This window comes from Eutrigla gurnardus, assembly GCF_963514095.1.
Source record: "Eutrigla gurnardus genome assembly, chromosome: 22".
In the NCBI taxonomy this organism is placed as follows: Eukaryota; Metazoa; Chordata; class Actinopteri; order Perciformes; family Triglidae; genus Eutrigla; species Eutrigla gurnardus.
The window spans coordinates 8374524-8518702 of NC_139933.1; the positions used below are offsets into that span (position 1 = coordinate 8374524).

The 144179-nt window shown below is 42.4% G+C and overlaps 7 protein-coding genes across 9 annotated transcripts in view; 4 read left to right on the forward strand and 3 right to left on the reverse strand.

Annotated features, from left to right (window-relative positions):
* Positions 1-669: 669 nt before the first annotated feature.
* Positions 670-22678, reverse strand: ccdc186 (coiled-coil domain-containing protein 186). Of its 2 annotated transcripts, none has more exons than XM_084001876.1 (16): positions 22541-22678; positions 20364-21369; positions 19850-19976; positions 18895-19023; positions 17536-17748; positions 17147-17266; positions 16093-16197; positions 15204-15302; positions 13790-13876; positions 13548-13690; positions 12433-12688; positions 12129-12318; positions 10788-10868; positions 10336-10564; positions 4903-5122; positions 670-3517 (listed from the first exon to the last, which is right to left on the reverse strand). In XM_084001876.1, exons 2-16 carry the CDS (start codon positions 21347-21349, stop codon positions 3434-3436), a joined length of 3069 nt encoding a protein of 1022 aa, XP_083858002.1. In that variant the 5' UTR covers positions 21350-21369; positions 22541-22678; the 3' UTR covers positions 670-3433. The 2 variants fall into 2 exon arrangements, with proteins under 2 accessions (XP_083858002.1, XP_083858001.1); XM_084001875.1 differs by having other exon boundaries at positions 10770-10868.
* A 1245-nt stretch (positions 22679-23923) lies between these two features.
* On the forward strand, positions 23924-32546 carry tdrd1 (tudor domain containing 1; the record flags this gene model as incomplete). Its single annotated transcript, XM_084002175.1, has 25 exons — positions 23924-24080; positions 24283-24320; positions 24409-24469; positions 24930-25044; positions 25186-25243; positions 25356-25436; positions 25530-25709; positions 25833-25976; positions 26089-26254; positions 26357-26440; positions 26596-26772; positions 26858-26965; positions 27058-27228; positions 27533-27793; positions 28050-28181; positions 28327-28434; positions 28695-28859; positions 29091-29441; positions 29532-29648; positions 29751-29879; positions 30943-31110; positions 31219-31656; positions 31902-31964; positions 32056-32099; positions 32209-32546. 25 exons carry the CDS (start codon positions 23924-23926, stop codon positions 32278-32280), a joined length of 3588 nt encoding a protein of 1195 aa, XP_083858301.1. The 3' UTR covers positions 32281-32546.
* A 495-nt stretch (positions 32547-33041) lies between these two features.
* On the forward strand, positions 33042-43991 carry vwa2 (von Willebrand factor A domain containing 2). The gene is made up of 14 exons (XM_084040038.1): positions 33042-33172; positions 35543-35604; positions 38481-38555; positions 39039-39172; positions 39259-39368; positions 39825-40022; positions 40110-40243; positions 40378-40507; positions 41189-41244; positions 41327-41434; positions 41524-42102; positions 42476-43027; positions 43141-43263; positions 43447-43991. Exons 2-14 carry the CDS (start codon positions 35553-35555, stop codon positions 43575-43577), a joined length of 2382 nt encoding a protein of 793 aa, XP_083896164.1. The 5' UTR covers positions 33042-33172; positions 35543-35552; the 3' UTR covers positions 43578-43991.
* Positions 43992-44116: 125 nt separating this feature from the next.
* On the reverse strand, positions 44117-72099 carry afap1l2 (actin filament associated protein 1-like 2). 2 transcript variants are annotated; one of them, XM_084040035.1, is made up of 20 exons: positions 71859-72099; positions 62035-62163; positions 59068-59133; positions 57324-57415; positions 50809-50920; positions 49803-49886; positions 49225-49436; positions 48816-48995; positions 48634-48720; positions 48436-48520; positions 48216-48320; positions 47830-48041; positions 46744-46889; positions 46545-46656; positions 46108-46362; positions 45726-46017; positions 45239-45412; positions 44973-45160; positions 44713-44895; positions 44117-44620 (listed from the first exon to the last, which is right to left on the reverse strand). In XM_084040035.1, the coding sequence occupies exons 1-20, from the start codon at positions 71872-71874 to the stop codon at positions 44594-44596; spliced, it is 2757 nt and encodes a 918-aa protein (XP_083896161.1). In that variant the 5' UTR covers positions 71875-72099; the 3' UTR covers positions 44117-44593. The 2 variants fall into 2 exon arrangements, with proteins under 2 accessions (XP_083896161.1, XP_083896162.1); XM_084040036.1 differs by lacking the exon at positions 49803-49886 and having other exon boundaries at positions 71859-72097.
* Positions 50952-57283, forward strand: LOC311032932 (kelch repeat and BTB domain-containing protein 13). Its single transcript, XM_084040037.1, has one exon. The coding sequence runs from the start codon at positions 54938-54940 to the stop codon at positions 56453-56455; it is 1518 nt and encodes a 505-aa protein (XP_083896163.1). The 5' UTR covers positions 50952-54937; the 3' UTR covers positions 56456-57283.
* A 5362-nt stretch (positions 72100-77461) lies between the features above and the next one.
* atrnl1b (attractin-like 1b) lies at positions 77462-129491 on the forward strand. Its single transcript, XM_084002047.1, has 29 exons — positions 77462-78673; positions 80835-80918; positions 81182-81295; positions 81487-81615; positions 82101-82309; positions 82943-83117; positions 83900-83987; positions 84413-84674; positions 85218-85401; positions 85512-85666; positions 85781-85865; positions 86071-86285; positions 86625-86743; positions 87052-87184; positions 88380-88567; positions 90058-90271; positions 90393-90584; positions 94158-94388; positions 95270-95407; positions 97622-97715; positions 103588-103640; positions 105121-105215; positions 105476-105554; positions 107425-107582; positions 110015-110076; positions 113677-113755; positions 121796-121903; positions 127103-127217; positions 127373-129491. Exons 1-29 carry the CDS (start codon positions 78420-78422, stop codon positions 127495-127497), a joined length of 4137 nt encoding a protein of 1378 aa, XP_083858173.1. The 5' UTR covers positions 77462-78419; the 3' UTR covers positions 127498-129491.
* A 7356-nt stretch (positions 129492-136847) lies between these two features.
* The window catches only part of gfra1b (gdnf family receptor alpha 1b), a 19377-nt gene continuing 12045 nt past the window's right edge, over positions 136848-144179 (reverse strand). The window contains exons 7-10 of the mRNA XM_084002007.1: positions 142894-143028; positions 141876-142075; positions 140125-140172; positions 136848-139456 (exon numbers count right to left, since the gene is read on the reverse strand). Of these exons, the coding sequence (XP_083858133.1) occupies positions 139310-139456; positions 140125-140172; positions 141876-142075; positions 142894-143028 (530 nt within the window). The 3' untranslated portion in view covers positions 136848-139309. The remainder of the gene's footprint in view (positions 139457-140124; positions 140173-141875; positions 142076-142893; positions 143029-144179) is intronic.

The following is a 144179-nucleotide window of genomic DNA, read 5'->3' on the forward strand; positions in this document are numbered from 1 at the left end:
CATGCATGTGACATTTTGATGTTGACAGGGTGAGTAAGGATATATTTTTTTTCATCCAAAAAAAAAGTGACTGCACACAATTTTCAAAGTGCATCAGAACTGGAGCATAAATTGAAAAACATTTAAAATGGATTATTTTATGTTTGGGACTGTTGGTGGAACAAAACAAGCAGTTTTGACATCTCGCCTTGGGCTTCAGGAAACCATTTGTAACACATAATAGCAAACAAACAGTAAGCCGCAGCCCCAATGTGAACCTTTACTTTTTGAAATAGTTTAACCCTTTCATTAACTCGGTCACGTACAAGAATGATTCTTTCACTGACGCTAAAATGAGAGGCTATGGAGGAAAGTTCACCCTTGACTTTTTGGTTGGGATTTTGGGAGTATTCCCATAGAGTTGGGTTTTAAATTATCCGAGAGGTTGCCTGGTTTGACTGACAGCGCTGCAGTGACGCGCATGACCTCCAGCACTTGCTGACGCTGCTGCTTTTGAAGTGGGACCCGAGAGCTGCATGCCACAAAGATTCAGTGTGCGAGAGGTTATCGCTGCGCCAAACGTCGCAAACAAACAAATCATTCCTCTGCAACTCAAGGAAAACAGAAAAACAGATGTTAGAGGAATGTCAACCTGAGCTTTTTCTAAAAAACGAGATATGAGACATTGCAGGACATTCAAGAGAAAGTTAAGACTCATCTCCTTTTATTCCCTGGAAACACCACATATATACACACATACATCCAGAATCCGCATTTTTAAAAACATCTTCATCATAATTTTACAGAATGAAATATTTACAAATGTATATTATAATCACAGTTTGAATATTCCACAAAACAGGGCAGAAAGAATCATCGCGCAGCAGGAGGGGAAAAAAAAAACAAACAAACTTCCATGTCACCTTTTGACACTCGCACATTATGGAACAGCATTCCTTCATATCCACAAACGTGATTCGTCAAATTTGCACAATGCTGCAGCATAGCTATCACAAGGCGGTGGAAACGTGTGATATCTCGGATCAGCCCGATTCTCACAGTCGACGTGCTGTGACCAAAACAGAAGAAGCGCATTAGCATGCCTCGGAGAATTATGAGGAATGAATTAGGAAAATCCCATGCGAGTGATTTGCATAGGTTGTATTCTACTTCTGTCCCAGAAAAAAAAAACAGGCTGGGAAAACAACAAAAACAACTATGGTTTTCACATTAAGATGCATGAAAGCATCCAGATTCATTCCATTGGAAACAATCAACTGGCTTGATAGAGACAGAAACCTAAATGTAAAGTGGTGCAACTGTGAACGTTCTGAGCCTTCTGGAGTTTAAAAGGATACACATTTTCATCAAGGAGAATGAGGAAGTCATCTCCAGCTGTGCCGTCTGTTCGTTTACATGCTGATCGCAAATAAATCAGTTTGGATGAAATAAAAATGACTTCTCAAACCTGGAAACTTTCATCTCTATTCATGTAGCGGGCCGTTTCCACATAGCCTCGGGCTGTATGGGAAGGGGATCAACATGTAACCATTCATGACCCATCTGATTTGGGAAAATAAAAGAGATGGGCGCTTATGTTTTGACAGCTTCCGCAATCGGATCAAATAACGAGCAAAAGGAACTTTTGCATTTTGAATCGAGCTAGTTGGCCTCTCTATAACCTTCATACCGCTACCTACATAAGCTGCAGGTGTCCGTGTCCGTGTGGTTGAGTGTCTGAATGCCAATCGAGTGAACCCCTCTGGATGAAACTAACTTCATAGTCACTCTGGTGGAAGCTTATAAGCCGTGACAGCTGAAGCATGTCCGCAAGGTGTACACAAAAGCTTGAGGGGTTAAAAAAAAAATGCAGCCATGCACACAAGTTGGACACCTAAATATTCACATCAGCAGTCGCATGTTGCACAGACTCAAGCATAAAAACAGACGTGTAAAACAGTATACTGGAGCACAAACAAACAAAAATACAATAAAAATAAAATCAACGTGAGGAACAGCATTGCACTTTGTCCCTGGATATAATTCTGTAGGTTCCACTGGCTTTCCTGAGCTACAGATCTCATGTCCTCCTGATTTTCTTGATTTACTTCAATGGACACTAGAAAAAAAACAAGTGCGATACCCTGAACATTTTTGTCTTTTTGCCCCCCCTCTTACCAGATCATACTGTGCACACGGTGCAAAGAAAGTCTCTACAGGCTATTAGCATCTTGGTGTCCACCGAAACGAGGAATGCTAATGATGCCAACAACAGGGGGAAGCTGAAACAAACAGCTTTAGATGCTCATGTCTGATTAAAGGAGGCGTTGTTGCAAGTTTCTACTCAACACACTGATTAGTGAAGGAAAGGCAAAAATATTCAAGATACTATAGTATTTTAAAATAAAAGCAACGAACAAAAGAATCCGAGAAAGTGTACAAAATAAAAATGGATAACTAGACAAATAAAACTTAAATTTGAAGCCAAGAAAAATGAGAATAAATTAAAAAGAAAGAAAAAAAAAATCACATTCAAAATGGCCAAACTCAAGACCAGCTCTACATTTAAACCGTTCACATGATACTTGTCATAGATTTTCTTCTTCTGCTTGACGTTAGACTCTTCCACGAACATCGCCGCGTGAATGACTGCATGAGACATTGCAAAGACGGGGTGCTTCCTTCAGTCGAGCACCGGATGTCACACAGACGGGTGGGTCCGCTGATAAAGAGGCACCTTGCTTCCCCAGCTGCTGTTAAGTGCTGTGCAGAGCAAAAGTTGATGAACAATGTGCAGGTGGCAGACAAGGTCCCCGACAAGCCGGAGTCGATCTGTTTCTTGGAGTGCTGAGTAGTCAAGCTGAAGGTGCAGCTTTTCAACAATACATTTGGCTTATTGGCAGACGGACGTCAGGAAACAAGCAGAGAGAGAGAGGGAGAGAGAGAGCATGCTGGGCGATCTTCATCTCATTTCGGTTGACTTAAAAAAACAGCTCTGTCAGTGTTTTCATAGGGCGACTTAATTGGCAATCAGCGTTTGTCATTTTTTTTGACTACTTTCCAGGTAGATTTTGCTATACATTCATAATTATGGCATCAATTAGTTTACAAGGCAGTTTGAAGCTTGAAGCAACTGGCCCTGGAAAGTTTTTATCTTGGCGAGGCTCAGCGGAGACGGACGTTAGCCAGAGGAAGATCTGTTGCGTCGGAGGACGTTGTACAATGTGGATGGAATGGCGACAGTTCAAGTAAGTTCAGACACGCTCTCCCGAAACGACCGAGTTCCTCCTCCAAAAAAAAAAAAAAAAAAGCAGCCTGAGGAGCTACTGGCTCTTACAACATTCAATTTGCTCCTTGGTGCGTTAGGGGGGGATGGCTGTATCTGCATATCTTCAATTTTAAGGTCCCTTCAACAAAAAAAAGGTGGATTTGATGTTCCTTCAGTAAAGTTGTGTCACTTCCTCCTTACTCCGTCCTCAGAATCTCTCTGCTGTTTTATGAGCCTCTCGATCTCGCCGCCCAGAGTCTGCAGATTCTCCTGTTAAAGACAGTGAAACACTTTTAGACTCACATATACTGGGGAGAAAGCATATAACAGTGTGTGAGTTTTTAAAAAAGTGATTATATGAATACTACCTATCAAAAATAATAATCAAATAAATAAAAATCGTGATTGACAAATTTCAGGGCACAATGTCGTTCGTGCTGAAGAACACAAACTGCCAGCAATTCTTAAGCAGAATGAAAAATTATCATCACAGAAATGTCAATCAAAGTAAATGTGAAGCCTTAATTTGGCTTTGTTTTGTTTCATTGTCCATGTTGAGTGCTTTTCTATAATTACTTCCTGCCAATCATCTTTCATCTACAGAAAAGAGAAATCACTGACAGGAAATACTCCCACATTACAATTTATTGTCTTATTAAGGTTTTTATGGAGCGTCTTAAAGACTTGTTTTACACGGTATAAAGACAACCACTTGCTATATATGAAGCATATAATGTGCCAACATACACAAATAGAATGAAAAATATGAATAAATATTTAATATATGACTGAAAAAATATGAAATGCATGGCAAACACGCTTTGAGCCTTGTTTACGTGGGTGCAATAGATGATTTTTTTGTTTTCTATTATCTTCATGTTGCTTCACTCTGGGCCTGGTTGGAAGCAGTTTTCGCCCACTGCATGGGGCGTTTGTTTGACACTTTCCAGTGTGTAGAAACAGGGGGGAATAATAAATGGCTTGTATTATATAAAGCATGTACGTAAATGGGTTCTAACTCACAAATGTTATTAATTATTTTTGAAGTAAATACACCAACTGATACAATTATATGCACCTCTTCAGACAGGCTGCTGTTATAATCAGAGAGCCGAGAGGTGGAACCGATTCATTCATTTAACACCGGCGCGTTGGAAGATTGGTTCAGTCGGCCGTATTCAATTCAATTATCAAAAGGCCCTCAGGTGCATAAGCTGGACAAAGCACACATACATAAGGGCTGAATGAGGATGAATACTGTGAAGATGGGCCGAAAGAAGCTAGTAAGGGTCCTTGAACCAGAAAGGAGGAGGGTTGAGGGTTACAGCGGGGGCACAGTTACTTTCTTAGCAATAGCAATAATAACGCAGATTCTGAATGACATGATTTTAGAGACATGTCTTCTCTCTAAAAACTGAGATAGTTGACAGACAACCTGATGAGCACCTACACTGTAATATTACTATTACAGCATTTTATTACCGTCCATCTTCTGTTATTGTTCAAGTTAAGCTGTTACAACATATTGAGTTAATATTTTAACTTTCTTTTGTGCAGGGTGGGCCTCATTTATATCAGGAAAACTGCAAGGTGTGTACATTTTGCTGCCCTTATAGCACAATACTTATGGAGTATGGTGCTGGGGGAGGACTTACCTTCAGGGTAATATTCTTCAGCAGTGTGTCCTCCAACACAGCCTGCAGCTTCCTGTTGATCTCCAGCGACAGGTCCAGGGTCAGCCCACTGTCCGCTGGGTGGGAGGTGTAAAGCGAAGCCATGATGCCGCCCCGCCGGCTCAGATTGGCCTTGTTAAGGTCCGACGCCTCCGACGACAGGGCCCCCGACTCCTCTCTCAGCACATAGCTCTGGATAATTCTGCGGGGAGGAAAAAGGAAAAGAGAGGAGTCAAACTGTGCAAAACGAGGAGAAGCGATGTGAAAGCGGGGCATCGGCTGCAGCCTGTTGAGCAAAGGAAATTGTGAACGTGGGATTTATAGGTGGGAGCGTGGTGAGCTCCTACAGAGCAATCAAACCGTTACCAGCAGCCAAAGCAGCGGACGTCCCTCGAATAGTAATTCTCATGGGGGGGATTCATGTACACGGCAACAAAGTCGGTCACAGTCAGAAAATATTATGATTGTGCCAGTCAGAGAAGGCGAGGTAATGGAAAGGGCAGCATTAGAATGGGCTGCCACACTCATCTACATCTGTGCGAGTGCGTCTTCATGTTCGTAATACATTTTCATCTAAATTATATTATAGTGTGAAGGTTAAACTATGACTGTGTCAAAGAGAGAGGAGAATTCATTAGTTTACAGCTCTGATCCTCCTAATTTTCAAAGTGCAGCCCAGAGAACACCGACAAACAAATGCGGTTTCTATTAAGACGAAAAACAGACCCAGAAAAAGCCACCATTGTGACTGAAAGTCATCCTACATTATCATCCGCTTTTTAATATGCAACCGAAGAGAAGGGAAAGATAGCACAAATCAATATTCAAGATAAAGGAGATTGTTAAGGAAATTGGCGTGTGAAGCTCATTCATGCCAATACTATCATGAGATTGAGGATAACGAGGCATTAAAGATAAATGAAACGCGTGCAGGCCTAGAAGTACAAAGCTCCCATTTGAAACTATATTCTTAATTTCCTCTTTAATACTCGGCAGGTGAAGAGGGTCGGGCGATGCCCTGTAGAAAATGTCAACGTGTAAATCTCTTGAGATGGGCCAGTAATCAATATTTTAAACCGGTTCTCAGCCCAGCTGTTTACCTTCAGCACTGGCCAGAAACATCAATAATATTCAGCCGGATACTGGCATTGGTTTAGTTCAAATGCAGCGTGCGTCTTGAGAGTGACTTTTTGAAGTCAAAGGGACGTTCATGACTGTAAGTGAGAGTCAATAAATGATTTAAACTCTAAAATCTCTCTGTAAATATCAGCATTCTCCATTCTTAGAGGTACTGCCTGACATGGGGAGCTGAAAGACTATTAGAGGTTAGAAGATAACTGGAATGCAGATTCATTCGAGGTAAACGTTGCCAATTCTATTCTACAACTACCATTACTACTGATGCTTCTACTACTACTGACCATTACCTACCTCATGAATTAAAACATGAAAATGAAAGGTAAATGGTCCCTCCCCTTTCTTTCTTGCGTAGCTAATTGCGTAGATACACTATATGAAGGTCTAGATCAATAACTGAAATGGATCCAATCCAGACAATTACAGTGACTTAAAGTGGTCTATTTACATGTTAATCGTCAAGATTTTACATGGGATAGTCTTAATTGGAGACGTGAAAAGAATGATCTGCCGTTTAAGTAGTTCAGGGAAGGCGGTTTTTTCACATGTTGTGAAAGCGATCTTGGAAGGGTTGAAAACATGCCTGTGACCTGTGACATCTCAGAACATGCCATGCATTAATAGTGGTGTCCAATACCAAGAGAAAACAGAAGAATTGGGTTGTGCGTAGGACTGTGCATGCAGCAGCAGATGTGAACGCATGTGACATGGGATGAAAATACTACATTTATAAGTATGTATAATAAATGATAAGTCTCCTGTGAATGAGGGAGGATAAAACTCATACTGGTACTCCGTATAGACTTACTTTCACTGTAAAAATAATCCAATCTTTTATTATGTAATTAATGAATGTGTTTTCTGTCTTGGTATTGCAAGTCTTTCACAGAAGTCAGCCTAAGATCTATGCACTACAAAAACAGTGTATGTTACTGTGTATGAATTACAGACTAACAAAGCAAAAGCCACCATCACTAATCATCCCCGCACACACACACATAAAATGAGACTTACCTCTGACTAGACTTGCAAGGGTCCATATTTGGACCCCAGTTCCATCACGACAGTGTTTAGTAAAAACGAAAAAGTGACAGAAATTAAAGATGGCCACACGGTGCGCTGAATGAAATGCACAGGTTGGCTGTGGGGGGAGGATGTGAGCAAGACAATGACTCCTTTTTGAATGTGTGAGTAATATGTCCTTTTGTACCAGCTGAGTACATGCAAGCAATGAGGGCAGCAAGTCAAGTGTGAACGAAGTGCAGGTGGAAATTCTCCGTGCGGTGCAGCTCTCGGACCACACTATGATATAAAGCTCAGTTCTTCAGGTGATCAAACCCTTCGCCCAAAAAGCAGAAAGAGACAATGCAGAGCAAGAAAGCTTGCATGTTTATCTTTATCCTATTCAGAACTAAAAAGGCTAAAAAAATCAATCTAAATGTCAATGTTTGTAAACAAAAGCCAATGCCTTACATATCAACTAAAATCAAATGCATCAAGAAAATCCAAGCCTGACTGTAGTGAGCTAGAAATCCCATATAACCTTGAAAAGATTCATTATGTATATTAAAACACAATCAGCGGGGGTGGAGCTGTAATAGGCCACAACAGAGGGTATATTGCACTGATTTGCAGTTACCGTTGATCGCAACAAAGCAGAACCAAAAGTGCTCTCTAGATAAACATCCATCTACATCTCCCGAATAGAAGGCCACCTCCTGTTCTGATCTGGTTTATATTAGCATCACTTTAATTTAAGTTACATGAATGGACGATTTAGACTAAATGGTCTTAACAAGCAGGTGTGAAGGACATTGCCCTTGAAGGATGCTGCTGCTGTTTCTGCAGGTTTTAGCTCATTTGCTCCAAATCACGTATACTGTATGAACATTGCAGCCGATGACACGTGTTTAATATCCTAGCAGCACATGAATATGCCATGGAATCGTAATGGAAAACATACTAAATTCCTGAATGAGGGTTAAAAAAAAAACAGCTTAAAATAATCATGTAGCGATAGAGTTACGAAGTTTGAGAATTTTGCCCGCTCTCTTGAATAATGTAACGATTCTATGTGTTTATGTTGGCTGCCAGTTTTAATTAGTTTCCATGGAATCATTTTTTATTACATCAGTTTCACATGGCCGACAGCTCTAAATACTGCAATATCCATGAGCCTCAGTTAGTAATTGGTACGGCTGTACCGAATGTCTTTTTTTTACATTCAAACCCTCTATTGAGGTTTTGGAATAAAGCTTCGAAGTTGTCCGTCATCGTATTTTTGTATGAAATAAAAATAAAACAATTTTTGTATGGTTGTATAAATGTAATTTATGGTACTGGGAGACCAGCCTGTTAATACAGGTGCTTGCATCCCTTTGTGTATGGCAAGCAAGTGAGCAAACCTTTTTTTGAATACAGTGAAAATGCAGTCAGAGCCAGTCTTAGCTCCAGCAAAACACTTCTAATTAATCCAAAACTGACCCAGAATCCAAATGATAATTGAATGAATCTGCAGATTGCATCATCATTTTCTCAACTGATAATACAAGCTGCTAGCGCTGCACAGAACGGAGTTTTAACCTCTGAAATTGGACGTTTCTTACAGAAATGCATCTTGGAACTTAAACTAATTCACTACTCTGTATTCCTTGGAAAATGATGATTACACATGAGTAATAAATGAGTTCAAAGATGCAAAAACACCATCAAGAATTAGGCTTTCTTCCACAAACTGTCCTTTGTCAGAGACCCACTGTGCTTCCACTTCTACACCTCCGTCTCTATTATTACCTGCTTCAGGGCTTACAGTTAGATCAGCATTCACCAGGCTGTCCTGGAGGGATGGATACAGAAAGGCAAAAAGGACAGATTCACCTCCATTCTGGGTAGTGCAATACCCACCCACCCTGGCCAAGATTTTACAGAGCTAAATTTAGCCAAGCAACCGTGGGATCCGTCCTCAATCGTAACTCTTGAATGTAGGTTGATGCTAATGGATTCAATACAACTGTGTAGCGAAGAAACAAATGTGAAATGGGATGATCCGAGTAGAATCAAGTAGGGATCCCTGAGCATTGTAAATATAAACTGGCAACAAGAGTCAATATGATGCAAAACATTAATTAACCGAAATCATATCCACATCTCATTTTGTCCCAACACTGGTGGACAATCCACTTCACGGCCTAACCTATACACATAGCAATGATGTGACTGAGATAGCTCTAACGTCCTTCACGCCGTCTCTTTCGTTAAGGCGACGGCTATGAATATGGATGGAGCCTCATTAAAAGATTCCATGCTGATGCATTCTCCCCGCTTGACTGTCAATAGCTCTGAGTGAAGTTTGTCATGAATCAGAAATGTGACGCACGAATTATAATCTTAATAAAGAGAGAGAGAGAGAGAGAGAGAGAGAGAGAGAGAGAGAGAGAGAGAGAGAGAGAGAGAGAGAGAGAGAGAGAGAGAGAATCAGAAGGAGGAAGCAGTGTAGGGATGCACCAAGGAGGAGGTATGGTGTGCTGAAATTATCAATGGTAAAGACCATTAAGATCTATTAAATTCAGTATTCCAATTTGTCAATATATGCATCTGCATTACTGACACCAAATGTTAAAAGCTGTGTTCAATGGGTGTAAGAAAAAAAAATAAAGACTGCATTTAGTCATAGTTTTTCCCTTTCAACATCCACAAAGATGCAAGAAAACGGTTCTCGCTCCTGTGCTCCACTGGGTGTCTATTAGTAGTATCACATGGGGTGTTGCTACTTTTAAGGTCACGTAAAATGTGGCTCTACAAGTTTTCCACAGGATGTTTGCAGGGCATCAGTATACCAAGTATTTGGGACTGGAATAGAATCGAATAGAATAGAATAACTAGTGAGTGGTGATGGAGCATTTGGCTTGGAGCATTCTCTTCTCTTTAGTGAACAAGTCTTTTTATATTTGGCTCACTCCTCTTGTGTAATGTAATGGCTGCTGGCTGTGGCTTGTTCTTTGTATCTACAAGTCAAAATACTGACAAAAAACTGTATTATTATGGCACTACTACACAATAAAACTGCTGTCGGGTCTGAAATACTGCAACGAGATTCATCCATCATTATTGTTTGATGGATTGTCACCCACTGCACCAGTAAAACCAGAACACCCTGTGTACTAGACTCAAACTGCTCTCCAAAACAAATCAGCAGTGTGTATTGCAGTAAAAAAAAAAAAAAAATGTCCTTGCCATCTCCGTTACTCTGCTCCCTGTACTTTGGTCCATGCTACTCACTTGGTCTTTTTACGGATCTCCTCCACGAGTTGCTTGATGTGATCCTCCATGAATTCAATTTTTTCCTGTTTGCGAGCCAGAGCCTTTTGCAGACGGACGATACGGTCCACAAGCACGGTCTTGTCGACCTCTGGGAAGCTGTCCACGACCACCACCGAAGGGCCTGACTGGCTCTCTGGTGACCGCTCTTCAACACCGCTGCTCCCGCCATGCCGTGCGTTCAAGGAACCTGGGGAACGGAGGGGAGGGAGATAAAACTGTTTATTGTAGTGACTTTAGTCATGTTTCAACAAGCTGTGAGCTGTTGGATTCTCATAAACAAATACTTTTTTTTTTTAAACAACCTTTTTTGGACGGACATTTATGCAAATAGACAAATATTGTTAAAAAAAAAAGTCTTTCATGATATTACTTCTGCACGTTTAAATACTAACCAAATCCAGGAGCAGTACCTGAGGAACTTGAGCGACTGCCCATACTGCTGACATCCCGGTCGCAGCCTCCATTCTCAACCTGCTCCATTCTCTTACGGGCTGTGAAACAAGACAAAGAAAAGATTTTTCAACTGTCAAACGCAGAGATTGCCACCATGTGTGATAGACAAACACAAATATCATTGGTATTGCCAACTGCTGAATATTACATCAGGGCGTCAGCTGAATTGAACAAATTCTTTATAATATTTTTAAATTTGTACTAGTTTCAAACAGACATGTAGGAAACGTGGGTTTAAAAAATGTCTCACTGAGCAGAAAAAAAGACATTAAGTTCAATCATATCAACAAAAACAAGTGAGCAAATAAAGAAATAACCTAATTGATAATGAAAATTGTCAGACTGCAAAAAGAAAACTGCATATTTAACCTTACACAAAACTGATTAGAGGCTGAAGTCTAGAAAAAAAAAGCAAGATGAACTTCAATCCATGCATTATTGCTTGACTGAGTATTCCTCTCTGAAGGCTTCTACCTGAATAAAGGTGATGAAGACTGTTATAAAAGAAGAGTGCATACTCAGCACACTTTCCATGCATAAATAAAGGCTTAAAATCACTGAACAGCAGTGAGTAACTGTGACTGCAACATGATGAATAATCACAGGCTCTCCTAATAGGAATGTCCTTCTGCCACGTATGTTAAATAAAAGTGAAAGGCGCTAACCTTGTTGCCTTAAAGGGATTGTTCAGGTTTTTTTCAAGTGGGATTGTATGAGGTACTTATCCATATTCAGTGCATCACCTACAGTAGGAGGCGGATCGGCACGCACCCAGTTTGATGAAGCAGACGGGAGTACCAGCTTGAGAGCGAAGCAAGTGTACGCTGAATTTAGATTATTTTCACCACATAAAGCCTTTTTTTTTTAGGTAATTAAATGCTGCTGCCCCCCGTCCACAGCAGTACAGTGCTTTGCCCCCATACTCCTGTGTTTCTTCAAACTGGGGGCGTGCAACCTGCCATTTACTCTAGGTAAACGATTACGACATACAACCCCACTTAAAAAAAACTCAGAACTATCCCTTTATGGTCACTCGCTCACTCTATTAATATTAATCCTAGCATGACAACAATATTAGCTCTCTATACACCTATCTGTACACTCCCATATTTCTAATTCACTTATGACTTCTTCTGACATGGTTTTAGATATTTCAACATAGTGGCCACTTTGGCAGGGCTTTGGCAAATTATACCACGTGTTAGATAACTCGCAAATTTAATACAATCTAATTTACAGTAATTCTTACACATCATCTGCTTTATTGAGAATCAGACACTGGTAACTGTTTAACTAACCTTGAGTCAGTTGTTTTGTCAGGTCTTTGATGTTGGCAGTTTGTTTCCTTCTCTGAGTCACCAGCTCATCCTTCAGCTCCTCAACTCTGGTTTTTAGATGAGCCACCTCTGTCTGCAACGCTGCCTGCTCCTCCTGCAGGCCCTGCACCTCCTGCTGCCTCAGCACCTCTTCCTGTTTCAGCAGCCGTGACTGCAGGATTAACAGAGACGGGAGGGGGAATTAGAGGAATTATGCAATAACAGCAGTAATAGAGCGGCGAGCTTGTGACAATGGCTGCTCAGTGCACTTTCAAACTTGCCCGACCTTGCCATCCAGTAGCCTGTTGGTCTCCTCCAGCTTTGCTTGGAGCTCCGTGAAGCTACCGTTGAGCTGATCCAGCTGAGACTGCAGTGAGTTGCTCTCTGACTGGAGCTGGGCGTTCTTGCTGCTCAGCTTCTCAGTGAAGCCCAGTAACTCAGCTTCCCGCTCTCGGCTGCCTTGTACATCACGCTGGAGGTCAGCCATCTGGTTGGACAGGCCGTCCACTTCCTCGCGAAGAGACGTGACCTCCTGTTTATCACTGAGTGACGAAAGAATTATTGGCTAAGTGTCAATAAAGACAGCAGCTCACATTGAACGTGCATTCACAGTGAACAGTTAGGGATAAAATTATACATAAAAGTTGTACTTATTACACTTAACAAGATGTACTTAAATAAAGATGTACTTAAATAAGACTAAGACTAGATAAACTATTGACTTGAAGGACAGAAATTCTCCATTGTGAATACACAATTTAATTCTTCACTCTCAAATAGGAAAGTTCTTTTGCATCAGCATTCATATGGACCACTGAAGCCAGAAGGCTAGCTGACATGGCCAATGGGAATTTCATTCTGATTTACAAAATAACTGTCACATTATGTGTGGGCTCATTTTTACCAAAGTGAAAGCTACAATCTTCACTGGTTAATTAAGTTGTCTTCAGATAAAAAACCAGTGGCATCAGATCATTTCTTCCTTGCCAATATCTCAAAATGTTTGTTGGAGTGGTGGGGGAAAGAAAAAAGAAAAAAAACTTCCTGCTGCTCAAAATGACAGCCAGGAAAAAGAAATAGAGAAGCTTTTGCATAAATCTATTTGGGTTGGGGCCACCTACTTATGGCACTCTGGCACACACAGACAGCAGCATTTCAATAGGTGGAAAGACTTCAAGTCATCTGCACATGGCCAGAAAGCCACACATCCACCGAGGGACCAGAGTCCCTTCCTGCCCTGCGTGCTATATCCGTCCCTGGCCTATCTTTAAGTCCTGCAATAAGGTACTTGCAAAAAGTAGAACGGGACGAGAACTATATACCAGCCTGCAGTCATCAGAACCAATTATGTTCAGCAGTTTAAGAACTACTCATGATCAGTGTGAGTGTGTGTATTTGTACCGTTGATGCTGCTCCTCGAGTGCAGTGATCTCTTCCAACTTGTCTATCTGGCGCCCGATCTCAGCTTTCTGCCGGTTGATGATCTCCCTGTACTTGTTCAGCTCATCCTCCCAGCGTGGACGCTCGTCCTCCAAACACTTTAACTGCAGAACAACACATCCTTAATCAACCTGTATACCTGCTGTTCCAATGCACACACACGCACACACACAGATGTTCAAGTGCTTATCTGTGTAACAAACCTTGGTACGTAGAGTGATGAGCTCATCCATGCCCTCTTTGTAACTCCTTTTCAGGTCATCCAGCTCTTTGGACTTCACTCTGTGCACCTGCCAGATGCATCAAGGTCTTTATTAGATATCTATCCACTGTACTTTGAGTCTGCTCATAAAAGCAATTTCTCTTTCTAAACCTCTGAACCACAATTGTAAGAGGATACCCAGTTCTTAACAAAGGTTTACCCCCTGCTAAATACGATTGTGATTACTAATATTCAGTTCAATAGTTTTACCCATCAACTTAACCATCACTCACACTGAATTATACACATATATTTTGCCTGAGAAAGAAAAAACAATCTTACAGTAGCATCATTTCATTGCAGATGTGTTTTGCTGGAAATCCAAGTCTGGCATTCATTAACATTATTTTGTTTATGCGGCCATTACACACGCAAAAACAAAGCTTAATCGTCTCATCTTTTGAACGAAGCCATTAATGGTACCGTTATTCCAAGAAGCTATTAGTAGCAGTCTTCATATCCAAGACAACATGCCAGTAAAAGGAGATGGTAGCAAATGTACTTGCTATTTCTTCCATTCCCATCCAAATTTAATGTTAACGCCCACACAGTAATGGAAACCCAACCGTTTTGTTTTGATTGCATTATTTATGACCGAGTTTCATCATAACACATATACAAAAATAAACCCAGACTTGGACTAACATCAGCAGGGCAGATGCTTATCTGCCGCGGTCCTACTTTGTAAAACCTGCCCTAAAAACTGCACACAGTGGTAGACCCACAACACACTGTACAAGATTAATCGGATTACTCTTTTCAGGACCAAAATCTGACAAATATGAAATCAAACTTTTCAGCTAGACATAATACACCATAAATATACACAAGATGTATTGAATGACTTCTAAGGCCTGTTATTTGTGATGGAAATTGTAAGAACATGTAAACACCCTGACTGAATGAACCAGGCCATTGGATTATGGCAAGAATTGGCTGATGTCTTCTAGGTAGTTGTTGTTGCTTCATATTGATTATATTTAGGCCATTTATTTTTAACGTGTGCCCCTCAGAATGAGGCAGAGAGAAAAACAGGCCATTGTGCTTGGATTGAGTGTGCGTATGCATGTGTGTCTGCCTGTATGTTTGTTACTCATACCTACTAAAATCAATCACAAACTGATGAAAACAGCTGAAAATAAAAACATTTACCAGAACAGCTGGCACGAAGACCATCAAGAAAACGCTGAGTAATATTCAGATTTTTCTATTCGCATAGATTCAAATAGAAACATGATTCTCTGACAAGTATGTATACAGTTAGCATATAAATTACTATTGTTTGTGGTTAAGCGGCTTAGCTTCCTGTGTTTGCATGTGTGTGAGCGAGTGTTTGTTTGGACAGTGGTTGGCACCTCTAATTGGTCTGTTTGCTCCTGCTTGTGTTTCTCCAGCTCTACTTTGGTCTCCCTCAGTTTAGCATCCAGCTCGTTGGATTTGATTTCCTCAGATTCCTTGAGGAGAAAGGGGGCGAAAGATAGAAAAACAAGAAGATAATAATTAGGGTGAAAGAGACAATGTAAAGTCAAAGAGGGGCTGATAAAGCACTAGCCTGGAAGGAATGTAAAGCATGGGAAAAAGAAAGCATAATGACAATGTGACACCAAAACATAACTTCCATATTTGCAACAATGAAACCTCGGACGTTTCTAGTCTGATTAACTGTAAGTTACCTTTTTAAATGTGCTGATAATATTTGAAAAATGTTCCCATGTTTTAGGACCTTAACAACATGTCAATATATTTTGAGGTCTTGTTCCATTAAACGCCATCACTGTTGGTTGTGTAGGCTCTGATAATAACACACTGCTGGTGAATACAATAACTCAAACTCATATTTCCTGCAGCTCTCTACTACCATCACAAGGTATAAATGAAAACTGCCAGTCTCCTGAAGCAGAATGAAAGTTGAGTTTCAAGTTTGTATTCTACTAAAAAAAAACACAGTGTCATTGAGTCCATGTATGAGAGAGTACAGTGCGTGACAGCTGATTTTCTTCCACTCACCTCATGTGTCACTGACCAATTTCAAATTTGATTAATTTAATTATTTGACCAATCTGTTCAGCTCATTCAGGGAATAGGCAAAGTGAGTCACACACGTGGGACTCTCTGGCAATCTCTATCCACAGCCGACAAACCCAGACACGGACCATCATTCTCTCACGTATAGAAACATTTTACATTTGCTCACATTATTGGCCATGAGCAAACTAATGCTTACGTGTGATAAATATCACAGACCTGGTATGTTCGGATCATGTCCTTGCAGTTCTTGCGGATCTGTTCAGTTTCTTCTTTGGCCTGGGCCAATTTAGAAGTGGTCTCTCTCAGTTTGTCTTTAGTTTCCTGTATACAGATAAACAAGACAAAACACGCTTTTGTAATTACGACAAAATGGCATTTCAACTTTGTGTTGTATAAAGCCATGCAATGATTTGCAAGAGGGTTCCTGTTTTGTAACTTATCTTCCTGGCAAATGCATATATATTGGGGGCAGACTGTGTGATTTACACAACCACACACACACACACACACAGACCTTACAAACCACCAAAAAGAGAAACATTAGTGACTCAGCTCCTGTGGCCTTGAGCAACCACTGAGCTTTTGCATTTTCATTTGTTCAAAGTTGCGTATTTGCTCGGAGGCAGGTAAACATAAAAGCATTATTTCGTAATAGACATTTTCAAAAATAGCAACAATGTTAATGATGGTTTCCTTGCAGGATCATTACTGTGCCATCTTCACCCCATTTCATTTCCGCCCCTGAATCAAAACACATCTACAGCAATCATGTTACTTTTATGGAGCGGCTGCAGATAAAATGGGGGATGTCATTTGTATGCCTGGAAATACTTAGCGCACATCTTTGACAAACAACAGGCATAGTTTGTGAACTAAATGAAGAAAATCATCATTAGCCAAGAAATTTGAGTATGTTTTTCCAAACCGATATGGGAAATGTATTAACTGTATACTGGAGCTGTAATGACTTTATGTTGTCAACCTTATTTGTGTGTAAATGAGAACATTTTGATATTTGTATTTAGTGGATCATTTGATTCAAATTTGACTGCAGCACATTCACATTCAGACCCACATCCACAATAGCACCAAAATAAGAGGATATTATGAACAAGTAATTAAAGTGTTTTTTCCTAAAGTTTGCCTCCAAAATAGATTTTTTATAGACCACATTAGGGTTGTGAATTTTTTACACATTTTTTGACTGCATTTCTGCTGGAAAAGTGATTTTAAGTAACGGTGAAACACAAAACGTAAAAAGTTAGATTACCTTGTGTGTATCCGCCTCACTCTTTAGTTTGTTCTGGGCCCATTTGACCTTTATCAGATGTGAGTTGATCTCCTCCTTCAACTTTTCCACCTCTCGAGTCAACCTGCCAACCTCACCTTCCTGAGAACACAGAGAGATAGGACATGTACATGGATTACTGGCTAAGCTCATTTTCACTGTTAAGTACAAACTAATGAGTGGGACAGCATTGTGTGCGTCTTTAACGGCAAATTATTCTACATTCGATCAATCAATTTAGCACATAAAGCAATAAGATCAAATGGTCAAGAAACACTTTTGTCAGGAGGTTATCTTTCAAACAAAATGCAAATACTAATAGTAAGCAGATGTGTTATTGAGTCGTTAAGTTCTGATTTAACTGTTTTCACCTTGGCGTCATACAGCTGCTGCAGCCGACCTTTCTCCTGAGCCAGCTGGTTTCCTCTGAGGGCCTGGCGGTCTAGCTCCTTGTTGGATTCCCTCAGCCTCCTCTCCAAACCTTCCTTATCTCGCCTCAGGTCGAGGGCCTCTTTCTCCCCACGCACATATTTCATCACCATGCCCTCCTTCTCTTGGCGTGCCTCGTCGCACTTCTTGTTCACCTGAGAAGTTGTTTATATCGTGAAATAGGTTTGAATTATTTCATACACTTCAGGCACTGAGCTGCTTGTACTGTTGGATAAATATTAAGATCAGGGGAAAACCTTTTAACCATATAATGTGTATAATTACTTTATTGTTCAGTACCAATAAAGTAATGCACCCATCCAATATTTTGCTTACGAGGGCTGAAACCAACGACAATTCATTTTTATTATCAATCTTCCTTTCATTAACTTAATAGCAGGGCAGACACTACAGGTCTCACATCTGTGTATTCATTCCTCACGCACTATTTCTTAGTTGATCAGTTAATAGTTTTATGCTTTATGTGCAATCTTCAATGCATGTTCTAATAAGCGGGACTTTCGGGAGAGCAAATGATTGAGGTAGAAACTGTATACGATTTGTTGCATCCGTGTTTAAAAATACAACTTTATGAAAATGGATAAAGCACTTTTGGGCATCGGGCTCCACAATGTGCTCTTTAAATTACATCCAGTTAAAGAGAGAAATTATCAGTCAGGTGGCAGGGCAATGTTTCAAACCTCAGGGGGTAACAGTTGATTAGGACTGGGTCACCGTCTTAAGGGGAGACTGATATGAGGGAAGGGATAAAAGAGACAACCGAGTGCAAAATGTACCGCATATTGTTCACTGAACGGTGAAATTAAAAATTGTGAAGTGTGACAAAACTGTCAAGAGAAAAGTCCCCTACATGGTTTCAGTCAGGTGTGGAAACTATTGGATGAAAAATGTGCCCTCCTCCACTATTCGCTCAAGAAGAGATTTAATCTGCAATAACATTGGTGTGGAAAGACTCAGCTGCTAGTTTTGTGCAAACATCTTCAAAGATACACAGGATAGAGTGTGTGGCAAAAAGCAATGTACTGTATTTTGGCAAGTTGTTTAGCTTCAGTTTCTTCAGATTAAGTAATAATTTCAATACATTTCTTTATGTACAAGTTGCTCAATAACAGTGATATTGATGCTCCTGGGAGAACCCTGAAATTCTGAATAACTGTAATGTTCTACCATCATCGATAAATGTTGTTGCTAGTTTTCATTGTCATGCCAGACATAAAAATAAGGGTTAGACTGGTGCAAAACTAAGTTGTGTGACCAGCTTATGAAAGACGAAGTTATACCTGTTCAATCCTGTTGGACATCTCCTTCTGCATCTGCTGGAGGGCGGCCTTGGCTGCCCGGTCCTGGTGAATTAGTCTATCCTGGGACTCCTTAAGTTCTTTCAGCAGCTCCTCCACCCTGCTCTCCAACTGGAGAAGGAGTATAAACAGGGTAAACAACTGGTTGGGCAACATGTTAGTCTGGGCCTCACCTGGGCATACCTGCTTCACAGGATGACACCCAACAAAAAAATGTTGGCAAAATACATTTAGAAACACATGAAGAGGTAGGCAGTTTGGTATTGTTCCAGGACTCAAAAATCAAATACGTTTTATCTAAACGTGTGGCAAAAATTAGCTAAAATGAAAACATGATATTTAGGGGGGAAAAAAGAAAAAGCTATCAGAGCATACATCGGGTGCATGTCGTAAAAATGCCTCCTACACCTTTGTGCTTACACAATGCTTAAACAAACGCTGTAACCAAGAAAGCAGGAATCAATTATTGTTCCTTCTATGGCAACAGCCATGCTAGACCAGATCCAATGAATAGAGAAGTACTTATAATTCTGCGTGCTAGGTTGATAATTAGCTTTTGTATGTGTCCTTTGTAGGACACATACAAAAAAGACATAAGACATTTAAAAACACCCAGATGGAGCTGGTCGAGAGCAATAAAGGTTGCTGTGGAGCAACTTTTTCCACTTCTTGGAACAAAGCATGACAGTGCAACAATGAAACTAATGCAAACATTGCAGGAGCAATAAGGGAAATAGGCTTCCATTGTTTTAAAAAAAAAACATATTAAAAATATCTTGGAGACATGCAGGACAAATACTGTCCATTATTGTTATTTTAGAATATGCTTGTTTTGGACCAAGGGATAGAAGCAGAACACATTGTGTTTGTGCTAGAAAAAAAGTCAGTGCCATATGACCATGAACAATGTGAGTAGACCATAAAGAATGAAATTAACCTTTTTAATGTTGGCCATATGCTGCTTTTCTGTCTCTGTCCTCTTTTTCAGCTCTTCCTTCATGTTGTCCTTCTCTGAACAGATACCCAGGATCAGCTCCTGATGCCTCTTGTTCTCCTCAAGCAGCCTATGTACACAAAAGCACCGCACACAATTAAGGCCAGAAGACAGAGAGCAGGATAGGAAAATAGGTGGGTCATTCTCAGTCTTTTAACAAAAACTCCACAAACAATAACACTACACTACTGGTTTAAATAATTATTTTTGTGTATTCTTAATCAAGCCAGATTGAATACAACTAAGGAGGACGAATAAACAACAGCAATTACAAAGTAGGTTAATCTCTTGCTAGACTGACCAATTACAATGGAAGTACAAATAGCAGTTTTGAATGATGTGATGAAGGTGGCCTAGTACATCATCAGATACTTTAGCTGGCAGAACCAGTGACATGGATTAATCTAACAACTGACACCACAGTGCATCCATTTTAACTGATGAAATAGCAGTTTACCTCTGAATAGATTTCTCCTGCTGTGCATACTTGAATTGCACACACTTCTCCAAGACCACCATGCAGTCCTCTTGGTCCGTAGGGAGTCCATTGACGGGTGGGCTCCCTTTCCTTTCGCCTCCACTTTCCACCTGAGGCAGCTGACAAGCCAACAACTCTGACTCTAGCTCATCCAGCAAAGACTCCTGCGATAGCGAGCGCTGGATCTGGGAGATAAGCTTTCGGCTGCAATCAGTGTCATATGGACTTGACAGGGAATGTAAGGGGGCTGAGGTGTTGGCACTGGTTTGGGGGCTGGAAGCAAGGGAGGAGCTCACAGTGTCGGACGTGGGGGTAGAAGGGCCATTACAGAACCCAGAGGTGGTTGTCGAATTGGTAGGGGAGTTTTTGGAAGCACTTTGGACGGAAGATGATGATGATGATGGACTCTCAGCTGAACCACTATCATCAACAGCCGGAGGCTCTGTTGAACAAGTTATAACCAAGACTGACGGCTGCTCAATGCTGTCTGGAGTGGTGGCTTGAAAATCCTTCACTCCATTAAAAGTCGAGACGTTTTCTTCTGTTCCTTCAACAACAGAAGGAGAGCTTTCGACCACATCATCCAAAGTGGTGACTGGGGCTACCAAAGCTCCACCAGCATCATCTGAAAGTGAAGGTACCTCGCCTTTCATTGAAACTGTACTGTTATCACAGTTGGCATCCAGCTCAATCCCCTCTACATGTTCTTGACTGCATGGTTCAGCTTCAGACTGTGTCTTTATGTCTGTTGTAGTATTGATTAATTCACTGTCACGCTCTGCTTCATCTTTTGCCTTACTGAACTTTTCTGCTACATCTGCACTCTTCTGAGATATTTGTTCCTCCTCTGTTATGCTAGATGTGCTGTTGTGAGGCTGATCCACCGGTTGCACCCCCTCTGACACGGATTCAACCTCTGATCCTTCCATCATGTGTGTATCTGACGCAGGACCAGGCTGTTCCATGGTCCCTCTCTGGTTCAAATCTGGCAGAAACATAAGGAGAATAGACACAGGGAGATGGAGAGGGAGAATGAGAATGAAAATCATAAATCAATTGACAACCCTGTGCTTTTAACATGGTGTGTCTTTCTGGTCATCAAGTACAATCTTATCCTTGAGATGTTGAACCTGTTTACATGTTGTCGAAAAAAGGATCACATAAATCAAAGACATACCAAACAAAGTCACACTAAGAGGTGTGGTCCTGTCAACAACTGTCAAGCGGTTATACTGGCAGGCGTGTGCCGTAGAACGTTTAACAACGCTGCACATATCTTTAGAATATATCACCGATCTATTCAGAAGGCAAGGTTAAACACTCCTGGGTGGATCTGACAATTATGCAAAAGGGCTGTACAATGTTTTAATTTTATAATACACCCGTGTCTAATATCAATCCACAAAATACAGCTTTCTGAGCTGTTGTATTTGAAAGATGATATATTACACCATGTTTCCTTAACCAAAATTCCCCCAGCACAACATGCCTCTTCAAATACCATCTTATCCGTAGTCATTACAGATGTCCTACTTCTGCCATGTTTCACAATTGGGGATCGTATTTCTTTTACTTATAATAACACAAGGAAGCATCGTGTTGACCATCATACCATTGTGATAAATGGATCTTATGCACATTAACGCCAGCTTACGTGAAGATAAGGCGTTGATGCGCTCGCGACAGGTGTCGTGCCAGAACACTGTCAAAAGTAGTTAATGCAATGTCAGTAACGTTAGCCAGTTTTGTTCAACGGCACCCTTTAGGTGTCCATGCATCGGGTTGGTTACAGCGTATTTAGCAAGGAGAAAGCCGATGTGCCATTAACGTCACTGCCGTTTTATTAACACTTCGGTTCATTGAATGCTGACTTTATCTTGCTAGCAGCTTAGCTAACCACGGCAGTGCATTGCGATAAAAAAAAAACGTTAACGTCAGCTAACCCGAACACATAGCTAACCGAAAGTGTGTGGTTCAGATATATTTATGCATAACTGCTGACTGGCATGTTGTACTGAGCCACTTCTTACTTTAGCCAGCTAAGCTAACCTTGATAAGAGAGGCGTTAGCTAGCCATTGCAGCTAGCGTAGCTAACGCTAGCATCAAATATAAATGACAAATAAACCTTGATAAACATCGTTGTATTTTCACCCACCGAGTCCCAAAGCCCCATGGTGCAGGTCGATGCGGAGAGAGCCGGTATAAGAGTAAACTTCGGGGTTTCTGCCTTAACAGCTGACAGTCCTAACAAGTCACTTTGATATGACACATCAACAAATATGGCCACTGCGGGAGAAACGATGAGGCGATGTAAACCAATGAAAGCCCAGTTAGAAATGACGTCAGTCCTACGTCGACACAGCGACAGGAACACCTCCGCCTTATTTTTTCTTCTTCAGAAAATGTCATATTTGAGAAAATAACAAGAACACACTCCAATAAAACACATTAAATGCTACAAATTTCTCTGTATGACATTCAAATTAATTGCAGACCATAAATAAGCACTGATACTTTATTAGTAAACTGAGTATGTTTGAAATTGATACGAATACAGAAACTAAACTCCTAACTTTACAATGTTGAATATGCATTATGTTATACCATTTTGTTGTACCATTTTGTTGCAATATGCCTGTTATGACAGTGATTGCTGAATTTGGACTTTTGAAAACCATAGACCCTAGTTAAGCAGATACTCTGTGATCAGACTTTTTTATTTTAATATTTGTTTTGTGCGCTTGATTATAGCAAACTATTTTAGTGTGAGGTCTCCACACAAAATCATATTTGACTCATAACGCAGTTAATGAAATCAGTTTTCATTGTGCAGAACTTCTTGCACTTGAAGGAAAATATGTCTTTATTTCCTTTTCTACCTTGCTTGTGGTCTTCTATGGTTTTACTGATTGTAAAGGACAAAAAAAACATTGTCAGACATTGCTATAATCATGGAGAATATAATGCAATAATGGAAATTAACATCTCAAAATATACGTATGGATCAGGCCTGGATACTAATGTTACAGGACATTATCGTACCACAATATAAATAGAGTTATGTTAAAAAAAAGTGTGTTCTTGGAACAGCAGCATGAGAATTGATTTCATAGCCACACTTTGACCTATCTGCAAATTGATGCTCCTGCGCATGCGCAACAATGATCACCTCAATCATCTCTTCTTCTTCCTACACGTGCATTCAGGTAAAATATTGACCGTGCGATATAAAACCAGTACAGTCCAGGTAACGTTATATTTCATTCTCTGTACTTTTATACTCTGTTGTGTCTCGTAGTATAACATCATTTAACGTTAAGTTTGTTGTAGTTTAATTACATTGTCGCCGTTTGCATTAGCTTGCTAAGTTAATTAGCGAGCTAACATCAAACGCGGTGTGTGACGTTCGCTGCGGCTTCACCGCTAATTAGCTCGCTAACAATGCAAAACTTGCTTTTAAAGTGTAAAACCTTATTTTGTGCAGCTTCCACGCTATCATTATGTTACATTAAAGTGTTTGACGTTGGCAGCTGCCGCCATGTACCGCTCATTTGCTCCACAACTGGTCCGACCTAACCTGCCTTTGAGGAAACCGTCGTCGAGCCCCATGGCTCTTTGCATCCCGAGGCCGCCTGCACCGAGACCTTACCCGGATGTAGCGCCCGTGAGCCCCGCGGCAAGCGCCATTGGAGACGGTAAATCAAGGCCATCACTGTCGGAACCACGTACTGAATGCATGTCATACCCGCTGTGTTTTCTAATTTGGACAACTGTAGCAGGCGCACAGTAAAATAACAGCAATGTTAATCATTGAGCATGGTAATATCGTGAGCTAACATGTAACGTTACGCACCTTATATTTCACCATGTTACCATTTTCTTTTTTTCTTTTTGCAGACTCTAAACAAGCACCAGTCAGCAGGGATCTGTCTGCAGTATGTAACACATTTGCATTTCTTCATCATTGGCTGAAGTCTAGGTGTTTTCCTTTTTAAAGTTTAAACTTTCTTTCTGTTTTCCTAGGTATTAGGATCCATACCACCAGCACTGACTGTATACTTCTGCAACTACTGTGGTCAGCAAGGTAATATTAAAGTCACAATTCCTCGTCCCACACCTCACAGTGGCAGTTGCAGTTTACGATGCAGTTTAAGAGCTTGATGTTATCCAGAAATCCCGTTTAAGTTGATTTTTCATAAAACATTACATTTTTTTTAATTAATAATGACTAGCTCTTGAGGTTAGGTTACATTGGTGTGAGGAATTAGTGCATCTCTTTGACAAGATGCTTTGTTGTGAAAGGTATAATTGAGAGGCTTGTCAATGATGAAGGAAAATTAAATGCAAGATTTAATAACTTCATTTAGAAATGTGTCAGTATAAAGAAAAATTCCTGGAATGTGCCTTGCCTTTTTATGTATTGATTTTAAATGTATCTTGACACTATGGTGTATGGTATGCAACATGTTTCCTCTTGTTTTTTTGTGAACATCAGTGCATATTTTTGTTTTAAAGTTTCTAATTAACATGTATTCTCTTGACAGGGCATTTTCGCTGCAAGCGCTGCAAGAAGACGCCTTACTGCTCCGTGGCATGTCAGACAGAAGACTGGAAGGCACACAGACACATGTGCAAGTCCATTGACCCAGAACCTGCAAAGTAAGCTAGGGCCAACCCTGAATACCTCCTTCAGCTGTGATGATTTTTTATTTTTAACATATTCCAACAAAAGACAATCTGTATGATTCACCACTAATGTCTGATAGATAACGTTCACTCACTTGTTTCTTTTAATCAAAGAGAGATACCTAAAGAAACCACTGCTTCACCAGTGACAGGAGGCCTGCTTGAGTCTAAGGTAATTGCAGTGATTTTAAGATCTTCTTATACAAGAGAAGACGTTCAGAGTGACATTTTAATGATTTGAAATTATCCAATGTAATGGGTTTAACCGTCTTTGTCTATTGAAGCGGGTTGATGCATCCAGCCTCCAGAGGGTCTATTTGAAGGACTTGCATATGACTAAAATCATCAAGGGAACAGACATTCAGGTACAACATACCCAATTTGCCTCATCTGTAAAGACTCGTATAGCCAATCTTATTAAAAACAGTCTTTTTGTCGTAACTGTGTGTGGTTTTTAGGCATCTGTTGTAGAGTTCTACAACCCTGGCAGGTTTTTCATTCTCGTCCAAAGCCCTGAGCTGCAGGAAGCTCTGCAAAACATCAGCACAGAGCTTCAGAAAACGTACAGCTGCCCGACAGTGACGACGTATGTTCCCCATGTTGGAGAGGTTTGCGCGGTTCAGTTCTCCTGTGATCTGGTAAGCAGAGGCCGGCTCAAGCACGTTGACAGGAGACATACATTTTAAAATGCAGTCGTATTTTAATATTTACTCATTCCTTAACTGTGCCACTGTGTGTTTGCCTCTGTTATTTGTGGCTAGAACTGGTACCGAGGCCTGGTCCAAACTATCACTGCTGATCAGAAGACCGCTAATATCCTTTATATTGACTTTGGCAATGAAGAGGATGTCCCCGTGGACAGGATCAAGCCCCTGGCTGCTAACATCCAGCCGTTTTGTCCATGCGTGAGTGCATAATCTCAATAATACACTCCAACTACATAACATTCACGCTGACAGTTTGTGGCGTCTTAACAGCTGGCGTGGTGACACTAGCACTTGGATCTATTACTTCCAGGCAATGGAGTGCCGTATCACTGGGCTGGTGCCAGCAGCCGACAACTGGTCAGGCGAGTGCTGTTTGTCAGTGAAACAGCTGTTGGCTGGCAGGGTTGTGACTGTTCGGCTGGTGGAATCCATAGAAAATAGTCGTATCCAAGCTGTGGATATCCTGTTTTCAATGGGTAGGTTATAAAGAAAATGGAATGCTGAAAATCATGATTTAACAAAAAACAATTAATGGTTAATTAAAGCCATAAAGTCAACTCTCTCCCTGTGTCTTTTAGGAAAGAAGTTGAGCACATTTCTCCTTGAGCATGGTTATGCAGCAGAGGAAGAAGTCAACATAGCACCAACTCAGCAAGATATAAGTAAGCCATATGTAACGAACCGTCCGATCTGAAATCAAGACTACACACCAGGGCTGTGACATACGGGACAAAGCTGCAGAGAATCACTATACATCCCTATTGTGCTACAGTTTGCTGAATATTAATTAATGTAATAAAAGGTTGATTTTCCTCAGATGCCATGGTGAGTGCATCCTTGGAAAACTTCAAGCGCCTCTCTAGTGGGATGGATGACAACACCTGGGCTCGGCCACCAGAGCCACTGACACAGGCAATGGGTGACTCCTTCGCTGTCGTGATCACACACATTCAGTCGCCCAATGAAATGATCATACAGAAGGTGGAGAATGCCGGTAGGTCGTAATGGAACTGGTACACGCAGCTTAAACCCGTGGACTTTGGAATTAATCTTTTTACGTGAGAGCTTTTGGTTTACAGGAATGATCCAGGAGTTGCAGTTGAAGCTGAGGGAACAATGCTCTCAGGTCCCAGCTCCTCAGAACTTCAGACCGGCCCCCGGCACAGTTTGCTGTGCCCAGTTCTCAGGTAAAACACATACGTACATATTAAATATATATCATCCTTTAAATCCTCTGAATACAACAACCTAAGCTCTGACATGCGTATGCTTCTTCCAGAAGACAAACAGTGGTACAGAGCTAAAGTTCTGGCATATTCATCAGAGAAGCGCGTCTGTGTCGGCTACCTTGATTTTGGCAACTCGGAGGAAGTGGATTTAGGCCACCTGCAGCCTATCAGCACTTCATTACTGACCCTCCCCATGCAGGCTATGCCTTGTGGTCTAGCAGGTTTGAACTTAACCAAAGTGTATTTGGCAGATCTGCTTTAGAGTCACAGGCCTACATATTCCTTAATTGGTTTCCTTTCCTTTTATTCTGTAGTGTTTCAAAATAAATCTATTCAAACTGGACAGTTATTCACTAGGAGGTTGCTTTGGCTTCACTCTATACATTTATTACATGCTACATTTTTTGGTTTGGCAAACTGCTAAGAGTTTAGTAAATTTTACTTAAACTTGAAAATGCACACGTCTTCCCAAAACAAGTTGCCTTTCACACCCTCTAAAGCATCTGTTACTGGGCTCCTTTCCAGGGGTTCAGCCTGTTGGCGAGAGCTGGTCACAGGACTGCCTGCTGGCTCTGCAGCGAAGGGTATCGAACCGAATACTGCGTATTGAGATCCAGGCAGCGCACAAGGGCAAGGCTTTGGTGACCATGATTGATGAGTCCAGTGATCCTCAGGCCAATGTAGCAGAGCTGTTGACCTCTGCTGGTTTCGCTGCACCTGCTTCAGTTCCAACCAGCAGTGACCAGCAGGCTGAGCAGAGAGCAACTCCTGCTTTGGAACCAGATGGTGGGAAATGTCTGAAATGAAAATGATTTCAAGTTCTTTCTAAAATATAGGGGGGGTTGAAGCAATGGTTGTTCCTTTTTTAGTGTATAATAATGGAAATTACTATTCCAGTAATGTTATGTTAATTGAAATCTAATTGAAGTCATTAAATGTACCAAAACTTTTATGACTATCTTTATATTTCGGCTGTAAAGGGAAAAAAAACGTGGGAAGACAGTATGACCATTATGTTTTTGTGTTTGAATGATCTCCTCAGTGTCTACTCCAGCCCCTGAGCCTCTGGTGTGGTCGTGTACTGAGCTTCCCCGTGACGGCCAGACAGTGGCACTGCTAGCCAGTGTCGTGGAGAACCCTTGGGAGTTTTACTGCCGCATCAACAATCCAACAGGTAGTGTTTCTTTTGACCAGAGGGCTGTAGATTGGATTATATTATACCAAGGTTATGATCATTTCAGATGTCCACATAAGATTTCTATGTTTTGGATACATTAATGCAACCTTTTTTTAATTTCATGCATTTGTGTGTTTGTCAGACCATCAGCAGCTGATAGAGCTGGGGACTGAGTTGAAACGGCATTGTGAAGCAAAGGTATCACCTTTTGTGCCCAAAGTGGGGGAGCCCTGTTGTGCCATGTTTCCTGGTGAGTTTAATTACTTGTCACTCTTCAGACTGAGACAAAATCACGAGGTTTAAGTCAGAACTTAAATCAAGTAACTCACTAAACAAGTTATTGATTGGTTGTTGACAATTGTGAATGTCATCTGGAAGTTGAACAAATGATCTGTTGACACATGGAACTATTTCTTAATAATAATAATAATAATAATTAAATTATTTATTTATTTTTTCTTTTGTCATTTTGGGGGTTTCGTTGTAAATAATGTGCCTTCTGCTCCCCAGGTGATGGAGAGTGGTATCGAGCTATGGTAAACGAGGTGTCTGAATTGGTGTCTGTAAACTTTGTGGACTATGGTTATACCATGAAGGTGGAACAGAACCACCTTCGTGCCATTACACCCCAACTCCTGACTCTACCCTTCCAGGCAATTCGCTGCTGGCTCACAGGTAGTGTGTGAGAGAATCTTAGTGTGTAAGAAGGAGGGAGGGAGGGTGAAAGTTCATAGTCATTTTTTGTAATGTAAGTAATGAGTGTTATCATTGGGAGAGCATTTCTTCAGTGTAGCTGCCCAAACACTCAAATTTTGCACAAATGAACATAACAAAAGATTTATTGTTCGATTTCTTTTTAATTATTAGTTTTTACATGTAGTTATAAGTTCCTATGCTTGGTCTCAGGTGTGGAGCCCCTGGGATCAGAGTGGAGCAGTGAAGCCCTGCTCTGGTTCCAGACTCTGGTGGATGGCCAGCAGCTGTCTGCACGTGTCCTTTCTGTCACTGAACAAGGCTACGGTTTGGAGCTGCAGGGCAGAGGGCAGAATGTGGCAACTGCCCTCGTTACCGAGCAACTAGCCAAAGTTCCTGGAGCAATTCCCACAGAGACGCAGGCAACCACAAAGTCTGGACACAAACACCAAGAGAAAACGCAGGAAAATGGGCTCAGCCAAATGCATGCGCATGCTTCCAACCAAACGGGAGCTATTTCCAAGGAGATACCAAGTGAGGGGCCTACTTCAGTGCAATCAGAAGGTCAGTGAGAGTGCATATGTCCGAAAGATGCAATGCCATGTCTTGATGTTTTGAGGAGCCCCGTTGAAATTTTGAGTTATGTTGTTTCAGCGCCATCTTTCCCAGTGGACTGGAAGACGGTGGAGCTGCCTCTCAATGACTCATTTCAGCCTTGCATTGCAGCCGCCACCACTCCTTCACTCTTCTACCTGCTCAGCCCCAGTCTGGGTCAGAACACTCGCTTTTTGTCCCTGTCTGTCATAAGAAGAATCACAAATCGTAAACATGTTATACTCCTCCCTGTTGTAATCGCTGTGTGTTGTTGTGCAGTCGACCAGCAGAAGCTTCAGGAGGTGATGATGGAGCTGGCTGCCTACTGCAGCAAGATTCAGGCCTCTTTATCCTCCACTGTCCTTAGCAGACCAGCTCCCGGTGCGGCCTGCTGTGCCCAGTTCTCTGGTGAGGAACGCCTATTATTACATAAATACCTAATAAAAGGATAAAAACGTACAGAGGTTAACATTAATCTCTGGACTTTCTGTCACATTGCCAGAGAGACATAAATTGTGATTGAGCAAGGCTAGTTGTGTGTGTTTGGAAGCATTGGCATGACCCCTTAAAACCATGAGGTGTCACACAGGCAAATTACAAGTGAATGGTTATGTGAGCAAGCTTCTGATTTAATGTAGTTTCATGTGCTAATGATATTGAGAAATACATTTAAAATAGAGAACACAATTAGAACGGTATTAAGTGCACAGTAGCTAATAAAGTTTGTTATATTTAGCTTTTTTGCTTAAAAACAGGAGAGGAAATTGCATCCAGAGTTAATGGATACTGTCAGTTGGGGGAAACCTCATCGCTTGGACAGTATCATTCCCATGTATCATTTAATGATTGCAGGCAAGCATGAGGACAGACCAGCTGATCAATCATTGAGCTATTACACTCAGAGGAAACACACATACAATCAGCCACCATGAATTCCTACTATCATCGTCCCCTCCAGGTTTAATGTAGGCTCGCTGGCTGTTCTTGAGACCCCACCTGCAGTTGTTGCCCCTGCAGACTTAAGCTGGTAATTTGGTGTCTGCTAGTCGATGTAATTACACAGCGCGCGTGCTGCTGAGCGTCTGAGCCATTCTTCTTTAAACACAGTATGTAAGTAGGAGACTATAGCCTGGCATGCATTCCGCAGCTCGGCTAACAACAGGGTCCGTTTTTAATGGGGTTTTCAGTGCTGTGTTTAGGTTTGTAGCTGGTAAAGCTTCGTCCATTTTAAAGGACAGCTGCATAGGTAGAGTCCTCTGTAATCTCTTAAAAGCTGCAATCAAGCTTTTCAATAATGACTTGAACCCTAATGAGCAACACAATTTTGTAATTGCACAAATAGATGCATGAATACACAAGGTCAAAGTAGAGAAATTACCAAAAAAAAAAGGTAGGTTGTGACATGAAAGTAAATGGATTTCCCTGTCGCAACATATAATTAGCATCTGCTGGGGCTCACTTTGATTTTCAGGAGACAATAACTGGTACCGCGCGGTGATCCTGGAGGTCGGCGAGACTGAAGCGAGTGTCATCTATGCAGATTACTGCAACGCAGAGAAGGTGCCATTCTCCCGTATCTTGCCCATCCCCACGCACCTGCTGAAGCTCCCCTTTCAGATCACTCGTTGCACCCTCGCTGGTGAGGCAGAATGGCTGTCATTATTACTGATTTTAAAAATATATATATTTCACACCACAAGTGTATTATTTGTAACTGCTCTTATACTTCCTCCCACTTCGTTCCTAGGTCGAGAACACTTCCCTGCAGATTTTCCAGAGGAAATACAGCAGATGTTTCAAACCCTGCTGTTGAATAGCGCCCTCGCCACCGTCAAGTCCTTCAATGGCTCTGCTAACGTGCTTTCGTTCAGTCTTCCTGCTGAGAAGGGCGGGGGACACATCAGCACCATGATCTTGGATGCACTACAGGCCCAGGCCAAAAGTAATGCTTGCCCATCCGCCACTCAGAAGGCTGAGCAAACTGTCAGCAGCACATCTACTGCCAGCAACACAGTTGTACGTGACCGCCCCCTGCCCACGTCCGTACCTAAAGTCCAAAAGGGGCTGGAAAACACAGCAGCTACCACCAGCCGAATCGTAGCACCAGAGCCGCCGTCCCAGACTCCCGAGCCCAAGAAAAACACTTCTGCTGCGACCTCCAATGGTTGGTCAACTCACAATCACGGTGTGAATGTTTTGTCACTTTACTATTGCATCATGAATTCAACTAAATAGCCACCAAATCAGGCATATTTTTTTATATTGTCACAATTTACGGTATGCGTGGTATTGCTTTGCTTTTTCAGTGCTTAATTTAGTTAAAATGCAGGAAAGAAGAGCAGCAAGGAATGATTATTTATATAACGATGGCTCATCAGGTATAATAAGTACTGAAACCAAGCAGCAGTTGTAATGATATTTGGTTTTCAGATGATCCAGTTAAGAAGATTATTGAGCAAATGGAGCCTCCATGCAAAATTACAAGAACGAATGGTATTTATGCTTTTAAACCAGAATTAAGATCGGTGACTGCCGAATGATCGGGATTGTATAGCATTCACTTTGCTCTCTGTTTGAATCCCAGATCCTCAGACTTCTGGCTGCTGCTGTCGGAACCTGATGACGAAGGTTAGTTTCACCCTTTCGGAAAGCATCTTTTGAACGTCTTAGCATCATCTGGCCAAAACGTTCAGTTTTGAAGTGCAAATGAATAACATGTTTTTGTTGCGTTTCACAGATTGACCACCTGGAACAGTTGGTGCAGCGGCAGCTTTCTCTCATCACGCAGTTAGTCGGACAGACAAAATAAGATTCTGGAACTTCTATATTCTTGTTGACAAACTTGTTCAAATCTGATGTTTCTTTAAAAACAACTCTGAATGTTGCCCCCAAACGCAGCCAGCTTGTAATTTTGCCACTTAATTCCGGAAGTTGTCATTCAGGTTTTAATTTAGCCTTATTTTTATTATTATTATTTTGTTCCCTTATCACTGCTTAGTTCAAGGCTTGCATGTTTTTAAACGGTGGTAAACCATCTGTACTTTCCCTGTTTTAATAGTTCTGCAGGTTTTCATTTAAAAAAAAAAAAAAAAAAATCTTTATGCACTTTGAGTTGTCAGAGAAACTGAAACAAAAGATGTCTAACCTCAATTATCCAGGTTTGTCTCCTGTACGTGTAGCATGCTGTTCCTTTTTGTTCAGTCCTGATCACCTGTTCAGGTGGGATGTCCACTCTGATTGATTTGTGTTCCACGTGTTTTTCAGTTTTTATATAAAAACTTCTGTGACAGCGAAATGTGTGTGTGGACTCATGATACATCCCTCCAGTTCAGATACAATGTTTTTGTTGCAGAAGGAAACATTTTGAGTGCTCAATAACATACAAATACACATATACTATAAATATTACAGTAAAAAAATATACATATTAATTTTTAATTCTTAGAAGAGAAGCAATGAGAACCGTTTTGGTCCTCCCTTTGGCTCACTGTCCCTACTTCCTGTGCGGTAGGACAGGAGGACTAATGGGACCCTACCAGCAGGTAACTGAGGGGGGCATGGCGAGGAGGAGGTGGGGTCGCTGCTTTCCGCCTCTGCAGCAGACAGACGCAGCATACCGGTGCGGACACTTAAAGCTGTCGGTTTAGGACTACCGCCTGTAAGAATAACTTGACGGGATTGTGAACACGGAACACCGCATGGTAAGTGAAGGAAGACGCTCGTTGAACGGGGAAAAGGCTGGAGAGTCGGGTGTTTTGAACCTGCTTTGGACGGACTTTCATTTTCAGTTTCTATGTTTCCACCCATTTTGTGTGATTTAAAACGGACGAGGTGGAAGTATAACTATATGATACAAGTGAGTAGGTAAACTGCAGCAAACTAGAGCAACACAAAGCCTTTCTTAACTCCTCCATCTAACTGCTAAGTAGCTACTTGAGTAGGCTGACAAGACTTTAGAAAAGAAGCCAAACAACATTACTGTTTCATGTCGGGGTCACAACCTCTGGTCCCACCTGACCTCACCCTGGACACAGAGCAGATGTTGGAAGATAACAGGCTGGAAGCTTGAGAGAATAGAAAATAAACAGTTTAAAGTTTTGTAAAAAGTTGTCTTTTTATTTGGGGTGTTGTCATGTATATTGCAGACATTGATAATGAGGATGAGCCTAAAGTTATTGTGAAGTTATATTAGGCTCCATGAGATTGGGTTTGAGAAATGTAAAGGGAGGCCAGGGCTATTCATCCTGTGTCATTGCCAGCTTGTTAGTGCTACACGTCCCCATGTTTGAATGCATACCAGGACATTAATTATAGTAATAGTTGTAGTAAGTTGTGTGGCTTTTAGTCACAGTCACATTGTTTAAAAAAAGTTTCCACATTTGTACTTCAGATGTTTTAAAAGTGGCTGTTTCTGGTGACTCACCCTGAAATACTTTTAACTTTTTGAATGTTTGAAACACCCCCCCGAAGTACAGGTTAGGAGTTTTTGTATGAAGTTGTTCCAAAACCAAGCACTCCTTCATAATTACAGACTGGAGAGTGGAGACACTTTCCAACCTGCCAACCAAATCAAAGCAGACTGAACATCCATGGCTCGGGCTTTACTTCTTTTTCTTTTAATAAGGTGGCTTCAGAAATTGTCAGGTTTAAGTTATCCATCTCAAATCAGAAATCAGTCCTTAAAGCAAGATGACTTCCAACCAAAGGTGTTCCTCCACTGACGGGAGCCAATTCTGGTCAGGTGTGTGTGATTTATATAGGCATGTGTGTCCCCATGCGAGTAATGAAATCTCTTGTCCTCGTGATGTACCAGACAGCGCACAAATAGGGCATCAATAGGACCCTGTTGATGTTTATCAAACCGCATGTCAGCTCTGCAGATCTGTATCGCAGACGCACAGGCTCCTCTTAAAGAGAGGCACACAATTCTATCTCTGTCTCTGAAATCCACACAGCTGTACCTGCAGGGAGGCTTTCTCTGGCACGACCATCCTCTTGAGTCAACCACAACACACACACAGAGGATATTATGGCCAAGCTTCTCAGCAGACAGAGTTAATCAAACCTTATCTGCAGCCCCTTGACTTCGTATGTAACCCGGCAGAGAGCATACAGAATAAGGCAGGTGGGGTTGTTCTTGATTTAGATGTTCACTCAATTAGCAGTCAGCCAGGTACACCTGTGTGATCGAATAATTAAACCTTGGACTAATCTTTGTTTACTGTACTTTTAGTGTATCACAGAGATGGCATTAGATTGTTGAGGGTAATGGTTTGACCTGCTGGCTCCAATTAAAATAATTTATAAACTATACATTATGGCCATGCTGCAATAATTTGAAAATCAGCTTGTGTGATTCTGAATTAATTCCAACAGAATAGTTTTTTTTGTTTTTTCCTGCTTTTAAGTTTTCATTCATTACAACCTCAAGTGCAGTTGTTGTGAAAGGCAGGAAGTCCCTCAGGGAGGCATCTTGATCATTTCTCCACACGCCCTCGTAATGATAAGCCAACACACTGGCTCAAACTCAATTTCCATGGGAACACAGGGATGATCGCGTGGTAGACATACAGGCCAAACACTTTTCCACTTTCCCAGCCCTGATTGCATCTCTGCACACCTGTTAAAAGCATTCCTCCTCACTTCCTCACCCAACAAACACTTCGGAAGAAGATTAAATCTTGATATTGTTTATCCTTCTCGCCTAGACAAAACACCAATTTGACAAATGGGGGGCAATAACCAAACCACCCTGATGTGCAGAACTCTGAAGAGATAAAGGTCACTGTCAGTCATTCAACATCTCTTCATTCAGTCCTGTTTGAAAGGTCGGGGGTCGGGGCTCAACTCACACTTACCTGTGAAAACACGTTGACCACACTTCACTTCTGTCCTGTCATTTTTAACTTTCCCTCCCTTCACAACACTTCTTGTTTTCCTGTAGGAAAAAAAAGAATACTAAAACAAGCATCAAAGACGTTCTATAATTTTGGCCTTTTATTAGGCATTCAAATGAAATGAGATCTGAATGAAACCTCACACTTATATATCCGTTCTGTTGATGTTTGCAGGTATCTCACCATGCACCCTCACATCCATCTCTCCCTCCTCTTCATGCTGCTGCTTCTTCGAGGTGGGTTGATTGGTTTTATTACCGCTTTGCATTCGGTTTCAGGTTGACTAGTGCCTTCTGTGTCTTTCTGGTATTCAGAGCATTTAACCAGTTTTTGGAGTGTTTTCAATGCACCCATTAGGCTGCTAATGTTAGCTCACTTAAAAATATGCAAAGAAAATATACCTAATATGTGACAGTCATTTTTACAAACTGTTTTTTTTTTATCTTAGCTGAGAATATCCACATTTTAAACATCCACATTTGAACATTCAGATATATTTTTCCTAATTCCTGTTTTTTTTTTTTTTATCTTAACCTATCATAAAGACAGGAGATCAAACTAATGAATGAAACTAGTGCTAGCCAATCAGGCAGTGTAGGTCTGTTCATGGTAGCCTAGCCTAGTTAGCCTAGCCTAGCCTGGCTCTGTCCAAAAGAAACACAATTCACAACCAACACCCAAAAACTCACTAATTAAAAAGTAATTTTATTATTTAAAGAAACTTTGGAAAATAAACTTGTTTGGGGAAGATCGATACCACTCTCTGTACATAAATATGACACGACAGTTAGCAGCCAATTAGCTTAGCCTAGCTTAAAGCTGGATGCAGCTAGCACCTCAGGACTTTAAAATTAGCCTTTTTATAAAGTTAGTGTTCTTTATATTAATGTTTTACTGAAGCCAGTGTATTGTTCTCGTATATACAGTGATTATATTGTTCAGTTGGTGTCTTCTGGTCGACCTGAGATTCTTTACAAGATATTTTTACGGCTTAAACCTGCCAAGTTCCCAGCGCTGAAGAATTCCCATCTCCTCAAAGGTGATTTCCTCTTGTGCTCAAAATTGTTTGCAGGCAAGTCAAATTTCACATCGCTTCTATGGGTATCGTCTGTCGTCCTCTCGGACCAAGTGTCGGTATTTGCCTGAGGGGAGAGGCGGTAGTCGTGGGGGCAATATAATCGGAGTTGTTTTCAAAAATGACAGCTTTAGCGCCACGCAAAGTATTTATTACTGGCCATTTTAAGACTTTGAACTTGAGCAAACCAGACCTCGTCAAGACGCCCCCCTTTCCTCCTGCGCTGACAACACAGATAACATGTTGCGGTGCTTCACCAGGTCAATATCCACATAATTCAGCCTGTCAAATTACATTTCACAGATGGGTGGATGCTGATCCTAGATTAAACTCTTGACTTCAAGGGAATATACTTTGTATCTCCTAGATTACGGTGGGATCAGTGCCAATTGGAAATCGACGACTACCGAGAATTCTTGCTCGTTATCTTGCTTCTTTCCTGCCATGTTTTGATTCACAGATATTAAGGACTAATAGGATGGACTGGCTTTGGAATTATGGGCAGATAAAAGGGTTGGGATTGAGAAAAGGTCTCTGGGTAGCAGGCGTTATTTTTTTATTTGATGATTCTGGTGGATTTTAAACTTAAATGTTCCCTGTAAAGAGGAATGTGAAGTCAGTGGCAGACAATTTTAAGTTTTAGTCAAAATTTAACAAAAGAACTATCAGTTAGTTTTACTAGACAGATTGTCTTACTCAGAGAATGGAATCTGTTCAATGTGGAGATGCGAGTACAAATCATTCAAGCGCTCCGTCTTCATGCGGGTACAAATGCCTCTGTGACCAGTCGCGGTTACCAGGGACAACAAGGCATGTTCACATGGGCTTCTGGACAGGAAACCAATAGCCCCTTGCTCCTCTCTGGGCTGTACGTGTGCCTGAATAGAGCAACGTCCTTTCAATGAATGGAGCAAAAGAATGGTTTTCTTCACTTGTCGACTCACATTAGCTGTGATTACTTAATTATCCGTCACAGAGGGTCAAGTTGGAGTCAGCGAACTGTATTGGCTTCAGGAACAGCATCCCATTTATGATTTAATCTTAGGTTTTTTTTTTTATTCTATCACTAAATAGGTAGTTAACATGAACATCAATAGAGTTTTAGGCAGTGGCGTGCACAGGTAGACACTAGGTGGTGCTAAAGCACCTGCCCTTGCCCTCTGGACCAAGCAAGTGCCCTTTTGAAAGTTCGTTTTTTTCACACAAAGAAACACGAGACAATCCGGTCAATTTTCAAAATAAAAGCACTGTGAACGCGCCTCAGTTGCCAAGCTGCAACTTGCATTTATTTGTCTCTGTTGTGAAGTAGCCGGTCTCAACGCCACACAGCTGGGCATAAATTATCGGCTGCTCACAAGCTAGACGCTACCCAAAATCAGTAATAGATATGACATGATGATGACCACCAGTAGAGTTTGTCATTGGTATCCTACAGCATGTGAATCTATCTGTATACTTACTTAAGATGAATATTTAGTAGGCTATTGTGTAGGTTTACATTAGGCTAGGCCTACATAATTAACACTTGCAGTAATGTATTTGCTAAATGACAAACAGGCAATACCCAATTGCCTGCAGAAAAAGTAGCCCTGTGCCTTGTTGAAATATAACCAAACAGTCTTATTCATATTGTTGGTCTCTTTTTATTTACCAATTGCAGCATAATGCCTAGAAAGGAGAGGATAAGAAGGGAAAAAGAAAGGGAGCTACAGCAGGCAGCCCAGGGGAGCAGCTCTGTGGGAAATAAAACAATAGCATATAACGTTCAACATGTGCCTGTAATGTTTATTTATTTTTTAAATCTCACACTGCCATAATAAGGCAGCCGTCAGTTCTACATGCCGCATAAAGTGCCCTTATTTTTCACTGAGCACCTGCCCCCCAAAATGTCTGTGCACGCCACTGGTTTTAGGGTTATTCTTGAAAAAACAAAACAAAAAAGACATTACCTGCGTATGTTGGGTGTCATTGTTATGGTTATGGTACTACTGTGCACATACACATTTGTCTGATTTCCGTGTTGTTTGTCCCTCCTAGTCCAGCAGGGCTCCTCAGTGCAGGAGATCCAAACGAGCCTTGAGAACATCGTAAAGATCAACTCGGCAGGAGAAAGTGAGTAGAGAGAAGACGGTGCAGGGAGAAGAACAACCTAATAGGCACACGTGTGGAAAAAAAAAAGTCTTGGCACATGGGAAGGTAGATGACAAGACTGTGGAAGAAGAGCCCTTTGAGGTCGTGGGTGGTCCTATTAGCCCGACGTCCGCGTCGTAGAGGGTGTTTGGAGGTGACTTCCCATTACGGAGACAGGCGGCTCACACTCCCTGCCTCTATGGGCTCTAATCTTCACGATCAGCTGCATGTTCTAAAATTACAGCAGCAGCGCCGGCTATTTATGCCACCAGCAAGTACAAACAGGCTTTTTGCTCGTTCACGGCTTTGTGAGTGTCCTCCTGAGAATGAGCTCCTGCACGCTCACGCTTTTCTTCTCTTATTATGTCTCTGTATTATTTTCTATCTTTATCTTTGTCAGCCCTTTTCCATCACTGTGTGTGTGTGTGTGTGTGTGTGTGTGTGTGTGTGTGTGTGTGTGGGAAGTGATGCAGTGCTCAGCAGCCATGGACATCCTCTTCCTCCTGGATGGCTCTTACAGCGTGGGGAAGGGCAGCTTTGAGAGGTCCAAACACTATGCAATCAAGCTGTGTGAAGCATTGGACATTGGACCAGACAAGGTTTGTCTTCTTTCTGTTCTTTTGTATGTCTCTCTCCCTGTTTCTCTCATGTCAATCATCGTTCACATGATCCCACCCTCGTTCAGGTGCGAGTCGGCTTGATTCAGTTCGGTTCCACTCCTCGGCTGGAGTTCGCCCTGGACGCGTACAACACCAAACAAGAGCTGAAGAAGCACTTGAAGAAGGTTTCTCACAGGTGTGTTTTCTCCTCCCATTTCACCCTCAGACTAATAATGTTCTAGGATGCAGAAAGACTTAATTGTGGTGTGAATTGGAGAGATTGGTGGGATGATCCTTCATGATCATCTTTTACGTCCATGATGATTTAGTTAAATTGCGGAGAAAGCAAAACACACATGCACATAATGGGGAGTTATGCAAATGCTCCCTGATAAGGAAAACAAATTAATTTCAGATTAGAGGGGTACACCACAGGTGGTCACTGGATATTGTTGTTGTTTGTATTGTGGAGCATAAAAGACCAGCGTTGTAATCTGCCCTTACAAGCTAAGAAACCACATGTTGTTGACAGAAATCTGTTCAAGGAAGCTAAGAGCGAATAATATTAATTCTGCTGGCTTCTTAATAGGGTACATATTCTGTCATTTTTCAACAATAACATCAAAAAAATGTCCAAACTCTTAATTCCCAGGGGAGGCGGCACCCAGACAGGCCTGGCTCTGAAGTACGTGCTGAGGAAGGGTTTCCCAGGCGGTCGTAACGCCTCCACTGCGGCTCAGATCGTCATCCTCTTGTCAGACGGGAGGTCACAGGGCAATGTTTTGCAGGCGGCTGCACAGCTCAAAGACATGGGTGTGGTCTTGTTCGTCGTGGGCGTTCGCTTCCCCAGGCATGTTCGAGGGTTGGATAACGATAACACATTAAACCACTTTTTTTGAAGGGCAGCCTCAAATAAAAAAACGTTTTTGTTTTCCAGGTGGGAAGAGCTACACGATTTGGCCAGTGAGCCGATGGAGAGCCACGTCTTCTTCGCCGAGCATTTCTACGACGCCGTCAATGGCCTGTACACCACACTGACCGCCTTCTCTGTCTGCGATGCCACGCCTGCAGGTGGGCTTCTACTGCAACACTTTTTCAATAGAGGCGATTATAACTGCAAACTCTCTCCCCTTCTTAAATTCCTTCTTTTGTGTCGATTCTTGTCCCCACCTGTCCCTCCCCAATCCCCCTGTCCTGGTCCCCAGGCTGCCAGGTGGAGTTGTTTCCCTGCGAGAGGAAAACACTGGAGACTGTGAAAGAGGTGATGGGGAATTACATGTGTTGGAAAGGCTCCAAGGGTTATTCCCCGTACACATCCCTCTGTCCGTACTACAGGCGAGTGTACATAAATGCATGATTCATGCAAATGTGTTGTTTTCTTTGCCTCAAGTCAAAAATTCTGCATTCACAGAATGGATGGATAAGATGGCTCTTTAAAGAGAAAATCCCCCTAATCACTGAAAGTGGAGACGTTTTAATAGCTACTTTCTTCACGTCAAAATTCCAGACAATTTCAATAAATAGAAGACAAACTTTCCTTTTAATCACCAGGAGATATTTGGGGGGGAAGGATGGACTCACGGCTTTATGATCAAGAAGGAGGCCGGTGTCATTCTGGGTCAGACTGGGAAAAACAATCCGTGCATTTTAACCAAATATTTTTCATTGCTCAGTCAACCACAAGAAGGTTGTTGCACAGGGCAACTCCCATCTGTTAATGTGCTGCGTCAGTGTGAGGGTGTTAATAAAAACAAGTGTGATTCTGTTAGAACCTGCCAGGGCAAATTTAATTGGTCTTTACGCAGTACATTACAACTTTTTTTTTTTTTTTAAAAGCTGAATTTAAAGTACATTGGGCTGCTGTTTGAATACTGTAATTCAATCCAATTTGAAATTGCATTTACTTGAGAAAAGAAAAAGGAAAAAGACATTTACACAAAATATATATTTTTTAAATCAATTTCCAACCTGGAAAAACAAGTGAATTTCATGATAGTCCAAATGTGTGTGTTGCAGGTACAACAAGGTGTACAAGAGACACCAGACAGTCTGTCATCGGACCATCTGTCCAGGTAACAACACGGTTCTCTCTCTGTCATTCTCTCTTTGGGATGACATGTACCGGTATAACCCTCTCTCTCTACTGTACTGTAGATCCCTGTGACTCTCAGCCGTGTCAAAATGGTGGAACATGTGTGTCAGAAGGTCCAGAGGGTTACCACTGTGTGTGTCCGCCTGGCTATGGGGGAGACCCTCACTGTGGTCTGTACACTGTCTCTCTAAATACTGGGATATTAGCGTGGCCCCGCTATCTCTCAAACAATCTAACTTGACCCCCCATCCCTCCTCAGCTCCTGCTCTATCACTGGACTGCTCCGTAGACTTGCTGTTCCTGGTGGAGGGCTCTGCCACGCTCACCTTGGAAGGCTTTCTCCGCCTCAAGTCCTTCTTAAAGCGCTTCCTGCGCACCGTGATCGGGTCTGACAGCCCCAGTAAAGTCGGCCTGGCTGTGTTTGGTGGAGAGACCAGAGTCGTGGTCCCGGTGGACAAGTTCAAAGGGGACCTGAAGGGTCTCCTTAAGGTCTTGGAGGCACTTCAACCAATCGGAGGCAAGACCCTGACGGGCGAGGCTCTTCAGTACGTCACACGTCACGGCTTTGTGAGCAGCGCAGTCTTTGCAGACGTCACGGACGACCTGCCCCGCGTGGTGGTGCTGCTCACCGCCACCGCTGCCGTCGACGACGTGGTCGAGGCCTCTAAATACGCACGGGACAGAGAGATCTTCCTCATAGGAGTGGGACCAGAATCCCTAAGGCGACAACTGAATAATATCACAGGGAATCCCCAGAGGACGATCACCTACACGCCACCTGAGTTCAGTGCCAAGATCCCCGAACTCAAGGCTAAGATCTGCAGCGTGGATACACAAGGTACTGACTGGTTTACCGACCACTTAATGCATGAATAAATATGCAAATTGTCGTTAGAATTCAAAAGGACATACCATGTTAGTCTATTGTCTTTCTTTTTGAGGGAGACATGCATGCAACAAATGCAGAAAATATCTTAATTTGACGAGCACTCCCTTAGAAATAAAAGGGAAGGCAAGGCACCTTTCAACAACAGGGCAATTCAAAGTGGAGGATTTCTATATTTCTGTAAAATCTCCCTTTTCTGACTGAATGAATGTTGATTAATCATAAATCTTGCAGAAAAAAAAACTAATTTCTAGGGTCTATATATTTCAACTAGTACGGATTGAATGTATATTTTAGACAACAGAGTTCTCTATCTGTTTTTAAGGTTGTCTGGGCCAAGCAGTAGACCTGGTGTTTGCCCTGGATGCCTCAGGCGGTGTCAGCCCGGATAACTTTGCCACCCTGCGTGACTTCGTGCGCAGCCTCACCGTCCAGTTCGACATCAACCGCGACGTGACCCAAGTGGCCCTTGTGTCCTACAGCCGGAGAGCCACCACCGTCTTCAACCTGGACACCCACGAGAGCGGTTCCGCCATCCTCAAGGCCGTGGACGGCGCCAACTACATGGGCGGAGTGGCTTCAACCGGCGCTGCTCTGCTTCACATCCACTCCAACGTCCTGACCGTGGCCAAAGGGGCGCGGCCCGGAGTCAACAAGGCCGTGGTGGTGGTGACAGACGGTTCGGGCGGGGACGACGCCGTCGTTCCGGCTCAGAAGATGAGAGATAACGGAGTTTCGCTGTTTGTGATCGGCATCGGAGATATACAGAGGGACAGGCTGCTGCAGATTGCTGGCATGGAGGAACACATGATTGCGGTGCCGTCCTACGAGGACCTCAAGTACTTTGAGGATGTGCTGGTGCAGATGCTGTGTTCAGGTGAGAATAATCAAGCCTGTGCTCTGGTTGATGAAGAAAAGATCAGGGACCTATACAAAATATTGTACTCTTATGGTAACAGGCTAATTCATGATACATTCCTTTTCTATTAGAGGTTAAAAAGCCGGTGAACTTGTGCAAGCCCAACCCGTGTATGAATGATGGGACCTGCATCCTGTCCGGAGGGAGCTTCCGCTGTCAGTGCCAAGGCTTTGAAGGACCACACTGTGAAACAAGTCAGTGGCATTGATGAGTCGACTTCACTCCACTTCCTGCCTCCCTTTTATGATCATTTCACTATCCTATAGACTCTCTCCTCTTCCATCAGTCCAAGCTTTTAATACAGTTGGTCGTTCTTGTTCTCAGCTGCCAAAAGCCAAGCATTAATTGCATGTGCACGTGCGTTTTTTTGTCCGTAGGAAGCAGCAGGCCTTCATCCAGAGGAGATCTCCCGAGGCCTGCTGGTCTCAGGAAGAAAAGCAGGCAGAAGAAGAGTCACCAGGAGCTCCTGCATCACTACAAACTGCACCGCAGGAGACACGCTGCTTGATACACTCACACTTCACCCAGAAACAAGTCACCTATGGACACTTAACAAGCAAGGGTGTTTGCAGGTACACGATGGAGTAAAGGGAAACGTACGCTTTCAATATTTAAAGTGCCTGTGTGTGTTTCTCCTGCAGCATCCTAGTCTGTCACTGTTGTGCAGTTGTGTCAGTGTGGTTCTGTTGTCTTTTCAAAGATTTTATATTATATTATTATAGTGTATATCTGTGTCATGATGTAATTATTTTTATTGTATAATCACAACTTCAAACAAGGCAAAAGCACAAAAGATGCCAAAATACTTTATACCAAGTGCTCTATTTTTTTTTTAGATGTTAAAAAGATGATTTTTACTCAACAAAATTATTTTAGAATTATATGTATATATGATTTCATTTTTAGTTATGACATATAGAACACTATACTTACTATACATCACTTACAAAATAAGGTTGGTTTTGTTCTATAACTACCCTGTACTTTATTAATGAACAGACAAGCTATACTGAAGAGAGATTTCCATAAACTCATTTCAAGCCAGTATTGTTGTCAGTACATTTTTATTTGAATAAAAAGTGCATTTTTAGCTAGCAATACAACCAAATGCGGCTGAATAATGGTGTAAATATATTTACATCTTGGCTACCAGCATATATGAACCAAGCTACAATCTATTGTGTACAAAAAATGGCCAATTTAGTTAGAGGGTTGTCTTTGTGTCTCAGTGGTTTCAAATGTTTGGCGAGGAAAACTGTGAAGACTGGCCAAAATGCTACTACGTCAATGTCCTCCCTTTAGCAAACGGAGAAGAACAACTTGAAACTAGGATTATCCAGTGATGTTTTGAGAAGACGGCTCGTGCGTCTCTCTGATTGGCTCTGCATAGTCTTGGCGAGGAGGCGATGAGGATGGGAGGTCCAGAGGGCGAATGGAGGATGTTGATTTGACGTTGACTCCTGTTACGGACCGGACGAAGAGAAACTTGTGGATTTGAATGATCAAAGGGATCCCGGTTTCCCTCTAGTTGCTGGATTTCTTCTCCCACTCCTGTTAAAACAAAAAGAGGTTGAAATTCTGACATTTTCATGCAATCCTAATGACACTTCCTGAACTCATATCTTGCTGTATTTTAGTTTCACCATCGCTTTCTGCAGGACTTTGCCTTTGGTGGCCATGATGGAGGCAGGTCTGCTTTTGAGCGCGGAGGCAGAGTTGACTGGGTCTGCAGTGGTGTTGCTGTTGTACGGTTGTGATGATGAAGATGATGGTGTTGATGATGATGATGATGGTGTCTGGGTAGCAGGCAGAGTTGCTGCTTTAGGCTGAAGGTAAAATGAGAAGCAGTTAGAAAAACAGCAGCTTTCACTCGAGAGCGATAAAAGGCTTGGAATCCACTAACCGGGGGTGTCTCCTGGAGGCTGCTGTCCAGTGTGGTTCCCAGCGTGAAGGGCCCTGACTCCACCTTCTTCAGACTTTCCTTCACCTCCATCAGCCGTAGCTCCACCTCTACCCTGCGGTGCTCCGCGTCCCGGCACGCGTCCTCCTTCTGCTTCAGGTCGACTTCCAGTGAGGCCCGCTGCTTGGGGTCTGACGATGACACGCGGCTGTCAGCCTCACAGATCTTTGGAAACCTTTCCGTGTTGTAAACGTGTCAACGGGACGTACCTTGGCACACACTGAGCTCTTCTTTGGTTTCCCTCCTTTCCTTCTTCAGGTTAGCCAGACTGCCCCTCACCTCTTCCCTCTCTCTCTCCAGGCGGTCGCGATCATCGCTGTAGCGACGCATGTCGGCCTCGGTGCGGTTCTTGCCCAGTTTCACCTCGACTGTACCGGTGCACCCTGGGAATTTAAGATTGGATCTTTTGATTTTGGCTCATACACGAGTAAAACAACATCTAGTAGATTGTTAAAAAGCTACATTTCTTTTGTACTTAGAAAAAACTGCATTCCTATGACTGTAGAGGATGCATTGTTCCACTAGAGGGAGCCCTAGTGTTAGATACACAGAAATGGAAGCTGTTGATGTCAGTGTTATGGAAACAATACCAGCTATATTTACTCCCTAAAAATGTCTTAAAAGTGTGTGTTGAGCTAGTGATATTGAAACAGATGAGTCTTTTAACACAGCAAAAAACCTTGTTTTTGTCCCCACCTATAGTATGGGCCTTGGGTCTCAGTGGGTGAGGACTGTGCGGGAGCCCAGCAGAAACTGTGGGGCTTTTATGGATCTGTGCCCCGGAAGAGTTGAAGACCTGTGGGATGCCCAGACTGGTCCTCTTGGGGGTCTCCTGGCTTTGGGATGAGGTCTTGACCGGTTGAGTTTGGGGTTGCGGCGGAGTGGGAGTCCGGGGGTGCTCTTGATCTGGTTTGCTGGTCACAGAGGTGGTACTTGTTCCATGTAACACGGATGTTGAATCTGGCTCAGTAAGGTTAGTTGGAACGACCTTGGAAATGAATGCGTAAAATATAGAATTAAAGCACAAAACGTAGATGTGAATGTCCTTTTTTTTTTACCAAATATGTCTATAAGCTACCTCTTTCACTTGAGATGAGGGGTCCTTCTCCTCTTCTACTGGGACTGGGGAATGTCTGGAAGTGTCTTTGGCAGGGGGCCCTTTACCCCCACTGGACGTATGGAGGAAGGAGCGCACGGGGACCAGGTCCAGGTAAACCCTGTCCTCGCTGTCCTCTTCCCTTCCCACTGAGTCCTTGGTGTCCTGCGCACACGTTTCGTCATGTTCCTGAGGGTTGTTGTCCTCGCTGTCTGGCAGGCCGCTCTCTTCAGCATCCTGTATGACACGGGGGAGGAAGTGAGTGATGGAACGTGGCCAGATCGAGTAAAAATGAAACTGAAATTGAATACCGGTCAGAGCTCAAACAGTTATTGACCTATTAGTCACTATTTATGGATAAACATAAACTAGCTGTTTTTGTACTGATATTGGAACAGGTCCAGGTGTCGGTTTGTTACCTCTGGATCAGCTATAGACGCCACGTCATCATACAGTTCGTCGGAGTCGTGAGGGATGGAGGGTGGGTTGTCTATGTAGGTGTTTGGCTCTGAGTACCTCCTCTGCATCAAGCTGAAGAGACACACAAATGCTCAGAGAGGATCCCGCTTGACTTAATGTGGCCAAAGTAGAGCAGTGGGGACTAGAGGACGATCTTACTATAAGGAGGTCTTGGCAGCACTGACGATGCTGGAGATCCTCTCGGCGTTGACGTAGTCGTACGTGAGCTCCTCGGGGTCCGTCTTGCCCCCCGTCTGCGACAGCAGGAGGCCCAGCCAGTGGCCCATGTCTGCGGACGTCTTGGCCTGAGAGAGGACAGGAAAAGAGTGGATCAAAGTGCATTCAGTACATACCGTGCACTTGAAACCAGTTTAAAAACCAGCACACAGTTTATGTTGCATACCACCTGTCACTTTGTATTAATAAAACAGTTTGGTTTTTCCTCTTCCCGGCAGTATTTCAATCTGCAAAACCTTTTAAGAAGCAGAATGTCTAATACGCTCAGCGGAGCCGTTTTATTAAGAATATGTTTTGCCATTTGAGAACAGACGATTCAGTGTGACTGACGCATATAAAACCAGACAAAAATGACACCCATAATAACCCACCGCGTGTCCACAGCCTGTAATCTTTTTATTTTGGGGGGGAGATTCAAGCGGCTGCATCTAATAGAGCTTCATGAAGCGACACACGACGGTCTTGATTACTTTGTGTTTTTGTTTGTTTTGATGAATACCATAAACCGAGGACCCATAAAAGCGTCTGAGCTCTCAAGACTAAACATTAAATTCCATGGCTTATGACCAAATATGCACTGTAGCAGGGTGGTACTGGAAACCAAATTGGAAAAAGGGCGTAGCATTAGTCCCCCCAAAATCCCAGTGCACCCACACCCTTAACACACATACGCACACAAACACTCAGACCACCCTTATGTGCACACACACACACACATTACACCGGCTAAGTTGGACGTCAGCAGAAAGGGATTTCAGAATGAGGACATGTTGGTGTTTCCTATACGAAGCTGTATCCCATTTCTCTTTTTGATGGATGCTGACTTTCGTTTTCCCCCCCAGACTTGTCAGACGTGTGGTTATTCCTCAGATCACCAGCTGTAGCGAGCTCTCATCTGAGGCCAGCGTGTTGAACCGTGTCAGATCCAAATCCCAAACATTTGCAGAGATGTTGCTAAGCAGCAGGAGAAAGAAAAAGAAAAGAAAAAAAGAGACGGCGGTTGTCTACCTCCAGGGTTGCCAGCTGCGTGCCGTCCATGTTGATCCTGAAGGAGTATAGGTGCTCGGGGCTGGGGTCCGGCAGAACGCTACAGCCCCCCAGGGTCACAGCCGGCTGGCTCACTTTGTTCTTGCCCTTGTCCTGGTAAAACCATAGCTGTCCGTTCTTTATGAGACACCAGCAGGTCCGCCATTGGCTGTTCACCAACACGTTGAGGTAGCCTGATGGCGAGAAAGAGAAGAGTGTTCTCGGTGGCTGAAAATGACAGCGAGAGCTCTAGAGACCTTCATCAGGCTGCCCCAAGAATACTACCCAGCAAGGGCTACAGAACAGGAAGTAACTTGGTCAAAGAGTGACAACCAACATGCTTTGGGATGTTATATATCTTTGCTCACCTGAGGTGTCCACACATTTCTCCGGGCTCTCCAACGACGAGGGCTTTTTCTTGCCGATATTCATGAGGTTGCTAAACTTCAAACCTGCGCCGTATTTTTTCTTCACTGTGGAACAAAAGAAAGACATCATTTAAGGCAGCCGCCATGTGTTTAAAACCCATGTTTTGTTACTGACTCAAGTCACTCGAAGAAGCCGAGGAGTTAAAAAAAAAAACCTCACCATCTTTGTTTTCAGGAGTCTCTGCATGGCTGTCGGTGCTGCTGCCGCTCTCTGAGGCCACCGAGAATCTCTCACTCAGTTCTCCCTGGAAGTTTGGGTTTTAGTCATTGGTGTGCATGGTCATCAGAAATGCAAAGGAGGACTAAAACACAGCCTATGGTTTAAGTTGAGCCAATCAGGTATTCAAAGTCAGCATACCTTTGTACAAATGAGCCTCGGGGAGTCGGATACAGAGTGTTGCAGGTCACAGCTTTCAGGTGGTTTGGGACTGATCTCTTGAATCACCTAATAAACAAGAGGATCGGTGTTGACATAATCAGATTTTTCTTTTGAATGAAATCATCAGTTTCTCAGGGGCAATATCTTAGGGGCTGGCTTACCCTCAGCCACTGCTCCGTCTGCTCCTTGCTCTGCAGGCCCAGCACGATGGCCTCCCCTCCCACTGGAATGACCTTCAGCTTGTGCTCTTTCCTCTTGGGCTGCTTCTCCTTGTAGACCACGCTGCAGCCCAGCAGACTCACATCCAGCAGAGGCGTGTGCTCCTTGGAGCTCTTATAGCACTGGGAGAGGGCAGAGATGACACTGGATTTGACATTATGGTTGTAGAAAGGATTAACTTTTAAAATAATATGTATATTATACATCCTTGCATATTGTGAGTCACATTGAACTATTGTAGTAAACAAACTCTAGCCTTCGTGAAAACCCTCTGCCCTCATGACCTTAATTGTTGTACACTTAGCCTCACCGGGGCTTTAATTCTGCTCTTCACACAGATCTTTTACCCACCAACAGGCGATGCTCTTTGATGACACACAGCTGTTTGGCCCACTGTCCGAGCCACTTCTTCCTCCACAGGAAGGCACAGATCCGGGCGTCCTTCATGAGCTCGATGGACGCCTCCGCTGACGGCCACTGGTGCTGCGCTGACGGCGACTTCCCTCTGGTCACTTCCTCCTCGTCGTAGGACTCGTACGAACTGCTGACGGCGTCAACGTCATCTGGGGGACGAAAGAACAAAACATTAGAAGAGAGTAAAGTACAAAAAGGCAAGAAGGGGGGAGGGGGGGGACGCCATGAGAAGCAGCGACACACATTACACTGTTATGAGCTTGAGGGATCAAATGATGTCAATGGCTGACGTCTTGATCTTGATGATCTTCTTCAATGGAAGAGGCAAATCTGTTAACGTACTGATGGAGGACAAGATATGATGAAAAGGAAGACATTGATTGATTATTTGTCACGAGTCTCGACGTGAAGCTGTTGTTTCCACATGCAAGACGTCATGCTGGACAATGAGGACGGAGGGCTCCGTGCACATGCTCCACATAAACACACGCATCCGGTGACAGAGAGGTAGCTACCCCTGTTGATAACAGCATAGACCACACTGTCAGAGCTCTGCGCTCGCATCCACGGCCCTGAGAGGAGGCCAAAACAGTCCAGATCTACACAACATCGAAGAAAACAGAGGAGGAGGAGGAAGAAGAGGAAGAAGAAGAAGAAGAAGAAGAAGAAGAAGAAGAAGAAGAAGAAGAAGAAGAAGAAAGCAGCACAATTGAGGGGGAAAATCCAAAGGAAAATGCGTTTAAAAAATATTTATAGAGAGGATAAATGTAAAAAAAAGGAACATTTTAAATTAGTTTAGTTCAAATCTAGTTAATGAAAAATAACGAACCTTATTCACGTTGGGTGTTGCAATATATTGACAATAACAGTGATATTTTAAAATGAAATATTGATATCATGTTAATAATACACATATGATAATATTGTGTAAATACCTCTCATTCTCATTTCATACAGTTATGGAATTGAGTGTTCCCAAAAAAAGAGACAAAACCCACCTTAAACAAATTAAATTATTTTATTTTTCAAATTCTCCATAGATATTTGAGATAATATCATGAATTATTCAGCGCGTGTGTTAATCGTGGCATACGACGTCCACAAACAGAACAGACAGCTGTCCCTGTCGAGAATATGTACGTAAGCAAGTGTCACTATTGAGTCAGACAGTTTCCACTGTGGTTAACTGCTCAGAGCTTCAGCGAAACGCAGCAGAGCAGATGGTCACAATATACACCAACAGCACCATAGAGATCGGAAATGGGTTTCCGAGGTTTATTTGTAATGAGCTGCTAAATGAAGAAGCAGCCCTCAAATGATGCGGAGCAAACACTCATGGTCAAAACTCTCCCCTCTATTCTTTACTGCAGCAACGGGGCGATCAAGTACTGAATCACATAACGGGGGCCTGTGCTGTGAATCAGGTGTGGAGAAAAAGAAATGTGAGAAACAAAGCAATGACAGATATAGCATCTTCTTATTTATGATGGACAAAAAAAATTACGAAATATAACACTGTACCATTGAAGGTTTCTTCATAGGGCTGGGCCTCCTCGTAGTAGCTCTCCGAGGTGTCTATGCAGGCTGGTGCAGGGACCGAAGGTAAGGGGAACGGCTCCCGACCCACCACACCCTGACAGATGAGATGAAATATGAGAGAGGGGTCAGGGAATAAAACATTTCAGAGATATGCCCTACAACCATACAGTATAGCCTCCATATAAGGAGATCAGTGGATGGGGAATATGTCCAGGTTAACAACAATACACATTCACACGCATTATCAACATGTGTTCTCCCCCCCAGGCCGAACATGTGGCTAATCCAGCGGTCACTTCGGGAGTAAGTAGGGAATTCCTCATGTAACCAATCCTCGTCTGACCCGGTACACGAGAGTTACCTTCAGGGTAGTGTGTGTGTGGAAAACCGATCAAGAGCGTGTATTTGAATGTGTGTGTGGGCCCTGTGGCGGTCCTGAAATCAATCAGGGCTCTTGTTTCACTCCTGTCTTTCTTGTCGTCTCCCGCGTGGTAAAGACTGTCAGTCTGGGCCCCGTCTCACCGCTGGAAACCACCAGACTCTGCCCTCCAGTGAGTCTCCATCCATTTCCAATGTCTCCATTTAGTTTTACACTCAACAGGAGTCGGATAATCAGCTCCGTGACCCGAAAAATTACATTTTATACACGTAAAAAACACTGTTTGCTATTAACATTCAGATGCAGCGACACGAAAACCGTTCTTTGAAACGAAAAAGTGAAAGTGGGAGACAACCCTATGCCAGTAAAAGCTCCAAAGCGTGTGGAAATATGAATACATTCATTGGATTCATAGTGGCAGACGGTGATGGATGAGGGTAAGCAGAGTATTTATGTGTGTCATTATAGCTTAAGGTGGTCCCATCAGAAGTTGGCCTTAAGTCACAAAAAGTTGAGAACCTCTGATGTGGGTGATTAAACTACAGGCCGCCTGGCAGGTTTGTGTCTCATCTTCGGTCCAAGCCGACACATTTCGCATCTCTTCATCTAGCAGGGTGTCACACATTCACAGCATCTGGCAATCCTTGCAAGTTCTGGAGAATTTGTGGAGAAAACCGTGTGAGAGCCAGTAGTTTCAGGAACAGAGTCAGCGATTTGGTGGACAAACACAGATCTATTTTTCTTAAGAATCGTGAAAATGTGCTTTTTCTGCAGCCAATTAAAAACCCATGTTGTTTATTGTGTTTGCCCCGGTTTGTGCCCAGCTTAATTATGTTCGTGGTTCGCCTTTAATTTAAAGGTTGCACCTGAATTACATCACTGGGTGTTTAACTGTATTTGACTCACATGTATTGACACATCTGTGGTGGCAAGCAGACAATAGGAAACATATGTATTGCGAGAAATGAGATGGATGATGGAGAAGGACATCCATATATAGAATTCTTCTGAGGCCAAGGAAAGGAAAGGAACTTGATGAGATAGACGTATTATGTGAAATTATTCCGTGAAGGATAAGTCACCTGAGGACGCAGCTCATATATTCATGTTGCAGAAGTCTGGTATTCTTTTTTGAAAAGTTTATCTCAAGTGAACTCTGTGAAACCCTACGAGTTGAATGACAACGGGTGATTTCTTATGTCTAATGTGTCCTCCCACTCATCTGAACGCGCCGTCTGTGTTCCTTCACAATCACTGTATCCCCCCCGCCTACTTAAACCGCAATAAAGTACGGGTTCAGTTTAGATCAACAGGACAAATAATAATGTGTGACCTTGAGGGAAATGGTTTTGTTTCGTTGATTTATTTTTGTAGTTTCTGTCTCTTGTGTTTGTTGCTGTTGATTTCCTGTTTTATTTTGTTACTTCCTGTTCCCTGAACTAACCTCTCCTCTCATTCCAGGTTGATTAGCCCTCATGTGTCTCACCTGTGCCTCATGGCCTCCTCCCGTCTGCTCACCTGTGTCTTGTTTCCCAATCAACATGTCTATTTAGTCCGTGTGTTTTCTCTACACCCGTGTCACTTCATTCCATGTTGTTCGCTTTACTATCCAGCCTGTTTCACTGCTGTTTTTGGGGATTTTGCCTGACAGTGTCTGAGACAGTAAACAGGGAATTCCCTACTTGTGCGCCCTTTTTCCCACCATAACACATTTCCAGTAACACATAGCAGATGCAGTGAGCTGTCATAATAACCGGCGTCGCGTCGAGCGTTCAGTCATCGTGACGAGGACTTGCTTGGGAGGTTCGGCTGCGCGCCAGGGAACGGGACGGTAGATGTTATCAATGCGGTTTAAGGAGGGTAACATCAGTTATACATTATGGAGCCGAAGACTTTTCATAATGCACGTATCAGCAAATAGTAACGTCAGAATGTAACATGAGTTACAGCGTCCTCTCTCCAGAATGATGCAGTGCTAAGCAAATATTTAGAAGGGGGGGGGAAATGTAATATGACTAAATTGTGAACGGAGAAGGTTGAACTGGTTTTTCGCTGGGTTAAGAACTGACTTGTCAAACATAGATGTAACTAATAACTCTTTAAAATACCATTAAAATGGTATTGCACTGACTTTGACATCATACTTGCAGATTCATAAATTAGTTTAAAACTTTGGAATCCAACCGATATAAGGAAAGCTTGAAGGCTGATGAGAAAAAAATGATTCTTCTGAGAAAAACATTAGTGCACTAACAGTGTAAACTGCTCCACGGTGAAAAAACCCAGCAGTTCAGGCATCTGTTATTAATTAAAACAAAGAGCCAGGCATTCCAGAGCAGCAGCAGCCCCCCCCCCCCCCCCCCCCCCCCCGACCGCCCACAAACCCTTATCTCTACCTTCTTTCTTTTCTCTCTCTCCATTTCACTCATCTCCTAAAAACTAAATCAGCCTCTTTGTTTGGGTCAAGGTTAAAGAGGAGTATATGGTGAGGCCAGCTGGACTGCTATTAAACCGAGTAGGAAAAAAGGAACGCGCCAGGTGTGTGTCTTTAAGAAGATCTGTCTAAAAGTCACTTTAACCCAGTTCCTTTCACTTCCCACACACACGTTCACACACACACAGACACACACACCCTTACCACAGAAACATCGAGTAGAAGGAATGGATCGAAGAGCATAAATAACAAAGCAAGGAGGGGGGAGGCGGAGGAGGAATCAGGGGTGTGGTGGAGGGGTTTCGAGTAAAGAGTGGGAAAAAGAGCCCGAAAAACGAACAGTCAGAGGAACATGGAAAATCCCTGGTTCCCATGCCAAGAATCTGGTGAAAAAACACACACACACACACTCAGTAACACACACACACACACACACACACACACACACACACACACACACTCAGTAACACACACACACACACACTCAGTAACACACACACACACACACTCAGTAACACACACACACACACACACACTCAGTAACACACACACACACACAGTGTATCCGAGAGCCTGCTGGGAGCTGAAAAGCAGAGGAGAAGGTAGTGATAAAAATAATCAGCTTTGGAAAGTTGCTTCAGGAGAACTCTCTTGGCCTTTTTCTGTCTTGTAATATAGTATAATTTTTTGGTAAGAAGCACTTATGTCAGTTGAAAACTCTAAAAGTATCTGAAGCATGAATAAAAAAAATATCCAGCTGGGGAGGCAGGGGGAAAAAATCACATATTTAGCACATACTGTATTTATTTTCCCATTATTTTGACTTCTTGGGGACACTAACATCCTCGAAACCTTCATATTTTGTCTGCATGTCTTACTAAAAGGTATAAGATTAAATAATATACACATGTATAACATTTAAAAAGCCATGTTTAAAAAAAAACTGGGTTGTGCTGGCAGATGACGTAATCATGAATAATTCAGCAAACACTCACGCTAGCCAATTACATTGCGGTCGTGATAATCGCCAGTTGCCGGCGGCCACATTACCGCCTCGTGTGCATGTCAACAACTTTTCCTTTCCCTGCCTGACGCTTAGCGAGTGGCACAGCTGCTATCTATAGCACAACTCTATTTTCAGACCAATGCGGACGGGAAGCAACGGAAGCCTCACAAACCTTTATTTACCATCCAGTTCTGGGGGGGGAAATGGCTGAGCGGCACTGGAGTCACACACTGCATTGTCACTTGAGAGCCCATTTTAGGAAAGAGAGAACAGACTCAGGGTTTAAGAGATCATGGAAGTGCCTGGAGGCCTGGGAGTCAAGCGGGATATTCATGCGGAGAATGTGACCCTTGATCCGGAGGACGGAGAGCACCAGGCGGGCTGGGTGAGAGTGAGGGTCGAGGGGAGCTGGTTCTCTGTGGAGCGGGCCTTGCTGGCGAGGCACAGCAACTACTTCTGTGCCCTCTTTCACTCTGGGATGGCGGAAAGTCGCCAGGACGAGCTCCACCTGAAGGGGGGCGTTTGTGCGAGGGGTTTCCTCATCGCCCTTGCTGTCTGCAGGGGAGAGACCCCCGCTATCGATGACCCCGATGAGCTCGTGGAAGCTGTAGAGTGTGCTGCTTTCCTGCAGGTCGCACGCTTGGTGCAGCACCTTTGTGACCTCATCGACTCGGACAACTGCCTCTTGCTTTACCATGCGGCCTCCATCTTTGGGGTGCATGCACTCTTCCACGACGCTGCTCTTTTCCTTCGCGATGCGTTTGATGATTTGAAGGAAGCAGCGGAGAGTGGGATTCCTGATGACCTCCTTCGATATTCCCAATCATTGTCTCCTGCTGCTTACATCGCTATAGGCACGCACTCCCCGTCAATGGAGCTGCTGCAGGACTCATTCAGGGTGGTTTGCTACCTTGATGAAAAAGAGGGCGATTGGAAGCATCTGACAAACCTCCCGACTCTCTGCAGCACCTCCATGGCTGGGGTGGCGGTGCTTGACAACCGGTTGTACATCGTTGGGGGAGTCTACGGTTACGGGAAGGACGCGGTGGATAGCAGCTTCTGCTACGACCCCGAGTCTGGGGTTTGGGCGACACTTCCAGGTCCCCAGCAACTGAGATACGATTTCACCCTGCTGGGGCACGAAGGGCGACTCTACGCCATCGGGGGAGAGTTCCAAAAACGGACGATTTCCACGGCGGAGAGTTACGACATCGAGAAGGGAGAGTGGAGGTTCATAGAATGTGCACCGAGACCTGTAGCGTCCGCCGCCTGTGCCGTCGCGAGGCGACGGATGTTCGTCTGCTTCTGGAAACCACCGGACACCACAGATATCTACGAATACGTACCGGCGAGGGACGAGTGGAAGCTCGCCACCACCATGATCAAACCTCAAAGCTACGGCCACTGTATGGTCGCCCACCGGGACCATTTGTACGTGATGCGCAACGGGCCTTGTGACGACTTCCTGCGCTGCCTCATGGACCGCTACAACATCACGACGGGCCAGTGGACGGCCATGCCCGGGCATTACATCAACAGCAAGGGGGCACTGTTCTCCGCCATGATAAGGGGCGACTCTGCGTTCACCGTGAAACACATGCTGACTCTGGAATACGCCATCACTGGAGACGGGTGGAAGCCCCGCAGGCAGATGAAGGGGTTTCCGAAGAGCGGCTCACTGTGGACGTGTTTACTCAGGCTTCCCAGGACGGGACCAGTTACACCGCAGCTGGAAGCAGGAGGAGAGGAAGCAGAAATGTCTTTGCCAGACACATCTGAGGGACTCGTGGAAGCTCCACCGCAACTGTGAAATCGACGCCGATCAACAGTGTTTTGTTTTTTAGGGGTTTCTAAGCGGGAATATAAGTAAAAGAAATAGAAGCAGTGACGCTGAATGGTTTTGACTGCACACACTGACACAAATGTTCCTCCTTCTGATGCATCCGATATCACATGCGCTCACACATGTGCACGTGCTGACGCTGTGCATTTGTTCTGATTAGCAACAGCTGCTACTGCAGTTTACGTTGGAGGAGGCCACTGTGTGTGTGTGTGTGTGTGTGTGTGTGTGTGTGCAAAGTTCAAAGGCACTAACGGGATGTTCTGAACCTCTCATTCTCGACAGTTTTCCTGAAGTCACACTGGGCCAATTCAGGAGCCACTGGCCTCCCAGTCGACATAAAACACACCACGCCAGCTCTCTCTATCACACACACACACACACACACACACACACACACACACACACACACACACACACACACACACACACACTCTTGGATACTCACTTCCTCAGGTTTGCTGCACCATGACTGATTAAATGCCTGTTTCTGTGGGAGAATACATTTCACACAGCCTCAAGCTTGTGACTCTGAGGGTTGTGGGAAATGGTTTTTTTGCTTGTGTGACCACAGACTGCATTTGTTGTAGTAAAATACTTAAAAAAACAGAATTCTCTGGCAACATGTGATATCAATCACCTTTGTGTGGTGCTTAGCGATAGTTGTGTTTTTAACTGACCAAAAATACTGTCAATTATATGTCAATTTTGGAATTTCCACTGAACTTTGTTGAGTTCAGTAGTCCTACTAGGATCAATTATGTTATTACCAGAGGCTTAAAATAAAAATAAACTCACTTCATGTTAATTCACTCTGATGCAACAGGTCACTACTTACTGCTCTGGGCGGCGGCAGGTCAGGGAGGCTCTTCTGTGGGACGGGGACATATTTTGCTGCTTTTCCATTGACCAGGGCATCGGATCTGTCATCTGGGTCGTGAGAGAACAGAGAAGGAGGTCAGCCAATGACAGGAATCTTATATTTATATTGAAAGAAACAACTGGTGAGTCCGAATTCTGTCCATTTTTTTTATTCAACGCTAGTTCCAGATGTCTCCTATACGTACCAGTGCTTCCTGGTATACTGTAAGTTACAGTGACCACATAACCCAAATCAAGTGGAGCATTTGTAGCAACAACCATGCTATGCAAAACACACACCGCAGTTACAAGATAGAGCAAATTGAAGCAGACTGTGAGAAAGAGATTTAAAGTCCCAGTGACATGGAAGTGAGAGCGTTTCTAATTTCTGTACTGTGACATATTCGTCCAAGTGAAATGGAATATTTCATTGATGTCATGATATTATTGGTTGAAATTGATCGGTAAAAGCTTACGTAACCACACTTCATATTCTTGATTCATAGTCTTAATTAAATAATACAAAGAAATTTTTTTTTTGGTCCAAATAAAATGGTGCACATATTGTTCAGTTGGCTGAAGGTTGGGACGATGACTATAATACTATTATCTGCTACTGTGTACTACTTCCTCTCTCCTCACACATTGCACCTAGTTTCTACTTGAATATTTACATTTACATTTAGGGCATTTAGCAGAAGCTTCTAAGTGTATCTTTCTCCGTCTCAAAACATTAGTTACAGAACTTGCTCAAGCCTTCGAAAGCAAAAGGAAACCGATGCTTGACCCCTAAGAGTTCATGACCTTGTTGCTCAGGACATTAAGCAAGAGTTCTAGTTATGTACGTAGGCAACGCTTTTTTAAAAATGTTATTTAGTGTTTAATGTCATGTGTTTCACCTTGCCCTTCAAGTTCAGGTTTACCGCAGCATCACTGATGCAGAAGTCTCAATTCTCACATATCTCAGCCCCCACTTTCCTTCAGTCTGTGTGAAAGAAAACTTGTGGCTTTGCTAGCGTCGCTGCAGAAAATATGTGTGTTAAGTCTAGCGTTCGCTGAAAACCACATTCTTTAACACTGTCCAAACAAAACAGGTCAGATGGCGAGGCGCTCCGAAGAAACAGACAGGAAACGGTGGTTGAGAGCAGCTCTGGGGGGGGGGGGTTTATTCTCGTATCTGCTCTTCACTTCAATCATGTCAAATTAAGGAGTATAAGACGCAATGACATAACAAGTATGAAGTATGCCGTTTGACCGACTTGGACAACCTCGAAATACCAAAGTTTAGCTCCAGATTGCGTTTCTGATGAGGATAAAGCGCTCACCAAAATATTCATGTTTTCAAGTCGAAGAAGTCTACAGCCATGTTAGCTGTCCTTTGAGCTAAATGCTGAAATCCACATGCAGACGTCATGTTTTGACCTGCTGGAGTCCAAGTTAAGGCATCATGAGAGTAATTAGGGTTCAATGTGTCTGCATTATTGATATATGGAGCAAATGTCATTGCAATCCATCCAGCAGTTACTGAATTATTTCAGTCTGGACCAAAGCGGTGGTTTGGCTGACATTCTTATCCTTGGAGCCACACTGGTAGCACAGCTGATAATGCCTTCTCTATATTATATTTCAATATATTATTTTCTCAGACAAACAACAACAAAAAAACTAATTTCTAAGTATTATTAACACTCTTAGGGGGAGGAACCTTTTGAAACTCACACCTTTGCTGCCTTTGTCCTTCCCAATGACAATGACTTTGTTCATGTAGATGTACTCCTCATCACCACCTGCACAGAGACAGCGGAAAGGTGTTAAACATTGACATCGGCATGATTTTTCAGTTTGACACTGTTGGTTAACACTAACGATGTGTTAAACTATAGGGAGTAGAAGAATACCACTCCACCATATAAGGACCATAGTGATACATGCATGTTTTGCATCCGTTAACAGTTAATAACAGGTACTAAATAGGTAATAAAAGTGGAACTGTAAGTGGAACTGCCCAAGGTAACCCATGCAGTTATTCTATACTTATATATTCTATAATTAAACAGCCCTCTGGATTTTATTTTGAAAAGTTGCCCTTCTTGACCATACTGCACATCCAGATTTGTTCACTGCTCCTATGCTAAGACAGTGGCTAATGTGGAATGATTACTTGTCACATCCAACTGTATTTTATATTAGGCTAAAAGGAGAAGGAGAATGTGCATTATAGTGAAGAGCCATGAGATAGACCTCTGCATATACTGTGCAGTAACTTAACTCTATACAATCATAAGGAGCATCGATTTCTTCACCGAAGGGGAAAATCGGACTCCACCTTAGTGCCAAACAAACTTTCATCATCTTTGTCAAACATCCAGGATTAAAAAGGGGGAACTTGACCCGAACAAGTGGTCTATTGTGCGGACAGATGGGCCCATTATTGACACCCACTCTCACCGCGGCTGGCATTCATCAGGGATTAGTCAGAAAACTCCTTTCCTGCACAGATAGAGCACTGTGTCACTTCTATCTTTGAAGTTCGGGAGATCGTACGACTAAATATATATATATATATATATATATATATATATACACGACAAGGCTCCTGCACTTCCATCTGCTAAGATGGTATAACCAAAAGTATGACTGTGGTTTGTTTTTAAATCCGACTCCCACTCTGTATCTGCATGGAATTTATATCCACAAACAAGAAGCAGGACATCAGTTTCTGTTCTGTTTTAAGTTTTATGGGCATGAAAAGTCAGCAAACCAGAAAGATTTGTATTTGATTACAGTGGAAATAAGAAAGCATTTTTATTATATATGTGGTTTCCTGTGACAACAATAGGAGCTAAGCACCGTGGGACAGATGATCAGGGCTGCCATTAGAGACCGAACTTAGACTCAGACGTAAATATTTACGAGTCCATGTGAGCAGTGAAAGCGTTTAGGTAACGGGAAGGAGATGATGAAACTGGATGTCATACGCCAATGCTGCAGTCAGCTCGGTGAGAAAAAGGGGACTGTGTTCGGTGGCCTCAGCCCCAGCATGGTGGAGTAATTACAATCTGGCGGAGACGTCGCCATGACATTGCCACATAAACAGTTTTGAACCGATGTCTTCTCTCAAACAATAAACCCTGCGGTGTCGCCGTAGCGGGCTCCAGCTGGTTACCGTAACCCGTTATGGGAATTTGTTCCGGAACGTCGCTTCATTGAATTAAATATTTCAGCTGACTAAGATTATACCCGGGGAGGAAATCAAACAACGCTCTAACCTCGGGGTGACGCTTCGGAGAAGCTTTTCGTCTTTGAAATAGATACCGAGAGGGTGAAACCAAACAACAGCATATTGAAAGTATGTTTTGCCTGTACAGTGAAAACAGATTTTTTTTTGGGGGGGGAGTTGAAATAGCTATTTATAAGCCGCTGCTCAAAGGAAGTGAGCGTCCCCGGAGGATAAATGCAGCTTCGGAAAAATGATACAGCTTGGAGCCAGGAGAGGAAGTACGGAGGGACGGGTCCAGGACCTGAACATGGAAAAGCATGACTGCTTGTGTGTCTGTGTGTGTGTGAGAGAGAGACAGAGAGAGACAGAGAGGGAGAGCGGCAAAACTCATGTAGGCTTTTTCAATCCAAAACAGGGACAGTGAATGTAAAAGAATTGGGGTCACTCAAACAGTTACAAAGATCAGTATAAAGACTTTTGCACCGTCTAATGTCTTCAAAGTATCACACAAAGCTAAGCTTCCTGAAGGAGAAAGCAGCTTGTCATTTATTATCCCGTATTAATCACACACCTAGGGGCCGAGGCTTAGACGAGGCACCGGTTCACATCGTTATACCGGCTGACTTCCAGGCGCCGTAAATCACATCGGCCCACCGGCGGTTGCCACGTTTTCATGCTTAGTGTCAGAGCCGGTGAGCAGGAACAACAAACGTGTCTTTAACCGTTTGACAGGATACGTTAACGGGGCCATGTATCAATTTAAGAGGAAGCGAGAGGCACTTTGATTAGCTCTGGCTTGTAAGCGTGAAACTAAAACATTAAAGAATATTTAAAAAATGCTAATCGGATAATTTAGTGGAGATGCAGACAGGCGCGTTGAATCCAGCCACCACAGTGTGGTCTTCAGCCACCGAAAATGGGATAAAATACACCAAATGTATTTGTTAATAGAAGCCTGCAAGAGTATAATTATTACATGGAGGGGCTACCGAGAGTTTAAAATAATAGCAGTGGGTTGCTTGATAGTCGACAATGTCGGCTCATTGAATTGTGGGAAAACGCAGGGGCATGACCACATGTTACATAAGGTGCTTTTGCATAAAAGCAGACCGACTGCGAAAGCTTTTGGAATGACCCATATTTAAAGATTTGTGGTTAAACCTCAGCCAATGTAACTGTCATGACTTCCCAAATACCACAACATTAAGACATATAAATAAGGAGCACTGGGGAAATGTTTCAGACTGCTCTCGTTGGAAATAGCCTTCATTTTGATTCCCCTTTTCATTGTAACTACCTTAATTAATTAAAAAAGTGCCATTTGGGTGTTTTTCAATAGTTTTCCCACTAAAATATGCTCTACTGACATGAAATGTTTCGAAAATCCCATTTTTTTAATGCAAATAAGTGCTCTATTGCACATCCACTACACTTTGAAAAGTCAGGAAGGAGCTTTTTCCCGTCGTACCGTTGGAGGCTCTGTAGGACTGGAGGAGATCGGAGAGCAAGCCCTTCTGGATGGTGGCGTTCCCACTCAGGGTCTCCTTGTCCAGGATGAGCAGGAATCTGTGGAGCTCCATCAGGAGCTGGTCCAGCACTGGAAGCACAGACAGACAAGAGGTTGTCAGAGGTCTAGCGAGATAATAATCCCCATTATGATAATATTTCAGAGTGATGAAACAATTGCCTTAGATCAGAGCAGTTCCCATCAGATAAAAAGAGAAGAGCTACGAGCAATGAAAAGCCTGAGAAGATTCCGTACGGAATATTATACTTTAATTTATGGTGAACAGGGAGTTAAACTCAGTGATTTGCCTTTTAACACTATATTCAGCTGTCTCATCCTCACTGCTGGGCCTTTGCGCCTCGAGCTATCTGCCAACATTTAACATGGGAGAGACTCTTCAGAGGTTTTTGAGCTGGCAACAAGTCGATAACCATTCAGACTGCATGTCACTCATTACCCTCATCCCGTTGCTGTCAGCTACAAGTCTGTTTGAGGTTGTTTTGGGAGTTGCATGGGTTTAGCGAAAGGTCAAGTCCAGAGGAGGGAGGAGACCGGGCCAGGAGTCGGCGGGGCCTCTGTGTCTGGGTGCAGCCCACACACATCCTTCAGGGGTCAACGCTGAGCTCACGGGCCCTCGCCGCTGTGTGGGGAGCTCTTTGTGTTTCCCCTCGACTGTCTCTTGGCCTCATGAATAGACCCCTTGCTTTGGTGGGCCTCAGTGTGTGCGAGCACTTCACCGAGAGATGACACAGAAGGAGGATAAAGGAGAGTTTTTAATCAAAGGAAAAGGTTGGGCTAATATCAGAGGGGTTGTCTTACTGTTCTTAGCTCTGTAGACACCCACAGAATGTACCTCGTCTTTATAAGATGTCACTATTTATAAATCCCTTAAAGGTGCAGATAGGGAGCATTTTGATTGCCTCTCAATGCAGTGTAGCTGTTGCTAAAGGTGCTAACAGTTACAGCAAACGTGCTGACAGCGCTAATGTGTACTAAAAGGGGCACGGCCGGCCCGACTATGTCAACGAAGCAAGGAGAAGCTTGGATAACAACACACACAGAGGGAGAGGGGTTAGACATGGCTCATTACGTTATGGATGGATGGATGGATGGATGGATGGATGGATGGATGGTAGCATCCAGGACCAGCTTTCACACCGTGGATGTGCTATTGTCAACAGAGCATTTTGCTGGGTTAGGTTAGCCTACTACTGCAGCTAGCTTCATAGCTGGACATGCTAACACAAATAAAGTAACTGAAACAAAACACCGGACATGAGTATTTGTACCCATGACAACCAAACTGACCAAAACAAAGCAAATAAAGTCTAAAACAAACACTTCTATGTGTACGTCAAAAACATCAGACTCTACTCAAGAATGTAACTCTACACATACATTGAAAAGTATCACAACTACTATTAGGAGAGGAAGCTGCTCCTTTGAACTCTTAAAAAACTGTCAACTCGTCTGTTTTAGAGTCCCCTTCCGGCTCAAACTGATCACTAACCGGGCCCTTGCGGGGAGTACATCCATGCCCTCTCCCCTCCTCCCTACGCTCCCACACATCAAAGGACCAAAGGAGGGTAAAATTCTGCGAAATAAGGTGTCAGACCCTGGTAAGCTTTGCCTCTCGGAGATGACGAGAGGCTTTCCCAAAGCTACGGCAAGCTGGGTTGTTTTTAATGACTCCTGCTCAAGCTGAGTCAACGTCTGCAGAGAGGCCCCCGTGCTAGGAAGGACCTGCACCGTGGAAAACATCACTGCTTTGACACACACCCACACACACACACACACACACACACACACACACACACACACACACACACACACACACAGGGGATGCAACGTAACTCAAATGAAATGTTACTATAATGATTAAAACTTCTCATTACATTTCCGATAGTTGTTTGTCTGCTCGGCTACGAATCTAAATATTTTTCCAGCTTCGCCTCACTGTGTGTTTGCAGAGATTGACACCGATGGCCTTTTGGATTGGGGGACCCTGGGAAACGGAGTCAGCTGACAGGACAGGGAGGTCTGTAGCAGGCGGTCTCTGTGGGCTACAGGTTGGCCAGGCGCCCACTGCACATCCAGCGAGTGACCGCAGCATAAACAATCCCCTTCTGTAGAATGGCCGAGAGGAATCTGAGAGAAGCATCTGCCAGCCAGAGGGCTACAGTGTTTTTTCAACTCAATAAAATGATTTCTGGGATGCAATTAAACAAAGCAATAAGCGGATAAGAAGTCAAACATCATGAATCAGGCCTTCGCTTGTATACTTTCTGGTTTGCCTCATTAACAAGAGGAGTTGTTTGATTTCACTCACGCATGAGATATCCATTTATGTCATGTTTGATAGAGTCCTCAGATAAGCTGGTAGATCAGTAAGGTGTATGTGTAATACAGTATTTAAAGGGGTGACACAGTGGCTGATTTTAATGTAGTTTAGGAGATTTCAATGGAATGCAACATGATATTCCAATAATATGAAGGGAAAAAAGATCAGATCAGAGATAAAACATAACAAATGCTTCCTCTCGTCTCCATCTGTTTACCTTGTGTGACCCAGGCTGTGGTCTGTAGAGAAGAAAAAGACTCATTCTTCCAATTTAACTGTAATCTTTTGTTATATTAAACCCTCCAAAAATAACCAACACGAGCCACACATGTTTCCTTGTGCTTCCACCCGTGCATATGGACAACAAATGATGCCGTTTCTTTTCATGTTCAACAGGCTTCAAGTGAGGCTGCTAACATCAGTCTGCCCTGCCAGGAGGGAGATGACAACGAAGCCCTAACATAGCTCAGCTGACGGATGAAAAAGACGAACACAGGACCGCATTCAAAGAAGACCACGTCAAAAAGAGCTTTTCATTCAGAAGAAGAGGAGAGACTGAACTTGGGTCCGATCCACCGTTCTCCTTGTTAAATTTGAACTAAATCTTCTGCTGAACAAGAGGGTCCTGTCGGGATCCTGGCAGCATTTTCTTATTCTGAGAGGCTTGAGGTCCTGCATCAACACTGACAAGGCCACAGGAGAGAGGGGTGCAACCTTTCATTTTATTAAATGAACGAGGCAGGCATGGCCTCTCATTTCGACGGCACTGCTGACGGGTTAAATGAGGCTGCCGATACACTGCTACTGCTGTACTCTGTCTCTACACATGCTGGGCGAATATAAACTGACAAGAGTCCAATTAGCTTTCCCTCTAATTTCCCACAACAGCAAGAAGTACTTACAGCCTACTACCATTAATTTGTCATACAAGTCCCCTTAAAGACGAAAACAAGCTCACAGATTTTCTGTTAAAAATGTGGTATCCGTGTGACTCCTATCTTTTTTTCCCTCCTTTAAAATAAAACGCTCTGAATTTCCTCATCTCCCTCCATCTGTCCTCCTTTAAAAACATCGCCAGCATATAAATTCACGCTCCAGGAAATCTCTATTTTTTTTCTCACTGATGCAATATTTGTGCCGTTTTCAAGCCTGTTTGTGCCTTTGATCGCTCTTTCTTACAGCGTGTCAATGTTGTTCAATGCAGCAAATGTTATGTTACATGTGGTCACACCTATTAAAACCCATTATTAATCCGAAAAACAACGCTGACTTTGCACTGGCAAGCTGCAAACCCCCCGCAGTGTTTACTTGTTTACCGCGTTGAAGGGGACATTAAATAAAGACTCGACTGGCTTAGCTAACGGCGAAACCATCTTTCTCTTTCTCCAAGCAAGCATTTTCTCAACTCGTAAAGCTTGTTTACAACCCAGCGATCGTCCATTAGTCATTACAGAGATTAACTGGCAGTTTATTTGAATGTGATTTCATCTGTTTGGCACCCCAGTTGAGCAGCTGCACCAGCATCCTGGTCCTGGTCAGTATCCTAACCCTTCAGACCACTTACACCATTTACAGTTGTTTTTGACAACAAACTCATGTTTTACCATAAAACGCTCACAAATTTGCTGCTAGTGAAAAATACATGAATGAGACTTATTCTTATGAATAAGAAAAGATACATAATGTTAAAAGGAAGAGGCTGATGACGTTGACCCACGTATCTAGTGTCGTGTGGAGACAATGGCGGAGCTGCATCACCGTCTGAAAGGGAAGTGGTGGAAAGAAGAATTGGAACCAGCGTTCTGTTTGGTTTGAGCTGTTTCTGCTTCAGTAGACAGGAAAGAAAAACGGACTAAAGTAGAGCAGATTTGCTTCTTTTATGTGACATTTACACACCAACCTTCCAGAGGGGAAAACACCCAAATGATATTGACCATTTGGGTCAGTTTCAATAGAACCGGGAGAAGAAGCCACGTATGATTGGTTTGTTCCAGCCCAGGCCTGGCGAGTGTGGTTGATAATTGGCTGACAGCAGGGATAAAAACACTGATTTGATTGGTGTTTGATCGCTGCTGAGAGATGCTGGTCTGCCTCCCAGCTACATGCTGGGTTCAGCTGTGGGTCTGGGACCGCATGAACATGGCTGGATTAATCCAAGCTGTGTTTTGGTGCTATTGCTGTAGAAACCTGAATAAAAAAAAAAAGCGGGTGTCAACTGAATGACCTCAGAGAAGGGGGCCGCCTGTGTCTGATAGCAGCACCGAAGGAACTTTGGAGAGAAAGAAGTGGACAAAGTGACACGAGAGGAAAAGCGAAGGAATATATATTGAAGCAAGATGGTAAAAGCACATGAATCCCTTTCTCATGGCACTAAATCAACACAACGGTGGTTTTGATTAGTTTCTCACTGCAAATGAAGCCTTATAATGAAAATAGTTAGCAGCATGTTAGCAGTTACAGTGACAGAAAGACTTTGCCCCCACTAAAAGGCAAAGGCTTAATTGATAACCTCTTCTCTGTTTACCAAAAACTAAGCATTAAACCACTTACTTCCTTATGATAATGTCTCTCACCATGACTCCTGAATCCATATAGAATAGATTCTAGAATAAAATCACATTCCAGCCAGCAGGAAAAGTGTCAAATTATTTGTCTAGAGTTTAAAGTCTGCTTGCAAGACACATTCACGGCCGAACAAAGCATCGTTTCAGATTCCTCGCCAGACACAGTGATGAGTCAGGCAAAACTGACTCATTATCAATCAATCAATAACGGATGGTGTTCCTTCATTGGAAACAACGTTGGCATGCTTAAAAATGTCAAAGTGGTTCAAAAATAAAAGCCCGTGTCAGCCTTGTAGTCACACACTAGTGACAGGAAGTGTTTTGTACACTGTGGGAAAAAATGTGATGTGGGAGGAGCTTGAGGTTGACCAGTGTCTTTTTGTTTTTTTGTTTTTTTTTGTCAAGGGCAAAGAGTCTGCAGAATCCACTGGTTTTTAAACACTCTTCAACATGACGACGAGCGGAGAAGAGGAAGCCGGTGGAATCACTTGCTGTGTGTTTGGTGAAATGGAAAGTGTCAGTCTTGTCACGATGACTCATAAAGAACTAGTAGAGTACATGATTTCAGATGTTGTCCCTTTTTTTTATTCATTTCTTTCGGGGTTTGTTAATGAATTTGTTTTTGCGGATGCAAAAATATGCTTTAAGGCATGTCACATGAGGAAAAAGATAAAAGGGAATGTTGAAGGCTTAAAGCACTGCGAGTGAGAAAGAGAGAGTGGGCAGCAAATGTTAAAACAGCAGATTCCTCTGAAGATGCTGAGCCACAGATTAAGTGTTTTTTATAAGGTTACAAATACTCACTACTTAAGTGTAGTTCCACTTTCTTTTTCATATTTCTCCTCTTTCATCTTCCCTCTGCGCCAACTATTGAATCCTGCCTTTATTCAGCTCACGCTTTATCTTTCCCAACACCCTTGTCTTTCTTCCAGTCTTCCTTCAGATCTGTGCCGTCTTGGTGATATCGAGGCTTACAGCTCGGCCCTTGGAGAAATCAGGCCCGTTTTTATAGCTGAAACATGCTAATGGGCACTAAAAATCAAAGTCAGTCTTTGTTGGGTTTTTTTTTTTTTAAGGAAGGGGCCCCGGTGTACTTGAGCAACTTCATCTGTATTAGGATGCAGCGCATGTTACTGTAGTCCCTGCAGATGGAGGCTTGAGCTGAGGTTTCAACATTCTGGCTTAGCTGATGACATGAAGTACGTGTCTGTGTGTGTGTGTGTGTGTGTGTGTGTGTGGTGTGTGTGTGTGTGTGTGTGTGTGTGTGTGTGTGTGTGTGTGTGTGCGTAGAGCAAAGTCAAAGATGCAGGAAGTGAAAAAGGGGCGTAAATACAATAAAGTTCCAGAATCCAACATTAATATTTAACATTTGACTGCTTTACTGCTTTAGAAACTGCAAAAAAAGGAATTTCTAGCCTGTTGGTGGCTCAGTTTAATGTTTAATGAACATGGTGACGAAACCACAGAGGAATATCACTAGGAATTTCCCTCAGCACTGAGGAAACTTTCTCCTCTTTCTTTTTCTTTTTCTTTTTTTTTTATTATTTCGGCTTCGCAGCCAATAACTTGATGAGTCTCACAATTCTCAAAGGCAGCAGCTGTTTGGAGCTCAGATACACTGTACACTGTTGTACAATATGACTACTGCTCAACACCAAACGGCAAACCGAAACGGTTGGCAACTCGCTCGAGAACATAGTGGAGCATTCACGAGTTGGGTGGAGACCAAAATAGAGCAAAATACTGAGTGAATATTGGAATTTAAACCCTCAAGTGGCGTGAGAAATCAATAATTGTAGGTTTAAAGATATTTTTAATATCAAATATCAAAAGCGCATACAACATCTTCCTCACTCCAACGTTCCCTCGCTCCACAGGACCCCCACTTACAGCCAAAGGCATTGTCCTCTTGATATCCTGAGGTGTGTGGGGGTGTATATGCAAGATTATGCCATGCAGATTCATGATGAAGGAAAAGTGAAGCTTTACAAGGCGAGAAAGAGAGCGGCAGACTCAAAGCAGCTGCTGACAAATAAAAACTAACTAGCAATGCCGCCTCAGAGTCACCCACATAAAAAGCTTCTCTTGCTCAGTTATTATCCCATAGATAAGTGGCCGGGAGGGCTGCGGGGAGAGTCAAAACTAGTGAGTGTGCATGTGGGTGTGATTACAAGAGAGTAAGCTGTTGCTCTAACAACCATTTCCTTCAAAAGAGGACCGGTGAGAGGGGGGGAAAAAAAAAACACAATACGGATCTGATCCAGAGCTTCTGTATCCAATAAACAAAGCCACGTTTGATGTGTTGTAAATGAACAGGAGTGAGACCCCAGAGGGCGAAAAGGGCCAAACTCACATGGGGCGCTGCACCGCCACAGATCAGGGAGACCGTCAGTTCAGGAAGGAGCGTCTTTCTTTTCATCATTTTTATAGCCCAGGCCGGCTTCCTGAATTACTGCACTCGCTCCCCGCTGGCAAGTACAGCCCTGTGACACATGCACACACAAGTGAACCAGGAGACCCCATGCCAGCCCCCCTCCCCACATCTGAGCCCGCCTCCGCCGAGCTTACGGGAGGTCAAACCCACTAAACCCACTGGCTCTGTCACGTTGTCATGCTACACCGAAAAGCACACTTTGAAACTCTAATTTTTCGACCGCTATCACTCGAACTGCACGATTTATTTGGACTGCGAAGTCACGTGATCGCTTCAGTTCACAGACTATTAAAACAGCAGCTCTGAAGACGCTGCCAGCGGTGTTAATAAAAGTGAAAATAGCTTTTCGGCAACAAGTGGTTTTTGACACTACATCAAATAATCGAACATTTTATGGCTAGGAAACTAAAAATGGTGCTGCAGATGTTCAAGGGGTTGAAAAAGATAAAAGACTATATCAAAACATCTGTCAATCTGCCTCCATTTGTCTTGCATTTTGTTCTGGAAGTGATGGCGGAATAAGATTATTGATTATTAAGGAAAAAATAGTCTTCATCACAGACCCCATTGCTGCTTTTCTGGGTAAAACATCTGAACAGTGGATTCAACGTTAGCTGCTTTACCCAGAATCCATGATAGCACAGAAAGCAAAACAAGCAAGGAGGTGAGGTGAAGGCATGATGGACAAGGAAATGAAGATAATAAATATTGGATCTTGAAAAAAATCCATTCTCTTTATGGGAATATTTGTGGTATTACACTTTAAATTATTTCTCCATACTTGTATATTATTCAGGTAAAGTTTCTGAATGACTGAAATTCTGAAAATGGTGCCAGTGACCAATAAGCCATACATTGCAATAAAAAAAATATGTCCTCTACTGTAACGATGATTCTCAAACAAAATACGCTCCGGGAGCTTTCACTAATTCGATCCTTGGCTCTGGCAGAAGGTGTGAGAATCGGTGACAGGAGCTGCCGAAAGCTGTTCCTCTGGAATGAGTCAGGTTCGAGAAAAACAGAGCACATCCAGAATCGCAAACAATGCCTTGCCTTGTCATTGGCCTCCCTGGATTTTTCCAAGGTTTTCCTTTCCTGTACCTCCTCCGCTGACTGCCTGTGGCTGTTGGTATCTAATTCAGTGTCCTGGTGCTGCTGAGTACAGCTGCCAAAAGACTGCAGTCCTAATTTCAGCCACACACACACACACACACACACCAGCTCCTTCTCTGCACTCTGAAACTACCAGGTGGACTATCATTCCCCCGCACCACCCCACCTGCCCTCAGCTCCCTCCTCCTCTGATCAATTACATTGCAAAATGCTGTAACATGCTGCATAGACGGTCCATTGAAGAATGTAACTCCTCTGGTGGAAAATCCCTATCTCTTCAATTGCGAAACATGACATTGAGATGCATCATTTTGTCAAAATCGGTGTATGAGATATTAGATTTTCCTCAGTCAATGAATGGTTTAATCTATAAACGTGTCAGAAATATTTGCAGTCTTATTAAATAGATAAGCTACACATGAGACTCTGGATGAATGACCACAATGCACTGATTGCCATCTACTCTGGGAGACCGTGGGAGTACACAGCCCAGGCTGGTTCATCAGCTGGAGAACGAGACCGATGCAGCAAGAATTTCAAGTTGGGGCGGTGGGGGGGGATCCCAATCCCAATCCCAGTTAGACTCGCTGCTTCACCCAGTTGCCTCATCCTGACCGGTGACGGCGATCCAGGATGTTGATTGATGGCTCGCACGTCGTGTTGCTGAGGGCCAAAGATGACTAAACTCCCCCCCCGGTGATCTGACAGCAAGGCGAGGTGCAGTCGTTCTCCTGACCACTTTCAAACTCTTTGTTTACGTCAACCAGGAAGCATTAAACGGCCTTGCTCATCCCTCATGGACAAATAACCACAGGAATGCGAGGAATGCGGTGAGAACAATGTTGCTGCTATTGGGATTTTCATCAGTTGCCACAGTGTAAACTATAGAGCCCAGTTGGATGGAGAGGCGGTTGTGGGATAAGCCACACGTCTTCATATTCATGGTGCATTCACTTCTGACTTTGAGGAATCGTTGCCCGGAGGCAGCTTTAGGAACTTTAATCATCAGTATTAGAGGCAGGTGAGCAGGCAATATCCATGCTGACAGCATTGACCAATCCCAACTAAAACCAGCTTATCTGATACCTTCATGTGTCCATGGTGGTATCAAAAACGAACCAACAACACATTCATTGTCTTCACATCCGGTTCTTGCAGCAAATGCTTATAATGCATCCTAAATCTAATTTTAAAACATGCATGAGCAAATAATATACTTCCCATAAAGATGCTTTGTCAGCGATGACATAGAGGCTGTTGAGAAGTCAGCAGCTCACGTTACTGACGCAAAGTTGTTGGGTTTTTTAAAAAAAAGAAAAAATCCTCCTCTTACCTTTATGCTTCTCCATTCCACTCGCTGTTTCACCTTCGTACCACTCGCTTCCCTCCTCTCATAAAAAAAAACACTAACAATCCCCCAAAAAAAGTTGGCTGAGAAGTTTGCTGAGTGATGAGACGGAGATATTGGCGGAATGCAGCCCCGACGCTCCCGTTTCTCAACAATGCGCAGAGAGCTCGTCCGGCTGCCTCCCCACACACACACACACACACACACATACACACACGCACACACACTGAGGTTTGACGGAACAACAGCGCTCTCCTCGTCTTCCTAATCGAGTTTCGGCGCACCTCCTCCTCCTCCTCCCCGCGCGCAGCATCCAACCCGCGGCTGCTCGCGCAAAGTAGCCCACGGGGACCCCCCCCCCCCCCCCCAACCCCGCAACAAAGAGAGGAAAAGACTTTCACTTTAAGACCGAGAGGATGTTATCGCATTTTACTTTTGTTCTCTTCTAATCAGATTCATTTTTTTGGAAGGGGACGCGCCGTTTTACGCGCGAGTCAGTCTTCCAGATCAGACGGAAACAGAGGAAAACGGTGTCAGAGGGCACAACCCTAATGGCAGGCTGTAGATGTTGTAATAAAGGTGGAGATTTCTTAAAAAAAAAAAAAAAAAATACGGGCACTTTTTAGGCAACAGAAAAGTGCCCAAACACCCCGCGTCCTCCGTAGAAGAACTGTGTCCGAGTAACGTCACGTGATCACAATTACGATTTATACTGTAACACTGTAACGCTTGGTCACGGTAAGTTAGCCTGTTACGTCACCAGTTACGATAATGAGACAGTTAGTAGTCCTGACACGATACACTCTTATGGCTGACTGGGGGAGAGTTACGTGAGACATGAGAGATGGAGAGACATCTCCATAATGGAGGCGTGTCCTCATGTGTGGGTTTTCGCTGTGGGATCAGTCACAGGTGACATTATGTCACATGACAGTAGATTTCAAGTGTCCCTCTGTAACCCCTTGTGAAGACATCATGATCACGGAAGTCAGGAAACAGGGTTAAGTTTACATGTTCAGCCGGCCTCAGTCAGGTTTAGGGGGTCACAGGTCGGGGGTCACTAAGTGCACAGAAGGCAGAAGAAGTGTGCCGTCATCAAGAGTCAGGCAATGTCAACATCTTCCTCCCGTTCAAGCCTCTGGATGATGTATCACACAAATAGTTTATTAATCAGGGGTGACGTCTCCTTGTTTTTCTCTCTCTGTGCAAACGATTTGATGCTCTCTGAAAAAAAAAACGGATATTGCTGTAACGCCCACACATCCATACCTATAAGCTTCCCCGTACTTTCCCATGACCAGTTCCTCTGAAGCAAACTGACTCTTCCGAGAGAGTAGTATCTTGTTCAAGGAGTAGGTTTTTTTTCCCCCCAGCTTTGGTTTCACAGATAACCCATTTGTCACAAAGATACAAACATTGCCGCTGGGGATCTGTCCTTTTCTGTTTCTTTCACACAACAACATTTATTGATGCAAAATTATTTATGAGCATTGATGGCAATGTCTTTTCAGTGCCTCGGTGTGTGAAAATACAAAAACGGCAATATCCTCTGGACATTTTCTCACATCTTCACACTGTGATTTGTGTGCTGGCATGATCTTTCTCCAGCGTAAGCGTCTATAATGGGATGTTTTATTAAAGCTATATAAAACCAGCTTTATATCCTTCCGCGGAGTGTATTTTCCATCAGTAACATTATAAGCTGTGTATTTTAAAGCCAAAACATTGTGTTTTAATATGACACATTTGCGATATATCTTGCCTTCAATATCCTTTAAGTGTTGGCCTATAATAATACATAATAATGCAAAGTGCTTCAAAACAACAACTGACTGTAACTGCAGAGACAAAAGACAGAAGAGGCAAATTTCACCTGAACTCTTATTCAACCACATGGCTTTATAAGGATCAACAATCTACCAATATATAAAAAAGAATATTGAGACATACCCCGGATGTGAACCCACTCTGTAAAGTCCTTATACCTCTATTGTGTTATTTTTAGACCAACATAGCTTGCTGTTTCAGTTTACATAATCTAAATCAATGCACTTGTCAGTTAGGATTCATTTACAGTCAAAATAATGTGAGGATAAGCTGCTAAGAGCAATAACAGACAGACATTCAGCAGGGATTTTGTTGCTTTCGGCTAAATGTAAAAACTCCACAGGGTCTGTTTTCAGGATGGTAAGCTGCCTCAAAGTATTAGCAGAGTTAGTAACAAAGGCTGATACCATTCAGTGGGACTAATACGTTTCGTTTTTTTTTTGGTTGGGGTGTCTATGTTTCTCAAATTAGTTTCCAAGGCCAAGAATGAACTTCCTGGCTCAATATTTTTGTTTTTGTACAATAATACAAAAAGAAAATTTGCACTTGAGCAAATCTTTTCATCGTCTTCTCTACAACAATGCACGGCAGTGATTCAGTTCTTAGCCTGTGTCTATTAGTCCGAACCTCTGTGCAGACTTCACGGGTCACTCAAAAAAAATGGGTGTCTATGGGTGATGTCACAGCTTTTCTACACTTTATCATATAGCCTTGAGGGGTGAGTGTGAATGTGAGTCAGGCATGATGGCTCAGCATGAATCCCAGCACAAGGGTGGTCTTTCTTTGTCCGTCCTTCCACAGTAAAAGAGCCGTCTTCTAAATCCAGCAGGGGGAATTCCTATTGTGCAGCAGACCTTCGGAAGCCCCATGGCGGTACGGGTGGTTTCAGGTCTTGCACATTCAGATTTGGATGATTTCTGGGTTGCTTTTCCATGTAGGCCTACGGCGTATTTTCGTGTATGGTTGCCAAGGGCACTTAAAGTTTCGGAGCGGTCCACACTTGAACTTCACGATGTTACAATTTTTGAGTCAAAGGTGCAACGCTGGAACGGGCTTCTCTCCTCTTTCCTGCCGGAGCACAAACAGCATTCCTCAGCTGTGAATCAGAGGACAAAGGTCGGGGACTAAAATCCAAATTAGCACTGGACCCTCTTTGATTCACGGTCCCTTTGCCATGTTTGCACACACAATGCACCACCAATCCCCTGCAAAGAGAACCACCCAATTGATTTAGGCATTTTCATCTAATCTAGTTTAAACCTCTTACTGTTACGTCTGGGAATTTCCAAAGAAAGTTGAATCCACTGAATCTGCTGTCCCTGTTGTTTTAAGAACATTTAGACCAAGAATGCAGAGGGCACCGGCTTTGGACACACTACACCTTGTACCGGTGGTGCTCGGTTCCCCCCCTCCACCACAGAGATGCGTGCACCTGACTAAACGTCAACAGGCTCTCTCCCACGGCTTAAGTAAAAGAGTGTTAAGTCATCGCACGATAATATTGTTTTTAGTTCATGTGGGCTCAGGTTCATGGTAACCTCCGTGGAAAATAAACAGTGGTTCTCCAGAATTCAAGGTGGTTGCGGATGACTCATGCGAGGGCTGAGAAACGTTGAGGCGATACTTTCTGTGACAGCTTTAATCTTGCCTGCCAGGTAGGTTTTGTTTGGGGAACAGAGATTTTAGGTGATCTATTGTCCTAAATAAGGTGGATATATTATGATTCCCATAATATAGCATGCCCAAAATACACTAGACGCTTCACTTCTTTGTCACTAATACTGTGTAAAATGTCTTAAACAGCAGCATCGACATTAAAATAGTAAAACATCCTGCATCTGCATGCATCGCAGGATTGTCTGCAATGCAGGTGCAGGATTTATTTCCGGATTGATCTTTAGTATTCAGAGTGACTTGTTTTAATGTGTAAAAAAAGAGCTGAGCATACCGTTTTTCATTAAAGGTGCAGTATACGGGATCTGGAGCATACCTACTCCCTCTCAACAGCTCTCAACGTGTCGACAGCTCACAGCTAATGATGCTAAAAGTGTTAACGGGGGCAAATTATGGCTGAAGTGTTGTCATCGAGGTGTTGAATATTAATTTTGCATAACTACATATATTAAAAACAGTGATAACAGTCGTGGGCCTTAAGCTGAGATCACATTTTAATATATCACAGAAAAGCACAGGTGTAAATAATGAAATCAATACTATGGCTGTATTCCAGTGAGCTGCTTCAGTTTCAGGATCCTGGTATTGTGCGTGCTGGCTCAAGCTGTCAGACATGTCCTCGCTTACTACATAGCATTAATGTTACAGACTGTACTAAGAGTATGAAACCTCAACAGTCAGAACCGAAACTTCAGAAACGACTCCTACTCGATTCCACCAGCCCTGAACCGAAAAAGGCCAGAGTTTCTGTGCTGAAGTGTGTCTTACATGTGTGGCTGCATGCCTGTAGTTGCTGTGCAACATTGCCACCTGCAGGTGGAGGCGTAGAAGTGTGGACAAACCTCAGATACATACATTTTAAAAACCAACCACAAAGGATAAATAAAGAATATTAATGGGGAATTCTTCCATACTTAAAATGTAACGAGACGTTTCTGTTCTATTGAGAAAAAAACATTATCTGCTGAATAATTAAGCCCCTTTTCATGTCTATGGCTATGCCAGGCTCCATCTGCTACTGAATCGGCATCTGTATGCACAAACACAAACTAAAGCACATCTCAGATTTCTCTTTGGCCTGCTGCTTCATGAAACTGCATACTTCCCAAAAGCCAGATCTGTCAGACTTCTCCGCTTGGCAGCTCCCCCCAATACTTGGGAGTACAGTGACAATAGAGCCTCCTCAAACACATGAAAATTGAAAGACTTCATTAAAAAGGCGCCTGTTCCAACTTGACCTTGTCACAGATTTTTCTCCCCCAACCATTTGTGTCACTTATTGTTATTTCCTGAGATATGCGAGGACATTTAGGAGGACATCATTTTCACAGAAAAATTGACACGGAAATCACATACACGTCAAATGCAGATGTGGAAGTTGGGTCTCTCTGCTTTGGCTGAGTTCAGCGGAGCCATTTGTAGCTGTGAAAATGACCTCTTGGCATCCCATCCACGAGGGAAACTCATGGTTATTATGATGTGCTGACAGCTACACTGTCATCTCCCTGACACACCAAGAATACAAACATCTACATAAACATCTACATAGGCTATTTGCAGTGCATTGTTTAATATGTTTAATATTTGTCAATGATAGAGTCTACAACACTGGACTTATGCATCAGTTTTGTTTAATTAAATGCCACTTTCAGACACATTACCTAAAGTTAACAATGGAAATGAATCTGCAAAGAGATTAATAAAAAAGTTGGTCCTATTGCTCAGACACATGATAAAGATTTCATGAAATATAATAATAATGAAGTCATGCTTAAATGTTCTTCGAGAAATTACAGAAAAACAGGTCCATAACTTAGAGCCGTTGTATCTCACAGAAAAGTGTGCTCTTCTTGTGAGATATTAAATATACCAAGGTCAAGTTGCAAGGACAAAATGTCGTCAAATGTAGTTCCGTGGTTCGGAACTATGTTTGGAAAACTTTGACCTGGAAAACAGGACACATCCAGCTTTTAAATGCCGCATAGAATAGTTTGGTGGCTTTTTTTTTTTCTGGGACGCTGCGCCTTTAAATATATCCCCCTACCGAAGTACGCATGCGCAGCTTGTGTTTAGTTTTCTCCAACCTGATGAACTGTCTAGTGTCGCTGCGCTAGCAAATCCATCGCTGCCAGTTCTTGTCATGTTTTGAGAGCAACAGCGGGTCTTTTTTTTTCTTCTTCCTCCCCACCTCCTCCTCCTCCCACTGGAAATACAAGAAGGAACCACCAAACACCGCTGTCAAGGAAGTCTACGTTTCAAGGTGCTCACGTCGCTGTGGGAATAGACCAGCGGGATCAACAACAGTTCAAAGTATCTGCTCCATGCCCCCCCTAGTCGGCGAGAATAGCCTTTCCAGTCCCCCACATCACACCACATCCATGCTGACTGCGGCAGCCTTAGCGCTGGGTCCAGGGCTACACCGCCGCGGCCCCTTTGTTCTTCTGGGGCAAACATCCGGCTAAACTATAGCGGTTTTGTGGAAAGGACCGTCGCATGTTGCGACGTACATCCCCCCGTTTCGGTCCGAGGGATTGTTTACGCGTTAAAATGGCTGCTGGGATGGCATTTGGAAGAGAGAGAGGTCTCGAATCAATGCAGTAAACGTTACGTTACCCGGCAGAGGCCAACCAAAAAAAAAACACAACAACTGCAAATAAGCTACACATGCTAACAAATTATGTATTAGCTAGTCACGGCATTCAACGAGTTAGCCTGCTTGATTAGCTTTAACCGATGCTCGGCTCTTCTTCTTTTTTTTTTTGTTGCGAGGATCTTCCAACAGAGAGGTAGGGTGAAGGGAATTCCTCCCACTCCACAAATCCATGCATGCGGTTAAAAAGGCAGCCTTTTAAAAACACACATAACATTTGCCATTGTTGCTTCGTGAACGGGCTCAAGTCTTAACGCGAGTATGGGCAGCGCTCAGCGAATATGCAGGACTTGTTAGTTTTAATTGAAACAGCCTGAGAAGCCGAGGCTTTTCCTCCCTCCAGAAGGACGTCAAAAAAGGCCCCGGTCCTTTTACTCGAGACTCGGTCGGCAAAAATGCATCCCGGGGGGAAATGTAAGACCGAACTCTTTCTCGTTGGACCCAAGCCAGCGGCCACCCGCGGCGATCTGCGGGGCATCAACAGATACCTGGTGGTCTACGTGTTGTTTTACTTCGTGCTGTTCACCCACGCCTCCCCGGCCAAGCCGTGCGACAAGAGCTGCCTCTCGGGGAAATGCATCAACGGATCCTGCATCTGTGACCGAGGATGGGTCGGGGATCAGTGTCAGCACTGCCAAGGGAGGTTCAAGTAAGTGACTGTGATAATCCTTATCATATATTCAGGTTCGAAATGGTCTGAACCCTCCATAACTATTTATAGGTTATGATCTGATATAATCCAGTAGTGGCTGTTCATTGCAGAGAACATTGGCACTCACCAAACAGACCAGGTTATAAGTGTAACGGGATGCGATTATAATGAAAGACAAAATCCCCATAAACACTTTGATTTAAGCTCAATAAACAAGCTGAAAGTAGTTGCTACATTTCCCCCCCCCTTTTTCATGAGATGCAGCCTCTACAGACCTGTTGAGCTCAGAAGTCAGAAGATGCAGGGCTTATTTCAACAGGCTTGTAATATATGACGTGCATTCTGCAGGGAAAATGCCTGGAGCAATCAGCAGTCAAAGCTTTGATAATGGGGGGTCTTGTATTTCCTAAAAGCCAATATGACTCATTCAAAGTGTTTGTTGCGTTCAACAACAGACAGACTGGAGATATAGGCATGGGTAACTTACAGCCTGATGCATTTTAATTAATATATGGTGATGACATTGTTACTAATTTGGAAGAATATGGGTTTATCGCAGGTAAATGCCATGGCAACCCCCCCAATAGGTGCATTTAGTTGAAAGAGTGTGCACAAAGGTCGTAGTCGGGGGGAAAAAGGACATTATGGCAAGTGAATAAAGAATAGACTGCTATATAATAATAATCTTGACTCTTGACAGGAGAACCTGATGGCTTTTCAGTACATCTGAGGTGCACTTTGTGGTGCACAGGTGCTTTGATCACAGTAATTACCATCGCTGGTGATGTGTCTTGAGGTTTTGTACGGGCTGTCATCAGGCTGTAACCTCCCCATCACCGAGAGAAAAACCACCGAAATGTCCGATAAGCTTCTCTGCACTCATGGGAACGGAAGTTAAAACATTATCAATTACACATTGCTGCATAAACACAAGTTGTGGCTTCCCTCATAACAAGTGTGAAATGCTATCTTGAAAGGTGAGTCATCAGTATCGGTGTGTGTTATATAATGATTTACTTAAATGGAGAAGGACCAGACATCGCGGTGGCGTAGACGGCAGGGGCGTTGAGACGTTTAGGGGCAGACTCTCGCACGGGATAGTATTTCTCTGGGACGTCCAAAGTGCGGCGTGAAAAATGCATCACTCCTGGGTGTCTACGTCACAGCTGGTTGATGATCAATCTACAGATACACCTAATCTATTTTAATACATGCCTGTAGAGAACAAAAACAAGTGCCAAGATCTGATCTTCAGGCCGTTATCCTGTGATCCTCTGATTTAAAGAAAACATGCATCTAAAACAATTAGTGGATAAAAAAGGATATACAGCTCAGCTCCTGTGTTACTCAGACCCACATGAATGTATTTGTGAAGTTTGCAAAGTCAGAATGAAAGGAAACCAGAGCTCTCCGTCTTTATGTGATGTCAAGGCCTGAATTATTAGCCCTGAAGTATTTGTCTCAACTTTGACAATCCAAATTCGTTTTTTTTAATCAAAGTCCAATCTGTCGCAAAAGCAGAAGATTCATCGCTGTGTTGAGAAAATTGTTTCAGCTCTCCTCATCATTTTCAATTCATTCAGAGTTTGATCACACAGCTTTTGTGGTTGGGGGGAAGAATACAACTCATTTCTTTTGATACGGGACAGTGATGAAACTCCATTTAAAAGTCATCTATCATTGAGACACACTGCTGTGGTCTTTTCCAGAGAAGAATACTTTGTTGACATTTTTCCCCCCCAGTGTCAGGCTTGAGGCATTGGCAGAAAGGATCAGAGGAACCTTTTTGAAGAGACAGATTATTTAATCTTTTCATTGACAGGGATTAACCTCAGGTGCTGACTGACAGTTTTCTCTCTATTCTCCGTAATCTTGGTAATTGAATGCAATCTGCGACGCTGTAGTTGTAGACATGAGTTTACATTTATAAAAGACTTTGAACCAAGACAAGAGAGCTTTGTGTTTCACAAGGAAATGCAGTTGTCATATGTTAAACTTTATACCCTCAAAAAGACTTTGTATACATATGTATCGTATGTATACATTCTAATCTATGAACAGCCAGTATCACAATTGTTTGTTGGTATTTCTGTCATTTGACTAGATGATTGAACGTATTGCTGCTGTGCTGACTTGGTCGACTTCTGTCATCTTTCAGGTTGACGGAGCCCTCGGGATACCTGACTGATGGTCCAATCAACTACAAGTACAAAACAAAGTGCACCTGGCTCATTGAGGGCTAGTAAGTACCTTTTGTAAAATGACATCATGCCGAAGCTACAGCCAAATTTAATCACGTAGCGTAAAGTGATTAATCCAATTACAACGGGCTGATCAGCATCTCTGTGCAAGGATGCACACTTTGGTGATCCCTTCATGCTATTATCCATGAATACTACTGCAATCGGTGTGTCTGAATCCTGCAGTGACACCAAAAATAATCAGTATGCTATTCAGATGTTCATCCATCAAACCTAAACTGTTATTTCATTGTCTCCTCTGCAGTCCGAATGCCGTACTCCGGTTAAGATTTAACCACTTTGCGACAGAATGTAGTTGGGACCACGTGTACATCTACGACGGAGACTCGATATACGCCCCGCTGGTTGCTGTTTTCAGGTGAGAAACTGCAAAGGTTTCAAAGGTTCATTTGTTCAATGGATGTTATTAACGACACAGGTATGTCATAACATTTTATGTTACTTAATGCACTTGTGTCTGGTCGTTCGGGTTAAGCAAAAAGTGATGTTACTGTAACGTTTCAGTCGTGAGAAAGTGATGCTGAGAAACTTCTGCTTTTTCTGTTTAAGCGGTCTCATCGTGCCCGAGATAAGAGGAAATGAGACGGTTCCTGAGGTTGAGACAACTTCAGGCTACGCACTACTACACTTTTTCAGCGATGCCGCCTATAATCTGACAGGCTTTGAAATCTTTTACTCGTAAGTATCCAGGCACTCCGTTTGAACTCGTAGCTCAAACATCAAATAACGTGATATAAAACGTTGTTTATGCATTTTGAGTTAGATTCCTCAGCAGGATTAAGTTCCATTAAGGCTGTGTTTTAGGCCATCACCTGTGTTAAAGACATTTTTCAGGCTTTCATTGATGTGTCTAATTTAATGTAAACTGCAGCGGACTGTTTTCTTGGCCCATTAACTTTTTTCCCTGGCTGCTGATGGATGGTAATTCATCCTTCTCAGCAATAAAACGGCTGGCACAAGTGCCTCTCTGCTGGACAAAACCTGCAGCAAAAATCACCGTTTATGACCAGTGAAATGTTCTTTTCTCTTTTTATCTGCCGCTCCTTTTCCAAAAAACGCTAGATGATACTCATTCATCTTCTTCAGTGTCCAAGTAAAGGCGTGGGAGTGGCCTAAATAGCGCATACAAGTGTTGCGCTAAATGAAAACATCCTTGTGTCCAGGATCAACTCGTGTCCCAATAACTGCTCCAGCCATGGGAAGTGCACCCCTGGCAACTCCGCCGCCAGCAGGGTGTACTGCGAGTGTGACAAGTACTGGAAAGGCGAGGCCTGTGACATCCCGTACTGCAGGAACAACTGCGGCAGCCCCGACCACGGCTACTGCGACCTCACCGGGGAGAAGCTGTGCGTCTGCAATGACAGCTGGCAAGGTAACGGCGAGCTCTGGCATTCCATGTTCAAACGACAAAGGATTTGAAAAGTAAATGAAAACAACATTGACACCTCATGTAAGGACATAGTGAATGATTTCATCACATTCAAAAACACATCATACGCAACACTCTTTTGCAATCGCAGGTTGTAAAATGCTGTCGCTCTGCCCGCGCCTGCTGCGGCGATTATGCCAGAAGACGTAATGAAGACCGTGTTAGCCGACAAGTGCGAACAGCTGTGTTGTTTTTGTGTCATAATGCTGATCAGTAACACGCCGATAAGCCCCGTGACAGAGCGCTATTATCGTCTCCAGCTGGAGGGAAACGAACGCGTTCACGTGATGAAACTTGACAGAATCATTAGCGGAGGCTTGCGCTTTTTTTTTTTTTCCGGCGCGGCCTTCGTTCACACACAGTTTAACATACTCACACCTCCGTGCCTGTCATGTTCGGTTAAGGAGTGGTCGTGCTTTTGTTTCGGTACGAGCGTGGCATCCAAAGTTTCGCCAAGAAGGAGCGTTTTCTGTCCATCTCTAAGTTCAGCATCAGATGAATGTAGTTGTTTGTCTGAAAACACTGCAGCTATGGGGAGAATTTAATTTGGGAAATGTTGATCTTCACGTCTTGTAGGGCCGGATTGCTCGCTCACTGTACCTTCAACCGAGTCCTTCTGGGTTCTACCAAGCGTCAAGCCCTTTGGCACGTCACTCGCCAGGGCTTCCCACAAGGCCGTGGTGCAAGAAAAGGTTATGTGGGTGGTGGGAGGATACAACTTCAACTACAGCTCCTTCCAGATGATTCTCAAGTAAGTCATAGCATTATCCAGTCCGCTGCACAATGGAGATCAACAAACAAGCACCAAAGCATGCCATGCCCACTAAATGTATCCTCTTTATTTGCATTTACGTATTTTTAGCCTGATTTTCTTAACTTCAGATAATGACCTCACCGCGCCCTTACTTCAAATACTCATCTAAGAAAAAACTACTAAATGAGGAAGTGCAGAAAAGCTGGTGGCTTCTCGTCTGTCACACAAGTTCACACAAAACAAGCCAGTGTCGAGTCTACCTGTTTGACTTTGTCAAAACGGCAAAGTTTCATCTGTGTGCTTTGTGAAAGTATAGGTGGTGCATTCACTTAGCTAAATTAAGCGTTTAGTATTTAGTGTTCTTGGATGAGTCTCCAGATAACTGCAGAACTGACTCCTGTGCTGCTGAGTCATGTCCTGGCTCAGAGTTAACAGCCAGTCATTGACTGGAAAGGCTCCCTCCCTCTGCTCCCATCTGTCTGGTCAACATCAGGTGCTATGATTTCTGAGGAAAATTGATGATGGGGCTCCAAAAGTATTTTTGAAATGACCAACGTGGGGAGGATATGAGCAGATGTGAATGCCTTCAAGCATGAATTCAGTGTGAAAAACCTCTAGCTTTGTGACCTGACGACTAAAATGCTACCTTTTGGCTTTAAGGGACAAGGACAAGCAACATGTGTGCGGTGTTTTGTAATATGTAGGTCATACGTAGGTTTCATGTTCTGCACACGTTTTCATGCGTTTCAAGTGTAATGTCCTGTTGCATTGCCTTGCAGCTACAACCTGGAGAGTGGTATCTGGAACACGGTTCCTATCAACAGTGGCCCGGTGCCAAGATACGGCCACTCACTCGCTGCTTTCCAGGTAAACACACACAGATTAGCCTCGACCTCTCTCTGCCTGCAGACAGGATTTAGACCCTGACGTTAGCAGAAGCGAGAACTAGATGAGATGAAAGTTTGCTTACACAAAAAGGAAACCACACCTATAACTGCTCATTTTCAGTATTAACATGTCATGCTTGAGTAACTGTGTGTTCAAGCATGAAGCTTAGAGACATGTTTTCTTTCATGTGGTCATATATCTGTGATTACTAGAAAAACAATATTCCCATTAGTAACACAAGCAAGCTTTATGGCTTTATGGCTCTATAAACTGAAGTAGATGACGGGATTTCAACCACTCAGGCTTGTTTGATAAGGTAGATTTTTATGGCATTGTGTTTTGACACGCGTTTTACTTTTATTACAGCTTCTCTGCATGCCTGTTTAAACACCTCTTCTTTGCAGGATGACATTTATATGTTTGGTGGGAAACTGGAGGTGGGCTGGGCGAACATTACAGACGAGCTGTGGGTGTTCAACATACCCAGTCGGACGTGGCAGCGGAGAAACCCCGTGGTTGGCCCACCGGCCCAGGCTCAGATTTACGCCGTGGAGGGTCACTCGGCCCACTGCGTGCTGCTAGACGAGGGCGTGGCCATCATGGTGGTCATCTTTGGCTACTCCCCCATCTACAGCTACATCAGCAACGTTCAGGAGTACAACCTAAGTGAGTCACACAACTTTTCTTTTTTCGGCTCTCTGTATTTCATAGCATCCCATCGCATGACTAGTACATTGTGGGAAAGGGGATCTACTTGGAATATCTATTCACACAAACACAGTATAAAACAGACAGACATACAATAGACAGTAATACGCTGAGCTTTCAAAGCCACAGCAGTCAATTCGTGTGTGGTTTGGGTTTGAAATCGCAATCATTTCCACAATGCTTTGGAATCCATTTTTTTATTGAAAACCTGCCAGCAAAACTTCTGCAAATCCTTAAGAAAACAACAGACATTTTGGATGCTAGAAGCTGAGAAGCATTGTGGCTTATTTTTATGTCCTCAGTGAGATGTAAGCATTTTTAAATCAATCAAAACTTAAATCATATAAAGTGCACACAGCAAACTGACATTTCACGCCTGACTGTGCTTTGATTTCTGTCAAGGCAGCGTTCTTCAAATGATTAAGAATGAAAATATAATTTGACTCCCATCATTTTTCTTCCTCCCGTGTTAAAAGCTTCCTGTGTATTTGTCCTTGCCAGGGTCTAACACGTGGCTGGTGCCTGAGACTAAAGGCGCCGTTCCCCAGGGAGGTTACGGCCACAGCAGCACGTACGACAGCGGCAGCGGTAGTGTGTACATTCACGGAGGCTATAAGGCGGTGCCTGCCAACAAATTCGGGCTTGTCGATGACCTCTACCGCTACAATGTTCACACCCGGACATGGTAAATCAACATATTCATTATGCATTCAGGCCTGCGAATATGACACTGTCTGTTCCATGTATTCTCGTTACGCTCGCTCTTGACACTCGCCCGTCGTGCTTATGTTCCAGGTTCATCCTGCGAGAGAGCGGCTTTCCGCGGTACTTGCACTCAGCCGTGCTCCTCAGCGGCACCCTGCTCTTCTTCGGCGGCAACACGCACAACGACACGTCACTCAGCAACGGGGCCAAGTGTTTCTCCGCGGACTTCCTTGCCTACGACATCGGTATTGTTCTCGACATCACGCCACACTTCGTCGCTGGCCCTCGCCGCTGTGTCATAAGCACAAAGATGAACCAGATGCTCCCTGACATATGGTGCCATGTGTTTTTTCCCTCAGCTTGTGATGACTGGAGACTCCTGCCTAAACCAGACCTGCACAGGGATGTCAACCGCTATGGTCACTCTGCTGTGGTCAGCAATGGGTGAGTCTTTCTCATGGACTAAAACGCACTGCTTCATACAAACTAAATGTTTCAGTACATTCATCTTATCAAACAAGGTCCCAACATCACGTTGAATTGTACTGCCCTTTTATAGTTATTATTACTTTGTTGCACTTATTGTGATCTTGTGTTTGTATTTCATCCCTCCTTGTTGACACTCTGCTCTCACGTTTTCTTCGCCCAGGTCCATGTATTTGTTCGGGGGCTTCTCCGGTGTGCTGCTCAACGATGTGCTTGTTTACCGACCGCCCAGCTGCCAGGCCTTCTTGGCAGAGGATGGGTGCGTGAATGCCGGACCCGGGATCCGCTGCGTCTGGAGCCGAGGCCGCTGTCTCCCCTGGGAACCCAGCATGGCTAATGGAAGCCTCATTCCAGCCACATTCTGCCCCCCTAAAGCCGGTGAGAGAGACACATGCTAATTTCTGGTTGATTCCTCCTTTCCAATTTAATGCAGCATTAATATTTACCAACATACCTGCACTTCTCTTCCAGAGTGACAAGACAGGAATGTAGGCCTTCAGCTATTCTGTGATATTGTGGTTTTAGCTCTATCTAGTAATAATAATGGACTAAACTTTTCATTACATCAGTAAGCTGCTCCTCCTTAGTTATAAAGTAACTGTTACCTTTTTTTTTATTTCTCCTGAACTTTATCTATCTATATCTATAATTCTCACCTCACCTCTCTCTCATAATAACACTCATCACTCTGTTGTCCCCCTCCCTGTAACCCTTTAGCCACCGTGGACGAGCGCTGCTACCGGTTCTCAGACTGCACCACCTGTACAGCCAACACCAACGGGTGCCAGTGGTGCGACGACAAGAAGTGCATCGCTGCCTCCAGCAACTGTACCTTAGTGAGTTGTCCAACAGGGGGCGTCAGAGCACTTCTGCTCTTCAGAAAAACGCTCACTCTCTCAGATGTTATAGATATTTGGGCATCATCCATGTTGAAATGAAGTGATGATTGAGGTTTTACTTGGTGGTTATGGTCTCTCTGTTTCGGGAGAGGACATACTGTTCTCCTGCTGTCCGAATGATACAGATTAGAACAAACATGACTGTGTTTTAGAGACATTTTGAACTGAACTGTTCCATCTTAAATTCCAAGCTTCTTCTTCCCCTGTCTTTTCTATTCTCTCCTCTCTTTTTTCTTCTTCTGTAGAACGTGAGGAACTTCACAGAGTGTCCAGTGCGGAACGAGCGGTTGTGCAGCAAGCTCGCCAACTGCAAGAGCTGCTCGATGAATCTCAACTGTCAGTGGGACCAGAATCAGTCAGAGTGCCACGCTTTGCCTGGTACGATAGACCTCCAAGCACATTTCCAGCATTCACAAACACACATTTCCACACATGCGTAAGGAGAGGGTCAGGTTTACTGTATTTGTGTCTTTGTCGATGCAAGTCATGAACCCTGTCCTTGATCTAGTGGATGAAATGTGATGAGAGTTAAAAGCTCATAACACAAAGCCGTCACTTATGTTGAGAGCTGGTGTTCACTGTAATGAATGACTCCTCTGACATTCAGACTTTCAAAGAGATATTCATTAAATTAAGGCTATGTACATTGTTTTTTAAAACGCGGCGTTTGGTATTCGCAGAGATGTACTTTCAAGATGTCATCCTGATGTTGTTTATCAGGTCTGGCAGTTTATTTGGTTTATCTCTCATCCTCTATTCCCCCTCCCAAGTGTTGACGCTGGCTGAATCTGAAGAATTGTTGCTGTCACTTTATCCATAATTTTCAGTCTGGCAAGCCTTGTCGCCTAAGGGCTTGTTTGTGCAGCGGGAGCTGCAAATCATACGTGTTTGTGTGTGAATGCGTGTGTGTGTATTTCTAATGCCTGAGAGGGAGTCATGGCATGATTCAAACACTGAAAATGGAGACAAGCGCAGTCCACATGCACTTGCACATAAAGATCTAAATGAGCATCCACCATATTTTTATGAGCAGTGATTAACAGGCAATTTGGCATCCAAAAATAATTTAATCTCTTTAAAAAGGCAAATAAGTGCAGAAGCCACTCCTGTTGGATCTGAGACACGCAAGCAGACCCACCAGAGTGATGTGGTGGTGTCTGTATTTGCAGAGACCAAATACCCTGTATTTTCTCTTTTCCTATGATATTTTCTGTGTTCTGGACTCTAATGGGTGTCAGCAAATAGCATTTGGACCCCACATAGGAGTGTAACCTCCAGCCAGCAAGCAGCGTGTCCCGGCCGTATTCATTTCCAGGTCAAACGCTGCTGTTTTGTCTGGTCCCTCAGCCGACCGAGGCTCACAGACCTAAAACAATCGGGAAATAAGGTGTTATTATTTTGAGTCATGGCTTTGTTCTCACTAAATATCTAAATATTAGCAAACGAAAATACAAATACATCATTTAAGGGAACAAAAGTATTGTCAAAGTCGTTTTAAATGTAATAGAGAATGCCCATAATTTTTGACTAACATCGTGTCTTGGTCTTCTCATTATACCCATTCTTTTTCCAGCCCAGCAATGCAGCGAGGGATGGAGTCAGGTGGGAGAGGCCTGTCTGAGGATCAACTCCAGTCGCGAGAGTTATGACAACGCCCAACACTACTGCAAGAACCTCAATGGAAACATCGCTTCACTCACCACCTCCAAACAAGTGGACTTTGTGCTCGAGGAACTGAAGAAGCTCCAACAACATGACAAGGTAGATATACATTTAAGGTACACGCCTGCAGTAAATACTGTATCAAATCCAGTCGGAAGTATTTTCAGGTTTCCCAGCTGATTGGGTATGCCGCTTACAATTTGGTGCGGCAGAAGAGAACAGGGAGTGATTTTCCGCTAGTCGGGCCTGTCAGTAACTCTGATGAGATATGCATTCTGAGATGATTTTCTCCTGATCAGTTTTGTAGTCGCACACCGCTCTGTTTTCTGTCGGTCTGATTGCCGCCCTGCTTTTAGCTGTGAAATGTGTGTGTTTCAAGCCATTTTTCATCAAATCGTTTTCCACTTTGGCAGTGCCACAAATGACACAGTTTGTTTCCCACTATGGCGCGATTACAAGAAGACAACAATGCTAGGCTAAAGTTTCGGAGATACTGCACTTGATGAGTCAGACTGTGACGATCAACATCCGTCTGTTTTGTTTTACCTTGTTTGAATTGTGTACTTTTTGTGGCGCCATCCGAGTTTCTTCTGTCTGCTTTATATAACAAACCAGGGCCACATGACTCACCGTCTGGATGAACAAGCTTATGCATCTATCTAAGGCATGATCAGAATATTGCTTTTATATAGTTCATCTGAAGTTTCTAATCCATACTGAATAAGTGCAAACATGTCAACACATTGATTGAAATCTGTGAAGCAAATTGAAAACGTGTGTGTCTTTCGACCATCCTCCAGTTAAAGTTTTCAGACCTACTAGGCTTTATATTGACACTTACCGTACTTACAGTCATTGGGCTGCAGCGGCTCAGAGGTAGAGCAAGTCATCCTTTCGGATCTTGAGCAAGATACTGGATTTCCCAAATTGAATGTGTGTGAATGAGTTAGATTAGATCCTGATGGGCAGGCGGCTCCTCTGCCATCAGTGTGTGAATGAAGTGTTAAGCTCCTTGAGTGGTCGAAAAGACTAGAAAAAGTGCTATAGAAATGCAGGTCCATTAACTGTGATATGCTGTACCCTTAGCTGTCCAGTCCAGCAATACAGTTCATAGTATGAGTATAACTTTTAAATGATTATTCGTTCATAGAAACGACCGCAAATTGTCCCATAATTTAAGCCTCTTCATCTTTAATGGAATTTCGCCACAGCTACCCATCCACCTTGCACCTGAAACATAATTGTGGAAACTATTGATGATTTTTACTTCGGTTGTGCCCGCTGTATACATGAAGACATCATTTGTTATCAGTCTTCTGGGTTGAAAGTTTGTTCCAAACAGAACCTTGGCATGCCATTTCCCATCATTTTCCCATTACATTACAAGATGAATCCTGAAGGCAAATAAGTAATCATATCAGTTAAATTATATTCAGTCGACTTTTAATGACATTCTTGGTTCCCAGGTGTAAGTGCAGCAGCCAGTTATGTCTTAAATGGCATGATGGAGCAGAACGGGAGGCGGCGTTGTGATATCTTACATTTGTGATGTCAGTTTGTGTGTTTAGCCTTTTGCTGTGTCTCTACAGCGGCTGTCTCCCTGGGTGGGACTGCGAAAAATCAACGTGTCGTACTGGGGTTGGGAGGACATGACTCCCTTCACCAACAGCAGCCTGCGCTGGCTACCTGGCGAGCCCAGTGACTCTGGTTTCTGTGCCTACCTGGAGGAGCCTCAGGTGTCAGGCCTCAGGGCCAATCCATGCACTGCCACTGCCCACGGCCTCATCTGTGAAAAAGCTACCGGTGAGACACGCATGCACATACAACATGAATATGTTATCTCTTTCTAATATTACAAACGAACAAGTATGATCTTTTTTTTAAATGACTATTATTCTTTCCTGTCTTGTCATTTCCTGTCCAGGAAACCCCAATCAGAGTACCCGTCCTTCCTGTAAGAAGCCTTGCTTGGTGCACACCAATTGTGTCAACTGCACCAGCCAGGCCATGGAGTGTATGTGGTGCGGCAGCGCACAGCGGTGTGTCGACTCAACTGCCTATGTCATCTCTTTTCCCTATGGACAGTGTCTGGAGTGGCAGACTGGCGATTGTTTGGGTAGGTGTCTGTTGCTAAACTTCCATCTAAATGAGGCTCCTTTGGAGTCTGTAGTCTGGCATTAAGGTGGCCAGCAAAGAGCTTTTCCCAGATTTGCTGCTGTAAGCAGTCAATAATCATCACTGCAAGAAAGCAGGTCAAGCAGGAAAACTACTTAAAGTGGAAAGGTGTTTGTGTCGGAGCGAAGCTGTTTTTTTTTTATTTTAATGGCCAATTACTCTTGCATATCACTGCCCCGAATTGTTAGATTCCCTGATGACCATACTGCAGAGCCTACAAATACCTTCACTCTATGAATGAGAAGATGATGGGAATGGCTGCACATAAATCTAAATATGAATGTCACCGTACTTGTCAATGCCGTAATGACGAACACTCAATTGCAAGGTAGCCACGCCCAAAGCACACCCTGCTTTATCATCTATTTTACTCTAAATGGGGCTTTAATTTACAAAGTTAACTTAATTTGTATAGAAGATTGCTGGAGACCATACAGTCATGTTTACAGTGTTTACTGAGGTTATAAATCAAGTGAGAATAGGGTCCTTTTCTTATAGACTTCTATACAGCTTCTTTTTGCAAAGAGTGGAGTCGCCCCCTGCTGGCTAGTAGAAAGAATGGCATTAGAAAGGGGCCACCTGAAGCATGGACCCCTGTACTGTTTTCTGGCAGTTCTATAGTTGTTTAAGTCTCAATCTCAGTAACAATTGTAGACATTTAACCCTTGAATATGCTGTACATGTTTTCCAGAGTTCATACTAACGCATAAGAGCATGTTAGAGGGTACCAAAATAATGTGATTATACTGAGATAACGAGGTGCTTTGCACTGAAACAAACAATTCAAACAAGCAATGAAGAGGGAAAAAAAGCAGCAATAAAAGGGATTACCCATCAGGGTTGTATAGATAACGTAATAGGCTTACATTCAAACATGAAACAAAAAGGGCAAACAAAACACATCTGCTTCCTTTGTATAATTATACTCTTATTTGATATTATGTTGCTAAAGTGAAGTAAATTGGACTCGTACAGAGGTAGAACTGTGCTACACATTGGTACGTTGATCAGAGAGATTCCTCACCTGAAGGTCGGTGTAGCCGCTGAGGCCGATGCTGCTGGGCTGCGTGATGTATGAATTATCCCCAAAGTTGTGTCAGAGCGTAAAAACATCTCAGATCAGTTTAGCGAGCAACAAATATCGGGGAGCTGAAGGGTGCGGTCTCAAATCTATTTGTGTCAGGCGGTGTTAGGTAACCCAGGGACGTTGGTGCGCGCTGTGGATATTTGTCTTGAGGAATTTGTCCCTTTTGGCGTGAAGGACAGAGAAGGGTATGCTATAAATTCTCTCTGTATTTTCTTCTTTTTTTTTTTTTGCTCTGTCTGACTTTCACATTCACTCTAAAAGTTTAAATCACCACTTAAGTCCTGAATTACTTCACTTACTTCACTTCTTTCCTCCTCGTTTTCAGTACGTAGGGAGGCTTTCTTTATGCTGAGTACACTCCAGGCATGTATTTCAAACCATAGATCGAGGATAAAATGCCCTGTAGTGTCATTATCAGCAGGGGGGGATTTGCCAGGCTTTAATGTATTCGTTTCTCTCTGTAGAAAATTGTCTAATCTGGCACATTTGAAGGTATTATTTGTGTATTACTTATAGTTGGGAGTTTGTTTCTTCGCTATCGGGAAGGACTCTTTATTTGTGGCCATCAAGTGCAGTTGTAGTTATTTCTACCTGTCATCGTGGAAGTAGTTCAAAATGCCTCTTCATCTTTTGCGTGGCCGGATCTCGCCAGACCAAACGCATCAACATCACATCTCCACTATGAACGCACTGTCTGTCTGTTTCATCAACAAAAAAAGCGAAATCCCCCCGAAGCTGTGTTTACTTCAGACAGAATTTTAAACAGGCAAGGTCGAGACGACTCTCTTCTTCCTCACAGTATTTTCCTTGGTCTTGGATTTGATCTTTTACATGAGGACTGGCCTGCGTGCTCTCTGCACGGACTCCACTGTTTCTGCTCCTGCAGTTATGCTGTAGGTGACTAGATGTACGGGAGGTGAGCTGAAGCAATTAGTCAGTTAAAATGAATTGTCTCAGTCATTTTTCAAGCCAAAATGGCAACTCTTCACAGGTTATCGAATGTGCAAATGTACTGCCTTTTGTGTCATATATATGATAGAGATCCACTGATATTGATATCTGAATATCGTTCACACACTGACTTCGATAACTGGCATTTTGTTTTACGAAGTTAAGAAAGCAAGTCAAGGCTGACGTGTACTCATTATCTGCCAATACTCATAAATTGGTATCCAGATGGGAAAACATTTGATGGGAGCTGGTGCATCCCGAATATATGATGTCAAAATAAATGTCTGCATTTTTGGACTGTTGTTGGGATGATGTAATTATAGGCTCTTGGAATTTATATGTGCTTGGTGGGTTAAACTGCCAACTCTGGATGAAGTGACACGTTTTGCTTGACAGACACAGTCATAACCACCATTTATGTAACAACGCCAGACATCATTTGTATTGTTCATGTTCAGATATATCGATTTATCTGTCAAAATCCACGCGGAAATGTGTAGATTTTGTTTTCATGGCTTTTTGTGTTGTGCAAGGTGAAAGTCTCCATCCAGCTGCTTCATTTCTCTTGACTGGTGTTTTACCGAGAATTCTGCCACTCGCGCCCTGTCGACAAACATAAATGGCCTTACTTTGCGCTGATTGTTCTCTCGTTGTCATGGTTTCGCCTCCATTAGCAGCATAGCTGGAGATTTGTTTGACATAAACTGAGGTAAAAGCACTTAGTGTTTGTCTCCTTAAAATAGTAGTGGCATCTCCCCTCCTTCTTTTCAAACGTCTGTCTGCCAGGCAAGTGGCGGCGCTGAAACTTGTCAAGCAATTTACTGGTCTGAAAGTTTCGTCCGCCAACTGCCAAATAGCATTGCTCCCTTGGGTTCCTGAGTTTAGAGCAAGGTGCCACTTCACACATGACATTTAAGCCTTTTATTGAGCCTCTCTCAAATCCCAAACTTTTTTCACCCTACCGGGGTTGCTGACATATTTTCTGGTTCATTCGTTGGCCTTTTCCCCCCTCTCAGTCAGCTGTTAAATGCTCAACACTTGCTTCTTATCTCCTTATGTGCTCTCAGATCTATCGTCCCGACAGCTCATTAGATAACCAGCTTGTGCTTTCGGTGCAAAGCGCGTTAATGCTCCTTAATCTGCAGGTCCTGTTAAAGGCTAAGAAACGACTGAATTAGTCTGTTAAAAAGGCTGCTCGAAAATAAAATCCTGAAAGCAACATCCTTCAGGATTTCTTTTTTTTTGCTGCAACATTGGGCCGTGTTTTCACAATTAACATTCTGCTATTTGTTTCAAGGTGACTACCCTGGTTATTAAATGTCCATTAAATGAAAAGAAATGGGCAAAGGAAAGCAACAAAGGAATATAAAGAAAGGCGGCAAACTATTTGGAGTTAAAATAAGAGTGCAAGAGTAATGGAAACTTCCAATACTGGTAAGAAGTAAAAGTCTCTCCCCCCTCTTTCCCTCCTTTTAGCCCAGAACTGTTCAGGCCTGCGGACGTGTTCCCAATGCTTGGAACAGCCTGAGTGCGGCTGGTGTGGAGATCCTAGCAGCACAGGCAAGGGCCTGTGCACAGAGGGCTCTTACCGGGGGCCCATGAAGAGACCACAGAAGCAGGGCCAGCAGGTCCCGTCAGACATGATCCTGGAGCCGGGCATCTGCCCCAAAGACAAGGGCTACGAGTGGGCCTTCATTCACTGTCCTGGTAAGGAATCCACTTCCTGTTTGTCTTACTGAAGTTACATGTTTCACGAAATAAGAGGTTGCTGTTACCCGTCGACTGTCACATCTTAAGTTTAAAAGGATGTTCCTATGAAGGACTCTTGTTACAGCTTCCCTATGCAACCAATCCCTCCCTGGTGACTCTATGCAACCTTATACTAAACGCCTTTTAATGCCGTCATCAAACCCCAGTCCACAGAACCACGTCATGTAAGACGATGATGTACTCGGAGCTGGTTGTAATATGAGGATGTGAGGCATGCTCAGTGGTTTCAATAATGTATACAAACCATGAAAAATATGGGTTTTGTTGATATTTTTTCTTATGGGTTTAAGCCCTTTGGTGTGAAACTCCTTTGCCATCATTTTCATTAAAAAAAATCAATACAATGACTTACATGAAACAAACGCTTCTTATTCGAATATTATTTTCCATTAGGTGTCTAATTTTTATTTTATATAGGAAACAGGGTTCATTCAAAGTTGCAGCCAATTAAAATAATTTTAAAAGGCAAGTCTGATTAAATAGTAATTAATTTTTCATGGCAGACAGAAGCTACTGACATTTCCAATGAGTCTGTTGCTTTTCCAGGAAGCAATAATAACAACAACCATCCTAGGTTCAGGTTTTGTTGTTAAATCCTAGCATGTTGGTAGAAATTCACCTTTCTTGCCCCTAATCAATAGAAAATAAAAATCCATAGCCACCCACAGCAGGGATACATTCACTGTGGTGGTGTGTTCAGAGCTGCCATTTCACATTACCTTTTTTCCCTAAATATGTAGTTGAAAAGCAGAAAGTTGAAGCAGTGAAATGTATTCTCTGAAGCATTAATCCATAACCGCTCTCTGTTTCTTTCCCAGCGTGCCAGTGTAATGGCCACAGCACGTGTGTGAACGGCAGCGTGTGCGAACAGTGCCGCAACCTCACCACAGGTGCTCACTGCCAGACCTGCATGTCTGGTTACCATGGCGACCCCACCAATGGCGGCAAATGCCAGGGTGAGTGCCGCATCGCTGCAGAAATTGGTTATTGCACACACGAGAGTGAATGGATTAACTTGTTGTCAGTTTGTTGAAGTTTTAGCCCCCTTTAACCTCTTCTCAATCGTCTGTATACATTTGATTTTAGTCTAAACAAATACAAATTAAATTCTCTATTTTCTTTTATGCGGACTAGAGCTAGTACGTGTCTAAATGATGATTAAACTCTTCCAGGAATATTATCTACTTATTGAATTCTAATTAGTAGGTTGCGTGATAAACATACAGTGATACAGCATCTCCAACAGAGGGCACTATTGTGTATTGATAAGAATTAGTGACAGTCTGTCCTGTTTGATTAATGAGAATATTCCTCCATATGTTGGTTTCGTAAAGTGTGAACAGAAAATTACTAAAAGTAAGGTAGACATCTGGTCTCTTTTGGTTTATTTATTTTTTTGTGGCAACTTGAAAATACCAGTCTCACTAAAGATTAAATGTGTTTTGCTGACATTAGAGCAGATGTGGTACACAGCGGGAAGTGGAGGTGAAGCTGAAGGTCAAACACAGACTTCTTGTGTTTCTCTGTTTTCTTTTGCACCCTAAAGCTCCTGCGTCGTTCAAAAATAGAAAAGGCGTCATGTATTGTCATTCCGGCAGACACGCACATACACGACTGTGTCAGCGCGGTGACACATCGACAATAAAAAAGCGATGATACAAATTCCAACACATATCTGCAATGATTTAATTGTTTCACTAATTGCCAGGGTGAGGTACTCAGGGTTTTTTGTTTTTTTCTTCCTCTGGATATAAAACTGTTTTGACTGAGTTTTTCGAATCGCATATAACGCAGATTTATTATCCGTGTCTCCTCCTTAATGCGGAATACATTTTCTGGAGTGACTGCAGCCCATAATTTATACAGCATTCTTGTTTCCGCAGCAAAAGCACATAATGCTTGCCGAATTTAATGTGGGAAATGGGTGTAAACATTAGGTTGTTAGCACAGGGACAGGCATTTAACTAAATATAAAATGACTGTACGTGCATTTGATAGCTGTCTCGGGCTTTTTAGGAAATAGAGTGGAGATTGAGTTTCCTTGTCAAGAGGAGATTTACCCACACATGTCCCTTATGAGACATGAATAGCATTCCTGTGAAATTACATGGAGGCAATTGTTTGCATTGCCAGACTGTGAGCCACACACACACACACACACACACACACACACACGGGGGAGCTCTACAGTTTCAGATACCATCTGTTAATGCATAGCCTATATCTGTAACCTGTAAAGTGAAACTACACAGGTGAGCATCTGGAAGGGAATATTAGTCGTCTTCTCTCCTCGCCTGAGGACAAAAATGACTCAAAATCATTATGTGCCATTAATGCATGCAAATAGATCCCCTGTCGTCAATGTGAAGACAGGAGACCCGTTGCATATTCAATGTTTGTTTTACGCACAGCAGGCACTTAGCCAAAACCCTCCTCTCCAGTGTGACTTGCAGTAAGTACAGCTCGACCCGCCGTATCGTCAGCTGTCAATAGCGGGAGGTGTGAGAGAAAGTGCTATGACATTCAGTAAAAAGCAGCCCTGTCACCTGAAATATTCACATGCACCGTCTTGGGAAATCTGCTCGAAGGAGGTTGAACACTGTGTCCACTGACCCTGCTGTAACAAACCTTCTCAGTGATTTAAAGCTCAGTCAACTGCATGTGAATAGGTCAGGTGTTTTTTGTCCCGCAAGTGCAACCCTGAAAGGCTGCCACACCAGAAGCACTTAGAGAGCCAAATCACACATCTATTCCAACACACACACACACACACACAATGCCGTGCAGGTATCATGGCTTCCCATCTCGAGGGGGCATATTTTCTCCATCACGTCTCAGATTTTCTAAGTTCAAGTTTGGGAAATACATTTGTTGACCAATCTCATCCAGATCGATATCAATTTCATCCTTGTCCATTCGGTAGCTAGCTTAGCACGCGCACACCAACGGGGCACGGCTAGCAGAGTGCTCGGATGTGGGGAGGAACAACTGTTGTTGGAATTGTAGTCTTTATTGTGCCCTCAGGAGATCCTCAACTCAAAGCTTTACACTGGTATTGGAAATCACTAACCGAGCACAAATCAAACCATAAGTCCGTCCACATGTTCACCTTTTGTTTGATGCTGATCATCAATGTCTCTGTTCCCTCTGTTCTCTCTATTCTCTTCCAGCCTGCAAGTGTAATGGGCATGCAAATGTGTGCCAGGTGTTAACTGGCAAGTGCTTCTGCACCACTAAGGGGATCAAAGGAGACCAGTGCCAGCTGTGAGTACCACATGCTAACACACACAAAACAGAAGTGCCTTTTTTTTTAAAAAATGGTTGCATTTTCCAGCATTTCATAGCATCACCTTTTGTGTTAGTATCATCACGTAAGGTTATGGTCAGTTCAATTCACCCCGTTTCCAAAAAATCAGATCTGCAACACAGAGGTCAAACAAGAGATCCAGTGTGACGTTCCAACTGAAATGCACTGACTTGAGGTAATGTCAATCAAAAGTGAGGCCTGTCATCGGGCCAGTAATCCTTTGGGATGAAGCCATGATGAAATGCTCAAGGCTATTTTAAGGGAAACCCATTTTGACAAGTTGGACAGATACATATGGGAGGGCGTGCTGTTTTTGATATTTTTTGCCTATAAAAACCCCAGATATCAGTTCTGCTATTTCAACATATTTATGAACAGAGCTTCTGTTATGACACAGAGTTAAAATGCAGGTTCGTCACTGGACTTGGAGTAGAACCAGTCAGTCCCTTGTGATTTATTATAATCTGACATAATTATTGATAACATGCTGTTGAAACAAGTTACAACACATCATAATGTCAGTGTTTTTTTCTTTCCCCCAAAAAATCCATAATATTGTACAAATCTCAAGTGTTTTTTTCTCAAATTGGATCACTGTGTTTGTCAGTTTAATTCTTTGGTATTGGAGTGCTGTCATGAATAAGTCAGAAAAAGATGAAAAATAAGTACACGGACAGCCAATAAAAATGAGCTGATTTGTTGTTGAATAGGGCTGAACGATTAATCACATTCAAACTGGCATTGCGATGAAATAAAATGCAAATAAATGGCTAAAGTTGCTATTTTTGTTTTGTAAAGCCACACAATCTAACCAACGAGAGGGTCCAAAACACCTGCCATATCTACGCCACCTACGTTCTATATATAAGACTAAAACGTTGCGATGATTGTCCCGATTTTGAATTCTGACATACTCTGACTTTCCGAAACCCTTTTGCTTTAATTATATAATGGGATTCATAAAACTGTGAGGTCACAGTTCGCGAGCATTGATTTCTGATCAGCCCTCTTCCTTCTCATGTGGAGGATTGGACGTTGTCGTGATTTGCTGGTATAAAAACAGAAAACCATCAGTTGGCGTTATCGGCGAGATACCACCACCTCCAGCACAATTTCTGCTGAGGCGGTGGATTCCTCCGGTGTGGGAGGACCATCTCCACTTAGCTGTCTGCTTTCCCAGTTGTAAGCAGAATGGGCTCTGATGTTTTTAATACCCCTAATGCAGTGAGAGTTATGGAGGGGTCACTGGCAAACACCAATGCAAGTACACACCCACATAGCTTGTGGTTCTCTCTCTCTCTCTCTCTCTCTCTCTCTCTCTCTCTCTCTCTCTCTCTCTCTCTCTTTGTCTAAAATCACATCCTTAAAATCTCTCAAAACAACAGATCACGATCACACATTCAGGCTACACTGCCTCAAACAGTGACCCACTAATAAAAATATCAGTCAATAACTTGACTTTTCGGTTTTGACCCCGAACAAAGTTGTGGTTCTCTGTGTCCTGTTTTTATAATCACTTTAAATAATATTTAAATAATAATACCTGACTTGAAAATCCCTTAAAATTAATTGTTAAAAGTTTTGCTAACGCTGTGCTTCATCTATAGAGACTCAAATGGATTTAACACAGAGATCATCTCTTGGCTAATACAATGGAGATGACGTCAAAGCTGTGGGAAGGCAGCACTTAATTGACAAAACATTGCGTGATAGAACACACGAAGAGCTCTGAAGAAAGAGAAAGAGGCTGCAGGAGAGCGAAACCTCTGCAAAACCCTCCGTGCTTTCTGTGTTGACTTTGACAGTAAACAAATGACACTTTGCGCAGGTGACAAAATGTTACGTCCATTTTTCGGCCACCAGATGGAATGCAGCGCGGCACGATGCGGAGCGTCACTCGGATAGCAGGTGGCGAACGCTCGACACAAACGGCTCAGTTTTTCTGTGTGGCGTATCACAACGGGGCCAGGCACCAGCAGGCCAATCATCATCAGCCGTTTAGAGGGAGGATGTGCCCAAACGGCTCTGGAGCCAGTTACGGGAAAAGCTTCCCTGCAGCCCATTACTGATGATCGGCTTAAAAGTTAGCCAGCGACATAACGCACCGAAATATGTTGCTCATTCGGTCCCATTTACCGACTGTAATTAGATTAGCGTTGCCATCATCCACAACCGCTATTTTAATGGGTGTCTTCAATCTCAAAATCAAGATGCTTTTTCACATTCAAACATATTGGAGTAATCACTTTTATTCAAGTGTAATCTAATTAGTGTTGGTTGGGGTGTTTGCCATCCTCCTTTTTTTTTTATAACGTCATTTCTGGTATCTCATTACATGTAATCAGTGAGTCCCCCGACCATTCTCCCCACCCCCCCCCCAGCAGTAACCCTTAAACAAAGACCTCTACACAAGGGTACGCTGCCTTTTTCCGCAGTGCACACAACGGCACACGCGTGCACACTTTCACACATGCACGCACCGACGCCATGAGGACCTCCGAATAATAGCCGCAGTAATGAAGCGCAGGGTGCATCGGTGCAGAATAGAATTGTTTTTTTTTTGAAAAACAATTGATGAGGTCCATGCCGCGTTTACTGTGATGAGTCAAACAAGAGCAGTTAGGCAAATATTTCTTATTATAGTGCTCATTTGGAGCCTACGTTATTCATGGGTTCTTCTTGTGCTGGAGGTTAACGGGGAGTAGTTCGGAGAGTGCACGTGTGCTTGCTGAAGCCTGGTATGTGTGAAGGGCGTTGTATATGTTCATAGAACATTTCCTCCGTGTGTGTCCGTGCGTGAGTGTGTGTGTGTGCGTGTGTTTTGCCTGTTAAATCCCAGTGTGTGCACATGCACAGACAAAGGGTCCAAGTTGAGTGTAGATCAAATTAAGATACGGAGGATGGGATTGCCTGAAGTTCAGATGTGTGCACGCATGCATGCAGGTGTAGATTAAATTAAGATACAACACAGGGGAGTTGCATTATACACTTCACGACGAGCGTGTGTGTGTGTGTGTGTGCGTGTGTGTATTTTGCCATCTGCAAATGCCAGACAGCCGAAACGCCCCAGGAGTGATGTTCTGTAAGGTGCAAAAGTCTGTGGCGGCATTTGTCGCCCGTCCATTGTACCGGGTAAAAGAGCACTCTACCCCTGTCCTTGCCTATTTAACATAAATTGTGAGAGCGGCAGAGCTGGCTCCTCCCCAGCTCGGTGTCCCGCCCCCATTAGATCTGCTTGTCCCTCAGGACCTTCAGAGTCCTACCTGATCAGTTAATAGTGTTAAAGCATTCATTTCAGAAAAGAAACAGGACAATATTGGACATATATAAGCATCATTAATATTAACAAATGAAGCAACTTTTTGGAGCTGAAATATAAGCTGAAGTTATAACCTTTTACTCAGCCTGTAATACTCCCTGGTGATATTTAAGGTGTTGGAACTCGCCTCCACCCACGTCTGACTGACATTGTTTGCGTGTAATGATGTCAATAGCGATAGCGTCTGTCCTTGTGAATCCAAAATGCTGCAAAACAACTGATGTTGCGTTATTTTCGGCGGCAGAGTCACCCTAACATCACTATCGGCCACCTCCTCCACAGCAGCAGCGTTCGCGTCTCTCAGCTGGTTCGCTCTCCCCTCCACTTCGCCGGGTGTCCTCTGACTCCTCGACACCGCCTCTGATGTTCCCATTTTAACAACTCTAATGAGTCGTCTGCGAGATAAAACGACCACGAAACGAAAAAACCAGCGCGATAATGGACACTTCATATGTTTTTAATGCCGTTTTTTCAAATTATTACTGCGATTCTCGTTGTTCTCGTCTTAGAGCAGGGGGATTACATGGCAGTTCAGAGTGAATTGTAGACGGTTTAAGATTGAGAGACAGAGCATTAAAAAGGGGATAAAATAAACACTGTGATCCAATGAACGCCGCCATATGTTCCTCCTCATTACAGGCCTGATGCACGCACCTACCCACAGAACAGTTGATGGCCCTCCGTTAAATTATTTTGCTTGGCAGCACTTGATTTAAAAGTCAGACTATTTTGGCTGATGAAGAGAATCCAACTTTGCAGGACAATATAGAGACGTCATCTTAAACGGTTAGAGAATCAAGTGTATACAGCACGCGCAGCAGTGAATCACATTGGGTTTAAAGTTGTGCATCTTTTCACCGTCTAGAATCAGTCAGCGTTCTCTATTTTGTGAGGACAGTGGTGATATACGAGGCTTTAAAATTAGAGTGTTTGTCAACTCGCAACAATGGAGTGGAGGCAAATGGAACTTGGTAATTGTCCAATTTCCACACCATGTTTAGCCCTGGGTTAGGACCCTCATTAACTGGAGTTATGGATTCATTGGCCCTAGGCTTACAGTCATTTCACACTCGCAACAAACACAAAACCAAGGGTAAAGCACAGGGTAATTATAGTTCATATATTTAGTTTTCTGCAAATGACTACTTTTTGTTTGCTTCTTTGTCACAGTTGTTCTACTTGGGGAAAAAACTTGTTTTGCTTCGTTGGGTTTTTAAAGGGGAAAGTATACTGTGTATTTCTTGCCTCATGAATGCATTAGTGACCGTTATTTACTGTGTACTTCATGGATTAATACATGTAACGGCTAAAAAACAACTTGCATCCCAACTAAGCAAGTAAGTTTTCTGTTTGTTTTTAGTGTATAACCTCGAACGGACCAAACGGCATGATTAAAAATGCAGGGGAGCATCGCGTTGATGCTTAGTTTTAGTGAAAGGCGGATCATTGTGCTAAAAGCACGACAGAGTGGGCTGCCTCATTTATTCCTGATGTTTGCCGTGGCTCATGTCTACATCAATATCTCGATCACAAACTGCTGTACAAGCTCTCCATGCCGATGTAAACAGCTGCCAGAAATGGCCCGGAGTCATTTACCACATGTAGACCTAATCAGGACTGTTGTGTTGTTTTTGTTGCCGTAGCATTTTAAAGTAGTTCATTTTCTTTTTTTTGTTCTTTCTTGGGCATTTTTATTTTTATTTCACTTTTTTCTTCTCTTCAGGCGTTATTATGGTTTAGTTTCATGGGTTTTTTCTAACTCCAATCAAGAGATATTCTGCAATTTAGTGCTGCGATACTAAACTCCACTCCAGAGCAGGGTTATCCCTGATCTTTCTAGGTTATCGGCAAACACACAGCTTTAACAGGACTATGAATCAAAGGGGGATAATCAAAAGAAATGGGGGTGATTTGTTTGCAATCAAAGGCGAAGAAGTTGTGTACTGTGAAGAGGTGTTGTGTATTTATTAACTTTGAGGTCTGATTATCAAGCACTCTGAAGCTCCCAGTTAATAAGTTTGTGGTCTCCTTCTAACCTGTTATGAAGTTTGAGCGCTGATTCATTCCTTAAAAAAAAGATTCACCCTGATTGGTGGTTATTCTTGATTTGGCTTTCACGTCTCAATTTAAGATTATACATCTCAAATAACCAAATAGAAGTTAATTTGCATAAATTGTAAAATGCTTTTTTGCTCCGAGGACTTTAAGGGATTAAACTCGGTACGTTACTTTAAGATGCCGCACTCTGCGCTCTGTGATCAGGTGGTTCTGAACTTTGATTGCTTTGATAAACAAAAGTTAGAAGAAAATAATAAAAAAAAGAAAACCCAACTAATTAACTTCTGCAAACTATCAGATTATTTAGTAAGAGACTTGATGAGGCGCCGACAGCAGGAGCTAATGCGCTGGCACTTGGCGTACACGGCTCCTGATAAGGAGGCATTCTTGCTCTCAATCTGTTAGCACTCTTCTTCATCTTGTTCTCTCCTCTCTTGTTTTCCTCGCTGCAGATGTGACTCAGAAAACCGTTACCTTGGCAATCCACTCCGAGGAACCTGTTACTGTGAGTAATTCTGCAAGGGACAGTTACTTGCTACACACACACGCACACACACCTCCCTCCTTGATTATTTCTTGGCTCTTCCCTCTCTCTTCTCTCTCCACTTCCACTCTTCCGCTCTGGGCAGATGGAGCATTTTAGTACTTTGGCACCAGGGGCGCTTGTTCAGTGACAGAATGACTTGTCGTGAAAATGTCAAGTGCATCAGAAGGAGTGAGTGATTGAGCTAATCAAGGAGACGGAGGAGTAAAAACTCTCCACTCGCGCACACGCTCGCTCCCTCAACCGTCCACCTACTCATTCGTTCATTTAGAAAACTCCACTAAATGTTAGTTTGCCGTCGAGTGTGAGGCACAAGGAAAATATATCAAGGTGAGTGATGCAAAAAGCTGCAATATGGGGGGGAAAAAAAGTACATAACGTTGACACTCTGTGCCCAGTATTACTGTGTTTGTACTCTGTTTGTTTGCACGGATGTGGCGTCCTTCACGGTGCAGCAGTACGTCTCCCTTTCAACACGCCGCCACTGACAACCGAGCCTTTGCCAGGTTTTTGTCCCGGTGTTTTGAAATGCCATCGCACGACGCCGGGGCTCAATGAGGGGGGAAGACGGGAACGAAACGCCCCGGAGCTCGCTTTAACCTCCGCACACCACCGGGACTTTTCTCTTGAGCTCTGTTACACAGCATTGTAAACACGACACCGCCGACTATCTGAAAGGCCATTGAGCTTGGATTAGCGCGAAGGCCACTCATTGTGACGTTATCCAGCTCCTTCACAGCGTGTACCTCTCACTTTCTATCTCCAGGGCCCTGTGTTCGATTCAAACGTGCAAAAATAACTGCACGTGCAATCAAAGGGAAAGCTTAGGTTTGATTTTGATTTTGAAAAATTAAACCAGAACTCTATTATGTAATATTAGTAGCATTAAAAGTCAACAATTCAGTTAAGATCAACACTTTGACCCGAGAATAAGTGAAAAATCCTTTGAATCCTCATACTCTGATTCATCCAACACGTCAGATAAATTATTCCATCCATGGTACAAATCATGATTGAGGATATAATCCAACAGCGGTACGTAGTGAATCCGAATGTGACCGCCATTAATGAATCGTTTGATACCTTATTAATCGGTGCAGGGGAGTTTTTTTTATAGCTCACTGTCAGGTGCAGATATTCCCTGCTCGTTCTGTGCTTGATGAGAAAATTGTAGCCCTTGATTGCTGTAGGTGGGTTTGATTACACTTGTCTCCATCATTCAATCTGGACCTGGAAGTTTCTAATCACATAGCGTACATCTCTGTGTATTTATGATGTCATAGCACACTCTGGTAGTGTAAGCCACACTACCAGAGAGCAGCATATACATATATTCTTCAGAAAGTTTCCACTCTTTGATGTTATGATTATGTTCAGTTTAACTGTCAAATGATGGGGAAGGATATGAACTGTCCTCTTTCCTCTCTATTTTTCAAAATAGACAATCTCCTGATCGACTACCAGTTCACCTTTAGTCTCATCCAAGAAGACGATAATCACTACACTGCCATCAACTTTATGGCCTCACCTGAGCAGGTAACTATCTGGTCATACACATTTAACGCTGATGATGATTTCCTATCAAAGACGCCGAGAGTGTTGGCTCGAGGAGTCTGGAACGGCCCATAAATTGTTCCAAGGCTCCCCCGAATCCTTGTTGAATTTCATAACCTCTTTATGGTATCTCTGCTTTTACGATGTACTTTACTGTAATGATGCCCTTGCATCTTTCTGTGTGATAATATCAGTTTGTCTTATATTTAACTCCGTTAATGTTTTATGTTTCCCACCTGAAGGCCAACAAGAACTTGGACATGTCCATAAATGCGTCAAACAACTTTAACCTCAACATCACCTGGTCGGTGGGATCAACAGGTACTTTTACTTTGACTTTGCAGTTCATTTATCGTGGAGCAGAAGCGCTTTCCCTTTGACAGAGACCTTGACGAGGGCAGTCGTTTATATATTAATTCCATTCTTAGTCAGTATTTATTGATCAGTCGATGTCTTCGAAAGTTTAATGAAACTTAGTTTAATTAGTCTGTGAAAAACAAGTCACTGGAGAAGAGCAAAATAATAATAATCAAGCCCAAAATCTACATCTAACAAAAGGCTTATGTGACAAATGCTTTCAGAGATTTGGGTTATGTGATCAGAATTGTAAAAGGCAATGGAAGGACAGCAAAGCAGATCCTCAAAATCTCCGAATATGTCCAGACCCGCCCTCCTGCTGCATGATTTGAGACTATCACACAAAATGATAGTCTGGTTAAACACAGACCAGAGCTAATAAGACCTACTGTCTTTGTTTTACCATTTGAATGCCAAGAAAAATGGACTCACCCATTTCCACAACATTGAAATAACTGAAATGCACCATTTAAATACACCTAAATACTACAATAGAGGTCCAAAAAATGATTTCCATTCATTTTTAATTGTACATAATGACCGTGTTTGCCAGGGATGCTGTTAATGTGGTTGCCGGCACATTTACTAAACCTTAGCTGTATGAGACTTTAGAAATGGAGTTTCTGATGTAGATAATTCATTATACATTTTTATGCATTTATTACAATAATAATGACTCCGTTAGTATAACGGCTATAGCAGAAACAATGATGTACCCTCTGTCGTAAGTGAGCACTGTGTCACTGTTGAATGGGTATTATAGGTCCCCCGAGGAAAGACACCCAAGGACACTGCAGTCGTCCGGTGCCACCGTTTATCTCTCGCCCTCCCCTTCTCTCAAGTCGCCCGCCACTCTCGCCGTGCCCGCAACACTGACATTTTCCGACGACAAAAACACGTTAACCTCCGCACCCCCACCCCGCGCCTTCATAACCTTTTTCAGAGCACTGTCGTTAATATTTGAAGTTGGGTCCCCTTTTCCCCCCGCAGAGATATTGTGTCTCAGAAGGAACAGGGAGCCTCTTCACAATCGACAAGAGCGTCGAGGCGCCTTTGGGTGGGAGGAGGAGGGTGATTTCAATTAAGATAAACGTGCTCACGTAGCCACACTCAAGCTGTCATTTTCAGTTCCTTTGTTTCAGGGCTGTGGGTTGGAATGTCAATGTTGAGGAGCCACTGACATGAGGGAGAATAAGAAATGACTCGAAACATTAAGCTAGACAGAAAATCGACTTACATTTTCAAGTTTTTTGGTTTGGATTGAATCGGTTTTGATTTCATGTTGGGGATTAAGAATCGTATATAAACAAGACACATTTAATTGTTTTGACCTTATAGGATTTTTTTTGATGGAAACAACCACTTTTGTATTATTGTGAATACTGAACATACATAGACACAAACAAGTATTTATAATCTTTGCAGATTTTTGCTGCCCTCACATTGACTGCATCTGCCCCAGTGGCATCAAATGCTAAAGTCTTAGTTATGCTAAATGCATTCACTGATGGTGATCAAGTGATGACTGTGTGCTAACATGACTCAGTCACGACTTACGGAGTGCAGCGTTTCATTCCCTCTTTCAAGCTGTGCTCCCAACTCCATTTAACAATAAAACAAGGATGGCATGGATAATAACAAAATAAAGCTCCTCTGTTAAAGTTAAAGGCACTGCATTATTACCACATTGTTGATGATAATAATTTCTTATCAGGGCATTGCTCGATAAAACCCATTAATGGATTCGTAATGGTATGTTGCAGTCGATCCAGCTCTATGTCCGTCTGAGCCAAATGGCAGCGTGCTGAACTCTGTGACCTCTTTGTCTCAACAGCCGGAACCATCTCTGGAGAAGAGGTGCCCATCGTGTCCAAAACCAACATCAAGGAATACAGAGACAGTTTCTCCTGCGAGAAGTTCACCTTCAGGAGCAACCCCAATATCACCTTTTATGTCTATGTCAGTAACTTCTCATGGCCCATCAAGATCCAGGTAAGGACTGTGGCAAATTGCTCGCTCGATATACAATATGTACGTAGCCGACGGTACATACAGTACATAAAGAGAGCGGGAGCAGCCTCTGCAGACGCAAACCGTGTTGTTGCTCAGGGTAATTTCAAGTGCACTTTATTCTAATTACAGATTTAATGAGCGATGGTTAATGTGCATATAGTGGCACAGCTGTAGTGGCACAGCTTTAGCGGGCAAAAGCACCATTTAACCTAACCCACCTCTCTTTCTGAATGGAAGAGATTGAGGCTTTGATGTGGTGGATGAGGCGAAAACACAAGGCAGTGAAAAATACCGTTTGCTGTCAGTTGTTTGGGCTCTGCAGGGAAACAACAATTTAAGCTATTGTGCAAAAAAACATTCACAATTTAGTCTCCTAGGCAATAAAAGACGGCTAATGAATGATGATTCCCATCTGCAGGAGGTATAAATATAGGCATCTGTATCCTAACAACTTTGCCATAATAAATGTATGATATAGGTGATTATATAGGTTGCAGACTGAATTGCTTTGATTTATTTTTTTTACACACACACACACACACACACACACACACACACACACACACACACACACACACACACACACACACACACACACACACACACACACACACACACATATATAACCTGCAACCAAATTGTAAAAGCGAGACAATTCCATTTTGCTAATTAGCACCCTCTTCCAAGTATTGATTTCATATTTGTCGCAGGTGTCTCTTTCACAAGGTAGATGATTGGTCCACGGTGTGACGATAATATCTTTGGGGTCGGTCCATCTTTGGAGGTGGCCCAGTAATAGTTTTCTATTAGATTTCAGTCACTTATTTATTATGGACTGGCCTGAGCTGTTAAAGCAAATAGCTTTTGTAACAGGATATGGTCTCCCTTTGACTCCCCCTTTGCTTTGCTTGCCTTTTTATGATGCAGGGGTGAGAAGAGTAGACCCGATGAGATGAGGCAGAATCTGAGAATGCACTTATCAGGCTTTTCTTAGGGTCTGAGCCCAATAAAAATAATAATTCAAATGTGGGTAAAGATAGGAACGGGAGAACCTGAGCTAATATTTTTCTGTGACATCATTACGTGTTTGTGCCGTCGTTACCCGAGAGGACTGTTCGATGTAATAAAAGTCCACGTTCTCGAATGATGCCATTGATCGGCTGGGATAGAGGAATTGAAATTAAATTAACCCCAGACGTATTGCTTTGACCTCATATTATGTGAAACAGCACTAAACAGAGCCACCCCGCTTACTGGAAAAAGCGAGCGAAACATCTGTGTAACGTGCGCTTTTTGAGTCATGTCAGTGAGCATCTCATTTCAGATCAGTGCTTCTTATTTTCTACTTAAAAAGGTTGGGAGAGTCAAAGGTGGGAGACGTTTGCAAGGATGGTTACATTGACTATAAAGAACATCAGCCCAGTGATGACTCTGTCCTGCTACATAATATATATACCCATAGTATGCCAGAAAAACACTTTTTATGTCCTAAAACATAGCATGTCAAATGCAGTATGCCAAAAAATACCATGATGTCCTACTGCATCGGTCATATTTTACATTATGCAAGCCAGCATGCCCTTTCTGGCTATTCTTACCCAGTATCCTTTGCATATGAGATATACGAGCAAGAGAATCAAAGTTCAAGGTGTCATGTTATGATGAAGTATTTCCCAATTGGATGCCTATTGCATTCAACTTGGAAGCCGCAGTATGTCCTAAAAGCAACACGAAAAGTCAATCTCCAAAAAAATAAGTGCCGTTTGAATTTCTGCCTCATCAGCATTCAAAGCATCAAACATGACGCAAGTCATCCAGTCTAAAAGCACAAACTGTGCCCTATTATCCAACCCTACGTGCTACGAACCAGAGGGGGGGCTCGGTGCTGCAGCCGATGACGTCGTGTTTTTCCAGGGCCAAATGCCTTCGGAGCATCTACAGTAGATAATGAGGTGTCACTATGATGAGGCCTATCAGATGATGCCGCTGCTAGGACTGTGTGTAATCCCTCTTTTAATGAAGGTAAAACATATTTGCGATGCATTAGTCGCAGGCAACGTTACCGAGATAAATACACAAATCGGCCGTATTAGAGATTTACCTAATAACAGCAGATTGTTGGGGACAGTTTGTCCCTTTTAATCAATGGAAGACATTATTACATTTAACAGTGAATAATGTTATAGTCATTTTGCATTTTTGTTTTATCTAAACTCATAATAAGTTCCAATATTTACCTCTGAGGTGTTGTAAAGTAGAAATGAAAATACTACAGTAATGTGCAGGAAATTGTAAATTCTGCCTAACGACGCCCGTTAGCTGCTCTAAAGCCACTGTAGATCACAGCCTCCTACCGCCCTGTTATTTGTGGATATTTAGTCATTTCTCCATCTTCTCTTTCTCTCAAATAGATCGCCTTCTCCCAACACAACAGTATCATGGACCTTGTCCAGTTCTTTGTCACATTCTTCAGGTAAGTGAGACAAATCTGCACCCGGTCGCTTGTTTTAGCTCTTCAGCAGTCAAGAAGCATCATCCAGAATTTGATCCAGCACCTCTTCGCTTTCCCCCTCATGCCTCCTTGGGATTATTGCGTTACCCGAGCCTGTTCTGTTCACTGAGCATATGTAAATGCTTCTTGTGTCTTCAAGGCAGCGATTTCCCCCTTCTTTTCTCTCAAGTGACGAATGAAGCCACCCTTTAAATGGGTGCATATTGCTCTGCGGATGTCATCCAAAGAGAAGGCGCTGGCCATCAAGATATGAGGGGGAGCTTAATGATTTTTCATCCTTAGAGCTGCGATGGAAATCTCTTCTCATAGAAATGTTTAAAATGAGTCAATTGAGTCCTCTCAAAGGCAGGGCAAACGCTGAATGCATTATGGGGATGTGGATATAATTGGAAAATGTATGCTTTAAGTTAGATATCGGCATTAACAAAAAAAAAAAAAAAGAAGCTTGAAAAGATCAGCATCGACGCCACGCTTCGAGGAGTTCCTTCACAAAGCTTTGGTTAATGTAGTCGTTCCAGTCGGCGGTGGATGAGTTGGTTTCAATCAGTAGATCAGCGTCATCGGTGTGGACAGATAGTTTCACACCCGACACTGATAGTTGCTGTCCATGCTGCGATATGTGTGTGTTCATTTTTTATTTCAAGGTGCGCTCCCAGTAGGCCGATGGACTAACGCATTATCTGTGTTAGCTGTCAAGGTGGGAATAGAAGACAGCCTTTGCCCAAGGCACCTGCCCGTCACTGCCCAGCCCACAATAACTTTTCCCGAAAAGCTGTCACACAATCAGTTATCTCCTGCCCCCATCCGATCAAATTACAGTCGAATAGCCGAATTCAGGGATTGTTGGACGGAAAGGGGAGAAGGACGGAGCTTATTTTCTCTAAAAATGTGTCTGACAGTGACTTGCATCATTTGCAGAGGGAACCATTTTAAATGGGGTCACAGTTGGGGCATCGGAGAGGGTAAAGAAAAGTTTTTTAAGTGACAAATGAGTCCCCAAATTGTTGTTTGAATAATATTTACAAAAACGACTTCCTTTATATTAGTATTTCATTTCAAATTTGTTGAATTCCCGTTTTCTTTCTAACCCCAATGGAAATCAACCCCAGCGATCATTTCACCACACATAGCTTGTCCTGTTTGCCAACCTAATGTTGTGCATGATTTTCCATCAGTATCCGGCTGTCTTTTGTTTCTTTTGGGTGTTTATTCTACACACTGTTATGCAGGTTATACTAATTCTCTGCGGTCTTTTCTGCATCCTTTTTTCCTCACTGATAAAAAAAAAAAGGGGGAGGTAAAAGTTAAACGCCCTGACACATTCAGAAGCAGTTGTGTGCATGTGTGCGTGCACGTGTGTGAGGGAGGTTCAGAGGGGATGGGAAACATAATCAGTCTGATGACAAAAATGTCATACCACCCCACAGGGTTTCTAGACCTCCTTGTACGAGAGACGGAGGGTGAAGAAATGACGGCGTCACTGGGAACGAGCGCTATTTTCTTCTTCTGTTATTCTCTCCTCTGAGTTCATTCAAATATCGCCTCACCATATTCACTACAAGCCGCTCAGACATATTTCTTTTCATCCTTGAACACATTGTGTCTTCATTTAAGCTTCTTCATAAAAAAATATTCACTTGCACAGCACTGCCTAAGCAGTAATCCAGTTAGAGTCGGATTGTTTTAATGCATTCTGATCAGATGCTGTAGCTATGATTATGTTCTCTTATTTAGCATTTTTACGGGTGCTTTACAGAACTTCCAGGATCATGTTTTAGCAGCCAGTAGAGAGCAGGTATGGATATTATCGATTGCTTTCCCTTGTGGTAACTGTAGCCTTCCAGAAACGAGCATGTAATTAAAAGAAAGCTGCGTCTTCTGTTACACATTGTGTGACAGAAGGACACATTCGACCGCCGACTATAAAGTAAACGCGTAATGATAACGTCAGATGCTATGAGTGGGATTGGTCTGAGATCAGTAAACTCAGGAAATGAAATATAACGTGTGACAGATTCCTGTTGTCTTGCTTTCCCCACGAGTGCGCCCGGGTTAGAGAAAGTTCACCCCCGCCGCTACTAGATCTATAAACGGACCGATCCCATATCAATAACTACTTGTAGAAAACTTCAGAGCTCCTTTTTTTTTTTGCAAAGAATATTATATTTGTCCTTTTTCTACCTTAATCCGTTAGAACATGAGTGATTGCAGAATTCCTTTTATTAACAGCCGAAGCAGAAGGAGCAGCAAAGGGAGATTTAAGCTTCTTTACTGTCTAAAATAGCGACGATGAAAGCCAAACATCTGTCTAGGGATTTTTGTCACTCCGGCAGCATGGAAATGTCACTGAAGCCCCCACTGCACCCCCACCCTCCTTCATTCACTGTTATCTTCAAAGGGTTTCTAAGATGGTGCAAGTATTTCTAAAAGAATGAAAGGGTTCCCAGCTTGCGCACCTCTAAAATACATTCCACGTGCAGAGAGGAGATGTTTGAAGCACAAAGAGTTTCCCTTCACTCAACACTTTAATCCCACTTGCCTTTTTTTTTTTCCTTTTTTTTGCTGGGTACCCCCCTCTTTGCTTTATTTAAGAAGCTGTATTTTCCAAGTGTTATCACGTCCCTCACAGACATTATCGCCACCTTCAAAGAACCAGACAAAAAAAAAAATGGAGCAGGTGTGGCCGGCCAATTGAGAGCCCACTCAAGTTTAAATATCAAAGAAATGGGCGCCATGAAATTAGAGCTAGTCATGTGTCTCTGGCGGAATGTGCTTATTGGATAAGGCGGCCCATTTTAGATGTTTTTGCCTGTCCGTGACGTCAGGGACAGGCTCCTGTTTCATTGGAATTCAGCAGGTAAAGACTAATTAGTGGGAAATGATGGAAAACCTATAAACGTATCCATAACGATTGAGTAATCAGTCAAAGTAAATTGACATCCATATGTGACCATTCCTTTTGTTTCGTGGCCACGGCGCTCGGCGTCTCCACATGTTGCTCCGGCGAGCTCGTAAAAAAGTACCGAATGTCTTTTCAGCGCGTAATAATCTTAACCCTCTCATCTGTCATCAGGATAATGATGTGGAAGCTCTCAATCAGTCATGTTTTTCTATCCCAGTAGCGCTCGGGCCTTGTTGAATATCCCTTGACTAATGATTCTGCTGTCGGGTTATTAATCGAGGTAATCAGCCAACGTATTCACAAATTTGATACTTCTTCGTGTCATCTCCCCTGTTTTGTCCTTCTTCTTTTTTTTTAAGTGAGAATGAAACTTTGTGTTTTCAGTGTACTTTGTTATAGACCGGAATATTGTAGTTATTTTAATATACCAAGGAAATAGTGTAGGGTATTTTATAACACGTCAAACAAAGAACTATTGATTTGCAGCTGATATAATGTCAAGATGGGATTCTTGCAAATATGGTAACATGAAACTCTCTCTGGGTAAAGCTGCATGTTCATATTAAGTATCTACTGTAAATACCAGTGGGTCGACCGCTCCATGTATGTAAAGAATATGTGTGCACTTTCTCATCTTGCTTGATATTTTTTCATTCCAGTTGTTTTCTATCCCTACTCCTGGTGGCTGCGGTGGTGTGGAAGATCAAACAGACATGCTGGGCTTCACGACGGAGAGAAGTAAGTCCATAAACCACAATCTGCTGAATCTACATCCATGTGGCCGTGGATTTATTTAAATAACCTCCAATTCACTCTGAGAATAGTTAGTTCTCAGTATGCTAGCTAAAGGCAGCGTTATCCTAAAAGCTATGCATCTATACAAATCGTTCAGAGAGGTTCAGTAATTGCTAATGGCAGAAATCTACATGGTTAAAATGATAATTCAGATAAATTGTGTATTTAAAGTAAACTGAGTGGAAAATGTAAGAGGGGAGTGAAACATTAATATTCAGTATTGGTATGAAAGATGAAATTGAGCAGCGATGGGCATGAAAAGGTGGGATAGATGGAAAAAAAGAGAGAGAGAGGGGGTAAGAAAAATGTGGCGCAGGAAAAACGTTGGAGAGAGCAAATGTATGTAAATTCACCTCACTGCCCTGAACTGCACGGGGTGGTTCCTGGTTTCTGTGAGGGCGACCATCATTTCCATCTCTCCAGACGGAATCCTATATTCTCCGAGATGTTGGCTGATATTAAATAGCAGGTCGTTTAATTTGGTGCCCATCCAGCCCTCATGACCTGCAGTCTACTAATAAAGCTCCCCGCAATTTATTTCCCCTCTGGGGGATGACATTGATAATCATAAGATCCCAATTTTATATCCTCTAATTGATATATGAAAATAAACAAGAATGATAGCTGCCGTGACTCCCGATTCATGCCTATCCAAAGAATTAAAGTCAATAAAAATTAATGCAGACAGATGGGCACGGGTCATTAAAAATTCTGCTCACTGTTCCCTCCTGCTCTTGGCATTCCCGTCATCCGTTTTGGCGCTGCCCTTCAGCTACCACATGAAAATAGATAAATAGTTAAATAAAATGTCATCTCTTAATTTCAGGTGATTGAAAAGTTTTGCCATTGGAGGAAAAAAGTCTGTGAGAAGGACGTTTTTTTGCAGACGATGCACCATTTTTTATCTAAGGATTAATTAACTATTATTTAAAAAAAAATTGTACCTCACGTTGAAACACTTACATTCCTCACTGTGCTCATATTTCTGACTTTGAATCCATCCTACAAGCTAAAATACCAAAGGTTCTGTTGGGATTTGTTACCGGCTTTAGTTGGCTACAACGCTGAACGTATTCCAGGTCCGATGGGAGTGAACCTGAATCTCTGACCAGCCTGAGATAAGAAATTGGGATCGCTTATGTGGTTCAACCCCGGTTGACACGAAAGGTTACGACTACATTGCTTTATGAACCTGAGAGAGAGAAAAAACACCTTAAGGTTTCCATTTTCAGCTGCCCTACTTTTGAAGTTGCAAAGAGAAGCTGCGTGTTGGTCACCTTTCCCTGAGAGCTCCAACGGCCTCGAGGGTGCTCTTCACTGCTGTTATGGGTGCTTCAGCGTTGCACGTAGTCATTAATTGCTTCTCGTGTTTCATTTCTCTCATCCGCACTTCTATATCCGGCCAAATCAGTAGTCATTTTTAGGGATTACTGCCTTTTTACAAAGTCTGTTTTAAATGCAGAGTAAATGGATTTAAGGAGGAAATTATGTAAATTAAAACTTATGTAAATACGTGAATGTAGCGATAGGGTCGAGGACCAAGAACTGCTTTTAAGTCTGCACACGTTATACTACAATCAATGTGAGCTTTTCATCTACCCAGCCTCCTTTTAACCATCAATTATACTTAAATCACCCATCACCAAAAATAAGCAATTTAGCATAGAACTTAATTTTTTTTTTTTAATAACCACATCTAAAATACAAATGGTCCAGCTGGTGAAACATTCCTGCAAACAAACCCCCAAATTGGATCCCTTTTCTCACTTTTGTTTGATCAACTTGATTATCGGCGTCTGACAGGTGCAGACACAATCAATCCGTCTTTCAAAAAACTCGCCAGAAAACGACTTCTTCTGTCTGCAGCGTCGGCTTCTCAAAGGACAGTTCTACTTAATCCATTTGTGTGTCCTCGAAAGGACTCGTTCTGCTTTGGTGCCTCTAGTTTTTCCTGAAGAAAGTCTGGTCATTAACAAATATTTAAAAAATCGAATGCGTGTGAAATGTAAAATTTTTATGTGTAATTTTATATTTTGGCCCATTAAGACTAAATAATATTGCACTTCAGTATTTATCTTTTCTACTTTTTCCCTCATATGGCCCATCATTGCAGTTTATGAGATATTGATCACCTATCTAGTCAGGTTTTTACAAACTCTCTATCGCCGTCAATTGCTTTGGGTTCAAGTTTTGAGAAGGAAGAAGAATGCGTGGAACATAAAAGACGGTATCTGTGGTCCTGCTGCGTCGATTTCTCTCTAAGAGTGGGAGGCTAAATCGATGGAGTGCTCTTATAAGTTTATGGAGTGTTTTCAAAGCAGCACAAGCAGCTTAACTGCCTCAAATTACCCGGCATCCACAAACTATTATACAAATCATTTAGGGGCCAACTTGTGGCGGTCATAATGAATAATTTACCACACTGCTTGTAATAGTGGGTATTTAAGGTCGCACACAGCTTTCTGTCGCATCGGAATCACAAGAGTTCCAGTGGAATTTGTGATGACTCACTTGTGTTGAGACGGTCTTCATGTGGTATTATGATGTATGATAAACTGATCCGGTTGATGGACTGATTGGCTTTTCAGTGTGTCCAGTTAATTTGAAAGGGCTTTTGAGCAGCCCGTGAACGTACGAGGCGTGTCCAAGTACGAGCTGGACGCCATCGAATGCTCGCAAGCACCCATTTAACACAAGGGCGTTGAATAAACGAGCCCTAATGAGGCCTCTAGAGATATTAGCAGAGACAGTGATGAGTCACTGACACAGCCAAGTGACATATGGATGTCTGATACCGACTGAACGTTGAAATTCCTGGTATGAAATCGGTGTTAGTGCTCCCTGGGTTTGATGTGTCATTTGTGTTTATTTTTTTGTTTTGTTTACCAGAAACAGATTTTGACTTATTTGTGCAGAACCAGCCTGCCATGGTCTGTAATTAGGAAAATGAGCTGTGGATGGAAGTCAGAATAATAACAGCCTCCCTGAAATTTAGGTGGTAAAGCTGGTCTTTCACCACACTAATGCACTGATAGCGTAAGGGGGTTCTTTTTGTCGCCAGGAGTTTAAAGGAGCATGTTCCCAAGGAGCTGTTTGTATCTGAATAATTTGAGCCGAGGAGAGGTGATGAGACTTGGACCCTGAGTGGGAGAACAAAGGTTGAGATGACAACAGGCTGTAAATGCCACGGAGGAGGACGAGCGCTGACCTCTTTTGAAGCTACCTGTGGGGGGAACGGGAGGGAGGGGGGCATGACATTTCACAAGACTGCGACGCAGAAGATGTTTTACACACAAACCGTGCGGATGTATCTAATGCGGCTCATCTCTGTTTATCTCGCACACGCTCGTACGTACTGACCGTCATGCAGGACGGCGGCGTTGTACCGGCACTCTCAAAGAAGTCGGAACTATTATTGAGCAGCGGTTACCATTAAAACAAAAAGCATGATTAAACATTCAATTTGCTAAATCCACCAAGAAGCAATTATCATCTGTTTATTCAATGCTAACGCCGGCCTGGACACGTTGCCTGGCATTGACATTGATAGTTTCTCTGACCAGTTTGTAAATGATGGCTTAACCTGCCTTGACCTGTGTCTCAGCTGAGGTCAAGATAGTGATGGACGTGGAGGTAAAGAGTCGTCTATAATGTTGTATCGCTCATAGTTCACTTCCTCTTTTTTTTTTCTGTAATTGATTTAGCGATGTTAGCAGCACGGCTGGTCACACTTTTGATCCAGACTGAAATATCAACAATTAAATGGATTTTAAATGAGATGTCCAGACCTTTGTGGTCCCAGAAGATGGCTGTTACTGACTTTGGTGATCCGCTGACTGTTCCTCCATCTACCCGAGTGATTGCCAAGAAACTTATGGATTCCAGAGACAAACATTTTATCTTTTGTTGCATTCAGAATGCAGAAAAGCTTTAATGTTGTAGAAAATTGTTAATGTAGTGTTTTTTCTTCTTTTTTTTTTGTCTTTTCTTCTTCTTCTACTTTGCCATCTGCCTTGGCACCCCCGCTGGCCTCATTCAGAAGAATGAAAGGGCTGCTTTTTCTCTTTCACGCAGAGCTTAAGTCGCTCTGAATGCAGCCTTAGTCTTGTTTTCTGTAAAAGACACATTTTAGCAGTGTGAGCCTTTACTTAAAGGCAGAATTGAGTTGGATTTTCCCTAAAACACAATGTGTGGACTCATGCAAAAAATAATCCCTCTAAATGATCACTAATGACCCGCTGGAAGGGTGGCAGTGTCTGTGTTTTCCCTTTTCTTTTCATTTTCTCGATAAAAGGTTGGTATATAATGACCAGGTGCCAGAATGTAAGCACTCATCAAAGAGGAAACTACAAAAATGGCACATATGACCCTATGAAATCCCTCTTATTGTTTTTTCATTACGTTTTTACATTTTCCCCCCAAAAATTCCATGTTTTCTATTATATTATGTAATATTTCAGAATTTGTAGTTTTCATCAATGCATGAAAACTACACTCTCCAGCTCAGAGGGAGTCCTCAACATCATTGTGTGTCGAGGAGCTGAAACAGCCTGTAAACCAAAACGCAGCATAGTTGGCATAGTAGGGAAAACTCATAAATGTTCATAAATTGCATCCACATTTTGGCAAATTCCACAATATGTGAATGTTGTGTTTACAAACCACATTCTTTTCAAAATCACTGCAGTCAACAACCCATTTTGACGACTAAGTTTGCTATATGGTCGCATTTATAAAAGTGAAAGCAATGCATTATGGGCCTCCCGTGTCCCTCTGGTGTGGTCTTGCGTTTTTGCTCGTCCCTTGAAGAGCTCAATCAGCATAATCGATTGCTGTAATAAGATCATCCCTTTCTTAAGCCCCAGGTCACCTTGATTGTCCCTTGTTCAGTTTAAAGTTTACACTCTAATAGTTTCCTCTAAAGTTACAGATGATTGAGCGTATCTGTGATTAGGAGTTCAATTAGGGATCTATCTTACCCGTGGAAGCTCAGTTACAGAATTATAAAAAAAAAAAAGGCAAGGTAACATCTAATGAATATTTTATATTCAAACGAAACCTTATTACTTATCTTATTCCCGCAATAATACATATTATTCATATTTTTCTAATGAGTTCTTGGTCCTCCAGCCTACACAAAACCACTCAACCACACCAGTATTGTATCACCGTGGTATGCAGTGGCAGGGAAATCTTCATTTAGTGAAGTCCATTAATCCCAGAGTGTGTGAGCGTGTGGATTGTGAAAGCATTTGTTTAACATTATTTTACATTTTATTGTGTTTTTATATTATTTGATCTTTAAAAAGGACAAAACCACCTGCTTAGGCAGGAATACGCTTCAGAGGTGGGATGACACCGCCACGTTTATAGAATCCTACGGAGGGAACGAAGTGCAGATAATTCATGCATTCTTTTGTCATTAATTTAGCATTCATTTCTAGAATCTCTAGTTTTGACGACTGGGAATACAATTCCCACCCAGCACATGTTTGGATGCCTACGCCCGACCATGCCTCCGCTCTCCCCTTATGCTCTGTTGCTTTAAATGAATTCTCCGACATGATAAATAACATTACTGCTATCTGACATTTAGGATGAATGTTGTTGGATTTGAAGCACTTGTGTTGGAGACCATAATAAGCTGTGAGCTGTTTTCTTGTTTTGCAACAACCCCGCCAGGCCCTCCATCCTGGTTTTTATCTTTTTCGAAAAGGGCAAAATTTCTCATTTTGCCCTGCAGCGGTCCAGCAGCTCAAATCTATCGCTTTTTGATGTTTAATAGTAGAGATGTACAGCAATCTAAAACAGGCCCTCATCTTTAAAGTTTAAAAATCTGAGCTACAAAAAACGAAAAATCAATCAGGTGATCAATCTCAATTTCATATGGCTGTTGTTGTTTTGTTTTTTCTTCTTCTTCTCAGCCTTACCTCCCTTAGGGAATGTTTTGGGAGCGATTCAACAAAACGGTTCTTACATAGAAATGAGCTCAACTTTGCTCTCACTCTTCACTCCCCATCAGTGAGTTTGTACAAGAACTCTGTAAAGAAATGGTCATCTAATATGCGTTTCCATTTTGCATCTACGTTTAACCTCCAATCAACATTTTTTAATGTTTTTTTAATACATAAAAAAGTCAATAGACCGCAGCTATAACACTGTCAAAATATTAATTATCACGCTTGAATATTCAGGAAAAAAAGAGAATTAAATGCGTTACATTGTTGCCATTTCACGTGTGCCAGACAGGCCAGGGTGTGTTTTATTTAAAAGGTTTATTAAATCTCAGCTTTATTCGAGAACATGCTGTTTTGAACTGCCTGTGCAAGAACGAGTAATGACTCACTGTTTGTTCTCGGATATGTTATAAAGGTTTTTTAATTCACTACCACCTTTATCATCAATTTAAATGTTTTCCTGTGTACACCCTCAACAGACTTATAACAATTTGAAAGAATGAAAACAGTGCAGACATACTCTTTTCCTCAACCTAATTCAAAGCGTCAGAATATTTTTTTCCACTTGTTCGCTTGTACAATGCTATCAACCTCTCCAGACCTCATCTGAATTTTGGCAATTAATAGGCAGACTAATGGATACTTAATTAAATTCAGACCGAGTGAGGGTGTGGGGTCTAGACACAAGAATATCAGGGTTCATTACTGCACCAAGGACAAAATCCCATTCAGGATGGAGACCACCAGAAAACTCCACCGTCTCATCTGGTTGACCCAAACAGGCATATGATTGTATTTGAAGGATAATGTGCGATAATTGGAAAGTGCTTAAAGTGTCTAGTGTACTTGAACAATTATGTTCTTCTTTTGAAGAGTTACTTCTCATTTCTTTACTTTCTATTATTGTACTTTATATTATTAATACTTTTTTTTAACAAAGTTGTTTGCATGTTTGGCCACATGAGGAGTTTATTTAGTGAAGTTCAGGAAGGTGCAAAGGAAGGGCAGGTCACGGGGCCGATCACCACCACCGCTTAATGTGCTTCGTAATCTGAAGTACAATTAGATCCTAATGCAGCACACTTAAGCTCATCACAAATCCAATATCAATCAGTGATGTCCTTGGTGCTAAAATGGTAGCCTGTTTAGATATTGATCAGACACTGCGTTGCTGATGAAAGTATGGCGTTAGTTGTTCTACAATATTGATTAGTGGGGAAGAAAAGAGGCTATTTTCTGTTCGGTCTACGCAACAGAAATATTGTGTTTCTTAGGCTGCAACCTTTACGTGGCAGACTATATGGATAAGAAACTAAAATTAAAATGATATTGCAGGTTACTTGATCACATCAATGCAGATAGATAATTTGAGAGTTTCATATTAATGTTTTTTTATTCTTAGTATGTGAAGTTAGGATGGTTTATAGTGCTGTTGTATTATTGTAGTTTACAGCATTTACCTTTTGTTTGTCAATGGACTGGACGATGTAGTTCAAATTAAAATTATTTTTGTATTTAATGACAGTATTACACAATATGAAAGATCAGACACCTGAAAGTTGGGGATAGTTTAACTTTTACTCTCTGGTTGCAATTTCAAACCGAAAGTTAAACTGTCCTCAACTTCCTGTAAATTCTTCATTATTATTGAATGAAGTTAAATTAAATTGTCTTCGACACTTCATTAGAAATGCAATATGTTTGAGGGGGTTTTAGATTTTGTTCATCAAATACTTAATTCTGCTTAACGGGGGCCTGATGTCCACATTCGTGGACACTTACAAAAACTACATGTCAAAAGATGATGCTTAGTTTTTATACTTATCATATCACTTATCACTTACATATCAGGTCCCAATGAGCACAAATTGCAAAGAGAAATTAAAAATGCATACCAACAAAGAGGTCTTAGGAAGTTAAGCCAGTAACCCTCTTCTCTCACTCCTTTCACATCGACCTGTTGTTGGATCAGACTACTGTATGTTCTATGTTTAGCTCATCTGTTTTTTTGTGTTTGATTTTACAGCAACTGATGAGAGAGCGTCAGCAGATGGCCAGTCGTCCGTTTGCCTCCGTTGCGCTTGCAATGGATACCAGAGGAGAAGAAACAGAACTGTTGCAGCCCGTGGTTGACGTGAGTCCAGTTGATTTACTTCCACACACACACACACACACACACACACACACACACACACACACACACACACACATTATTACCACATATGCCGATACAATATATGCAATAAAAGGTGATTATTGATTATTCCTCATCCCAAATTCCACCATAACGTGTTTTCCCCTAAAACGAACTGAAGTCCTGACAAACACCAAAAAGTTTGCCCGTGTAATCCCATCTTGTCATCTGTCCCTCGACTACAATCAACTTAGATTTGTAAGTGCTCCTCCCGACACACATACAATAGTTTTGTAGTGCCACATAATTGGACGTTATTGCGATGTACTCGACCGACTCATACCCTCCGCTCGCAGCGTGTCGGGGCCTTTTATCCACTTCCCCACATCGATAAGAAATCTGTGATGGCCCTTTCTCCCCTCCTTTATTTCTTTCTGAATTGCGTTCTGCAATCAGGGCTGCAGACTTGCTGACATTTTCCAATCGATAATATAAATCTTTAATGCGAAGTGATGTCACGATGCCAATTTTTTAAAAAGATTTATATGGATTTTTCCCGAGCCCAAAAAGGGAAAAATAATTTCATGGTTGTTTTTATCCTCTTGCAACGAAAAGGTGGTCATCACTTTTGAAAAGCATCAGTGAATTGGAAAGGGATCGCTCTGATATTAAAACGGTGACGTCTGGGTGACTTGTGGAACTTTTAATCTCGCTCGTTTGTCTGGTGCTGCTTTCCTTTGTCCGTTTGTCCTCCTTGGTGGTTTTTCTGGGAACATGATGCGCGGTGGTTTTGCACCCAAATATTTATGGATTTGTCATTACACCCTGCAGTCCCACATGCTCTTTGTGAATCCAAAATGTTCTGTCAGCCTCTGAATAGCACGTCTGGCGCTAAGCACACAGTCTAGGGCTGTGTGACACATGGGATTAAAGCATAGCTTAGAGCAATACAGGGGCCCTACATCCTCAAATTGACATCGAAGGACCAACAGTGTTTCCTCAGCCGGAGCCACCTCTGTGTCACCTGCCTCTGAGAGAAGTAGAATCACTGTGGCAACCAGGAAAGAGGCACTACATCAGCTGTTAATGTATGATGCTGAGTGGTACTCACAGTGCATTATTGCGTTGTGAAGGGCAATGTAAAGAGCAAAAGAGGAGAAAAACAATGCTTCTTAGCTCTCTGGGTGCACCGTTTGATTCGTGCTTCTCAAGCAGCGAGGTACAGTCTGAATCAAAGTGGTTTCAGAGACCGCTGCTTTTGCCTCGACATAAGTGGAATGTTAATTTCATACTTTTCAGCAGGACATGTGTGTCAACGTGTTATTTAATCATTTATTCCTTTAGTGCTCCTCCCATTTCTGCACAAAAAACAAATACAGTGTTGCTATAGAGCACATTAAGGCTGAGACTTTGGATCCACTGGAGAATATTTAGCTGTAAACAATATCCCAAGCTGTTTTGGAAATGATAACTGGATAAAACGACCTCCCGTCTTCTGTTTCCTGACCCTTTCAAGATGCAGAATGAACCCTCAAACGCTCGACTTTCCATCTCAGTGAGATGTCCCCGCAGCTTTTCAGGAAGTTCCTCTAAAAGTTTGGCTCCGGAAAACGCACAGAGAAACCTGATTTACATGCCGGTGTCCTACATTTAACATGCTGAGTGCTTTTCAGTCATTGCCTAAATGTCTTTTACGCATCTCATGGACAGCCTTAATGGTAAATCCAGCATACATCTAAATCACCAAGCAGCTCTTAATTAAGTGTTGCTCGGTTAGTCATTTACACGCCAAATTTTCCAGTGGCTGAAATGGTCTCCGATGACATTAAACGACGCGTGACGCCAGCATTACTGTAGGCAAGGTGCTAATTCTGGACGTGCAGTAGCCACATAGAACATGCATATCTGTGTGCTTTCTGAAAGGTCATAAAGCATAACTTTGCAGCCAAGCGAAAAAACAAAAACTTTCATTTATCTGTGGACAACGTGCGTTTTTCAGAGGTCATGCAGTGGCTGCAGAAATAGCGGTAGTTTGCTTGCTATAATATATTATTGTCACATTCGGCCGTAGCAAATATGTGCAAGTGTTTTGCACTCCTCCAGCAAGAAAAATGTTATTCATATGTGGGAATGCATGTGTTGGACCGCATGCGACTCCCATGGCATGCCTTGGCTCCCGCTGAAGGTGAACCGTACGAAAACTGGGCCTAATTCTCTTTTATAAATGTTGATTGGTCGGCATCTGGCACCACTTAGCTATTGTTGATGTCAGAGAGGACACTGATGTCACGCTTGTATCACTGCTCTCCTATTTGTTTCACCAGCTCTGCTTATACATGAAACTCACACTTGTTCAGCGACTTAGTGCAGACAATCTGTAGATAGTGTTCACAGCCATACAGGCACACGACGGTCTTATTTGGGCGGCTGAGGTTTGCCTGAATGTTTCTATTTCAGGGACAAAGATTTTAGAATATCAATATCAATAGCGACACAGAGGAGCTGCAGCACCAAAACGACCCATCGCACCCGTTTGAACGACCTTATTCTCTGATTGGGCTGGCAGCGCTGATCTCGCTGCATTAATTATTACCAGCTCTCTGTCGCTGAGACCCTCCAGCTGGTCCGAGAGGAAAAATGCAACAGCCTCTGTGCCCTGTTTTTTTTTTGGTGGGTTTAAACCCCCTAGAGATGGCCATTGCTTTTAGCAAGCAAGATGTCAGCAGCCAAACGGGGTCCAAGCACACAGATGTCACAGATGTTTCTATTCACCGCGGCCGGCTTTCGACATATGGAGTCGCTAACGGACAGCTAGCATGATGGATGACACCTGTCAGCAGGGAAGAGGAGAGCACGTGCAGACACATACATTGTGTGTGTGCATGTTTATGTGCTGGGATGATTGTGAATGAGCATAATACAGCTTGATTAATGCATGGTACTTGATAAAAAGGCAACCCATATGATTGAAATGGAGTGAAATTATTTATTAGTGGTCTTACGTTTCCTCCGCATTTTATGAATATGTCTGTAATCCTAGATGATAAAATCATTACGGAGAAAATGAGACAGGCGGTGCCGTTATTGCTGCCTTTCACACAAATAAAAATGTTTTATTTGTGCTCTAATGGCAAAAAGAATCACATAATTGGTGCGATGGTACTCACGTAGTTGAGTGTAATTCATCCTCTGGAGACCATGAATGTTTGTATGAAAATGTCATCTCAAGCTGAATGTCAATTAGTTTCAAAGCAAAGTACAGACTATATTTCAAAGTGGCAGTCCTTAATATTTTCATTTAATTGTCTTTTAAGTGACGATCTATCAAAGAGTGAGTAAATCAAATGCTGATTGATCATGTGACCCACTAATGGAAGTGCTTGTACTTGCTGCTTTGCCCAGAAATAAGATCTCAGTGTCTGTGGCGACATTCCCACGCAAAATTCAAAATTAGTGAGGCTTTTTCCGTCAATCAGCAGCGGTTGGTCGGCCCAGGTGGATCATTGTAATCGGAAATCGGTAACTTCCAACTGCTGAGTCAGGCTCCCTCTAGTCTACAGTGTTGTACCAGGTACATTTCATTACTGCTGACTCACAATGGAGGATCAACAGCCAGAGAAAGAAGACCAACTTCCAGTCCCAAGAAAAAGAAATTAAAAACTAATGGAAGTGAAGAAGGAAAGTCATCAAGAAGAAAAGTGAAGGAGGAAAAACGACAGACCTCCTTTCAGTGTGGAGCATTTGAAGGCATCACGCAGATGAGAGACAGTGACACTGTTCTGTGAGGAAGATGAGGTCCCAGAGGCTCACCTGCAGTTCCATCTACCGCCAAAGAGGCCGCTAGAAGCAACGCATCTCAAATCTTATGGACTGCCACTTTAATTAACCATCGATAACGGGTAGATGTTTGAAATCGGGCCTTGCAGTGCGTTATATGTCCTGAGTAAGAACCGTGTAGCTATGGGCCTTCTTAGAACCGTTTAACGACTGATTAACACTTCGACCGCGTGTCACATTTAATGCGCTTTCCTTTTGTACTTTGGTTCACCTTTGTCCCGCCATCCATTCTCCTCATCTCTCTGTCCCTCCGCATTAGTTCCGGCTGATTAGTAATACAGGCAAATGGAAAATAAGCCAAGCCAATGTTGACAGCATTCATAACCTCAGCAAATTATTCAAAGGTTTCTCTCCTGATGAAGGACAAATCCAGTAGAATCAACGTTCAGCGGGCTCCCTCGGTTGATCTTTTGAGAAGTTTTCGAGATGTTTGACATTTATTTGGTATTATTGTAATCATCTGTGTGTGCTGTGAAGTGATCATTCATACTGTTTGTATTATGAGGCCTTTTTAACACATTCAGTATCCCCGAGTAACTAAGAATTGTGAGTTATGGCATTTGCCTAGAGAATTACACCGAATGCTTCATCGTAAACAAGATTGCACTTGCACGGACTCCAAATCTGCATGTAACTTTTGACTGTATCATTAATGTTAAACATGCTGTAAGCATATCAAAGCTTTTAGAGTCGGTGCTAATCCAAAATATACAAATTAGCCTCCATGTTTTGTTTTTTTGCCGCTGTTTGCACAGTGTGAATACACAACAGATTCCAGTGGATCATGTCAGTTCAAATGAGTGCATCCCACTCCCGATTCTCGCACGTTTTCCTGCTTGTGCATCCCTGTTTGTCTACCATTTTGCCTCCGCCGGCTCCCTCTCATCTCCATTTTAAATTCAGCCAGACAGACAAACAGAAAAGTAAATTCCATTCAGACGTGTCATTATTCCCCAATTTCTATCCCCTCATCCAGAACATGCTGTGAAACCCCTGACATTCATTATCAGGGTGACATGTTTTTCACACTTGAGACGAGCAGTTTTTCGCCATTAAGCGAGTGGGTAGGTCATTGCTGCAACACACGGACCGTCTGACAGGCACACACACACACACACACGGTTGTTGTTGTGTGACCAATCAAACCATTTGTCTCCGGAGGAGAGTGTCTCACATCTTAAATGCAGCGACTCCAGCTGCTAATATCAGCCGCTGTTGGTCTGCTGGGCCTCAACTATCGGGAGTTTCTAAGTGTGAGTTTCTGTTGGGTTGGTTAAGAGGTTATTGGTGTTGTCTATGCAGGATAAAGGATACAGATGATTTTTACTGTAAAATCCATCTTTGCTGCATCTCTTTTCTCAGGGTGCGCCTAAACCCGTTGCCATGGAGCCGTGTTCGGGAGGGAAAGCCGCCGTGTTGACCGTCCTCATGCGTCTGCCTTCTGGGCTGTCGGACTTACCTCCACCAGGACAGTCAGGTAAAACACACAGCACTCAGCAAGCAGGGCCACTGTTAAAAATATACCATCACAACCTGCCATAATAACAGTTTTTTTTTTTACTGAACAATGTAATTTATGGAAATTGCCTTTTCCACCACCCTCACATTTTCTTGCTCTTTCCCTCTTTTTAGGACTCATCGTTGCCAGCGCGCTGATAGACATTTCCCAGCAGAAGCCGACAGATTTTAAGGACAAGTCCCAGGGCTTAAAGAGCCGGAAAGCCCTTCCTCCAGCACACCAAGGCACCTGTGTCTGAGCCCGTCAATCCATTTAGGTCCCTTTTTGTACCATCTGAGGTCATATTGTTCCCAGTTGGAGGCCTTTCCAGAGACAAGACACAGTCGCACGTAGAAGATTACATTTGGCTGCTACCACTCAAGTTTTCACTGAAACTTGCCGAGTCCACAAGAGCACAACCCTGCTTACCTTTCCTGTCCCACCCTTTGTTCCAATCTGCTTCAATCAACCTCTGGTCTCATGAATCCTTCTTCAATCTCTGGAATAACCTTTCCTACACCCGCTGGGCCCAAATTGCTTCTCTTCGGCTTGGACAGTCAACTTGTTGTCTTTGCTGAGAGGGAATCTGCCTGATCGGTGACGTCAGGATCGATGAGGAGGATCTGCGACCTGTTGACCCCTCAATCGTGACTATTTTATGACCTCATCGTCCATTTACTCAGCATGAGGGAATTAGGTGATATCCAAGTTTGACTGATTTCCCTCACACTGTGTTGGAAATGCAAGAGATGGTTAAAAAAAAAATGGCTGGTCGATATCCAGCACACGCTGCCTATTGGGTTTTTGTGTTTTTCTTTTTGCTTGCCAACAAGTGGTATTCTATGGTGCTAAAGCATTTAGTTCTTATGCGAAGCCTTTGCTGTACGGACTGAAATCATTCTGCCTTTTCGCGGGGGAGGGGGGAGCTATGCGCTAGGACTCGCTCTAACACCCCCCTGACCACATAGTGTTTTGACAACTAGAGTATTTTGCCAATTACCGTTTAATGATCTGTTTTTCGCATTTGCTGTACATATGTATCAACCACCAAGCTGAAGCTAAAGTCTGTATTTACTGTGGAATACGTATACAAATGCTGACTGCAATGGCGAGCAGTGGCATGTGGGTGAAGACTGCAAAACCGGAGGAGCCACGAACAAACTCATCGATCAAAAGCATGAAACAACCCCCCCCTGAGAACTTCAGAACATTTAGATGCATTTTATTAGCATAAGTGTCATTTCTTACATAAAATCAAGTCATTTTTCATCCAGTGCGCCTGCTATTAAAGAAGTTACGTCGTGCAGAGAAACGTTGGAGTCCTGGTTAATTCTCTACCGTAGTTTGCAATGTGTCATTTTGCTGTGCAACTTGGACATTTCGGTTTTTTGAACTCTCCCTCGGATGGACGTGTGGGCAGACGCCGCTTCGGAGAAAGATGTCTGCTTAATAAAAAAAGAGACCAGGGACATCATGCTCCTCTGGCTGTTTACCAGTTTGTTTTGTAAGTTTTTTTTTTTTAAGAGCCCTCTGACACTACGACTTTATTCCCATCTTTGAGTAAAAGGAGTTACATTACCTTTTGTATAATGCCTTGGCTTTCCATGGTAGGAGGGGGCATGTTGATCTGCAGAATTTTCAAAGCTGTCGACCATTTTTAGCCCCAACCTCCACCCTGAACTGTACAGTGTCTTGTTGGAAACAAATGTGAGTCCTTGTCACTCTTTTCTCTTGAGATTTCATGTGTTCGTCAGGTTTTTATGACAGAATGGCAAGAGATTATCATTTATTTTAAGGCCTCGTCACCTGTTACTATTATATCTATGATAAATTGTAAGTCTTTTGCTACACTTGTGAAAAGAGCATTTCTGTTAATATTTTTTGTTTTTGTTTTGATATTTAACAGATTCCTGTGTAATAGCATTTAACGTGATTTTATCGTTAAAGAAACTGACCTTAAAGCGGTTGTTTTAACGTCGACTCGTTGCATCTTTAAGGACTGTATGGGCATTGTCTTGCTTTGTGTTGCAAAGTGGTCGTTATGATGCATTTCATAAGGATAGTATGCCAGCTTATGTGTTTTTATTTTGTGTTTTTAGAGTTATCCTATAACAGTGTCATTACACAGGAATCAGGGTCTCGCTGTACCGTGAAAAAAAAAAAGATGATAAACTGCATATCAATAATCTTCAGTGTATTTTAAAGATGGACAACATGCCAGAAAATTAAAAAGAAAAAAACAGACCTGAGAAATGCTGGTGGAGTTGTGAGTCTTTTCATACAGAACTCAAAGAACACGCCTCGTTTGCCTCTTTTAAAGATCGGCCTGATATTAGGATCCTTCAATGTGCCAACACCTTCCAGAGTGCTGCGGTCACATCGGTGTTGTGCATTAACGAGGATGTAAAGAAAATGGGATGCAGCCTGCCAAAGAGCTACTCTGGATAATCCTCACTTGCACTCTTTAGCTGCAGGGGCTCTTGGAGCTGCCATCGTACCCTAAAGGAGTGTGGGTATATTATAATGATGTGGATGGCAATAAACCTGAGAAAATAAGCCCATTTAGTGCTACTATATTCAGTAGTATGAAGGGCACATGCACTGTGTGTCCTTTAATGACAATTATCTAAGCATATTGCAGATTTTATGTCACCAAAATGCATTGCTTTAACTCTTAAGCATGCATTTTCAAACGAGGGTTTTTTCCACCTTCATTTCAAAAAAGAATGGAGCAGCCCTGTGTGCACATCCGGCATGTAAAAGGGAGCTGACAGGCATTCTCCGGGCTTCTCTGAGCTTTGCGATCTTACGTCTGCCAGTCCTACTTGTGTTGTGCTGTGTGACTCCCGCGAAGCCTCCCCTGCTGTTTTAGCGATGCTGACAATAGACTTGTCTTCAAAATAGGTACATTAGTGCCGTTTGGGTTTTTTGTTTTTTTTGCCATTTGTGCAGCACCCAGCGTTGTCACACGTTGAATAATGATGAATAAAAGAAACGCTTTACAAACAAATCTGATAGCAACAACGGTGCAGAAGGGATTGCACTGACAAAGACATGGATCCCAAACTATAACTGTATGTAAACGATGCAATATCTTAAGAACATGGCTGAGGATTTTACCAGGTATACAGTAAATATTAAAACCTGTGTATTGCATACTTTATTATGTATGTTTAAATACATATATACACGCTTACTGAGCAAGTCCTTGTAAATACGAGCACGTTTTTGTACACTGCTAATGGTTGTGCGTGAACACCAGGCGAACTAATTGGCCCCGTGTCTAAAAAAGATCCAGGAACACTAAAATCGGAGGGCTTTTGACCAAACAGCCATTGAAAGGTTGGAGTGTCTGTTATTTTTCAAAATGCCAGTTGAGTGAACAGAGGTCATTGCTAAGTACTGGAGAGGGATGTGCTGGAAATATTCAGTGACTGATCCTGAGTCACTGTTGGCAAACACGATGTCCGGTCTGGACCCACCCTGATGGTCCCCTTCGCTCACGAACGAATAACAGTAATTACTCGAGCTCATCGTTTAAAGCTGAAATCGAAATTTCTTATTGCTGACTTTTTAAACTTCATCCCTCAAGTGAGCACTTAAAAAAATAAAATGCAGTTGCTCCACCGAAACACTCATACAAACCCTCTTGGGTCATCTTTGCTTTTCTCTTCTGGTGACAAAGTCAAATCACTGTGCATCAATGTCAATGTGTGTCCCCTCCTTCTTATAAATAGGACCTAATTCAGTTTCCTCTCTTGTTGCCCTGGCTGATGACATTACAAAATGTTCCTGAGAACAGATTGGATGAGCAGGGGAGACCTTGACCGTGTCTTTTTTTTTTTTACGTAAGTTGTCCCAATGCGCTTAATTCCACCACCAGATGGCACTACATAAAGTTTGGATTGCCTCAGGGAGAAAACATGTCAAGTTAAAGCCACTCAAGTTCACTGATTCAGTTAAGATGGAAGAGTATGGATTTTTATCCCTCTTTGTCTTGGTTTGTCTCCAGTATTACCAAGACGTGGTGATTAATCTGTCACTTCCAGCAGTATAATTCATGGGGGTATGTCAGAATACAGATCTGCCAAACCATCCAATAATAATCTCGCTGGAAGAATTTGGATGCTGGCGAGCATTGTAAATCAAACTGTCCAGGCATCAACTTAAGTGAATATTAATGTCAGTGTGCTTTACATATATCGGGTAGAATAAATGAACTCGTATCTCTGAGGCAGCGTGGATCATTTAGTACCCATCACGACTGCCACTGCCGTAGGAACTATTAAAATTCATATCTCGTAGGATTTACATGTGCTTCACGACAACCAAAAACTTCTCCACGGCACAAAAAGGGGAAAAAAAGCTTTTATTTCATTGCAGTAATCAATATATTTTTGGCCTCATTTCCTCATTCCTGTGCCATTATTTTACCAAGTGTGTCCGCCCAGTTAAGTACATGATACATTACCAGGAAAGCAATAAGATAGGCCTTCTACCTAACATTTTCAAAAACATGACCCCACTGTAATTCAATTTAAGTCTACTTTAATGCAGACAAGACTTAGAGGCCCAATTGTTGAAGGTTTTGCTATTATTGTTGTTTCTTACATTAAGGCTACTGTTAAACTCACTTTGTCACACAAAAGTTAACTAAAATAGCACACACACTACATAGGAACTTGTAAAATAGCTTAGTTCACGGGTATTAATGCTGTATTGATGGCTTGCTGGCAGAATAGAGTGCCGAAGCGGAAGCAGGAAGTAACGGCGCCATGGGTCCTTTCGGAGCGAAAAAAATGAATGGTGTTCAATGGACGGAAAATAATTATTATCTGATCCCCCGGTCGTTATGCCTTGGATTACACAAATGTTGTTTATAGGCTTAAATTATAATTTTCCATGTCAAGAGTTTGACCGTTTATTGTGCAATTCTTCAGTTAAAATTCATTGAGAAAACACAATGATAAAGACTACATGTTGTGTCGCGTATGTGACGTCACGTCATCGCCCTTTTCCCTCCCCATCGGCGAAGTTGAGGCTCTCCACATGACCCGACTTATAGTGGTTCTCCCCCCTTTCGATACTTTTATTCTGCCCTTGGAAAAAAGCGGTGAAGTGGAGCAGAGAAACAGCCATCTCGGCGGACTTCGGACTCGGCGGGTGGTGACGTATATCATTCGCGACGAGAACAGCGAGGAGCTGTAGTTCACAAAGCGGCTCACACAAAACCTAACTTTATCAAAACTCTTCGCGCTTAATTGTCGTCTTCTTTGCGTGAAAAATTTTCTTTAAATATCACAAAGAACATATGTGAAATCCATGGCACAATTCAAACGGGACCAGAAAATAATTTGTATCTACCCATTGAATCGCATTGATATTTTTTTGCTTTTGAGGACCCATGTCCCGGAAATGGAGGGGCGGGACTTCACCACTCTATTGGAAGAACCCTAACTAAATGAATAAAAATACATATATATTTTTAATTATCGGGGGAATATATCTGCAGCAGTTTATTTGCAAATTAGGTATTATTATAAATATACATTATAAACTAGGTATAACGAATGGTGGCCATATGGCTTTAATTAGCCGTATTGCTTGTATTAGGATAGCAGGCGTAATTTGCGTTGCACTTCCGCTAATGAGAGCGGTAATTTTGCGAGCCAGGTAGCTGACACCTGTGCACCAGCTACGTATCGCCGACTGGGAGTATGTCAGAAATTCTTGCGTATCGGATAAAGTGGATATTTCCTCCGTCTGCTGGTGGTATTATTTACGCACAGCCGCTACAAGTCGGGCGGGCTTTTTAAACGGCCGTCAAAGTGAAGCTACAACGTTAGCTACCGAGTGGCGCGTTTACAAACTCTCCGGTAATTGTGCAGTTAATTACCGCGAGCTTTCCAACGGGCATGTAGCATTATAAGCTAGGTTTTGCTCTCAAACGATACAACACTGCAGCTTCACGACGTTTTTTTTTTAACCTGTTTTTGAGTTGGACTCCCTGTTAGCCGCTAGCAACAACTCGCTTTAAAGCTGGAGTCTGCTTGTTCCCCTGGAAACCGTTTGGAACTGACGTGACGTGTCGCCGCCGAGAGTTCGAGGATGATGACTACTTCTCTTCAACAAGGTGAGACATTCTGCTGTCTACATACAGTATGTTTAGTATATGCTTGTTTTTTTTTAAGCTGAGTATTTTCAGTCTAATAATAGTGAACTACTGTTCGGGCTGAATTGCACATATGCTTCCCCTGTTTTGTGGGGGTCTGGTGGCTCACTGGAAACTGAGTATTTGACGTATATTATTGTATGTTGGCTTTGGGGATGAAACATTGTTTGTTGTCTTCACAATTTCTCTACACACTTCATATCTGCCTGGTTTACCTGACAGCTTGCTTGACTGTTTTTCATTGTATAATTGCAACTAAAAGAATCTGTTTTTTTTTTTCCACATCGCTGCTGCACTTGTGGCCAATTTTGCCAAGATGAAGTTTTATCATTGCAATGATGGTCATCTGCTGCCTATCATTTCCATGTAACATTTCAGGTTTTTTTTTTAGTTGAATATGTTTAAGGTAATGACTTATTTCCCAAGCAAGGAGAACAGCTTGGTGTCTGTATCTCATTTGGCTTTGAGGAGAACTTTTACTATCACCGCTCCCCAATTTCTGTTCTGAGCTTAGTGTGTGCTTGTGGGAAGGGAAAGCATCAGAGCCAAATATTAACTCTGTACATATTGTTTTCACACGAAAAAAACCCCAACTCCTCTTCTATGTGGGTTGTCTGCTCCCTGGAATCAAATAGCTTGAAAACACAAGGTTTACTAGAGTCATTTAAGGTATCGTGTTTGTGTAGTGATTAGCCGCCAGCTGGTTGCACACCCCTTTCCATGAAGGACACAGCCACGGTGTCAAGGTCTCAGATGTAGCCGCTGTTTGCAATACTCCCTTCAAAGACAATTCAAAGCATAACTACCGCAGGGACACACTTTGCAAAATATCATTTATTGTTATACTTGATGGTTTGCGGTTGGGGTAAGCGATTCCTAATAGCTGATTAGTACTTCCTTGATGAAGTGGGTGTAAGCTCAAAAGCAGCCAATTGTGACTAATCCAGAAATACGCTGCCTTAGCAAACACAAATATAGGAGGTTAGCTACTGGTTGGAAGGAGAAACTCAGCTATTAAAGCTGGAGGTAAATCTCCTGTGTGAGAGTCATTGCTTTGATTGAAAACAGCTGGTGTCGTATTCTCCTGCTTCAGCCCAGGTTGCCCTTTGGGAAGAGGTGCTCTCCATGGTGCTGAACTACTGGCTCAGTAGCGTGGCAGTCCACGGGTTTTATGCATGGAATTATTCACAAAAATGGCCAGGTTCTTCGGGGTAAAGGCTTTATTCTTTGAAAAGTTTAAAAGTCTTCTTTTCATCACAGGCTCTTGGTAGAGACTGTCCATTGATAGAAGAGTAGATGTGCAAACCCACTTCGTAGGGATCACTCTATTCTGAACTTACCAACCAGTCTTTTGGAAGTTCTACAATATTAATGAATTGAACTGAACCTTCATCATGCACGAGTAAGTTAGCAAACAAAAACAATAATAGGAATTAAGTGGGCCTACTTTGAGTTCCCATTACAGTTAATAACTCAAAAAATAAACTGTTACTGTGTTTTTAGATCGTTTGTGGCAGAAATCTACAATATGATTTAGCCAAAATGTCAGATAAGTCATCAGTTTACTGTATCACGAAGTCTCAATAGTTTCCATCATTCTGACACAATGCCATGAATGGCTTATATCTTCAATTAAAATGTCTTTGCTATTGTAGTTATTCATTCAGGTAACCTGGAAAGTAGTGCTGAAATAATAGATCAGCAAGAAGTACCAACCACGTGGTTTTACCTTTTCCAAAGTGAGGATTTATATCACTGTAATCTAAAGGCATTTGAAGACGTCATCTTCTCATTATGGTTAGTTGCTGTATAGTTCACACAGGTTACTGTGTCTCTCTTCATCCTGTCGTTTAAAAGGTCCTCTCTGTCATATTTACTAAAGTCTACTTTCTAAATCTATCCAGTAAATTAAAAAGTTGTCAGTCTCTTCCATCTTTTCAGTCAGGTAGAGCTTATGGTGTTGTCTTCACTGTGCAATCAACCAAGCATTATTATCTCTTATCTTTGTCTGGGAAAAAAAGAGGAGAGGGGAGGCATCTCAAAATACCTGATGTAATGGAGTGTTTGCTGACACCCTGACATTTGGACACAACAAAAAAAGAAAGTAATAAAGTGAAATTGGTGCTTCTCTCCTGGCTAATGGAAAAGGTGAAATCCACAGAGTAGTTTCGAGGTGCTGAAACAATGTTGCTTGAGAGGTCAAAGTTGCAGTAATTAGATGTGATCCCTACCAGGCAGTGCTATGATTGAGCTGTTTTATCAGTACTCTCTTTAATCTATGCCAAGGGTGAACATTTGGATCGAGTAGACCTGCAGTGGTTTTATAGTTGGGTGGGGGGGAAGTCGCAACACTATCTCCCAGTCCTCGGGGCTTTATGGCAAGGGAACACTAAACCTGGCTAGCAATAATATTTATCATACGTTTAATGACAACTATTCTTGTCTCAGGGCTGCAGTCAACTGTGTTGTGTGTTGCATTCTAAAAACCTCAATTTGCAATGTCAGTCACATCTCTGAATGTAATGCAATCACATCTCATGAAGATGAACAGGAGTTTGGAAATTTGAGTGGTGCTGGAGTTGTTTAAGAGTTCCTTTCTTGACAAAGGATTCTGTCTAATTTAAAACAAATGGAAGCAAAATTAACACAACTTAAATGAGCAAGCGTTTTTGTAACTTTTAGTGATGGATAATGCATTCAAAACATTTTTACAATTACTTTATTTCCAAGTTCTATCTATTTTTTTTTTGCAATTGCTAAAACCCAATTTCTGAAACTAGGGCCCTCTTTGTCAAAATATACACATACAATCCAAAAACAAATGGCAAATATCTTACATCTCTTGCGAAAGCAAAGACTTGATTCAGAAATCTTCTAAAGATAGTATTTTTGCATCACAGCTCTACACATAAGTAGCAAATAAATTGTTATTTCCACATGCCAACCGCACACCGATGGGCTAAGTATAAGACACTATAATCTAGTCTTTATGCTTTAGAGCAACAAACACATTTGTTTTTTCTCAATACTCATAACAGTATCAGACACAAATACTGAAGATGACATGTATTGTACTGTAAACAAAATACAGTTTTGCAATAAGAGGAACTCTCCAAAAATCCTATTTACAGTGTTTGAGCTCTTATTTCTATGTTATCTAATTGGTTGCAGGTGTTAAGCAAACAGTACACACTTCTGCTTTAAGTTTTGAATGTTGTATTTAATGTGCGTAGTTGTTTGGGAAACGTATGTGTTTGTTACTTGGTGAGAAGCAGACAATGTGCTCATGATGTAACATATCTGGTAAAGACATAAGCTACACGAGTTAGTGGCTTTCATAATTGTGCCACAAGAACCAGTTTTTGTGTCTTGGCAATTGCAAACATTGTAAAGCCCCCTGTGCTCAATTAGGGGCACATTTCAAATTGTGGAAATATGCCATTTATAAATTAGGGTGCTTATGTTCAACAGTTTTGAAAACAAGACTGATCATCTGCAGTCTGGGAAATGTAGTTTTTAACAAATATTTCTCATGCGGGAGTGAATGGCATTATATTTGTTGGGTACTATTTTCAGCCACGGAATGATACACAGGTGGTGCTGAGCATGTATGGCAGCTGAAGGAACAGTTATTGCAACAGTGTGTTTTTAATAGTTCATTGTTGCCTTTTTATGAAATCATATTATTGTACTCTTTGCCAAAAACAAAATACCCATATTACCCAAAATGTACAGGGATTCTTTTAAAGTGCACATCTTCTAAAAACACGTGTGTGTTCCAAAATGATGACAAGGATTGCTCAGAAATAACGTGTTACAATCTCTCCAATTACTCCCTCTCAATTCAAATGGACAGTTGTCATTTCCATCTCATGCATAACATGAGCATGATATTTCTGCCCTTTGGGTTCTGTGACACATCTAATAAATCTTAGGCTCTCTGTCTAGGTCAAGCATTCCATCACCATGCCAAAACAGGTGTGTCATATTCTTGGCGAGACATGTCTCCCTCCTGTCCACTGAGCAGTCTGTCCTCTACAGGCTGCGTCCTTGTCCGCCTGTGTCACTCCGCACCGGGACTGATGTGATCTGACTGACAATTGTGATCCGTCTGCCTGGTGTTATCTCATAATCCCGCTTTACAAGGGTCCCTCCTGGTTGCTAAATATATAAACTAGCATCGGGGAAAAGGAGTGATAGGAAGCCGGAAGCGGGATGTATCATTTGCTGTTGAAGGTAGACAACAGCTTAAGTCCCTGTCCACTGAACACTGAGCAGATAACCAAATTTGGAAAATGTTTTTCATGGCCACTTTCTCATAAAAGTGCTAAAATGCTGGTTGTATCATCAGGTCAAAATGTTATGTTGTATAATTTTTCAACCAAACCCCCAAAAAACTACTTTCTATAAAGAAGTGCACCATTAAGATATCATACAAGTGATTTTAACAGACACGTTTCACACATTTGAGAAATGGCAAGGATTTTTAAACAAAGTTTTCAGGATTTATTGTCATAATGTACATTCTTTGAATGTCTCTGATAATTAGGGTGTCATTAGGTGCTTGACTTTTCATGTTGGCCTTCACTTACATGGGTTGTATAATTTCTAGCAGTGTATGCCTACTGGCGTTTGTCTTTCGGATATATACACATTCTTTATTCATCAACCCCGGCCCGTCCTTTTTGCTCTCTACCAAAAAAGTCAAATCAAGCAGTAGCAGTCTGAAGAATCCGCATGAAATCACCACAACTTTATCACTGTCATTAGAACACAAAGATAACATTACTTTGTTTAAGCCATTAAAAACACATTTGTAAATTCTTTATGTTCTTGTTACGGTTACAGATAGTTTGCTATTCCTCAAGAAAGATACTGTTTAACATAACATTATGCACTTTGCAATCCAAATAAAAAACGCACAATAGTCATCTTCAACCACGTGATTAAAGAACCATACCCCATCACATTTTTAGAAATCATAGTCACACTGGATAATGCTCACAAGCCTCAGTCACCTGATACTAACAAAGACTCTCAAAAAACATTACAGACAATTTGTTACAAGCTAATGGCAGCATACTGCGATAGAGGGTACACTATGTATCATATGTACAAAATGATCTTTTAGAGGTGATGTGATGAAACCACAAACCATCATAACCACCAAATAAATCTACAAAACCGATTTATACCTAGGCTAGTACTGAATATGTAGAAGAAAAAAGTATTACTTTCTCCTGGCTGATACGTCTTTGTCCTTTGAGGATCCTGGAACAAAATGTTATGGGATTTAAAATGAGTTGAGATATTTAATATTCCATTCAGTGTGTCTATGAAATGTGTTGGTGGTCCCATGTGACATATTATAGATCTGCACTTTTACACGAGTTATAAGTTTTCCTTTTGTTGAACTAAAGCAGGTTTATTGGTTGGACAAGTCCGAGCACAGTTACGCAGTGAATGAGCCATTCTATCCCCCAAAACACTGTTCAACACATTGGCGGGCCAGTCAGTCAAATGTGCACTTTCTGCAACACATTCCAAAGAAGTGAATTTATTCACATGCTTATCAGATCAGATCAGAGTTTAACTCCCGAAAATGAGTGTTCCTCGGCACAAATCTGATTTTTTGAAGTCACCAAATTGCCCCCACGAGGCATGGAAGGTAAACAAGCTGATATCTCAGCAACAGCTTCGGCAGGTCTGTGTTCAGCAACATTCAAAATGGACTCCTCCAGATAAATAATCCACTGTTGTCTGATGTCAGCGCTCAGTCTCAACCCTGCCGTGTTGGTGTATTTCCATTTCAAGAAAAATATGCAGGGTGTGACACTTCGGCAAATGTCTAAATCAAAATAAGTTGAATCACTTCATGAGAGATGAGTGTTGATCCGTCCTACAAAAACTGGAGACGTTCGAGCCGTAACAGTATTGGCGTTAAAGCAGCGGCGAGGAACACAGTTGAGGAGCGTGAGCAGGCGAGTTCAGCTGCGGAGCTTCTAGCGTTGGCGTTTGAATCGCTAGACTCATCCAGTTGATGGTTCTGAGGGAAAAAGACCATAGTTTCAGTGTCACATTGAGTGAAAAGATGACAACAATTATTTTGAAATGGATTATTCTTTTATTTCCAGGCAACTTCACTGCAATCATAGCACATTTTCTGATATAGATGGCCTCCATAGTCAGGTCAGGAATATTATTTTATTTACAATAATATAATAATACAATAATTCATTTTCAATTTGTGCATATTAAGAAACCTGAGTGGAAACGCTTTACACATGACTAAGATGGAAAAGTTGACGTAGCAATTTAAAAAGTGTCCATTCATTAGCATTTTCTTCTTTGTCCTGAGAGCATTTAACAAGCTTATTTTTCCACTGTAAAATGTTACGCTCATTGCTCGTTTTTATTCTCAGTGACATGGAACTAAGAGGGTATTTAGCGTCTTCACAGTGACATTATCCAGTGACCGTGAATGCGACTGGGAATGTGATCTAAAAGGGTTAAACATGTTTTTTTTTAAATGTCGTCTTGATTTTAATAACGCAATTTAAGGAATCCATTTACAAATATTTTATATAATTTCTTTATATTATCAGATATTTTTCGTAACTTTCAAATATCAATATATTTATCAGCTGCACACATCTATTGTTCAGGCTCTAATAGGAACCTTGAATGGAATGGACAGGGTTAAGCCATTCTTACCACACATAGAGCAGCATCCACTGTCAGATTTGACACCAGTTTCTGAGCCTGCAGTGAAGAGATTAAGGAGAGAGAAACATTAACTTTCATTCTTTTCTTCTTTCAGATTATTTTTTTTGGCATGTGTTGCCTTTATTAGACAGATGACAGTGTGGAGGCAGACTGGAAATGGGGGAAGAGAGAGAGAGGGATATGACATGCAACAATGCTGGAATCGAACCCAGGATGTTGTGGAACATCTTGCATAGACATCGTCTTTATCTGGAAGTTTCGAAATGTGGCTAAAGGAAGGGCATCGTCTTCCAAGTAAAACAAAAAAACAAACAAAATCGTTACTGCATTGAGCCCAACTCCCCACTGCCACAGCTGTGCAGCAAAACGCACACAGCAATAAGATTCATGATAATACTATCTGTAATTCCCTTAGCTTAGACGTACATGGACCTCTTTGTGTAATCGTTCAATTCACCTCAAGTGTTGGAGGATGTGCGTGTGTGTTTGTGTAAAAGTTTGTCTGTGTTAGATCCTCTGTTTGTGCCCGCTCAAGGTTATGACAGTTTAATACATTTAAAACTTTTATTCGACTGCTCCATACCTTTTCAGCCACACATAAAAATACCCAACCACACACACACACACAAACAAATACACACTCACAGATACAGAGATGGAGTACAGAAAATGATAAAGTGAGTCTGTGGTGGTTTGGGAACATTATAAACACTCCACACATTGGTTCTTAAGTAGAAAGAATTCTATGAACCAGGATTCTGGAGAAGAGTGATTAATTGCTCTATAGGAGGTCTTTCCTCCTGCAGGATGTTTTCACTGGTGATAAATCATATTATCGCTATTAAAAGCCAATATGATAGATTGTCTCCCTTAAAGTATGTGATATCATCTCATTTATAGCCCCGTAGTATTTATCAAAAGAGAATAGCAGAGGTCTGAAATGTGTTGAAGGCAAACAATGGGAGGAGCCAAAGAGCACATTTAAGCAAAAATGCAATTTATGATGTTAAATGTCAAAATAATCTCAATTAAATCAACTAAACGATTAGTCAACAACATTGTATGAGCGTTAGTCAAGTAAGAATTTCTTTGATTAAGGACAGCCCTTGAAAAAATGAAACTATGGCTACCCCTTTTTAAATAACATTGTAATGTAAGCAAAAGTTAAATTGAGTAGTTTGTTGTTTTCTATCACACTGTCTTTAACCATGAGCAGCTATAGTTGTAACAAAGCTAACAGAGATTTAAGGAGACATGCATCTCAATCTGGGGGACTAAAAAATGTGGTACATCCTTACAATGATACTGTGCACACACAGACACACAAATGTGTACGCGCTCGCCCTGTGGGCCATATCTGATGTTACTGTGGCAACCAATTAGCTTTGACATGACAGCTTTGGAAATACTGACTCCACACTGACTTCTCATCTTTCTGCCCAGGAGGGGGGATTCTGTGCATGCCATCATAAAACCATCCCTGATCCATCAAGGTGACAGAGTCAAATGTCTGAAACTCCGACTGAAGCTCTGAATAGATCTCTACCTGATATTTAGCTCTCAATTCAGATTCAGGCGCTTTCTCTCAGAAGTTTAGAGAGGATTCAATGCCCTTTTCTTCTTTTATATTCCCTTAAAAACAGCAGTATTATTTTCAGTACAAACAAGTAGGCTGGTTGTTATGTTAATTGAAAGTACACCAGTTATATATAAAATAACTCTAAATAAGAAAACTTCACCTGCAGGGTCCCACAGATGTGATACAATGAGTTGTCATCGAGATCCAGTTTGGTCATATCCGTCAGTGAGTCCAGTGCGTTACTGGTTCGGTCTTTACCCCTCCGAGTGATGCTCGGCTCTAGTACCGTCGGCTGAATCGGGGGTTGGGGTTGCCAAACTCCAACATCAGTACCATTGCCAAATGCCTGGATGGCATTACCTGCAATAACATAGTGTAATTAATTGTGGACTTCTAGAGCCTTTACAAAATCTATCTTTTACTAGACGGTATATAATTAAATGGAATGACAATTACAATTCTTCAATTGTAGAAATAATAGAATTACAGGTAATATGCATTATCCAGCAGCATGCCCTCTGAGCCTTGTTTTTAATAATGTAGTCTGAACATCTAACAACTAAGCAGATGTCTTCTGCCCCTACCTTGGAAATAAATGCATGTGGCATGGCCCAAAAGGTTTTCTTCATGTTCAACTAAAAGCTGCTTATAATTGATACTTTAGATAATTGTGTCGGGGAAAAGAAATTACTTGACCTTTCTCAAGAGCCTTTTAAAAGCAGTGTCTGACAATAATGGCCATGATTCACAAAAATGAACTTCATAACTGCCCTGAAATAAGAAAACTTCTCATATATTTTATATAATGTAATTTTCTCATCGTTAATTTGACATTTAATCTTGGATACCTTTCCTTGAGCAAACTAAAACGTGGGCGAAAAGTCCTTTTTTTCTTTTATCTACTCTTAATCGTAGTAAAAGTCCACTGGCATGAGTTATTGTCAAAGCCATTTAAAACATTGTCATTCAATTAAAATTGCTCTGATATACTTTTATGACTTGGATGTGTGAAAATGTAGAAATGCCACCGACTTTTACATACTATTCCAGTTTTTAGTCATTATCTCCAAAAGACCAATTAAGTCTAGATAATACGAATGATCGACTTGTACTCATGCGGTCATGAAGAGTAAAAGTTTGGAAAGTAAAATCATAGTTTCTACGGAACAGGAACTCACGTAGGCATCGGTTATGTGTGAAAAACTCAGCAAATCTGTCACAGTCTGGCTTGCTGTTGCCGCTGCTGCCGCAGTCGCACCATGGCGATAGGCTAATGCCAAGTGATCGCACATAATTGGGCGTCATCACCGTACCTGCAGCAAAAAAGAGAATTATTGTTAGTCATTGTCTCTCTTATTGTAGTTAACACAACAGCACTCTGAAATGTTAAGGTTCAGGTCAGCCAATGGGATTGAGCTCATTCAATATTATAGGGTGGCTTTAATAACAAATTCTACAGAACTTGTATTTAATTGCAGGTTAACTCATGATGAAGTCGTGTAGTGGTGCATAGCTTTAATTAAATTACAAAGGCCCCAACCTTTTTAAATGGGGATATACTAGAGGATATAAAACCTATACACTACAGACACTACAGCCTGCTGCATCACCATTCCCTGACTTGTACAGTATTCTGATTATTAGACGGCATGGTCTGTTCAACAACAAGCACCTCATTCAAAGACACACAGTCAACAGAGGTCGCAAACTGCAGCTCTGGAGAGTGTTGTTAGAATGGTTTCAGGGCTTTTGTTGCTTACCACCGACTGGGAGTCATCAGTCAACCAAGCTGGGGCACTTTGTACTTCATTGGCAGGAAATCAAATGAAACCCCGTTTTTGGCTATTTTGTCGTCTTGATGTAACGGAATGAACTCTTTTGGCTTTTTATTGGAAGCATGAGATTGAGTAGGCTCATTCTTATTAGCAGTGCAAGTATATGCAAATTCCAGTGTGCAGAGACAGAGATGAGTGGTTGAGCCAGGGGGCCACATTAGAGGATGTAACCTGTGTCAAGTAGAATATGAATGGTGTAGATTAAAATGTCTGCCTGTTGAGTTTGCAATTGGTCACTGAATTGCCCTGCATTCAGGTCTCATTACTTAAACTCAACATGTTCATTTCTGCATAATGAAACATGCTGATGGACGTAAATAAGCACTTCTTCTGCACGGCGCTGTAATGACTGGTGCTGTCATGTAGGATCTATATATATTCAATTTAAGTTACATTTTCAGATCATGACATTCTTCTCCTTATATTTTCGACACTTCTTCACACAAAATTGACATTTTAACAGTGTATTCATTCTTGTGGACAAGGGAATTATCCAACTCCAACAGCTGTACTTTCAGCTGTTAAGAACTGGTTTATATTCTGTGCAGCTGTTTCAGAAAAACAATTCACATGTCCACACTTTTAATGGGTTTCTGTTATTCATCAGTTTAGGAAAAACAAAATCTGAC

Excerpts from the sequence above, each read along its gene's own strand:
- afap1l2 (XM_084040035.1), bottom strand. Across the intron at positions 48,321-48,435 it reads GACTCCTGAAAACAAAGATG|TGAAGAAAAAATACGGCGCA; the intron begins GTGAGGTTTTTT and ends TTTGTTCCACAG. Across the intron at positions 46,890-47,829 it reads CGCAGCTGGCAACCCTGGAG|GCCAAGACGTCCGCAGACAT; the intron begins GTAGACAACCGC and ends GTCCTCTCTCAG.
- vwa2 (XM_084040038.1), top strand. The coding sequence starts at position 35,553 with ATGCACCCTCACATCCATCTCTCCCTCCTCTTCATGCTGCTGCTTCTT. Across the intron at positions 35,605-38,480 it reads CATGCTGCTGCTTCTTCGAG|TCCAGCAGGGCTCCTCAGTG; the intron begins GTGGGTTGATTG and ends TGTCCCTCCTAG. Across the intron at positions 41,245-41,326 it reads TCATCGGACCATCTGTCCAG|ATCCCTGTGACTCTCAGCCG; the intron begins GTAACAACACGG and ends ACTGTACTGTAG.
- ccdc186 (XM_084001875.1), bottom strand. The coding sequence starts at position 21,349 with ATGGAACAGCCTGGTCCTGCGTCAGATACACACATGATGGAAGGATCA. Across the intron at positions 19,024-19,849 it reads ATATGGCCAACATTAAAAAG|TTGGAGAGCAGGGTGGAGGA; the intron begins GTTAATTTCATT and ends CTCCTTCTCCAG. Across the intron at positions 17,267-17,535 it reads AGCAGCTGTATGACGCCAAG|GAAGGTGAGGTTGGCAGGTT; the intron begins GTGAAAACAGTT and ends CTGTGTTCTCAG.
- LOC311032932 (XM_084040037.1), top strand. The coding sequence starts at position 54,938 with ATGGAAGTGCCTGGAGGCCTGGGAGTCAAGCGGGATATTCATGCGGAG.
- atrnl1b (XM_084002047.1), top strand. The coding sequence starts at position 78,420 with ATGCATCCCGGGGGGAAATGTAAGACCGAACTCTTTCTCGTTGGACCC. Across the intron at positions 81,296-81,486 it reads CCGCTGGTTGCTGTTTTCAG|CGGTCTCATCGTGCCCGAGA; the intron begins GTGAGAAACTGC and ends TTTCTGTTTAAG. Across the intron at positions 113,756-121,795 it reads GGGCTTCACGACGGAGAGAA|CAACTGATGAGAGAGCGTCA; the intron begins GTAAGTCCATAA and ends TTGATTTTACAG.